Source organism: Helicoverpa zea, chromosome 26 (assembly GCF_022581195.2).
Source record: "Helicoverpa zea isolate HzStark_Cry1AcR chromosome 26, ilHelZeax1.1, whole genome shotgun sequence".
NCBI classification, from domain to species: Eukaryota; Metazoa; Arthropoda; class Insecta; order Lepidoptera; family Noctuidae; genus Helicoverpa; species Helicoverpa zea.
Genome location: NC_061477.1, coordinates 4,607,791 through 4,729,686, shown reverse-complemented (window position 1 = coordinate 4,729,686; position 121,896 = coordinate 4,607,791). Strand labels below are relative to the sequence as shown.

Here is a 121,896-nt window from a genome sequence, read left to right as displayed (position 1 = left end):
TTTTTAAGTTTAAAAAACTGTCTGAATGAGTATTTTTTGTCAAAAAAGTTTACTAGTAATACTATTAATTTGCTTGCAAAAACGTTTTATTTTTATTTTCTGTAGATTCATTGAATGACTTCGTGAATATTTTGTTACTAAATAAAATAAATTAACTATAGCTATATTAACGTAATACCACAGCAACCAACTTATCTCTCATTTACGGTAGTTGTAAACACAAATTCCTGATCACAAACCGACATACACATACATAATGTGTAATGTGTGTAAAAGCAGTGCAATTTGTGTCAAAGCACTACTTTGGAACATGTTTGGCAGGCATTCAGAGGGTTAAAAGTCGATAACATCGCACTATGCATTGACGGGTTGCCAATCTATACCTCATATTTGAGAATTTATCAGGCATTATTTTTCATATTGCATTCTTGCTATTAATTTAATACTTCATTAACTATTAATAAACTAAAATATTATAATCAGACAATATTTTTATACCTAACGAATATTCTAATAAATAATTAAGAATAATCTTTTTTAATTAATAAGAATCATAATTAAGTAAAAACTAGTTCCAATGAAACTTATAGTACCTAATATTCTCTACTCTGAAATACTTTCAACATAAAATAATAATATTAATTGATAACGTATTTATATTTTAGTTTTCAAAATGATATTTCAATTTAAATTAAATTGTTATCTCTACTAAAATTCCAACCATATCAATCACAGAAACATATGTTAAATTAAAACAATGCCAGACTAAAACAGCTCAAAGATAAACCAATTATAGTAAACATGTTTATAATAATCAAAAGGTACAGCAACTGGACTGCAAGCATTGTATGTATGGACCCCAGTACTGTGTCAACTAGGCGCCTATACGGACGTCTGACGTTTTGACGTTCCGCGCCCAAAGAGTTTCGCGCCGTTTTCAATACAACCTTTTTGCTCTCCTCCCAATAAAAAAAATAACTTGTTGACGTGCAGACTTTTAGCGGGAAAAGTTTAAATTAAAATGAGAATTCGGCGGACAATGTAAAATTTGTTTTTAATTAAATACTTTTTGACAGTTCCGTGTGTTTTTAAATAGACAGTTTTTTTGTTGTTTTTGGAATTGTTTTTTTTTTTTTTTGTAATTTGTGTGTTGTTTTGAAAACTTTGTTGACGGTGGGTGACTTGTGTGTGACTTTTGTTTTGGATTTTAATAAAATATCTCCAGAATATTTTGATGGATGAAAGGTAAGATTAAGTTAATTATAAATTATTGTTGCAATAATTAAAATAAAAGTAAATATAGTATGTATAATCAATGTGTTGTGAAATATTCTTGATTAAATTGTGATATGTATTAATTTTAATATTGTTTCTTTGCGTCAAAATAGATTTTGTTTATTTAAATATTTTTAAGCGATTAATCTTTTTTTAAGGTATTTAATACAATAATAAAATAAGATAACACGTAAAACTTAATTTAAAATTAAACGTAGGTACACCCAGAAAAGACAATTCTGAACTTCTTTTCTTTCCAATAAAAGACCCGTACCTAAGTAATCTAATCTAAAAAACACTTCATTCCGAAATCTCAGGGAAGACAATCAAAATCTTTATCAATGGACTCCAAAATTGGATTACAGCGTATCTGCCCTCCGCCTAAAACAAACCGCACGAAGGTTTCAATAAAAAAGACATTATAAAGTAGTCGGTGTCCAAAAAACATAAGACATCTCGAGAATCGAGATGAGTCTTAATACAACACAACATCACATATCAAAAACAAAAAAACACGCTCAACTTTCGACCTTAACACTTCACACTAAGAGTTACAAATCATTTGAAGGACGGCAAAGATAACTTTGTATATTTTTTTTAATAAACAGGTTTGATACTTACTCGTTAGGGATCGTAATTAGGGCAGGTGTTCAATGGCGGCGGATTTTTTGTTGTGTTTTCGTTTGATTTTGTCTTATTTCTGTGGAGATGTTGCTTTGTGAGGCTGTTTTGAGGGAACTTTTAATTTTAGAATTTTTGGCTGCTACCTGTTATTTGTGGGTTATGCATTTTATACGTGTGTATATAGCTTTAGAATAGAAATGGATAGGTGTATGATACAATGCTAAATTACATAAGTATTAAACGTTTGTGTACAGGTACCTTTTAATTGACAGAATGAATGAGAATTATATTGTTAAGAAGGTGTTGAGCATGAATATGGATAGATATAGTGTGAGAAAAAGACCAAAGAAACCATGGATGGACTGTGTGAAAGATACTGGCTGGAAATAATGTTACTTGTGAGATGATATAAGACAGAGAAGTATGGAAGAAGATATGCTGCTTTAACTCCATAGGAAATAAGGATATAAGGGCATTGGAATAATAATGATGTTTATTGTTGATTATTTATTACATATCCTATTTAATTTTATCGTTTCTAGTCATGAAGAGTAAATAAGCAAGAGTAATTTTTCAAAAATAATAATTGTGTTTTCATAAAACATGATTGCCAAGGCTACTAACACTTTTAGACGTAAGAAAAATATTAAGTCTAATAATAATTTATCTTCGCTAAAAATATGTCATTTTACAGGACACATTGTACATTATTTTGACTATGAGTAATAGTAAATTTGGGCTCAAGTGACGTTTACCAAGTCAGATAGGCGCGTGGGGGATTACTGAAAACACTTTAGTACATACTAGTTTTAGCACGTGGAGTCACCTGTTTTTACTTTTCAAAGGATGCAGAACTTGAAAATAGTAGGTAGCTTTTAGAGATTGTGTAATAAGCTGTACAAGTTGCACTTATGTACACTGATTTTTTTAGGTGTATTCTAAAAAATATCTCTGGGATTACACAGTTAATGATTTAATTCTCATAACTCCTGAACATCATGGTACAGTTCGTGTCAAATAACTTAGCATTTCTGAAGTTAGCCATTTAACGCATCACGCATGCGCATTGGTATTCCTGTTTACTACATTTAATAGTGGCTAACTTCGGACACCCACAGCTTTTCAACAAGATCTGTGCGAACATACCTCTCTTCAAACGATAGGCACGAAAGGAGTCAAATAGCCAACTTCAAACTCACATCAACTTAATTCAATACCACAGTTTGTAAAACCAATAAAAACAAAAGAAAAATAAACAAAAGACGAGACGTCATATCGCAAATGCCTTTTTTTCAAAGAGAGAAGGCACAAGCAATAATCATGTCTACTCGGAACGAAGTAATAATTACATACAGGACTTTTTACAGACTTACATTTCTTTGCTATATTGTTTTGATGTTCAATTCTCTTCAAATGACTTTTCTGAGCTAATATTAGCTGCTAGGGTCTTCAATATACTTGAAAATATACGATAAACAAAATTGATTCGTCATTGATCGGAAGAAGAAATGACAATCACGATGTGGGAAAGGATTTGAGCGTGAACATAGAGGGATATAGAAGAAAAGGATGGCCAAAGACATGATGGATTGATGTGAAAGACAATATGGCTAGTAAAATGTTATTTGTGAGATTATTTCAGAAAGAGAAGTATAAAGAATGCATTGCTCTCGTCAAATATTCAGCAATTTCATGTCTCTCGCCTGTACAATGGTGTTTTGTTCATACATTTTCACTATTGTAGCTAGGTTAAAATTTCTGTCTTCTCTCAGATATCGAACCTAAATATTTTTGCTCTAAAACTGAGCTACATAACATCCAAACTACGAAGTCTTTCAGTATGTGAAATTGCTTATTATTCTGCTCGTGTCGGGAAACTGGCTGCAGAAAATGTTTCAGTCTAGACTTAAAATTCTGTTAGACAGGGCAAAGAGGCAATCTGTGGCACTTTTAAAAGTTGTGTCGTACATAATAGTAAATGTACCTCTCTTAAATATTTTTGTACAACACATAAGTTGGACTTTTGAAAGAGTTAAAGCGGCCCTGGTAAATAAAGGGTTCTAGAAGGAACACGCTTAGGTGGGTTTTAGTCTAACTATCCATCTGATGTTATAAATAGTATTAAAACTACTAAATATTGGAAACTACCTCTCACATCCGCACCTAAATAAAACAATTGAAAAAGCACATAGGTAAGTAGGTACAGTAAACTACACATCAGTGGCAGCTGTCATGCACCTAAACTCAAAAGTAATAAGTACGATTTTCCTATAAAACTATTACCACTGACCTGAAGTTGACTGTACCAATGAATACAAGTACCAAAAATATAATTATATGATGTGGGAATATCTATTTTATCCTAAATGTACCTATATCATGTATGTGTTTGCATCTTGTTTAACCTCCGTCACCCGCGACATCCATCACCAGCCATCATCCCATTTAGCTGTCATTTGTTACAGTTTAACTTTAACAACTTGTTGAGATAAGCAATATCTTAATACTCATCTCCTTTAATTTATGCTCAAAATAGAAGTGCTACTTACACTTTGAATTTTATAGCTTTTCATCATACTTCTATCCTTCATCATCCCTCCTGCTCTCATCCCAATTTTATTTGGGGTCGGCGCAGCATGTTTTCTTCTTCCATACTCTTCATGTGTGCCGTCATCTCAAGTAACCCTCTTTCTAGCTATGTCGACTTTCACACACTCTTTTGAATTTTCCACAGTAAACATAATAATCTCCTTCTCCCGATTTATCTTCTAAATCAGGTCGGATATAATATACCTACTTAAGAAAGGTTACTTGTAAAAACCTATGTTTAAATTACGTGGGTGTTCACATTTGTAATAAGAAAACTTATTTGTCGGTTCTGTAGTCACAAAGGTTAACTTAATAAATGTACGAGTAAATATTATATAGGATAATGTATTTTATGAGATAAGTACATGATTAATTAGCCACCTACACTATATTATTAGCATAAATATCTAAGAACTGTTTAATGTAGTTATAATAAAACTTACTGTTGCCAGCGGTTTCACCCGTAGGAACTGCTACAAACACCCGGAAAAAAGGCTGTAGCCTACCTCGATAAATTGGCAATCATACTCTGTTTTTTTTTTTTTTCGACCCAGTACTTAGTTCCTGAGATTAGCGCAAACAAACAAACCTTTCATCTTTATAATTGTTTATTTATACTACACCACAGGTGAAACCTTAGACAGCTTGTATAATAATACAATATTCCAAAAAAGCAGATATATCATGTCTCAATACTGATCAACAATACCCGTGAGCCACCATTTTATCTAGACCTCTCAAAACTACCAAAATTAGAACCAAAACAACGTGACCCGTCTACCTAAGAGAGACCAAGTAACAATTGACAATCGCTATTCTATTATCCCTACAACTACTTCTAAATACAACTATGTTAGCGCGTAGGTGTAGTTTATTGAAATCGTTTATATGTCACACATTGTATTTTAAACCTTATTCCTTATGATACAAAGTCCAGATTACCTTGCTCCAACCTCAGGTACAAAAGTTATTAAGAACCTACCTTATTATCTTGGTTACGGTCGATTTTGAACTTTGCTTGTACCAAGGATGTCTTATTTACGATAAAAATGGATATAAATATCATTTTCTTGTTATTGAGGTATATATAGATATAGTTTACGTGTAATAAACTTATTGTTGGATAGATTTGTTTGGTAATTTTATTTATATTGGATATAATAATCTTTAAGTAGTCGTCGGTTAAGTTTGGTTTTATTGAGTAGCTTACCTACTTTGTGCTTTTTAGCTTTTAGATGACGTTATAATATTTTACAACATTATACTGTTTGTATGCACGCCATGTTTCTTTAAAAGGAGAATAGTGAGTTTTGCTTACTACCTAGGTGTTTTTAATAGAGAGGGAACTTTTCATATCGAAATATTGTCTCTTAACGTGCCATTTTATTTCGTAGTTTTCTGTTAACGACATATTTGCTCCCTGCCTTTTCATGTCCCTTTTGCAAAGCCGAGAATTCCACTATATACATCATAAATTATAGGCCAGTAAATTAGGAAGTAAATATTCGCTGTCGAATCAAGAACTCCTCTCTTTTAAAGTCCAAAGACACATCACACTGGAATATTATGATTACCCTACCTACCTCATCAGGAACAAGAAATGCGTAATACCGGTAAAACAAGACTACACCTGAGCACCCATGTTTACGAGCACACGTCTGACCTCAGAACATTACAGACTCACAGGGTCAGACTGAGAGACGCGTGACTGAAGGACATCAGGGTAGACTTTCATGGGAAGAGTTGGTTAGGTAGTTCAGAAGTAATGAAGGAACTGTAAAGGTAGGTATCATGGCCTTCGTCCTTAGGAACTAATGAAATAAAGTCGTTAGGGAGTTTGTTTATCTTAATCTTAAATCTATTCTATACAAGTATATATAATAAAGAGGAAATATTTGTTTGTTTGTACCCTAAAGGTTTTGAAAAGACTGAATCTATTTTAAAAACTATTTCACTGTTACAAAGCTACATTGTCTCTGAGTAGGTCATAAAGGCTACATTCTATTCGGGTGCGGCATGAAAATTCTCCCGGGACACGGGTGAAGCAGCTTGCTAGCCAGCTGAAATCCGCCGTTTAAGAGTTACAATGCCACAAACGGATTAACAAAAGGAGAGTGAAGCAAGCGGAAAAAGCTGATTAACTAAGTTTTTTATTTGCAAAAAGGTACATGAACCCCAAATCTGCTTGCACAAACCATAATAAATCATAAGCATCAACAAAACAGATTCTCCGAAAGTGTCAAATTCATAAGACCCTTTGATCTCTTCATTATAATTTTGTAACATGACACCAGCAAACATATTTATATTATACCAGGAATACATCAAATCATTCACTTGTTAACCCTTTGTTAATGAATGTGACAATTAAAATGCAGACGGCCAATTAACGCTTGAGTCAAGCTTTTCCGTTCAATCAACATTTTTGGTTAAATGTCACGCAAATGATGGAGGGTCTTATAATACATCGCGTTGGTTTTGTGTTTGATACTGTTTAAATTCAGCATTTTGAATATCTGCTAGAAAGTCAGTCAATTTCTAATACCATTTTTTTTATTTTCTGTTGTTTTAATGTAACTGTGAAATATTTTGCTGTTGGTACACCTAAATGCATAAATAAATAAATACCAAAAAAAATCTAATGCCCTCTTGAAAATTGAATGAAGTTAGAAACTCTTAAAGCTACCTTTCAACGTGGAGGGTTTTATTAGAAGAGGAAAAAAGATACATTGATATATAAAATAACCCAAAAATGTGCAAACCTGACTAAAAGTTTTCCCTGATCGAAATAAACTCAGCTCTGCAATATAGACTCCCATTTACTCAGACCCGGTTTAGATGAAAATTTTGAAAAAAAAAAGACATGGCTTCATTCGACATTCGACCACTAATTGAATTGTCTCCATGGCGTGGTTTCGTGATATTTTTATTAACAGGCTTGCAGTTTTCAGTATCGATATTAGATTTTTGAAAATATTTTTGGGTGCCACGAAATACGAGTTTTAGGCTAAAATGTTTCGCTACACTTCGTTTGGGTGATCGAAATTTAGAGTGGAATAAAAATATGGAAATATGGGTCAATTTGAATGCCTCTAAACTATAAATAAATTGTATTACCTTCGCTAGTTTTTATGTTTGAAACCTATATTCACACAAAAAAAAACGCCTTTTCACCAATAAAATCAGTTTTGCAGATTATTTTGGTCTGTGCAAACATCTATCTTATATTTGTAGACCATGACCCAAAAGTACCAATAAAACCAGATAAAATCTACCGATAAAAGCAATTTAATATCAATAACTGCACGTACAACGCCATCTATTAACTCAAAACGCCACTATTGACAGGAAATGACACACGTCGAGACTAAAGAGAAAGTCCGTTAATTGGTGCTTGTTTTCCTTCAGGCAGAAACCCAACATAACCTAACCCGTGGCCAAATGAAGAACTTAAAAGTACACACAGCATTTTTGACGTTCCTTTTGACAGTAGCGCCAATATGAGAGGCCAAGCTTCACTGGTCGGTCATAAGTTGACAAGTGACAATCGCTCCCCGATCCGGTTTTGTATTTGTTTGAATGGTTAAAAGATACAAATTTTATCGTCACGTCTGATATGTTAGTGACCCCTGTCTTTTATATTTAATTATGTCTTCATATGTGAACGTGGAACGGTATTATTTCTATTGTTTTGTCACGATTGTGTGGTAGTTAATTAGAATGCTGTTAGGTATGTCTCAAGAGCTTTTGTTAGTATCTAAGTGTCATTGTAGTAATGTGATACAATAAAGTGTATTAAACAAAACGGGTTTTATTTCAGGAATTGCATAATTTATTTGCAAAATGAATTCAGTGTTAGATAGCCATTATACTATAGATACATATAAGTATATACATTTAATCCAGGTGTTGGAGTAGTTCCCACGAAAACGTACTGGTGAAAACGATAGTCGATGGCGGTTAATAAATTACAAGCATATTGACACTTAAATGAAATTCTTATCACTCAATTTAAACGTATATTTTCGACTACTAGGCCATTCGGTAGTCTAATTCAATGGTTCAAGTTTAAATAATATTCAAAAAATGTTCTAATTTTATCCATAACCATCATTTGTCTTCCAAAAAAACCACAGAGCGGTATGTAAAAACAAGACAAATGACGATAGCACTGAACAAAGTGACATTTTAACTAATTAATTTGATGTGTCACACAGGAATAGACAATTAGAGCTTATTAAAATGTTTCTACCATTACGTTTACCGAAACTAGCTAACAAATTGTCCCTAAGGTATGTGGGTAATTTACTATGCGAGTAAATTAACTGAACGATTTAAGTAGTGAGTTATTGCTGAAATAGTGACTCTAGTTTCACTGTTGACAAAAAGGATTATTTACTTGTGAGGAGAAATCTAAGTGTATTTTGGACACCAATGAGCGTTTATAGGTGAAGGAAAACTTTTTGAGGAAACCTAGACTAAAGTCTGGAATCACCAAACTGCATTGAACAAGCGTGGTGATTATTGGATATCCTTCTCTAAATCAGAAGAGCTCTGTGACCTATAATAAAATAATAAATGAAAAGGCAGATGATCAGGTCAACGTCAGCTATCTCATAGTAAAAGTTCCACTAAAATCTTTACTGCTCATAAGGCGATTATTGACAAAAAGGCAAACTTAAAAACTCTGTTCTTTCATAAGTACCGTGTAAACATTCATATGCAAGTTACAAAAACACTACAAATACTCACTTATAATACCACAAGAGCTTCAAAATTATCGGGTATTTCCCGATAGGTTTTTCCTGAAAAACTTGACGACTTTATTTGTTTGCAGGGAACCTTGAGGGAAATGCCAGATAATTATGAAGCTCGTGTGGTATTCGGGAGATTATTTTTCCGTCCCAAATGTCGGCCACAACCTGTCAGTTTGACGTAGCAACGACCAGAGAAAATATTCAAAAAATTTTCAGTATAATACCATGTAGGTTGTACCACGTGACGTCGAATGGTGCAATTCTATTGGTCGATATTTGGGTCGGAAAAATAATCAATTTTATTTGACAAATAGCAAACTTCATTCAAATATTCACAAAAACTTATATTTTTTTCAAGTGCCATCATTTCAGTTGGTTGTCTTTAAGTTAGTGCTTGACCCACTAAGCTCAAGTTACGTTGCTCGACGTTTTCTTAAACCGACAGCACTCAGTTTATTATTAGATATATTTACTCATTTGTATCGGTAGTTGTCAATTGCTCCGTGTGGAATAACGCTAAAGCGGTACGATAGCTACAATTCCTCAATTAATTTAAAAAGGGTCTCTTCTATATATAGCCTAGGACATACACCCACAAGATAACAGTCAATAGCAAGCATGATTATACATTTTTTGACTCTCGAACCATTTTTAAAATCGAACGATCATACGCTCATTTACCTCTAATCATTTAAAATCCATAAAACCTTTACCCACTACGAGCAAATAGAGCGTCTCGTAGAATCTATAAAATCGAGTCGCGAGACCGAGACAACTGTTAATCGATACTCGAGATAATCGAGAATTACACGCCCGTGGGAAGCATGGAATGTTTATCGATTTCATAGACATTGTTAAGTTAACAATTAAGTCGATTTAATTGTCTCGTGGTGTATCTTTTCTTGCGTAATAGAGATGTGTGAATGTTTTGTTATGTAGTCGGGTTGATCTTACCTGTAGATGTCTCATCTGACTCACGCTTGGCACACAAGGTTCCGTATCTATTAAAGAAGCAAAAATGATGGTTATTATAATTATGGCATGGAAGTCCCCTTAAATGTTAATTTAATTCTAGTTTTTCATGCCGTTTTTATAGCTGAAAACTTTCGACCGTCTTACTATTTCGGTTCAAAAGACACAGTCTGGTGACAGACGGATAGATGGGACCTTTAAACGCAAATTTTATTGTATACCTAGCGTAACACCTGCACGATAAAAAAAAGTATTTTCTTTCGAGTCATTCTTTTAGATTACCTATAGATTCCTATCTGGATTCTAGTATTTATCAATAATAGCATACTCGTTTGACTAGATGCCTTAACGACGGTTGCTATGTTTAATCTCCTGTTTGGTAACTATGTTGGACAAAACGGGTTTTTCTTTGTATTCTAAGAGATTTGCATTTGTGACCATAAGCCATACGTACCTACACATAAGCACACTGCAAAATTTTTGATAGTTTGTTTGGCCTCGTATTTCGGTGTGAAGAAGAATAGTACGCACATTGCAAACATCAGGTATTTACCCGGTATCACACCGACTGAAAACTTTGATTGGACTCAAGATTTTCTTAAAATACTTTTTTTCTACTGACTGCCGACTGGTTAGTTTGCAGTTTGCAGGTACTCTAAGAGTTCAAAAAATCTCGTAAATAAAGTCTGGAACCCTTACTCTAATCCTGACGATATCCTCTATAGCACTTAAAGTTATGTTTCTCAAGGAGGAGCAATTTTTTGATGCAATGTATTAGTTTTAAGTTGTATATACAAGTTTATTTTTAATTTTTAAAATTAATGTAAATATTATGTAAATACTTCAAATAACAATAAAAGTATTGTTTCTCAAGAGATATTTAAAATATTTCAAGCTGCTCAGATTGTGAGAGAAAATATCACGCAAGCATATTCTACATGCTTCTACCTTACAACCATACAATCTAGTTTCTTATTAGTGTTTAATAGTTATATTACTAGTTACCATATAAGTGAACTGGACGGCAATTCTCCTATAACTAGTTTCATCAGAAACGGGTCTTACTTGATTGTTTTCTTCGGTTGTTCCCTATTATGGGTCTTGAAAGACAGGATTTTCAAACATCGTGTTTGGATATGGAGAGAGAGTAATTATTTGTTTTGTTTCTGTAGATGATGTAGATTTTAAACTGTAACGGTTTTTTTGTACAAAATATAATTAAAAAAAAATTGAAATATTGTTCTAGGAATCAAGTTTAAGACCTGTTTTTTGGTTAACTCTGTAAGTAGGTATCTTGGGCATTGATGACTAAGTAAAGGTGAAGGAAAACATCTTGAGGAAACCTGAACTTTAAGTCTGAAATGGCTAACCTGCATTGAGCATGCGTGGTGATTAGTACCATTCCATTCTCATTCCTTCTTTGTATGAGAAGAGGCCTGTGTTCTGAAGTGGGACAAAAAATGAATGCTGATGATGAAACTGTATTGGATTATGGCGGTAGATGATTATTACATGATGATGGCCTTTACAGAGTAAACGTTAAGAGGCAGGTTTCGTATCAATTTTCAAAAATGATTAATGTAAAACCGAAAATTAATTATAACGCTGCATGATTTAAACCAATTTATTTACCCTTATTTACTCACGGAGCAAACAGGCGTATACTTTCATAACTGTATTTTATTTTGGAGTCAGCCTTTTGCGTCATTTCCACCTCATTATACAGAGTTGATTGAGAAGGCCAACTTTTTAGCGGAGTACAAGTTGCCCCGTTCACTCTGGGCTAATTTTACATTCTTGGTGTGGAATGATCCCAAGAAAACATAAAGAATATGTTTGCAAAAGGAAAACTTGAATTACTTATTGTTTGACACTTATGGACCAATTTAGGAAGGCTGGAGGGCAAGCAATATCATTTTGGCATTGAATAAAATTACAATTAAGAGAAATACCATTGCACTTATATATACTGTTCATAATATATGTTCCTGTTTTAGTTCTTCATCCTTTTTTTGACAAACAAAAAATAATTTCCAATCCACGGGTTGATATTTAGATCACCAGATATTAAGAAAACCACTCTTACATGTTGTAGGAATACATCCGAAGACGTTAACGATTGGATCTTCTGCTAACACAAACATTTACTACCTTATACCGACCGGTTAAAAAGCACACATACGCTCACATGTAAGTACGTCTGTATACTTATATTTTTTGTTCACTATGTTCAAAATATCTGGCTCTCATTTCCGTTCACCAGTTATTTGTTGAACATATAAGTTTTATCATGCAAACAGTTTTGATTGAACTATCGTTTTTTTTTGTTTTTTTTTTTTTTTTTTCATTCATCTGACAGTAGATTGTAATGAAAAAAAAAAGTTTTTGGCTGTATTAATTATGATGGCTGATTGATTTTTTTGTTTTGCTATCTGCTCTAAATAAGTCTAACTGATTAAAAGTATTTTTTATGTATAACATAATTATGTGTATTTATAATTTCTATCTGGGTGCCCCATGTACCTTTGAAAATTATTTTTCCTTTTTGATTTCACCAAAATACACGGCAAAAAATACCTACAGAAAAATATCATATCTCTAACCAAAGATAGAACCATTTCGCTTAAACGTGACAGGCGGGAAAAAGTACAATATTTTCGGCTAAAAAGCCTTGTTAGTCGGCGAAGTTATTTTGTATTGTTTGTGTAAAAACAACGGGTGCCAGGGTTTGTTATGCCATTTGCATAGATACGCCAAGTACTGGTTCAAGAAAAACATTGGGGATTCACGGGAGCGTTTTGCGTCGAACTTGGATGGGTTAATTTTGTTTTTATGGTTGATGTGTCCCTTTCAATATAATGTTTTTACGCAGTTTTACTTAAAATCTGAACAAAAGAAAAAAAAAAACAACAAATACTAATGGTAGTATTGCTCATAATTTATTATGAAGATATTTTGTTTTCATTTTCCTTGCTTTTTGTTATTTTTAATAATATGTAGTATCAAATCGTCTGGTGTAAATATTTTATTTAAATGATATGCAGCTCAAGTCATGATTACAAAAAATATTTGGGGGTCTACTTCCAGTCTAACCGAAGGCAGCTGAGTACCTAACACTCTTTTACGTGGATCCACTTCCTATCTGACTTCAACCGGTTCATCACGATATCCCTTAGTAATATTAGATAGACCAGTTGTCAGATTTTAAGGTTTTTGACTACCTTTAACGACCCTAACTTAACTCTTCAATGCTCGGCTTGACATAACTTATTCCCGTACATTTCCAAAACACACAGGACATGTTATTTGCTATTCCTATTCTTGTACAAAGTGTAAAATGCTGGCCACGTAGCCCCACACGACCGATATGTTTTACATAATTCACTGGATTTGAATAAAAATTGGCGCGCTAACAATTCTATCTAATAGTTTACCAGATGGCTCTATCTCGATACATTCACAGTTTGAATGTATTCCGGTCTAAACAGTTGTGAAGCTATGTACTAACGTTCGTAACAATGTCACTCAGACACGCATGTGCTCGATGCACGACACTCAGTACTGACAGCAAAGAGAGAAGAACGTAAAAGCTCGTCGATGCACATGCGTGTGTGAGTGATATTTTTGCGAGCTTTTAGCTTCACAACTGTTTCATTTCGCATCCTCCGAACCTTTTTCCCAACCATGTTATTTATTTATTTAAAATACTTTATGCACATTGTACAACGGCGGACTTAACGCCTTAGGCGTTCTCTGCCAGTCTACCTTAGGGTGGTGGTGAAACAGAAATGTTAGGGTCGGCTGCCAGTCTAACCGGATTCAGCTGAGTACCAGTGCTTTACAAGAAGCGACTGCCTATCTGACCTTCTCAACCGAGTTACCCGGGCAACCCGATACCCCTTGGTTAGACTGGTGTCAGACTTACTGGCTTCTGACTACCCGTAACGACTGCCAAGGGTGTTAAATGACAGCCGGGACCTACAGTTTAACGTGCCATCCGAAACACAGTTGCTACACTAGCTTCACAGCTGTTTACAAGAGAATATATCTAAACTGTGCTAATAGTTTACCCAACGGCTCTATCTCGGTACATTTGCTTGTGTATTTTGTATTTCGAACGTTCTTTTGTTTTTCAATATTGAATGCTGATTGGTTCCTTTGTTTTATTTGGTGATTTTTTTGTCGAATTGCAACTGCTTTTTAATTATTCTTTTTTTGAAAATTCTGTGAATATGTGTCAGTTTACATTCAATAATGATAGGTTCTGTTGGAATATAAATAAAGAATTCAAGATTTCGTCAAAAATAATTGACATATATCTGTGTTATGTTTTTTCTATTTCATGATGGAAGCTGAAAATACCTTTTATTGAACAAAGAAAATATTATCTAGACATGTGCATAAAATAAGACTAAGACGCATGACAATTACTATTTTTCTTCATACTTAAATACGCAATTATCTATCGCAAGACATGTTTCAAGAATGCAAAGACTCCTCTAACTTGTATTTAATATTTTTTCCAACCTTTTTTTCTCATGCAAAAATGTCAAGTTTTCAAAACAAATGGCGTTGTAAGGCTAAGAGCATCTAACCAACTGGAACCGCCGATCAACACAAATAACTTAAAAACCTGCCAAGTGTGAGTCAGACTAGCGGGCTATTGTGACAATTATCAAGCGTGGTATGGAAGCCCCTTAAAATATTTATTTTATTCTAGTGTTTAATAGTATTTGTAGTTAAAGCTGCAACATACATCATCTGTGAAAATTTGAGTTGCTTAGCTAGGTATCACTATTCATTAGATACAGCCTGATGACAGACGGACAGCGAAGTATTAGTAATAGGGGGCTTTGCCCTTTTGGCAAGGAATCCTAAAAAGTCTACCAGTTTGATTCTCACATGCATTTCCCTTCAACAATGATTAATTAATACACACATAAACTTGACACACATATCTAAACAAGTATGAACGTCAGTGGCGAGTCCATTTGGTTCAATGATCCAAGGAGTAAGGTCTAGAATTATCTAAATGACGCTGCGACGGGGCTTCGGTAATCAATATTTCTTTAGTAAGGCCTGACTTTGCATGTCTTCACTATATCTCGAAGGTGTTGTGTTACTCTAAGTTGTTTTACTTGTTTTTGTTTGTTTTCTATTGTTTTGTTTGTTGTTAGGATGAAGAATTTATTGATAATTGTATTAGAAAATGAATGTATCCTTAGTAATATTTTGAATGCGAAAATATTGCCCGTTTTCACCAACAATCTCTTAACGTTTCCCTAACTAAGTATCACTTAGAATAAGGGCTCCCCTTATACTTAAATGTTATAAGGGACACTTAAACTTTGGTGAAAAGGAATTTGTATTAAGTGTTCCCTAAATTCTCTTAGGGGATACCTAAATTTAGGTATTTTTTGGGCATAACTCTTTCTGTCTGTCTGTCCGGCTTAGACGCTTAAACTTATACGAGACACCCTAAGGGTGAGTTGCACCGTTCAACTATAACGATACCGTATCCAGTTGTGAAATTGTCGCCCATTGAACTGAAAATGGTTCGGTTATCGTCACATAGTTAAATGGTGCAACCCATGGTTGTAATCTTCATACTAGGCTACGCATGTCCTCGATATGATTTCGGTTTCTAAACGACTATCGCAATACAAACCCAATGTTTTTGGTTTTGAAGTAAACTTACCTACTGATTACATATATGTACAGTTCATCTATCCGTATCCATCTATGTACAAGAGTCGCTAAAATGTAGTACGACACTATATAGCTACGTATATCGATATAAACTGTCGTTCGATGCTACCTATGAAGATCAATTTCTCAAGCAATTTATAATCTTTCTCAAGATACCTAATTATGTTACTACCTGCCATACAACATAATTTCTTGTCTACAAACTTAAAAAAAAAAAAAAACAAAAAACTAACTAGTGCACTCACAACCAGTAAGTTGAAACCATGGAGAATAAAATGACTAGCGGAGGTGTCATAATGGATTGTTCGAAAGAGTTGCCATGATCCTGGTACATAAAAGGCCTATGAAAGAACACGATGCATTTTTAATCAGTAAAAGTCTGACACTCCCTCACCGCTGCTAACCCACTGCGGGAGGGGTCATTTGATGATTTTTGCCATCGCTGAAAAAAAAAGGTGCCATAACGGAAAAACTCATAAGAAAGCAGTGCGCCAAAATGCGACTGTTTGGGAGATGAGGAACGTCACGAGCTCTGTCTTTACACCCCTTCTTTCTTCTTTATGAAACCTGCCCATTACTACCAAAATAAAATCTCCAATCAATCAAGACAAAACACTAACAAATTGGTTTTGATTTGATAAGTATTCTGCCTACCGTAAGTTGTTTGACCGACAAGAAGGCGCCTGACCTACCTTCCCTATGGCATCTCCGCAGTTTCCTTCCTCCGTGGTTGAAACCCGCTCAAAATGTATATCTATTAAAATAATTAGCGCCCCAGCTCGCCAGCTCGCATCTGATTGGCCTGCATTACAAACTAGTTTGGGAGCTGCAACTGTAAAACAGTAGTGATGGGTTTATTATCGATATTTGGATCTTTGAGAGCTGCCGAATGTGTCGGTTGCTTAAGTCGGAGGTAAAGTTTTCTATAAGTTTTTAACTAGCTTATATCGCTTATATAAAATGTGTTTTAAAAACCGGGAATAGTGCTAATATTAGACTTTCATTGCGTTTTTAGGCCTCGTACAAAAGCTTTACTTTTTTACTTTTTTTTGGTACTTTTGGTAATAAGGTAGATAAAAGTCGTATGTGTGTCAATGAATTAGACCAACTTCATCGATTTCATTCTTCAACTATCGTGAACTTTTAAAAGTCCTTTATTTATAAGTTTCTTTTAAATGATTCATACGAAATTACTTCTAAAGGTGTTTTTAAGAATAATACTTATAAAAGTTAGTCGGCATAACCCTAGCTTGACCCCAACACATGCTGTATATGAAAAGTTAATACGTACTTAAAGTTTAATTATGTCTAGAATCAAATAATAAAAATATTATTATCAAGCATCTTATTAAAATACCTATCGTCTCGCATTAATCAAAAACTACATGCTCATAGACAAAATATTTTATTCCTCCAAAAAATAAAATAAAAATAAGAATAATGTACAAAAAAACTTAAAAAAAGAGACAAAAGCAAGAATGCAATATTTCCCACCATTTGATCGCGAGATACCCATCTTACATCATTAGCAACTCGTTAAAACGGTAAAACGAGAAAAACTAACGATCGACAAAGCATAAACCAATCGTTATCGGTAATCTAAACCAGTGTTAACACAAACCGAGTTAGGATATCGATTGATTGTATCGATAAACTTTACAAATTCGATTTATTTTCTTTGGGTGGCTCTGTAAAACAATACGCAGTAATAAATTAATTTAAAAAACCCAATAAACCAATACTTGATTTTTTTATGTACCTATACGTTTAATGTTCTGTCATATCTTCAATAATTTGATAATATACGGCTATCACTATAATTTTAAAAAATCTTGTAAGTCTGACACTCAGATTCACGAAAGTAAATACTGAGATTCAGTCTGTCTTCATTTAAAAATCTCTCAATTTGATCAAAATATTCCTAGAAAAATGGTAAACATAAAAAATTGTAATAACGAAAAATGATATATAATCTGATGATTTATCAAAATCATTTACAACTTTAGACATAATTTTTTATCGACATATTTAATTTATATCATCGCATCCTATCGTTAGCAGCTCAAGTTTTTTTAATTACAGCAAAATTTACGACTTGACTATATACGTATTTATGAGTTATTTACAGCCTAAAATAACATCTTAATTAGTTCACTAATTTGTTGGTATGCTGTTAATCATTTTGCTAATAAAATGAAACTTGAATTTTCCGGTGAGTCGGATGGCATAGGTACATGTATTTGTTTATAGGTACTCGTAAATGAATTCATTAAAGAGTATAATGACAATCATAAGTGATTAATGGCATTTTGTATCATCGTAAGTCTGTTTGTTGACATTTTCAGATATTTTTTTCATTCAACAGTTTATAAGCACTTCTATTGTAAGTTAATCTATTATTTTTTTTCTTAAAACGACCATGAGTTCAAGACTCAAGCTCTAACAAGTGTATTTTTATATATTTTATCCAATGAGCATTTGCGTAATGAGGGTTTTCTAAAATGGCGTCCACGAGGTGGCAGCACCGAGTCGTCAGGTCCAGGTAACTGTCAAAGTGCTTATCTTTACTATGAATAGTGAACGATTTTAGTGTATTTTTATTTTATAATTAAAGCACTGCATTATTGTTTTACTATTGCGGTTGAGTAAATAAAAAAAACTAAATCATATTGTGTTAACAAATTTTTCAACAAGCTTTTCCTTAGTACCAGTGACTTTTGCACCCTCTCTCTTAGCTCAATTTTTAGTTCGGAAACCTTATTCTGACCGTAGTCCATAATAAAATCAATAACACTTCCAATATAACAGAATTTCAATAAACAATAAGTTCGGACCCTACAATTCCATACTATTTGACAGCTGTTTGGACCAGACGCATACGTGGCGCCACCCTGTGGCAGAAAAAATTGAGAAGACCTTCATTATTTAATTGGTGAGTCTTGAATAGCAACGGTACTGAAAAAGCCCCGTTTTTTATATAATAATTTAGCATCAAGCTCAGCTAGTTATACAAGAACGGCGTAAATGATAACTCGACTAAAATTATCATCGACTTTAACATAATGTATCATTTACGCGCGTCGTTTGATCCAATTTTCTAAATCATTACCTTTTTAAATTGACGGCAATGTTCTGCCAAATTACAAGTCTTCTGTCAAATGTGTTGTGTAGAGAAATATTAGTACACATTGTTTTTGTATGAGTTTCACACGGCTTTTTTAACAAATTGTATGTGTAGGTAGATAAATTGTTGTGGCTTTTGAAGCAAAAGAGAAAACTTAATACAGTGTTAGGTCTTATTTGTGAAAAGTGTGTAATAATAGTTAATTTTGTTAAGTAAAGCTGCTGGGGGTCTACCCATTTTTTTTAGTTTTTAAGAAGGGTTACAGACTAATACAATGCAGTTTTTTTTGAGATTATGGGACTGTTCAAAAGAGTATCTGCGGCTATGGGCAAAGGGCTAAAGAAGAAACATGGTGGGTTTCAGACCGTGAGAGTCTGACACTCCCTCACGCTGCACCCACAGCGGAAGATTGTTTGATGATGTTCAACCGAAAAAAGTACTTACTAGATTTATAGAAATGGTCAAAGAAAATACGAATTACAGAGGGTCAATGTTTGTGTTCAATGCACGACAAATGATCTTATTCATAACCAAAAAGGTGTATTAACCTAATCTACCTTTTTCGGTATTTCTAAAGTGCGTCTCTGTCGAAAATGTGTAACAAAATTGATATCAAAGGAATTAAATTTTAATTGGGTCATGTGTTATTTTTATCTCAAATCCGGATATATGTTCGCAAAATTGTATGTTGTAATTCAAGGGCACATAGAATTCAGATAAAATAATTAGCACAGCAAATAATAATCACAGCAAATATCAGAATCAAATTATACATACAATGACTTGTATAATTTGATTCTGATATTTGCTGTGATCGAAGAATTGGAGCAGAACTAAGAAGATTAACATTTATTTAACAAATCAATACAATAATAAAAAACTGCACTGTGCGTGGCAATGCATGGCGTCCTTGGTCTATTTCCTGGATCGGGCTGAAATCACTTTGCGGATTTTAGAAACTTTCATAAAACAGCCCAGAGTCTGAAAGTGGGCGGTGTTACATCTAGGGCATATAATTAATAATAGTCAAAAGCTTATTTCCAGAATAAAATCGCTCTCATTATATTCCCAAAATAGGTAAATAAAACAGAACCAATACATCTGATATTTGATAATATCGACACAGGATATTATCAACCTACGCAATAATAATTAAAATTAAAAACCATGATGAAAGTATTTTGTTGAACATTAATTTATTACGAAGCGGCTTGTCAATGGATCAAAAAACAATAATTACACGCTGCCAATGTAACAAAAATAAAATGAAAAATATATCCTTTAAAAACGATATTCTGATAGTTTAGTGTATGACCAGTTTATTCTGAGCTTCCAGTTTATTCGGTGAAATAAATAAATGAGTTAAAAATGTACTAGAGTCAGATTCATTTATTAGACATTTTTAGATAGGCCATTGAGAACATTATATAATAGTTTAATTTAATATCTCAAAAAGGTTTTCAATACTTAAAATGTCAATAACGGGTTAGTTGTTCTATAACTACCAATTTTCATCACACATAATCCATTTAATAGTTTTGTGTGAAACGCATCCAATCTTTCTCATTTATGACATAGTAGGTACATATATATGATATGATCAGAAGGTTGCAGGTTTCGAATCTCTAGTGACCTATAAGAGACGTCACATTACTACACCATGTCTATACCTATATGTATGTCTGCGTTAACTCACACGTTCACACTGCAACATAGCTCACTCTGCAAAGGTTCAACATACACTGGTTCTACTAATCACTTGTCGTTTGTATGACACTAATAACAAGCAGAAATAAGTGCAAAATACTATTTTTTACACTTCAAAATGAACTCTATATCCTTGACATAAGGATCATAAAATACAATTATTTTAACCTGTTAAAAAGTGATAATTGACAGGCGATTACAGAGAATATTTTTATTTCTTTTTGATGGGGTGTCAATGGTACTTTAAAAGGTTTTTAAAAGTAATTGGGGTGTAAAATATAAACTGCAGTTTTTGAATTGAAATGAGTATGCAAAATATTGCTTTAAATTGGAGTTATTTTTCTTAATTGCGTTCCGTTGACTTTTTTATTATTAATTATTTTTCGGTTACGATTGATTTAATGGCGTTTTTAAGAATAATTTGGTTGATTTAATAAATTTTTAATCAGCTTCCATTACAATGGACTTTTTTAATTATTATAGGGAGTTTTTTATTTTCATTACAATTATTTTGAGGTTAAAATCTCTTCAAAAAATTGCGTTGAGGGATGAATACTTACATTACCTTATCCCAACTTTATTGAGATTTGATTTCTGTCGAACCGCGTATTAGCACTACTATATACTTTCTGGCTTACATAGTTACCTACATGCATATAAACCAACATTCTAGTCTATGCAATGACAACTATTTTCATAGCCGTACGGCTCATTAAAAACTTGGTATTTCAAGCAAGACCTATCCCAACATCTCACTTCAAGGAATAATGGTCCAAAATAAGGACTCCATCTTTATATCTGACGTCACCGGAACTGTCATTCATTCACTCGTTCACTCATTCATTCAATGGGAAACGATAAAGCTTTGAACTCATGTTTTTTATTGCCTCGTCGTTTCCTTTACTGTTTACAGTGACAGAAATATCATTAAAGATCTTGAAATCTAAAGTTTGAAGATGATTATTGTCTTGCATAGTTAACGGCAAATTATTTTGCCTGTTAAACGACAGTTTTACACTCGAGGATTTTTGTCGCGCGTAGCTAAAACGAGCGGATAAATTCCGAGCGGTAAAAATCTGTCGTTCGGTTTTAAACGTCATCTTTTGAACTGGTAGTTGTCAATTGTTTATACACCGAGTGATGTTGCGAAAATCAGCTGGACGTTTATGTTGACAAAAATCTATAAAACAAAAGACGATAGTCTTTTGTTGCGCTCAAGTCAGGAATTAAATGGCAATGGTTTTGTTCATAATTTAATTTGATGGTAAGGCAATATGACAATGATCTATTATAGATCCACCAATTAATACAACGTTACATTACCTACTAATTAAACTAATATCACACCTCATTTCTTCCTTTATGGTACAAATTAATATAATTGATGGCAACATTGGAGCCTACCGCTTCTTGTGCCAAACGATACATTGCGTCTGGTTGCGAATTCCATGCTCCGTTTACATTACTATCTAGTTTTTGTGTTAGTTATTGGAAAGAAAAAAAAAATGCAAAAATTCTGCAAAATGTTCAATGTCAAAAATGGTAATTAACTCAATAAAATTTAATTTACTCTCCTCAAATAAAATGTAATAAAAAGTAATTTCTCCTTAAAAGCATTCGCATTGTTATAATAAACATCAAAAACTAAGATCATTAGCAAATAACTCAAATTCTCAAAGAGATGTCATATAAAAGGCTCAAAGTATTAAAGTAATAAAAAAGATAAATAAACATTTTCTTGGAACGCAATAAACAATATCTATTCATCATTTTCACTCAAGCAAAACCTATTATTATAATGTCATAAGTTGTAAGAGATATTTTAATAGTTATTATTCAAAAAGGCTCCGAGACTTTCAATCAACGCTTTACAATATTTTAATACTAAGAACTGTTGTGAAAATATCATAGTCTTTTTACAAAACAGTCGAGTCAGTCGACTAACGATGCATCGACACTTATTTTATCGAGATCTCGATGAAAAACGTATATTTATTTTGAATCGATTTGAGTGAATATAGATTAACGGTCGTTCCCAATATTTAAACCATATGTTGTTTTGTAGAGGTATACTAGAGATAAGAATTTGACAAAACTCGTATGGGGCTAATGCATTGACATATAACTATAGGGACAGGAAATGTCACGAAAAAAACCTGCACACCTACAGTCTGCAGTAGTAACTAAAATGGCTGCCATTACTAGGGTTGTACCACTACCGGATTCAACAAATATCGATATTGTATTCTAGTTAGAAGTACGTACGAGTCTTACTGGGTGCATATAAATAACCTAGTATAAATAATTTCTTCGTCATAGAACTAACTATCACATTAACTTCACTGATACTAATAACCTCAACAACATCAACCAAATGGGAGGAGTCATTTCTTCACCTTTGAAGAAAAAAAAAAAACAGGCAAAGTAATTATTTATTATTTCAAATAGCCCTATGAAAGTTCTTTCACGTCAGACTAGTTGCAGGGTGCCAAAGATTCGGTCTTATGAAGAAGAATCCGCAAGAAACGCCATAAGTAGATACTGTCTTAAAAAAAATACAATAATTTACAATCGTTTTCAAGCTATTCAACGACTCCTGGGGGCCTTCTTTGGGTGTCTGAAAAAAAGAATATTCCTTTAATAACGATTGAACGGAGAGATATACTGTACTAATAATGTAATTACATAGGATTTGTCTAACAAAAAAAAAAAAAAAAACTATCTTAAGACTTACCAAAAATAATGTGGGAACAGAGTTGTCACGTAATCTTAAGATATCCAGTGTTCTATTAAAACAACTATCTTCAAAGTGAAGCGAACAGACAAACCAATATTTATGTCTGGGATTAATATTTTCCTCACCAATAGCTTCTAACCATTTTGTCCTTAAATCATTTCGTATAGGAAACCTGCAAAAAATGTTTTTTTAATTAAAGAACATCAAAACTTGAACTTATCTATACTTTGATTATTTGTTTGGATTGCATAGGCTCCGAAACAAGTTGACCGATTTGAAAGCTACACTTTACCCGGTGGGCATAGGCTATTACTGTTCGGGTACGGAATTAGATCCATCGGAACGCGAGTAATACCGCGATGAAAAGATAGTACTTAAGTAAATAACAAAATAGAGATGTTCTATTCAACATAATACACAACTCTGAGGGCTCAGTGTCTTAGGAACAGTAACTTCTGTTGTTAAAATTAGTAAAAGCTGAATTATAAAAGTGGATATTATATCGATACAGTTATGACAACTGTACAGCACTATGCCAATATGATATGTTATTGTAAACAACATTTATTTCTAAATATAGCTTTTTATACAGAAATAAACTTAAATATTAGTACTTTCACCATCAATTCATGTTTCCGTAACATATTTTTTATTCAATGTGAATTAGTTTATGTAGAATCTAGCAAAAACTGGTTACTATAGTTCGGCCATTCAGAGAATGCGTTCCTGACACGTCGCGATTGAACTGACGACGTAACTACATTCATTGATTATTGATATAATAATGTTGTTTTAATGCTCCTCAATTGTTAAAACGGTAAACAACCAGCAAAAATATTTTTATCGTAACTGCAACGCCATTGCAAAGTTACGTCGTCAGTTCAATCGCGACGTGTCAGGAACGCATTCTCTGAATGGCCGAACTATAACCTGTGTAAAGACAATCCAGCTTGATTTTTGTGCTTACTTGCACCACACTTCACGATACAACACGTAGGCATACTCGTTGATAAATTCACTATTGAAATAGTAAAGTCTTAAAAGTAAACACGAGTGATTTTCTATAAAATAGCAAAAATAAGTCACGAAGAGCACCTATTTGACAGCACAACTACCATGACATATGTACCAGATATGGCACGCACCTACAAACAGGAGGATATCAAAAATAAATGTCACCATTTCACGCAACCACAAAAATATTGTTGTCCCTGTTTTCAAATATAATTATCTGCTTAGAAAGAGTGAGAGAGAACTATGTTGCATAGTTTGTTTCATATTTCGCCCATATTTATATAACTATAGATACGTCAATAACAACACGGCGTCTCCTTATAATTCTAAGCTCGATGGGCTAATGTTAAAATTCTCTCTCTTGAAGGCAATCGACAGATAGGATAGAATAGTAGGAATGGGCGGTAAGAACTCACGCCTGTGCCAAACAGTCGAATTGATTTAGCTCTTTTGTCAATTTATGCCAAAGTATTTAATGGCATAGGCCGCTATTATTGATTGGAATATTATTTAAAAAACCTCGTTCGAAGTACCATAAATATACTATTACGTATAAACTGTCATTTAAATTGAGTTTTAATAAAATATTTTTATTATTCTCTAAGCGATAACACAAAAGGATCATTGATTTTAAGTTTTTTACAACAATAACCGTCATTAATTTTGAACAATAAATTGGTTATAAAACTGTTAGTTTGCATCTTTATTAGGTACTTTAGGTTGTCATAAAAATATTTAATAATAAATTGACTTGTTTTTCCAGTTCTTTTATACTGTTTCATACAGATGGCGTAAGTAATCATATCACAGTCATAAGTTCGATTCCTAACCAAAATATAGCCGATTTCTCGTGGTTTCACCAGCGTCCCGGGATAACTACTGCCCGTACCGGGATAAAATAAGTAAAGCCCATGTCACTCGGGAAGAGTCTAGCTTCCCAACAGTGAAGGAACTTTTCAAATCGAAGCAGTTTCGGCGCACTTAGGGTACATAAAAACAAAAACTATATTTGTATAGAATAATTGACTTGTATTGCCAGTTGTTTTTTTCTTTCTCACATAGATGGCGCTGTTTACAGTTCTATTTATAACAAATGAGAATTCCAGTTGGATCGTATTATTTTATTAAGCCTGACAGGTTAAGCTGTCGCCGTATCAACGACTGGCTTTAAGAGTTAAGTTATGAAATGAAAGGATAAATATTAGTTTGATTTTATAACGTAGGAATGGCGAATGGCTTATCCTTTCAATAATATGTGCATGTATTTATACCCCAACATAGTTGGGAAAAGGCTTGGCAGATGATGTTTATTATTTTCAATAAGATTTATAAAGTTGAGGGTCAAAAAAGTAGAAATAATCCTTCTTTAGATTAAGGAAAAGAGGTTTCACATGTAATAGTACGTTTTTGCTTCGGATTTAAAAGTCTAGATTATAAAATGCTTCGAGAACATTTATAATATATGTTCATATGTATGTAGTTTCGTAAATAAGACATGATCATAACTGCTTATTAATCATAACTATAGAAAAATATTATGTTCTGAATCCTCCCAATGCCACATAGTAACTTAACAACAATATCCATAACAACAAACATACACACGTACATAAAAATTAACGAATCCCACTCGCCCGCAATTAATTTCTGAGAGCAAGTAAAGTGTCAGTTCAAACGCGCCTCAAGATGCATTGTAAGCATACCTGAGACAAATCCCCGCAATTAGGCAAATGCTTTTAACACGACTCTGAGTAGGGCTGTCGCTTACAACCTAGGATTTAGTCATTTTGATCCTTGTGTGTGAATTTCATTGTTTATGTTAAGTGCTGTTTTGTGTGAGGTTTTGTTAATTTAGGATGCAACAAGTTTGTTTCTACTACTGTTTGTTGTGCAGTGTCAGACATTTTTTATGGTGGATGTGATCTGGTTTCTTCCCTTTACACAGAACATTTACTATACATATTTTATCCATGGTAACGTGGTTTCTTGAGTTAAGAGAGCTCGGTTCTGCGTCTGATCTCTCTCTCTCTGAGCCGATCGTTTGGGATCGCCGTTTCATAAGCCTATGCCTAAATAATGGGAAAATATAGATGCCTACGCCTGTGTCTGCGTTTATGCTTAGGTATTCGGTATAATATGTTCCCAGTCATAATATACCTAATACCTATATCACCCGTTATTCCAGTTGTGTATATTTCTTCATACAATAGCATCATCCCAACATTGATGCGTTTACACCTAATATAATGGCGAAATAATGTATAAAATGACTAACGGACATGTCATATCAAAATCTCCTAAGAAAAAATGCGAGTGTTCGGGGGTCGAGAAATACCAAAAGTCGTTGTCAAAATGACTCAAAGACACCATACGCCTCGTTAGTTCATTCGTAACTGACCGTTTTGGTGTTTGACCTAGAAGAAGGTGCCTGACCTACCTGCCTTACGGTATCTTTTCTTACTCCTTGGCAGCAACCCTATTTCGATGCGTTTACACCTACGTTTCGGCGGAGTAATGTACCGTATGCTATTCTGTTCTGTCGTTGCGTCTAACCAAATTGCTTGCTTTGTATATCTCGACGTGTTATTTGTATACGAATTTAATTGAATTTGTGCTGTGAACTCTGGTTTATGGGGGGGGAATAATTGCTGGTAGAAAGGAAGGTGTGTTTCTTAAGGGATATACCTATTAAAGGACTTATAAATATGTATCAAAATTAAAGTAATTAAAATCTGAGCCTTTTATATCTGTGGCATTGTATGTAAACAAATTACTGTCTACCTTACTAACAAAGAAATAAATATCTTGTACCTTAAAATCCAAAACCAATATAAGAATTTGTTAACACTTTTAATACACGTTCTTGATTTTTTCTCAAACTCTTGTCTGTCACAACATTTTTGATAACATTGGGTGCCAATATCAACTAAGTATGATCTGTAGAGGTAGGTAACTTCTTCCTGTACCCAGACAAAATATATCCTATGTTTTAAAATCGCTTCATTAGTCTCTGAAACCTTTCGTGTATACGAATAATCCAAAAACAAAATATCCTCATTAAACACACTATTAGTTTACACTACTCTGCTCTTGTTATGGTCTTAATATAGTACAATTTAATAACATCCTCGTTATGAGAAGATGGATCTTCAATTAAAAATTAAACAAACCGGCATGTAATCCAGAAGTTGTACACTGTCTCATGTTTGATTTGTATATTAATTAATCAGAGTAGGGTCTGAGTATTGTGCATAGGAGGTAGCGGGTAATTGATTAAATCGCTATAGCTTAATGCGATCTTCAAAGTTCTATTCTTGTTCTAACTTGTGTTATTTGTAAAGTTCTATATTTATATGGGCTGGGTGAGTACTGAGTAGTCCCATATTTTTTCTGCATCATATATTTATTCTATTTTATCATATTACTAGGGTCCGATGGATAAGGTGGTTGAAATTCGATACAGAATGGTTTTATATTTGTAAAGTACTAGGCTTTGTTTACAAACTAATACCATTCTATCTCTATTCTTCTACCTTATTTTTAATTAATTTTGTCTGTTGGAAAAACCCGCGTCATAATCCGTTGCTTGATTATAAAAGTTTAGGCATACAGAGACAACCTCTATTTTTCTTCCAAAAAAGCTTCATTTGCTTTTATTTTTCAATAGAATTTCTATACGACGAGCGACTACACGTCGCTAAGCTTGTGAACATGTTTATACCCTTAAAAGTATAGGATCGTAAATACAGAACATAAAAGTAACCAGTCGGCTTACCAATTAGTTTTAATTACCAAAGAGTGTTGTTGCCTTATCAATACTTAAAAATCAACGTATCAAGTTACCTTTCAAATATTCTAATGCGCAGTGGTCAAGATTTGAGACACTGTTTCAAACATAAGTGGAAAAAAGATGATAAAATCGGGACGAAAAAAAATTCCTTCAACAGTAGGCAAGAGATTTTGGATAAACTTCTTCGATGCACATTGTTTCGAGATCAAATCTTTGGAAAAAATTGCGTCATCAGTTTGTACTTAAAATACATTTTGAGGAAGTTTTAATTGTCGATTGATAAGTATGTTAATTTAGTTCGGTACTGTATTTTTTCGTGCAACGACTTTACAATTTAGATTATTGCTTACATATAGGAATTAATACAGGTTAATTGGAAAATAATTATTAATAATTAAACAAAGCAGTTTATCTATGTATCCGTAACTAAACATGTTTTATAATGTAGATGTAACTGATCATACCTACAAGAAAAAAAAAACAGACATCTACAACATGTAACGTAATTAACGCACACCCTCAAACACCCTAATTAGAATATTATGTTATAATCATAATACATACACTGAATTTTTAATTTAACATGTGTATGCATTGTTATTTACTAAACTAGTTATACCAATTCTTGGAGAACTTTTTGGTCATACTACTACGCACGCAAATATCGCGCCGCGCGCCGCTCACAACATAACGAAACTACGGAAAAAGCCGACAATACACGAAGTCTTATTACTTTGAGTTAAGGTCTATTTGAATTTGTTTTGACTGTACAGGGTTAATATGACAATAATTTCCGTAGTTTTAATTATTTTTGGAATAAAAAATTACCTGTATGATTTTGAACAAACTAATTTCAGGATGTGCGTTAATTAAGTTACATGTTGTATATACTCGTGTCAAAAATAACGTCTTCATTAATTAAAACGAATAAATAACCCATTAAAATGATTAAGAAGCCCAACTCAAACAGATGACATCTAAACATTATGTACTATATCCGAAATCTTGTTAACTGATTAATAAATTACTTTCATACGGCGCTAAATTTATTTCTGTACTCACTTGCATTTTTAACAGACATGTGAAAACAGCTGGGTGAACTAAATCAAAGAAATCCTCTTGCTTGTTAATATACTGCACACTGGTACTAATACGGGCAATTTGTAGCCAAAAATAAAATATGTAAAAGCTACAAGGTGAAGTGGAATTTGTTAAAAAGACAATGTCAAAAACACCTCACAAATTTTCTGTTCAATATGATATGATTATCGAAATAGTATCCTAAAGGATAAACTAAAAAATACAAGCTTCAAATATCCAGTTATTTTAAATTCAGACTTTGAGCAAACTCGACTTAACAGAGCTCAAAAACGAGTCCGAATATCTTAAAGCTCCAATGTAATTTCAAATATGAAACATATTCCTCAAATTATAAAGTTAATTTTCGTTTGCGTAACACAGTGGTGCATTTTGCCGAGACTTGGGGGAAAAAAACAAACGTTGCACTGCGGACAAATTTAGCGAGAGACGACGAAAAGGGGACAAAAAGGGGAGCTCAGACGTTGGCACCCCTTTTTCAAGGTAAATTTCACGAGCGCATCAGGAATTAAAATAGGTATGCGTACTTTTTTCCCCGGGACTTTCCCGGTAATGCATACTTTTTGCGTGGTACTTGTTCTGAGAATGGCTTGTTTTGTGAAAAGTATAGGAGCGTGTAATGTAGTAAAAAAAAATCTAGATAGAAGTGTAATTAATAATATTCATTAACTATTATCTTTGTTCTATGTTATTCCGGAAATATGGTATAAGTACCTACTTATTTTTAATTACAAAAAAATAACATTGTAGTCTCTTAATTACATGTATTACTGAAAGTCTTTTGCCCAATGCAAAAAAGGTAGGTACCATAATTTATGTCATGTTTGACTGAAACACGTCTCATTCTCTGTGTATTAATCACATGTCAATTATGTACTTATCACAATGCAATTGACTCATTGTTTCAAGATTATTTAAATCCCATAACTTATATTTAATATTCCCTCCACTTCAAAGTACAAAACAATAGCATACACACACACACACACACAAACAAACACATACATAATATAAATAAACAAAAAGCCACATTATTCTTTCGTTGCACACGAATTTGGTTCGCATTGGATCGTCATTTCATTGTTTTTTGGTAGTGAAATCGCTAATTTTAGCCGTTTATTTGTATATCAGCAATCGGCACAGGATGCTTTTTGGGTAAATAAATAAACGAAACTTGTGTACAAGCTGAGTCCATGTGTTCGCTTGCGAATTTTAGGAAATAATTTGGTTTTGTAAAATATTTTGTGGCTGCATTTTTTACACACTTACATTATAATATGAGCTACTTTTTTCACGCTGCAATAAAAAAATATGACAGTCTCTTTTAAAAAATGGTATTGTGCTTTGGGGTAAAATTTTGTACTACTAAATAGTAATAAACTCTACTATTTCAAACTTTGACCTTAAGACGTTAAATATCGTTAACTGATCAAAAAAATTTCAATAAATGTATCTTATTGAAAGACTGAAAAATGCTACTAAAATATCCCAGTAACTAACTAAACAGACAAACAGATTTATGTAACATATACAAAAATGGCTTTTAAATCATAAAGATTATTGCTCACATGGATTTGCGTATTTCAATATTATGTAGACATATTCCTCTTAACCAAATAAATTTCTTCCAAAATATATGAAATCAGAATCTAAAATAAAGTATTTGTAGGCCATCGGTAATACGCAATGATTTATATTTTCAGAACAAAAGATTTTCAGCTATAACTCTTAAGGAGTGTTTAGTTAGGATTTTATGAGAAAAATGGAGTGTAGATCTTCGGATATAAGTCTCGAATCGTGCCTTTTTTTGGTTACACCACTTTTCCATCTCGCATTTGAACGTTTTTAGTTTCAATTCGCGATATTATTTTTAGTTGGTAGTTGTATTATTGAAGACTAGCTTTCATCCGCGGTTTCATCCGTGTAGTTTTATCGTGAAAGAGTAACAAACATGTAGATTTACATGGATACACCCTTAAACACTTTATGCATTTGTAATATTAGCAGGAAAAGTAACACGAGTATATTTCGAACCATAATAATCATTTTTGTTTGTCAAATTCACAGTTTTCGTGTCTTTAATACATATTTTATTAGTTTATAATTTAAACATAAGGTGGACTTTCGTTGAGAATATTTCCCTTTGGCCTTAAATTATGAAAGTTTAATACTCAGACTTGACTTTTTAAAATTATAATATCCAGAGCGGAATTTTCCAATTAACAGCGTAGTAACTTTTGATCTACCAAAATAACCAAAACGGAATTTATAATCGCTAATCATCATTTCAAGAGGTTTGTTGTTCAGACGAAAGAGATTAATTATTTCAGACTTAATTCACACTAAAATAAACTTTATTCTTTAAGTAATAAGAACTAAATTCCTCTGTTACGAAAATATATTTTTAGTTAATTAGGTACTGTAGTAGAAATTGGAAGAAATCTTGAAACAATTGAGTGTAGCTTTCTTTGTAAAAATAGAATAGAATAGAAGTGGCTTCCGTTGCTAAATGTCAAAGATTTATTAGTAGAAGAGACGAAAATAAAATGTAGTAATCGTTTCTGGAAATGGTTTTTGAGTTTTCGGTGAAACAGATTGGAGATTAAAGTGTTTTCAGTAACTTCTTAGTGTAAAAATATATAAACTGAGGCTAATCTAACCAATTCTCATCATAATGTATGTTTCTTCAGAAAAAAAAAATCTATGTTTTTGAGAGTTTATTTTTTTATAGCAATTTCAGCTTTATAACAAATTCTTTTAACGTAAAAAAATGCAGTTTCTTTTTCCGTTCGTTTTTCAAAAATAATATATTGGTGTTTAAACGAATTGTAATTTTTAAATCGCTTAGGGCCTTACTACAAAAACTTTAAACCCTGTTTTACCCTTGTCTAATAAAATTTTGGCTGCAAAATGAACCACATGTCAACGTCATAATTTGACATTTTTTTAGACAAGGCATAAACTGACGTTTAAAAGTTTTTGTGGTAAGACGGTTAATCTTTAAAATCAATTTTGTGGTTACAAAACAACCGAAATACAAATGGCCTTACTACAAAAACTTAAACATCTGTTGAACACTTGTCTAAAAGTGTGACTGCAAAACAGGCATAATTTCAATGTCATATTTTTTAGACAAGCATTCAACAGACGTTTAAAAGATTTTGTGGTACGACGGAAAGAGTCTGGCTAACCCCTCGGAAGCCCTTGATTGATCTATTCACCAAGCAACAGCTGGTCAAGATAACAGTTTGCCAAAATTAAAATTGCCAACAAAACCTGGCACTTATTTAGTCATTTGTCGTCAATTTTTGGAACAATCGGAAACTGTTGTTGTGTGAAGATTATGTCAGTCAATATCTTTAGCTAATACCTCTGAATTGTTCGAGTTTAAATGTTCATTGGGTACTTACAAGTTTCTCTGTGATATATTTTTGTCATTTCATTAATTTGTGCAATCTTGCAATGCATTTTATTGTGCTGAAACACTTAACTTGCAAGCTACAGTAATTGTCTTCAATTTCAAAGCTACAAAAACTTTTTGAAAAAAAAAACGACTTCAACAACATACATAAAACTTTCTCCTAACTCTTACAAATAGTATGCTGAAAACCGCATCAAAATATGTTCAGCTTAAATGTACCTACATACATATACAATACAAACAATACAACAAACAAATACACATACATATTTATGTAAGAGGATCACATCTCAAACCAAGAACTTCTTTTTTCGAAGTCGGTTATCAAAGATATTTTTTTTTTACGTTTCTTACCTAGTTTACATAAATTCAAATACACATAATCTCACAGTATTTTCGTACTACAGTGTTACATAAAATCTATGTGTTTCATGCTCCATTTTAATGATATCGTACACACGGAATTACCTCAGTGTGCGTTTTGTGCCCACGCGCAGCAGACGATGATTAATTCTTGTATGTAGAAAATAGTGCGTAAACTAGCTAAATAGTTGCGTAAGTATAAAGGTAAGATTTGTAAAGAAAGCTATTGAAATTTGGGAGCTAGGAAAATTTTCGAAATGTAATCATGCTTACTGTTATCATGTAGAAATTTTAGTGAATTCTGTATTTGTAACAGTGATTTCTGTATTTTACATAACAGACATAATCTCTCTGAAAAGAGACACCATTAAAATATAATAAAGAGGACAGGTGTGTTGTTTGTTTGTAACCTTAAGGCTCCGAAACTTTAGAATCTATTTGAAAAATTCTTAAACTGTTCTGAAACTAGACTATCTCCGAGTAACATAGGCTATATTTTGTCCGGCAAGAAATTCCCCCGGGACCCGAGTGGAACCGCGGGAAACAAATAAAATGCTATAAAATTGCACCCAGTAATAGAAACAAAATAAACCAATATTCGCTTCCCATGTGGTAAAGGCCAACGTCCACGAGACATATAACAAATCTAATTATAACGGTGAATAATTAATGTGGTAACAATTGGTTAAGATCACCACGTGGAATACCATGACTCAATGGGAACCGAATATAAGCCATATGGACTGTTTTAAGATTGGAGCATATTATCAACTGGAGACGTCATTGTTGGCCCTTAGCGTAGGTCAAAGGTTCGAGGCAACTGGTCTTACTGGTTATGTCGAATCCAAATCGTAGATTCATGAATTTGACGGGAGAGGTCGCATTTTATAGCAAACGTGTGGTCTGCGTAATTAACTTTTTTGAATATAGTTGGGTGCTTTTTAAATCACCCAGATTAGAAGCTAGATATTTCATAAAGTTATCGCGCATGGTTCTCAAGAAATAATCAAATCTGGCTGCGCATGTAACGTGAGTCAATTTACCTACTAAGTGTTAGTTGCGTGGTCTCCCCCTCGCGCGTTAATGGGTGAATATATTTGTGCTAAAGGCGGTTCCGGTTGGTTGAATGCTCTTAGGTTTTGAAAGATATTGTGAAATAAATTATGTCTATGATGCTGGACGTATTCGCAAGTTTCAGGTTTGTACTTGTTTCAATACGTTGACAGAATAGAAACTGAAGCGTAGTATGAAAGTTTTTACAGTTTCAGTATATATGAGTTTTTTATTATTTTTTAGTGTTGAATTTTGTATCAGTCATTAATTGGATGTTCACCCGTTTTAGTGTCAACTTATTGGACTTTTCAAAGCTTGATTTTTCAGTTCTAATTCTTGTTTACCTCTTTGCGAAAGTTGACATTAGCCATATGCTTGAAAGTCTGGGATACTCTATGGGCTTTAACTATCTTTTGCCAGATTTGAAGGCGTTTAAAAGTTAATTGATTCTGGTTATAATCAGATTACAAGTAAAGATGTGTAGGTTATTAGGTATTTTCATTTTTATTTTTTTTGCATACATTTCTTTTCTTGTTACAACAATCAGTTTCTATACATCATTATATATATGGTTATAAGTGTAACCTATTTCCCTAATTGACTTTACGAGTTATGTAGGAGGATTGTTGTAAGAAAAGCTATTTGTACTGCTTAATAGTTAGCGCTATGTTGGCTTCTACAGCTTTATATTCTGTAGATTTGGTAACGATATCAGCGGATTCACCCGGAACCCTTGGGACCTAGATGGAGCCTATAGCATTTTTCGACAAATGGGCTATAGATCTATCGCTGAAATCTAAATCGGTTTAGTTCCTGGAATTAGTTTGTTCAAACAAACAAAGCCATCAGCTGTATAATATTGCTATTATATAGACATTTAAAGCTCATGTCTTTACGTTACCTACTCTTCTATCATATAGCTAAGTGGAGATTTAATAGCACCTGGAGAAAGTCATAAAACACTTTTTGACTTGTGACTAATTGGGTGTGAGAACTAATAAAATATAAGCGAAACCGCGGGAATATCGAGATAAAAGTTAATTGGGGGCGTGAAAGTACAAAAAAATGAACTAACCTAATGACTTATGGTTGAAAAGATAAGCAAAAAATACCACAAAAAATGCATCCCTTTTTAACCCCAAAAAATTTGACAGCAGAACTGTAGAATTTAACAGCATGTCAATAATATAAGAAATAAAATATTTAGAAAAAACCCTTCGACCGGATACCGACCACGTGTATGCGTGCACGCATATTTCTAACAAGGGGGCGTTTTCTAAAAATATAACACACAGAATAAACGCAATACGGTTTCGGTTAGTCACTTCGCGTTCACCACGATACGCGGTCCCAAAATCCGTGGCTAGAGTCTCTAATTCCGGAATACCGGAATCCCGGATCTTTTGTTCGTTAACCATGGTCTTTAAGTGTTGTTCGAAAAACGGATTTTAAATCTGTTCTGTGATATTATTGTGTGGATCTTTTTTCGAGAATTTTATTAATTGGTAAGCTTATTTTTATTTGTATTTTAATGCTAGAAAAAAATGGTTTCGCATTTTTATTTGCGTGCGAAAATCTATAAGTGATGTAAACAAAATTAAATGTTCGTAGGTACGCGTAGCAAATTTATTTATGTTAGAAAAAATCCGGGGCCGACCTCTTTAAATTCTAAATACGCACAAAATAATAAACTATTTCAGAGAGTAATGTGTAACAAATTCTCAGAAAACACACTTTCACGTTTCTCTATGACTTTTATTTTTCTTGCGAAATAGTGACTAGTTTTTTTTGTAGTTTTTTCGCTTTTATGCTAGTCTATAAAATATGAATGTCGGAAACTTAATGCTTATTTGACGCCGTTTCAGCGTCTACAGAACGCATTTCTCCTGAAAAACTCTGGTAATAAAAGTGGAAGTTACTTGGAACAAAGAAAGTCTGAATATATGACTCGGTATGTTACTATGTATGTTTGTTATATATAGTTTAGATTTATTGTGGAAACAACTGTAAAAAAAATACGTAAACTAGTTTCTTCCAGCGGTTTCACCCGCATCTTGTGGGAACTTGCTCACTCCACCACCCATGAAATCTTGCCTTTACTCTTCCTCAATACATGAGCTATCAAACACTGAATGATATTTTTCAAATCAGCCCTTTGGTTCCCGAAATTTAAATTCAAACAAACACTTCAGCTTTGTAAAACTCTTCAGTTTTTTTTTTGCATATAAAGAAGAAGTCTTTCTTTTTCTAATGTTCATTAAATCCATTTCACTTTTACTTTTTTATCTCTTTCTAATATATCACGTTCACACATGGTTACATTTTTTCAATCAGACGACCATATTTCAAACAAAGATTTTCAAACACATTTTCTCCTAAGATTCTCAACTTCGAATTATTTTAGATCTAAACGGATGTACATCTTCCTTTAGTCTTGACTGAAATATAGGATGACTTCATGGGCTACTAACAATGCTATGTTTATTTAAATTATAATTCTACTGAAAATTCTTCGTGGAAACTTTCAGTGTAGCCTGAAATATATTTTTCATGTCATAATGTGCTTTCTTTAGGTTTACTTCTAAAAGTTGTAAGCCGTACCTAGTTAAAATCCCTACAAATATTATAAATGAGAAAGTAACTCTGTCTGTCATCTGTCACGCTTTCACGTCTAAACCACTGAACTGTTTTTAATAAAATTTGTTACATTGGTAGAGTTGACCTTGAGAAAGAACATAGGATAGTTTTTATCCCGGACTTTTGAAGAATTCTGTTGAAAACGCGATATAACCGAACTCTTCGCGGGCGAAGCCACGGGCGGAAGCTAGGTTAAAATAAAAGTTACCTTCGGCGTGTTTCGAATGAAATAAAATAAAAGAATATTTCAGTTGAATAATACCTAAAAGTATTTATTCGTTACAAAAAATGGTCGATGTAACTCATGACATATCATGTACTGACATTTGTCAATATAATCTGTGACACAAAATTGAAAATCTAAACAAAGTGAATTGAATAAAAAAACAAAGTCCTATCGGTACAAAAATGCATTTAGCTAACTGTATCGCAATAGAATTTGGAATACTCTGTCTATTACATAAAATAACAACGGTACTGAAAACAGAAAAACAATGACATAACAAAATTGTTTTTGAAAATAACAGTTAAAACTTCAACGATTTTTAATCGAGCATTTTTTACTTAAAATTAACTGTCATTTTAAGTGTCTTTAAAGTTCTATAAAAGAAAAAAAAGTAGTTTTTAGTTTCATACATATTTTTACAACTTGTGACAGAATTGCAGGTCATTTATTGTAGTTTACCTAAATCGCTTTTTATTTTTGTCTCTTTTATCAACTTAAAAAAATGTTTTCAGAACCATAAGGACTATGCCTGAATGATCGCTCGAAACATTAATACAATAGACATGACATACATATATTTACAATACAAAACAATGTTTTTTAAACTAGGTATGTCATATGGTCTAACAATTAGCATTGCTTATTTCATAGGCATGAGAGCATGAGTAATTCCAATTTCACAAACGTAGCATCAGATGAATAAACTGTTATGCAATAATTAGACACACTATTTAGGTCTTTCTTCACTTTTCTTTAACCAACCTAATAAATCTTATAGGTGACACATAAAATGCACAAATGTATATATATATTTTTTTAAGATTGTACCTACCGATCACCACGTAAACCTAATAAATCTTTATCATCTGATATCCATTTCCCAAACTACATATATTTCGATCGGCATCCAGACATAACCAGATACAGCTGAAGAATACCTGTTCTACATGGAGCGAACGTCATAAAGGGACTCATTATAACAAGACGGTCACTCATCTATAGACTGATCACGCCATGCGTTACTAAACCTTATACTCGGTCGACCTCGAGCCCCCTCTAGTATATACTAGAACAAAATTCCACCTACGAAACTAGCACACTTAGATACAGCAGTAAAGAATTCCCACTACATTGTCTTCAGATAAACTAAGGGAGACATGGGACATGGCACTATCAGACGGTACAATTAATTGCATGGGGTTCGGACTAAGTTATGTGTACATTTAAATGTTTAAAGCTTAGTTGGTATGTTACATGTGTTATAGTTCGGCCATTCAGAGAATGCGTTCCTGACACGTCGCGATTGAACTGACGACGTAACTACATTCATTGATTATTGATATAATAATGTTGTTTTAATGCTCCTCAATTGTTAAAACGGTAAACAACCAGCAAAAATATTTTTATCGTAACTGCAACGCCATTGCAAAGTTACGTCGTCAGTTCAATCGCGACGTGTCAGGAACGCATTCTCTGAATGGCCGAACTATAGTTGTTGTTTTAGGTTTTTGTCCAAATGTAAAAATGATGGGGCGATATGTATGTGCCTCTATCTGTGATATTGTAGCTGCCGAACAGATGATCTAAGATAAATTTTTAGTTTGTGTTTGATGAAGAATGGATTGTTAAATAATATAGTAATAGGAAGGGGGTGTTACCATATCAAAGGGTACCTATTATGTATATCTTGTTTAATTTTACGGTATTAATGTACACAATTTGCTCAAAACGAGTCATTAATAAGCAAAACAGAACGGAAACACCGGCTAAAGTCACAAATAAAAAGCCCAAAATCACAGTACCTCCTCTTCTTTCTCCTGCCCTGTTCCCACCAAGTACCAGAAAGAAGTACCTACCTACCCAAAAAGTTGGACAACTCGTGTAAAACCCGAAAATAATTTATTAAATTAAATTGAAAAGATAGGTTCCATCAAAAAGCTGGCGCAGAAACTTTCTGTAACAATGTTTCGGCTGAAACCTGAAAGTTCGCTTTTGTTTACCTTCCTCTAACTTTTAGGTGATGCTAATGAGTCCTGTAAGCTTTAATGGCTAAGTTAGTTCGCTTCATTTACGCTTTTTTCCGCTTTCTAATAATTCGATTTTTGTTTAACAAAATGTTGTCAACCGAGGAGTTTGGAGTAGTTCGATGTTCAGGCAATGTGTGGATGTTTTAAAGTAGAAATTGTATTTATAGTGTTAGCATGTTAATGGTTTGTTTCCATTACGCTCTCTTCACTTCATTACTTATGCACACGTGAGGTCCCCAAATAAATATAGGAAAACCTAGTGTTGGTAATAGTGTAAGCAAGTCTCAAGAAGTATGATGGTACACAAGCAATTTCGCAGACACAGGTCCACTCCCTATTCTCTTAATATCAAAGCCCGATGATACGTCAATCCTATACGACTGGAGAGAGATCAGAATAGGCGCTGGACTGACATTAACGTGGTCTCTGGTGCAAGGGAGTATCGCTACGACTTCCAGACTATGGGATGCTTTAAGAAAGTTTCTGAAAAGCCCACTAAAATCGAAACCTTGAGAACACGTGCACAGCTGTCGCGCCTTGCTACCAACCGTCCAGCATTAATCATACAAACGACAATTATATGCACTTCTCTTAAGAGATTTTAACTGCTTTCATATTTCACAGAGAGTTTCTCAGAGCTTTCAGCTAAAACATCATTAGTAGGTATATCCCGTCCGTCTGTCTATATGGTTTTGTTTTGCATTCCTATCTATATCGGGCCGATCGTTGAACTTTAGGTCCTCCCGTTGTCTTCGCTTGACTTAAAATTATCTACCATGTCGGCAACAGTGGTGTGGAAGAATTTTGAAAATTCTTTGGGTAGTTTATGAACCACCTAGTATTTTTTTTCAAAATGGAGCCATTACGCGTTGTTATACCTATTTTATACTGCTTAAGTAGTAATTAGTCTGGCGGTATCCATGTCCAAAGTATCTGAATCACTTTAAGCATTATGGTGCCTCGTCATTATTTTATTCTCTTGGTGGGCTTATATGTTTGAGTCTAAATGATGATTTATTTCATTCATATCAATTGGAAATGTTAAAAATATCCCTTTACTTTGTGTAGATCGTGAATAGATTCTTCTCCGTAGGTAAAAGGGCACAAATAAGTTCCCCTTTTTTTACTCGAGATGCATTATTTTTTAGGGATCCATATCCGAAGTGTTAATACCTTATTACTAAGATTTCACTATCCCTCTGTCAGTAGGCTGTATTGTATCTCATGAACCCTGACTCCGGGAACAGCCGGAACGATGATATTATGTATCACAAAAATAGGCACCAGCAGCTTAGGTTATGGTGTACACCCTCTTTAATTTCAAAAGCAAATACTCTAAGTTAAATGGGATGAAGTTCCCTCTATTTATTCAGTAGTACACATATGCCAGACGTTCTATATCTAGCGTAACTATGGCGCCGCGTGCGCAACAATAGCTGTAACGTTTTATTTATTTTTAAATGCAGTGCTTCTTCTTTCTCAGAGCAGCGTTTGTAAAGAAGATTTAGAGAAGAAAGATACAGCTTTTAGATGATTTTAAAGTTGTATACTTACCTGACAAATTGCGTTACCTAATCCGTTGTGTGCTGTCTGATTGCATAACTGCTCAATCATTGCTATACTAGGACCTTTTGAACAAGTGTTTAAAGCTCTATAAATGTAAAGGTTGAAAACACTAAACATAAGTTGCATGATTTATATTATTATCTGACTTTAGAAAAGAAGAAGGTTCGCTATTCAGACGTGGTTATTTTTTTTAGCTTTAACATGATTTTTTTTTAATCTACCACTATATTATGCATAGTTTACATACAATTCCATTTTGTGAATGAGTTTGTATATTTATTCCACCTTAGAAAACCGAGGGACCCCACACAGAGCTAAGAATCAATAAATATACAAAAGCTTTTGATTCGGAACTTTAAATCTTCAGATATTTTTAGATACCAAGAATCCTGTGATAATTCGATAACACTATTCTTACTTATATTGTGGTTGGTATTTATTTATTTCTAGTGTTAGGAATTTGTTGGAGTAAATATAAAATACTCAGTAATAAAGCACAAACATCTATTAGTGAGCATATGTCCAAAGTGATATAAACGTGTTGAGAAACCCGTATTCTCATAACTTACTTATACAGGCACCCTTCTAAAAATATTTCTCAATACCATACTCTATCATATATTCAAAAGAGACTTCTAATTACTCAACAGAAACAAACATACATCATGCTGTTAACATCTACACATACCACTAAACCCCATATATATAAGCTATAAAAAACAAACGAAAAAAAAAACCTTTTGAGCGTCCCGTGGGAGATGATAATGAAGTAAAGTACACATAATTATAAAAAGGAGATGTAGAAATAATATTTCTTAAAGCCATGTGGTTGGAAGATGTTGGCTTAATGGATATGACAAGGGTGTTAAGTTGAAGGGAAGCTGAGCGTAGTTTTGATGGTCGTAAAAGTGTTATGGTGTTATGATCAAAGGGTGTTAAGATAAGTGTGATATGTTTTGAGTTGGAAGTTAAAAGAAATGATTTAAACCACTCACAACCAGAATTTTTTTGAAATAATTTTAATTTTAAAGTTTTTTATTATCTACAAAATTCCAAAAACATGACTAATATCATCAATGCAACGCATCACAACCAAACAATCACTCATCACTGAACTAAATACCAACAAAAACCATTATCAACTGCATTTCGTCACCTAACAGTACACTCACGCACAAAACTGTCACATCCAGATATGTCATATCTGTGTAATTGATACTTTCACACATGGCTTGTACTGAACATATGTATGTCTCGATTGTCGTTCAATGTACTCTAATATATTTTTGTACTTGAATGTACCGTTGCTTGATGAATGAAATGTCTACTTTGAGAAAATAGGTTAATGACACTGTGCCATTAAGTACCTATCTAAAAAAAGTCGCTCGTAAAATATTTTTGGCATATCTAGATGGGGTTCAATTGCTATGGATGAAGTTTTGTGCTTCTGTTGTCATTCTAAGCCTTTGGTTTCAGATTTATAGGTCTTGAACAGTTGTTATAGGTGGTCAAAAGCCCGAAAATCTGGCATTCAATGACGCTATGTTCTATATTATAAAGCTGAAGAGTTTGTTTGCTTAAACACGCTAATCAATCGACCGATTTGAAATACATATTCTGCTTTGATGTTAGATAGTCCATTTATTGAGTAAGAAGAAGAATATGGGCTACTTTTCACCCGGTATGAAGTAGTTCCTGCAGGACTACACGGTAAAACCATGGACGCAAGCTAGAATACCATAGAATTCAATTGAAACCGACCTAATATAGTAAGAAATAGATAGAGATTAGCGTGATGATTTATATATCCAAAACTACATAATTCTAAAAGATTATAGATACTTTATTTTATATGAAACAGAATATAATAAATTATAAATATATACAAACTTAATCTACATATCTTTATACAAAACTAAAAATAAGATACTATATACAAAATATATATAAACATAAAACATATATAAAAGAACATCAATCAGGCGTCGAAGTATTCCTCCGCATCACTGTCCTCCGGAAACGTGCCCAGAAGATACTTACGTTTACGAGAATACTATTATAGTAAAGATATAAAAACACTATGATTATTAAGTACCTACTAAGCGCCAGACTAATTAACATAAATTTTTATAAAAAAACACTGTTTAAGAATTCGTGTCATAAGATCAGCAGTTATGTTCAAAAGGATTATATAAATTATTTATAACTGTATTATTAAAATAACTTAGGACGTAAATAAAAGTGATTTATTGTAGAGAAAACTTTAATTATACACGTACTTATGTGCCTTGATTGGAATGCCGTTTGGGGTCACTCGGTGGTCAAAATTAACGTTGACTATTTTATTGTCAAAAGTCACGAGTTCATAACATAAATGAGCCGTTTTATTACAGGCTCTTTTTAACATTCTTACATCTAAATATTTTCCTTAAAAATGTAAGCAAACGTATAAACCTAGTGATACATACTAATATGTTGGTGTTTATAACACACTTTTGTAAAATAGGAGCAAACGCCATGTTTTCTATACATACCTATATCTTGGGTCTTATGATTAAAAATATATTATTACCTGTTCCATTAATGGAACGAAACTAATAAGTACAGACGAATTTCGATTAATTACGTTTACTACGTAGAAACAAAATTACACTGTCTCAAAATCATAAATAATAAGTTGACTTATAATAAACTTAAATAGACATTCCTAAGAAAATATAATATTAATGAACGATCAAATAGTAATAACTTATTAAAACTAGTTTAAAATGCAATATATACCTGCAGGGGTCCACTAAACGATGTCGAATTTATAATACTCAATTATTTTTAAAAAGTTACTAATGTAATGTTGACACTTCTTTATTATGCTTATTTTTTCCTAATAATAAGTGCTCTTTAAAAAGTACTACCGTTGTTACTAGGTTTTAAACATAGTCCCGAACAAAGTTTGTAGTTTAAACCCAGCATTATAGCTGGTACTTTTTGGACCACGGTTAATATGAGTTTCCTTCGGTCTTTCTTAGTAAGCTATCATTATGTTATTCAGATTTTCTGGGTTATTAACAAAACTATTAAAAAATAAACTTCTTTAAAACCGGATGGTTATTGTAGGTAACATCATTATTTAATGATCACTTGTGAACATAATAATAAAACAAAAGATATTAAATTGTTTTTCTAAGTAGTAGGTATTTTGAATTGACATCATAATCAGCATATTCAAATTAATTAATTTTACAATATAATTATATATTTTATTGGTTAGAACGCAAAAACCTTAAATTATAAATTAGTATATAACATTCTTTTCATTTTATTACAGATAAAATGTTCCCGAGGATATTCTGAAAAAACCAACACAAATGAACCAAAAAACTGAAATCACTCATCAATATGCTTCACACATATAAACTATGGCGGCATCACACAAAGAGACATTTGAAAATGGAACGCCATTTATAGGGCTGCGCACGCGCAGGGCTGATTCCGAATTCAAATTTAGAACGGAAAGACGCCGGAAATGGGCTTGGCCGGATGTCGGGATTCAGATCCTGTTGTGCTTGCTGTTGATAGTCGGTTGCCATGGTTACCAAGAACAGAGGTTTGCGATGGAGCCGCAAGATCAGGTACGTTTAAAACGTCGATAAATAAATAAGGTTTTTATTATAAACACATCCTTCTTGGAAGGGTTTTGGGTGTTAGTAAAAAGTTTTATTTTCTTTAATTCGTTGAAGGATAGAACATGTACCCAAATAAATTATGTTACTTTCGTAAAAAAAGAATACATAATATAGTTATCGGCACGAATCTTGAGCTCTGACCTTCACCTGCGCAGAAGTAATTTATTGGGTCTCTTTTGTGGTATGAAGCGGTGATTGGCCCGCAGCGCATCGCGTCATAGCCGTCACTCGGGATTGGTTCTTTGCTAATAAATCACTTCTGCGCAGATGTAGGTCAGAGCTCAAGATTCGTGCCGATAACTATAACATGGTAAATAATTTACAAGCGTTAATACCATCATACATATTTTGTATCATAAAGTGAATCACTTAGAGTTGACTTTTCAATCGCCAGATAACTTTCATCTCAAGAATATGTTTGACGTTTCGGCAGTTCTTTTGTATAGAAAATATGTCAATACGCCATACTTTTTCCTCAGATAGAAGTTAATTGATGATTAAAAAATCGGCCCTTAAAGGTATATTACTAATTTACTAAGATAAATGAAGAAGACATAAAATTATTAACGGTAAAAATATCCAGTTATGTCAATAGTCATTAAAAAAATACCAATAAAACCTTTTAGTTAAATGTATAACGCCATTAAAAGTTAATTAAAAGTTAACAGTGCTGACAGATATCATTGGTTAATTAGTTTTATTTCTACTCGTGCTAATCTTTTACTATTTTCCAAGGGATATTGGGTTGCCTTGGTAACTGGGTTGAGGAGGTCATATAGGCAGTCGCTCCTTGTAAAGCACGGGTACTCTGCTACATCAGGTTAGACTGGAAGCCGACCCCAACATAGTTGGGGAAAAGGCTCGGAGGATGACTGATCTTTTATTTTAAGATTAAATAAAGTACCGACTTCTAAAATACCATAACTAAAAAAAACAGTACTGTAAATTAATACTCTTCAATATTTTGAATGCAAAAGTAACTCTATCAATCTATCGAGCTTTCACACCAGAACTAGTGAACCGATTGAAATGAAAGTTATATAGATACATACTCTAGCTATTTTTTACCTATGTACTGAAAGAGTTTCCCCCGGGATTTGTGGGAAAAGCTAGTATTTTAGCAGTTGTTTTTTGTAAGATTTTAGTTTTCAGACCAATGCGGTATTACTAAAAAGCACGACGAACTCATTATACAGTGCATAAAGATTATGTTAAAGTTTAAATTTAATTAATAGTTAAAACAACACAGCGACACATTAACTAGAGCAGCGGTTCCCGAATTCTTTTGGCTTCGGAACCCTTTTCGTTTCACCATTTTTCAGCGGAACCTTAGCTTAAGTAAGAAGTAAACTAAAGACGTAAATACACTTAGGTACGGCTCGTAGCGTGAGAGACATTATACGCAGGCGTAGCATGGCTATCTGCCACACGGACTAGAAACCAATTTAGCCACCCTTGACTTTGTGTATTATGTGAATAGTTTTCAGATTGAAGGCTGACAAAGTAAACGCAAAAACAAATAGATTGGGTTTGTACAGGTGCGAGGCGAGCGAGCGCGATTTTTTTAACTAAAAGAAGAAGTTCCAAGCACCCGCTAGCATTGAAAGCCATTTAGTGGTAGCCGGTATCGCGAGCGAAGCGAGCGCGAATTTTTTTAGTTTAAGTATGTACCTACACAAAATAAACAAAACCACTGTAAATCAATAAATAAGTACAATATCCACACAAAAAAGCAAATGCAAATGAATAAGCAGCTAGCGAAGACAGCGATTTTGCTTTTTCTGAACCAGAGGAATAAAAAATAAACATCAAAGAAAACCTCGACGGAAGAGCGCGAAATTTTTTCGGTGTTGGATACTTGAGCAATTAAACGAACACAAAAGTATCACACGTAACAAGGAGTCGCGAGCGAAGCGAGCGCGAAATTTTCAGATTCCAGGAGGTGCAAAAATTGGAAATAATGTCACACTTTGATTCATGGTAAAAATAGCCACTGGAAATACTCGTATGCCGTGTCATTTCACGTCCTGTCAAATGTATGAAAACGATCCTGGCGATGAAATAAGCCCAAAAAATGCGGTGATTTTTGGCCGACTCGCTACCTACTTTTGCCGATTGCCGAAGACCTGGAGGTATTAAGTTAATCTACAATTTGTAAAAAACGGAATTAAATTATCTGCTGCCGTGGCCTTCCCGCCACTTGTCGCGAAAGTACGAGACTTACACTCCCGAGTGGTACCCACCTACATGGTGCCTAAATTTTAGAATGCAATCATCATCATTAATTTAAGAGCCTAGCTCTTGTCGGTGCAGCTCCTTCCATTTACACCTATCTAGCGCCAACTCCTGAACTTCCTTATACGTCACAACCTTCACCTTTTCTTTAATTTGCTTGATGTAGCTTAGAATGCAATATTTAAAACAATTTAATTGAAAATGAATAATAATTTAATATTGTCAAAAGTGAAACGATTTACCATATGGAAATATTGAATTTACCACGGAACCCCTGAGGGCCTGTCACGGAACCTCAGGGTTCCGCGGAACCCCATTTGGGAACCGCTGAACTAGAGTTTTACGATATTTTAACGATTTTTAATTTATCAATTCTGCTTTTATGATAACCATGGGCTATTGATCTAAATGACGAATAAAAAATATAATTTGAATACTAATTCATTTTAATATATTACGCAAGTTCTAAGAAATAGTGGTATTTCTAACCTAAACAACAATATTTATTTATTTAATTTATATAGTTAATATTAAATCATAATTATAGATAACACAAAAGAATGCCTAATACATTCAAATAAAACTAAACTTTCTAAGTTATAAATATTTTTTATACATAAATTATTCTTTCTTGCCATTTAATCAGACTACAGATAAAAAATCAGTATGCATATTATATAAAAGATAATAATCAGTTGAATAATTTATGATAATTATGTAGACGCCTATTCTTAAATCAATGTTTCATGAATATTGATATAGCAGATTAGCAGAATCTTGATATACAAACATACATACATAATTTAGATACCATTATGGGTTGATCTGATGTAAACACGGGAGGCGACAGTTTTTGAATAGTTCGAATGCGTAAACTGAGTATTTTAGGTAGGAGTTAAAGTCATGAGAGGAAAGCGTTTCTAATCAATTATTTTATTTATATTTAAATTCAGTACTTTTACGTAAACGTAAACAAAAGAATCATTTTCTCTTCTTTCCTTACTGATATTATCAATTCGAAAGTATATCTGCCTGTTCGTCGCACTTTCACGTCAAGACTACCTACTGAGACTATTTATTATTCCGGTTCACATAACAATTTATCTAGCCTAGAAGCTGAAAAAGGACATAATTTTTATCCGGTTCAGACGAATAGTTTTCTTTGGATGCGGTTGGAACTGCGTAAAACAGTAACTTCAATGTAACGAAATAAATAAATCGTTTATCATTTCACTTCGTACATAATTTTAAAATATTTAGCTGAATTCCTAATAAGTGCTGATGCATGATTTTAAGAAACAATTCTCAATATAAAACTAACGTCAGTTAGATTTAATATTATATTTTCTAAATGAAGTAACCGTCGTACATTTAATTACTCTGCAGTTAGTTATTTGTCCATTATTTGACGGTTATTCCGCAATAATAAAGCTCGTTAAAGGAAACTGTTAATTTAATAATCTGAAATAGTAGAAATCTGCTTGAACCATAAGATTTATGTTTGCAACATGGAGAACAAAATGACTAGCAGAGATGTCATAACGCAAAATCTCCTAAGCAAGTAACGCGCCAAAATGCGGGTGTTCGGGGACAAGGAACGTTACTAGCTCCGCTTTTACACGCCTTCTATGGACCCCGCACAGTATTTTGAAAATAAAATCACCAATCAATCAAGACCAATCTTTGACAGCTTGGTTTTGATTTTGACAAGGACGTCTCGTTAGTTCTATGTAACTGATCACGCCTACCGTATATTGCTTGACCTATAAGAAGGCGCCTGACCTACCTTCCTTATGGCATCTCCGCTATCTTTCCTTTCTCCGTGGTCTGTAATCATGAGTTTTACTATTACATAGCATTACTTGCTTAATTTGAGGAGAAAGCTAGCAAATAATGACATGTGTGAGTATCACTTGAGTTAGATATCTTCCAATTATAAGTGAATACACGTCTATCAGTACGAATATATAGCTAAGAAAGTTTATGCTACAGTAAAGAAAAATATTTTATATAGTTTTGCCAGACTTAGTTTATACCGTTCTTAGTGAAGGCATTAATTAAAGTATGTCTAACAGCAGACTTTTTATCATGATAATGTTAGAAGTAAAGAAGTAAACTTGGTTTAAGGCTAGTTAGTCTTCGAAAATATCTTAAGTAAGATAAGACTGCAACATCCGTATTTAAAAATAGATGTACACGGAAATAGTACGCGTGACTAGGGTGACATAAAAACAAGGGGTGACATTTACAGAGGTATAGTAGTGGTGTCCCAAAATAAATACATTAACGCGTGGACCCTTATCTTTCCACAACTTTCACGCAAAGGAAAAACTTAAAGAAATAACAAAAATAGTTTTAAGAACTAAAAAACACGCTAGTCATGTATTGTCAAAAAATATATTTTCATCAGAACTCAAAGCGTGTGCAAAATTGTATCCCAATCGAAGACCTTGAAGTGGGTCAAATTAAGATTCCAAGATCTTCTTAAATGCATAGTTATTTACAAGTAAAGAGAATATAAGCGTGTTAAAAAGATAAAAATAAGTTTTCCATTACCATAACATTAACCACTTAAAAATAATTAAAACTCAGTAACACTTGAAAAATTATGAGCAAAAAAAAAAATTAAAGTCCAGACGATATACGAACTTTAAGGGCCATTATTATTTGTCCCTCTTCTCTCTTGTAACTTGGGCCACAGATTAAATTTAAATGTATAATTGTCAGACTGATTTACATAGGCATTTTGTTAGGCTGTGTCAGAACCGTATCTGACTATCAGAAGCCGAGTTAGAGTATTTAAGGAATCTATAACTTTGAACAGGTAGTTCGACATACATAGAAATGGTTATATGAATATAAATTCTTTGATTAGTGTTTTTTTTGTAATAGCAATCTACTTATTTGGTAGTCTTGAATACTTCATTTTTATGTATTTTCATGTCTTTTAGCTTTTGTTGTTTTGAAATATGGAATATCTTAAGTGTGTTAACAACCATTTTTTTATTTGTTCGAAAATAATTTTCCAAATTTAATTTCATGACGTATATTTTTTGATAACTGAAATGCTCAAAACGGTAATTTACTTTACTGCCTTCTCCAACGAAAAATTAAAAACCTCATTTCAAAAATTAAAATTAAGCTATTAAGCATAAAAACGTGCTTAGATTCAAAGTCCTACTGTTAGAAGATAAAAACCGAGCTCGGTACGGGTTTCTTTAGAAAACCGCGCTTAACGCTGCTTTTCAAAAGATTGCATTTGTGTACTAAGTAATGACATAGGGAGTCTCAACAGTGTCCTTGTAGATAGATATGTATTTTGTTCATGTTTTTGTGTTTAGAAGGTGTATTCTTTCAATTTGAAAATGGTGGTAAGGGGTAGTACTATAGTATACCTACCTACAAATATAACATCTACATATAAAGGTGTAAGTTAATATTTTAATTCCTGCTGAAGAACTACAGCTAGGTATATCATTTATGTAAACTGCACCTCGATTAATTTGAGAAAAATAATAAAATTGTGGTACAGTAGGTATATGTATGAGTTTGGAAACGTCAACATTCAATGGTTGCCGTAATTGTTAAAAAAACTGTCTTAGGGTATGAAAAAAAACTTATATTATCTAACCAACTAATTTGATTTCAGCATAATACATTTTAGAATTGGCCACCCAGAACCCTTGCAAAGAAAAACAAAAGACAATCACTTTTCTAGTCTAGCATTCGATTTGCACAAATCATTACAAAACATACTCGAATAGCGATTGCGATGCATCGAAAAACCAAACATTATAGGTTATTCAATTCGATTATTACATTATCCACAAATTGCATGTGATTTAGCAATAATAATGCCACTATTATACACAATTTTCAGCCAACAATTATTAATTTTAATTCCATAATTGAGTAGTGAATGCAATTTCGTAATATCTCGATGATAATACGATCAGTTTCGATAATAACCTTGGATAATGATGGTTATTTTTTAACTCGATTTCAATGTGTAACCGATTATAAAATCGATTTTGTTTATTAAAAGTGTAGTACAATATCGACTTTGTAACGGATTAAGGTTTTGAAATTATATGAATTGTTTGATTAACAAATAAGAAAGATAATGGTATATTATTTTGCGAACTTTATTCAGTAACAATAAGTAGTGATGTGTTTGATTGGATAAAATACCACAACAGCTCAAGCTTATTCTTTTAATCTTAGGTTAAGACCTTTAGGTCGAAACCCCCTCTACTTGTCCTCACTCATAGAATATTTTATACTGTTATTTCTAGAAATATTTATTCAATTTTCAGTTTTCTTTTTTTTTATTTGAATGCATATGACTGTTATTCTTCTCATCTATAATTTATTTATTTTCCTGCTACATAGGATATTTTACGACAGTAATTTCGGGAGTCTTTTTCATATTTTGCAAAAGATTTATATAGGTAGTTAATTTTAATTCTTCCTGCCTAACCATATCTTTTTGTCCACCAGAGTGCCATAGTGGGCTCGCGAGTGACTCTCCCGTGCCGAGTCGAGAACAAAGTGGGGGCGCTACAATGGACGAAGGACGACTTCGGGCTCGGAACACACCGCAACCTCAGCGGATACGACCGATATGCTATGATTGGGAGCGACGAAGAAGGTATGTTGAACATCTATACTAATATTATATGGTATGCAATAAAGTTATTGAGTATTGAGTATGAGTTATAGTAATATTCTTGTGTTTTGTCCATCGCGGGGGATGCGCGGTACACTTTTGAATAAAACCGCGTCCGCGTTCTATTCGAACGCAGTTTCAAGCCTAAAGGCTCCAAACCTACCGAACCGATTTGTAAAACTCTTGTACCGTTGGAAAGCTAGACTATAAAAGGGTGACATAGACTATATTTTATTTGTGTATGAGAAGTATTTTATACGGGACACGCATGAAAGTGTGAGAAACAGTTAGTAACTAATCAAGATGGAATTCCAAAACACACAGAAAAATTAACAGATGTGTTATTCTAATGCCATACCAATGGATAGTAGTCTTTAAATGTAAGAGTTACAAATATACATGTATGCATAAACTTACGCATTTATAATATTAATTAATAGAAGAAGTAGGTAGGAAAGTAAGGATGTTCTTGTCGCAAAAATGTCTTGCAAATCATAGACTGCTAAATAAAGACGTTATCTACCGGAGATTACTGACAAAATAATAAAGGCATTCGTGAGTCCTGCATCCGGCCTTATACCATCATAATGAAACAATTATTAAGTCTGATCCGATCAATATATTGGGCTCGATAAAAAACTTTTATAAAGTGCGATATATGTAAGAGTACTTATTACTTTACTGAAAAAGAAATGATTTTCACTGTTTATAGGTTTTTAATGATAGTCTCAAGTAATCTGAAGATTATAATTAAATTTCCTACATATTTTGTTAATTCTTATGATATTTTCTACCAATAAAATTAAAAAAACACTGCACTTGGTTACCCAATATATTTTTTCTTTGAATTGTATAAATTATTTTTCCAGTAACGATTGCACTAAAATTATTTTGTATAATTTATTAATACATTTTTAGCTCAATTTGGATTGTATAACATTCTCAGGAAAACTGTATGTTTGGAATTATTTTTATTTTCTTTTAAAAAGAGTGTCCATGGAGTTTCTTGCCGGTTCTTCTCCATGAGACCAACTCTTTGGAACCGTGCACCTAACTTTGACGTTTCGAAAGAGCTTTCATAGGCCTATTTGAAATAAAAAATTTTGAGTTTGAGTTTGAGTTTGAAAAAATATGACCCAGTTTGCAGAAACCATTAACAAATCTTCGCTTTTCCAAAATAATTTAGCTCAGTATGTTCCTTATTGCAATAAAAGAAAACATCGGTCGTTCATCGCTACGCATTTTGGCCATGACTCAGTTGTAAATAAAAACGCACTTTTAAAACACCAACGTATGTAAACAATGTATTTTAGACTTTATGTCTTGTTCATAAAGATGTAAATTGAATGCATCGTGTGAACACATTGTGTATCCAGAACAATTTTATCTTTTAGGGTTCAATGGCGTAAGAAAAGAAATATGTTAGACGGCTATTAGCAGATCTATCTAAGAAAAAAATATGTAGTTTATCTGTAAATTAGATTAAACTACTATTGGTTTTTGGAACTTAATGAAATAAAACGCCTTTTGTTATCAGCATTACTGTTATCTTTTTTTTTTAATAATAAAATTCGCGTTAATTAAAAAAGCTTTATTTTATGCAAATAAATACATTATTTATTTATAATGAGCCACAGTATTTTTATAACCAGAACAAAATTAAATTACGTTAGTAACCGATTAGCCATGCCATAAATAAATTCAATTATTTCTAACATTCAGAACCCACAGCCTTACCCAGCTCTCACGCAACCATTTACAAAAACTTTCGATTATTTGGCACACGAGTTCTCACCAGAAAAAAATAACGCACGAACAGATATTTAGGTAAATTACTAAGCACTTGATGTATTCAGGCTAAAGGGGAAAGGGGGGTAGGCTAGTCTAGCACCTGTTAGGTAAGAATTAGGGACAAGTTCGAAAATACACATGGACTTAAAATAGACGGTATTGTCTGTAGTTGGGCGAAAGACTTTTGAATTTTCCGCATAGTGATAAGCGCTGAAAAAAAGAGTTATTTTGAGAAAGTGTAATTTACCTGTTTGTAAATTAAGCTTGATAATGAAATATTTCCCTTAGAATAAAAATAATTTGTCACGAATATAAGTTAGTATGTAAAGCTATGATGCACCGCAGGATTAAAAAAATAAAAATGTTAGGGCTTTTCAGTTAGTTTTCCCTTAATATATATATAATAATATATAATAGTATTGCTTTGCAAGAGGTAGTTACACAAATTAAGAAAATGGTCATTAAACTTAAAAATGAAAAAAATAATATATAATAAATAAAAAAATAAACAAACTATCAGAACCCCATTCGTTCTAAGGTCTGCGCTTGAGACAGTAGACAGAAGCGTTTCAATAACACAACGATTTATCAACCTATATTAAGGAACATTGTTCCAAAAATAATAATCAAACTCCACTTACTATTGAAGCGATATCAACAAAGGAATCGATAACAAAAGCCTATAGGTTTCATACTTCCTCGTTTTATTGAAAGATGGGTAAAGATAAAGGTAAAGATAATTGGATGCTATTTATAGTCCAAAGATGAGCTTTGAGATAACCTGTCCTATCTTTGTAATAAGTATCTTTGTTTACACTGGCTGTTAACTGCAGTTTTGCTTGCATCCTGAGGAAATTGCGGCACTCAGATGAAAGGAATTATTAGTAGGTATAGTGCGTTTCCTGCGGTTCCGAGGGAAATATTTGCCGTTTCTAGATAAAAAGTAGCCTAGGTCCTTACTCAGAACCAAATTTCATTTAAACCAGTTCAGTATCTGGACTATTTGTGGACCAATTTTCATTGAAATCAGTTCTGTAGTTTTTGCGTGGAAATGCGACAGCTAAACGGAGTTAGTTTCACATTTTTAATGTTAGTTAGAATTATGCTTAATTGATGACAAATTGTTCATTACATGGGACAAAAATATAACTGGTTAAATCAATATAGATCATTGTTAAGAATGCATAAATTCTCTTTAACCCTGCAAGGAAACCATTCATGACGCCATGTTATTATTTCAAGATTTCGCGAGCTTTGATTCGATAACCATTCAAAGTGTTGAATGATCGATCTTTTGATGTCTTGATATTTCGAGAAATCGATATTTTAGACCGAAGGAGCTTTCGATCAAGATAGAGTTTGATATGACGTTTCCTATGACTTGTATGCTGGCAATTTCAATATGGCGTTTAGTTCCTAGAATTTTCGACAGCGGTTCCTGCGTCCCAAGAAAATTACTTCCCACATAGGAATAAATGGTAGCCTTCGTATACCTAGGTACTTAATATCAGCTATAGGTATTTCTATCAACTTTCATCAAAATTGATAGCGTCGTTTTGCGTAAAATGGGAATAAATATACATTACCCTACCCTCATTTATACATCTCACTAGCATTACATAAAATTATCTTCTTACCTACAATCAATGTACGGCCCGAAATATAATTTCCGATTTCAATACAAGCGAATTAACAATCATAAATACATGCGTACCTAATAAACATGTATGTACTATAAAATACTTATTTAATTACCCACATTTTTCTACGCGTAAACAATGACTATATTATCTAAAAACGTTCAGTATAAGACAGACTCACGCACTGCTGACTGATGCTATCAAGATTCATAGAAATAAGGTTAGCAACTAAAAATAAATTAATGTATTACACATATTACTCTATGGGGAGCTCGTGGCTAAGTAACAGCCACATAGGTCGATCGAATGTAAGGTTAAGCAACGGTTTGTTTGTGGATGGATGACCATCTTATCAAGAAGAGTACCTCCGTGTGTGAGAAGGCACGTTAATTGGTTGGTCCCGGCTGTCTTTTGAACATCTTTGGCAGTCGTTATGGGTAGTCAGAAGCTAGAAAATCAGACAATCAGTAACTGAGTTCAGGAGGTCAGAATATGACAAGCGGTCTTCTAAAAAGCGGTGCTTTTTTGTGATGGAAAATCATCCAATGACTTCTCCCGCTGTGAGATAGCAGAGGTGAGGGAATGTGAGACTCTTAGGGCCTTAATATACTAGCGGATTTCGAGCGTCTTCAAAGCGGAACGGACGCGCAACGAATACGTTACGGGCGCGCAACGAACACGCCGCGCATACGCAGCGAATTCATTGCGGACGCGCAAGAAATTCGTCGCGAAAAGCAGTGTTTTATTCGTTTGCAAGAAAACACAAAGTAGTCGCTCTCTTCCATTCGATTATTGTTTGATTCCATTTTGTTACTGAGTGCATTGTACGTCGTTAATTTGCTACAAACACGCGACGAAAACGTTGCGAATTTGCCGTATGTCCGCGACGTCTTCGCTGAGCAGCCGCAGCGTGTTCGCGTCGCATTCGCTATTCGCCTGCTCCGCTTTGAAGACGCTCGCAGTCCGCTAGTATGATAAGGCCCTGACTGATTAAAACCCATCATGTTCCTTCGTAAGCCTTTTATGTACCAAAGCAGCTGCATGTGTGGCAAAGTCGACCACTCCATACCTAGTTGGAAAAAAGCTAGGCAGACCTAAGTTGTCTTAGTACTGAATTTGGGTATTGACAATCCATCGGATCTAGTTGTGCAATAAGACATTGAAGGTATGCATGCTTTCAAGTGATTCTTTTAAATTACGATGTATGTACATTTAAATATAAAGAAAACCATTCACTTTTCATTTCATATCTTTGCATCAGTCGGTATTATTAGACTATTTACGCAACTAAGTCAACGACCGCTCAAATCTTGGCTAGCAATAAGCAATAATATTTGACGAACGTGGATAGCTTTCAAGGTTATACGCAATTTATTTGGCAGAAAGAAAACAATAGGTAGTAAAATTGCAAAGACAATTTGTGTCCAAAAAACCTCGTGATGTAGGTAAAAACAATACTTAAAAACTAGACTGATTGTACTAAAAATAGATCTGGCAAGAATGGTGAAAAGTACCGAAAATATTTGCCAATGAAAGATTTATTTTATCACAATCTTTAAGAATGTGAACCGTTTAAAAATAGCTCACAGATAGTAAAATATTAGCTTGTCAACAAGTTAACTGCCCGACATACGTCTAGTGTATGCTGAAAAATATTTGCCAGATTTATTTAAGATATTCTAGACAAGTGGAAACCGTGTACCGACTAACCGACTAATACTGAGATGGGTTATGATTTTAATAGCATCTTTTGATCCTGTTTATAAACATCAGTACAAACATGGATGTTAAGGAACAATAGATTCCTTACAAGACGATGTCCTCATGTAATTTTTTTATGACAGCAAGAGGATGCAAAAAAGTCCATAATAGGATTAAAAGGTACCTACTGAAAAAATCGTATAGCTTTCCCATTTGATAACAAAAAGAAAAAAAATATATATATAATTTTATTCCCAACTGTTTTAAATTGACAACTGTTTGGCTACATACGAGTACCTATAGCACCTATCTGCATTAATGAATCGACAATTTCTTACAATAATATTCTCACGTCCATTAATATAACTCCAAAAACAATGGTCAGATGTAAACACAAGATTACCTCAGCAGCTTTTACCGTGGCGAAGAAAAATGTATTTTTAACATTTTAAAGACACGTCTATCTTAGAACATTAAAAAACTGGAGCCGATATGAGCGCAAGTCTTTTGGCAAAAGTTGGCGAGGCAACGCAACAAATAGTAATAGTTCAGTCCTGCATTGTCGATTAATAGTGGTGAAAGGTGGGCGTTTTGGGGACTTCTTCTATCTTTTATAAATTTTGACGCTGTTTTGCAGCCAAGTTTGTAAAATGATTTTGAGATTAAGTTTGAGAAGACCATGAAAACTTAACACACTCATGTCCATACGGATGTAAGTGGTAATCTTGTGTCTTTACCTCGAACAAAGACACGGCTTTTCCAGTTGTCTATATTATCTTAGACGTCGAACGATCTTCTTAAGTGGGCTTCGTAAACCTGAGCTCTTTTCACTCAGTTAAAAATGAAATTTACCGTATTTCTCCGGTCCGTTCTGCAGACACGCTTTATTTATATTTCTGTGTACGCTGGGGCAGATAGAAAAAGATATTTCATTTTTCTATGTAGGTACGTATGTAGGTTTGTTGGTCTGTGCAAACATACATTTTATATGGTTACGTGTATTTTATTTGGGTCAGCGCAACTTTAAATGTTGGTCCTGTTTAAGTTAAATCTGCTAGAGAATATTGTAGCTTAGTGTAATATTTTATTCTTTGATATATTTTGTAAATATTTAAAGTGCGGTCTTTGTGTATGCACCGGTTTCTAGATTTAAAAAATATTCCATACGAATTATCTTTTCATGATCGTATTATTATAGCCTGTATTAAATATTGTTAAGAGATTTTTTTATAGTTAAGTTTGTACACAGCTTAACCGCTGTAGGCTATTTCCCAATTATGTTGCGGTCGGTTTCAGACATTCTAGCTTCTGACTTCTCTAAATACAAAATATCCGTAAAAGAATAGATTGCTCACAGAATCAAACTTAGTAAAGCTTACTTTGTTGATAAACTACAAACCAAAGAACTAGCTACATCACAACTTTTTCTCACAATCTATCGACGAACCAAGGTGGCTACTTTCGTTCCACTTCAAGTCTAAAACAAAAAGTGTAACTTGAATCTTTGATTGAAATACTTACTAACTTTAATTGGCTGCGAAGTATTTGTTAGTCCGTTGTTATTAATTATTTCGTCCGTTGTTTTAATAATAGAGAAGGCCTTAAAGTTTACTTGTAGATATAAAAGCTTTTTGTTAGAAATTGGAGCTTTCATTTTAAGTGAAGACTTCTTAGCATTTCGATAACGTTCATTGTTTGAGGACCTCATCAATGTTAAACTATTAGTGAAATGTATTACACTATACAAAAATGTAGGTAAGTCACAAAACATACGTCTTCAAAGTATTATCATCTTGGTATATGTTGTCGAGAAGAAATAGCTCTCTTGCGTTTGTATTTTACAGTGTTGTGAATTATTATTATGATGCACTATAAAGAATAATCTTTCTATCTACGATTCATAGCTGTTAAGCAAGTGTATATGAATTTTAGCATAAATAGCCAAAATTGGAACAGAAGCCTTTCAAAAACAAAAGACGCGACCCAAAAACTAAAAGCTTTTAAAAATAGCATCCCCATAAATTAAAAGACCTAATCCACGAACAGTCTAGCTTACAAAATTATCCGTCTATGTATATTTAATTACAGGAACTGAAGTATTCAGTATTGTAATCCCGGAGCGACGTTCATTTTTATCGAGCCGGCACAAAACGGGGTTGTCAGCTTATTAAATAGGAGACCCAGTTAAAGTGCTGTAGGATCATCTTTTAGAGATAACTTTATTAGTTTTATTGTTCTGAGTGGCAATATTAATGAGGGAGGAATAATAGCTGGTGATTGCATTCAGGGATTTATTTTTAGACTTTGATTTAAAAGTAATATTGTAAGGGAGTGTATTTTGAGTGGTGGGATAACATAACTTGTAAATACATTTGAGAGGGGAAAATATAATTACAATGTCGATAATAATTGTCCTGAACCTACATAATATGAAGAGCATAAATGGGGGGGAATCGAACTCACGACTTTTGACCACCAGGCAAACGTATTATCCATTGCATTATTATGGCCTCTATTATTATTGACGATGTAAAATACCCCGGCACCTAAGAAAAAGGTTACAAATTCTGAATTGTTTAATTTTAACGTCTTTCTTTTGTTTCAGGGGACTTCTCTCTAGACATCAAAGATCTTACCTTGGAAGATGACGGACAGTACCAGTGCCAAGTCAGCTCCGGTCATAATGGTGAGCTATACTAAATATTACATAATACTAGCTGTTATCTGCAGGTTTTTTAGAATTGTGAGTGAACCACTTCACGAGGATAGCTCTATGAATTAGAGGTAGGTATACTTCTCCATGCCTCAATATGTTTTATGTATTCTTTAAGCTCCAAAACATATTCTTAGTTAAGACATTATAGTGTAGCAGACAGACAACCAGTAAGTATATTGATCACTCGATTATCATTAGCCAATTATGAGTTTCCATAATTAGATCTCTTTCATTTGTGATTCTCATAAGAGTACTAATTAAGGATACGAGTTTATTGTTTCTGCCAGTATCCTAGATATTGTGAACAGTTCAATCATAAGATATAATGGGAACACTTACAATGATAACGAGTATCGTATGTAGATAATTATTAATAGAAAGAATAACAGGACTTTTGTCTCTGCTAATGAGAAATATGTCTTGTGTATTTTTTGTCTTGTGATAAGAAATAATTTTCTATTATTGATATTTGTTAATGTCGTGTATGTTTATTACAAGTTATTTCTTCCTATAATTTATTCGCTATAATGCTGTGTATGTGTAAAATCATGTAACTCTCATATCTATTTCTGAAATCACCAATCCGCATTGAGCAAGCTTGGTGATTGGCGCTCATTCCTTCTCAGTATGAGAATTAAAAGGCAATTAAGGAATTAAAGACTATTAAAAGGCTGATGTTACATATCAAGTCAAACAACCTTTTCCATTCTAGGTCTTGGAATCATAAAGGGCTTAAGAAGGAACATTGTTATCTTAAGTCTGACACTCACACACTACACCCACAGCGGGAGTGCTCTTTTGATTTAGTTATGATTTCCTAAATTACAGGTCTCAAATATAATATTTGTGACAGCTCTTATATATTTTTTTAAAAGATAACAATATTGACCAGCCGTTGTTCTTACAAGAAAGTAAATAGTTAAGACCTTAATAAAGTTTCCAATAACCTCATACTATGAGTCTCAAGCATTTTATGGTTTGACCCTTTACTAGATATTGGTTTCCCCATGAGAAAAACAGTTAGTACTTAAATTACAAAAGAGATTTACGTCGATTAATGTCTTCACCAGCGGTGGCTTTTCAAGTCGTTAAGATTAATACGTGGTTTTACATTGTCAAGACTATAACAAAGTATAAGGTATTAACATTATTTTAAAAAGAATGGTATAAGAATCGAATCTGTAGTAAAGTCAAGCTAAAAAAAAAATATTTCAGATAATATAATTAACTATAAATATCGTATTTTATTTCAAATCAGGCCGTTGAAAATTACAGTTGTTTCTATTTTATGTACGACTGTATGAATGTAAAATGCAAAGTCATGCTTTGAGAAACGTTTAATATTTTTAGAATCATTGAATTTAATTTAATGCCCGTATGAAAGATTCATTCATTCATTATTTAATTTTAGTATTAATTTCACATTAAAACAGTGAAAACGAAGTAATCAGTAATCATTTTAAAATCGACCAATCTTCTTTTCCAGGTAAAAAAGTAGTAATAGTACCTATATCAACATTGGTATGAGCAACGAGATATTTCCTCGGATATTTCCTCCATTATCAACTATGCAAAGCACTATTACCAGCAACTGAGAAACATGTTGATGCAACTTTCTTTCTAAACAGAAGTATACTATGAATACAGCTTAGGCCCAAGTTCGCTGACAAAACAATTGTATTAAAAAAAAAAATGTCATTATTGTATACAGTGGTTTTAAGAAAACTGACGTTTATGCTGTAGTGAATTTGGAACGTAACAAAGCTAAAAGTTCCCTCTACCGTGTCCAAAAATTTCACCATAAATCTAATGTTACTAATCTCTTTCTACTCAGGTGAGCCAGCAATCCGCTCCCGCTACGCTCAACTCACAGTGCTAGTTGCTCCCGAAGCACCCAGGATACTGAGAGGAGCGTTCATCGATGCCACTGAGGGTCAACCTGTTGAGATCGAGTGCGTCTCTTCGGGGGGCAAACCGGCTTCTGAGGTTTGTATTCAATGAAACCATTTTTTGTGGTAAACGAGCAAGAGTAATTTACTTAAAATTTGATGCAACTCTAAACTTGACAGATTCATAAATAACACTTTTTTAAATGTAGCTGATGTTTTGGCATTAAAGCACGCAACTTCAGATTCTAAAAAAAAAAAACTTTTACAACTTTTACATACCTGTAATACAATTTGGCAATTTTGCCGAAACAGGAACTACAATATAAACACATAAAGTAAAAAATACTTATGTATGTAAGCCTTATCTTATTTAGCATTAATAATTAGATTTTAATTTTCATCCGTCTAGATCACTTGGTTGGACGGCAACCAATCCGTGATAAAGAAGCATGTCAAAAGCACCGTGGAACTGTTACCAGACGGACAGAGGTATAAAACCAGGTTAGTACTTCATATCCTTTACCTATATTAACTTCTGTATGACAATACCCCGTAGGTTACAATAACTTCTGTATGTAAAACAAATTGTCCAAGAAAAGTATTTCATTGATGATGTGGCATTTTTCTTTTGTTTTGCCATTCGAAGAAGCTTCATCTTTATTAGCAGGTCAGGAAGGATCTAGAAACGTCTTCAACGTTCTAGAAGTGTATTCATACCAAGGTTAATTTACCACAACAGAACAAGATATCCCCTCAATTAACCAATTAAACGGACACCATACACCAACTAATTATGCGTTGTCAATTGCAGATCAGTGCTGCGGTTAACGCCAGCTAAGGCTCACCACAATCAGACTATAACGTGCCAAGCACAGAACACTGCTGATAGGGCGCCAAGGATGGCCATTGTACATATAGAGGTAATTTGTATTAATTAGCCTGGTTAATGCTAGTTTTAGTAAAGAAGTTCAGGGTTATGAGTGGTTTTTATATGGATGATATTGCGATTGAGTTGAAAAGTAGTAGAAAGGAAGGTTTTGGAAATGGGTCGCTTGAATAAAAATCCCCCTGTTGTCAAATACAGGAAATTAAAGGGAAAATAACTAAGGTTATCTGCCTCAAATAAATCTGCATGACCTAGAATCAAATCCGCAAACTCATACCATAGAAGCTATTGCTTTCACCACCAAACCACCAGTACTTAAAATGAAACTCAATATAAAAAAAAAATGCTTCTAGGGAGAGATTGAAAGTTCACTCACACACTCATACAGTCTCTAAACAAAATATTATCTTCTAGGTCAAATACGTGCCAAAAGTGAATGTGTCAATGACTTCTGGTCACAACCGCAAGATCCCTGAGGGGTCAGAGCTCAGGGTCCGTTGTGATGTCGACGCTAACCCCCCGGCTCAGATATACCGGTGGTATATCAATAATAATCCGGTAGTTGGTGATTATGCTGATGAGATGGTAAGTCACATAAAATTTTTCATTGTTAATTTTTTCTAGATTTTAGTACGTTTATAGTTTATTATAGGAACTGTTTTTTTGCGCAAGTCATACATTAGCTTTCACGGGCAGTTTCACTTGGATACACAGTCCCCTAGCTTAACGCTGAAACATGTTCTATAACCAGTTTAGTATTTATTGAAATTAGCGCAATCAAGCAAAGTAACAAAAATATTTCAGTTTGGGTTAACCCGTTTATTGAAGAAGGCTTATATCCGGAGGCTCGGGTACAAAACCCCTGACAGAAGCTAGTCAATAATAAATAAAGCACTTAAATAAAGACCTGATAGCATTAACTTTGAGTAGATACTGATAATTTTAATAAGCATTAAGAATATTTTGTTTCTTTTTCCACCAACCTTGTGAAGGAAAGCCCTCATTTAAATACATTCAGAGTAGAATAATAATTTCGGGATCCTTATCTCAAGATTAACATAAACGTTTATTTAAGCTGTTACTTACGCCGGACAAATTGCGACATTAATGTCTGACAGTGCGCTTCACAGTTGAGGAGATTTCGCAATAAATGTCGGACACACAGTGTACTGAATTGCATGTAAGCTTGTAGATATTTTGTTTACAATGTCTTTATTGGAACTGCAGTTTTTCTCAAGTCATAACATACTTGGATCTTGAATTCAAAGGATAAGACGATAGCTTTACAAATATTGCACATAAATGTAAAAGTAACTGTGTATATCTGTCTCGCTTTGACGCCAAAACTACTGAACCAATTTTAATGAGATTGAAAAGACGTAGGCTACTTTCATCCGGATGCGAGAAGCTACTGAGTAATTAGTTAGTGCAAAGAAATGGATCCTTCAATATTAACAAAATTCACGTCATTGTTATGTCATATAATTTTCAAGCAAAACAAAAAATTGTCTGCATTATATAGCCCTTTATGGACGGCAAAAACAAAATATGATATCCAACTACATGACAAAACAAAACAACAAAATTGAGTCACCTTTCAACAATATCAACTTGCAATAAGCAACAGCAACAAAACAAGCAACAGCCGTTAATTCAGCAACAATAAGCAACAAACGTAACGCTAGCAAAACAACTGTATTTCAGCTGTGTTCATGCATTAAGTATGATTTTGTTTGGTCATCTACTGAAAAATGTAACAGTACTGCAGTCATTAGTAAGAAATTATTTTTGTGTCGTTTATAATGCTTTTGACACAAGTAATATAAAAATGTATATTTTCCTAGCTTTTTCTGTTGTTTCACAAACGTTCGGGAGAACCACTTTACCATAACTGGATAAAAATTGACTATGTCGTTTCTCACGCTTTTAGGTTTTACGTGAACGCCCTGATCTGATAAAGTTACGTTTGCATTTATAATATCAGACAGCCAGTCTTACCAAGAGCAATCGGGTTGTCCAGATAACTGGTGTTATCCATGATAAAATAGGAAGTTACTCTAAAACACAGGTCTAAAACACTGATTCCTGGTACTCAGATGTATATGGTGACGATGGAACCCAACTCGTAGTTGGAAAAAGATTAGGCAAAGGATGACGCAAGTTGCAATGCTGATGTCAATATTCTGTTTTAGATCATCTTCAATGTGACAAGAAAACACCACAAAGCTGTGGTCAGATGTGAAGTTAGCAACTCTGTGGGAAAGGGCGAAGGAAATACCACATTAGAAGTTACTTGTGAGTACCCAACAAATACCTGTTTTATGTATCAAATCTATAATATTTTTGGTATTGTATGTCGGATGCGGTGTATCTATTTTTAAGATAGTTTTATATATTACCAATTGAAATCTATTTATTCTATTTGTCTGTCCATCTAAGTATTTCTTTGAAATTGGTTTTTAATTTAATCTGTCATCATCCCTGATTGATTTCCCACATCATCGTATTGTTAATTATAGTCTCCAATTCGTTCCATCTTCAACATTACTCTTGGAAACCGGGTACTCTTTCGTGTGCTTCATTCCTCCACTAAGTTTTAGGAGTAGCTAGAGGCTACTCCTTCGATCTTCGATCTTCAGCATGTCTATTCAAGTAAAATAGTTCAGCACAATGTTTCTTAACATTTTATTACAACAGCGTCACGCTCCGGCATTCCGTGGGTATAAACAACCGCCGTGTTTATACTGATGATACAACTGCCCATAACAACGTGCGCGGGCGCAGTGACGTCATTGTTGTATGCTCTGATTTTGTTAGCGAACATTTTGGGAGAAATGGAAATGTGTTAGAAAAGTGGGAGGTTTTCTTGCTTGTAAATGAGAGAAAAGCATTTGAAATTGAATGTGAAGGTTCTTACTATATGAGTTACACTATGTTCGTGGATGGGCCTGGTAATCTGCGTGACAGGGTTTTCTAGTGCGGATACCAGTCTCCCAGAAAGAACTGGTCTGAAAAATGCTGTGAACTACTAAGAACCTTTGTGTAAGAGAAATGAAGACTTTATTACTTACTTTTAAAGCTTACTTAGGTAAAATGACATTGGCTCTAAAAGCGCAAACGGCGAAATAAGTTGATATCTTGCTGGCTGATCTTGGGATTTTAGTGTTTAATAGCAAGATAGGAAGAGATTTTAGTTTTGTTTTCTAAAATAGCTTAAAAAACTGCCACACGTAGTATAGTTTGTTTAGAAACCAGACAATAGTAAATGCTTGATAAAGTTTATTAGATTCATATAGGTACTTGAACAAACATCTAAACATGTGTTCAATATACAATCAAACATATTTGTCCCCAGACCCACCAACATTCAGAACACGGCCTCAAAACGTGGAGACAGACATAGGATCCAGCGTGATCCTCAGCTGTGATGTTGACGGCCAGCCGCAGCCGGAGATCAGATGGCTGTTCCACGAGCCGGGACGGATAGGGGTAAGTGAATACCATGATGGGGAACGGGATGGTAGGAAGAACCTTTGTGTGGATTTTGATAAAAATCATGTAAGCTATACTTCATATTATGTTAGGTACAATCGATATATTTTGTAGTGAGATCCAACTGTCAGAGTTGGGAAAGAGAAATTGATTTTTTTCCAGTAGGTTGATCCTTTTAAATCCTTGTGCGCAGATATACGCGAGACACAATTGATCTTCTATTGTTTTACACACCTACAAGCGGTTAATTCACATCAAATTAGAAATGTAGGTAAAGAAGGAAAGAGTACAGCCGCACTTACATTTTATTTCCCTTGGCTTATTAAAAAGGACTTCAGAAAAAAAGTCTGACCTGGAAGTTCAAATGAGAACATATGTTTGTGGTCGGGCTTATTATCACTAGATAAACAAATTAGTCACCCATTTTAACATTATGTTAAGGAAACCATGTGGTTGCAATAGCAATACATATTAAAATTTTATTTTATAACCAACTATGTGGGATATCTCTGAAAACATTACGTCAATCCTATAAGTATTCCCTATGACTAACGTCGGGTCTGACCGCAAAAACATATGGGGATATTAGATCACTCATCATTTTGTGTTTATTATGAAGATGAGCGATTATTGTTCAAATATTTAATGTTTAAAATGTTGTCAGCTATATTGCATCAGCAATCAAAGCAGTATGGTAATCAGAATTGCGACTGCGACTTGTAACAATTGAGCTCATGACCAGGACCTAAATTAGGAATTTAACAAAAACGACAAATTGTGAGAATTCTTTGACCTCTACATAAGAGGTACAGTGTGTTTCATCTGTAGGTATTAATCAAGCAGAGAAATCATTTACACCGTCAGCACTTTGAACGCTTCTAGTCCGATGACTGTTTAAACTGGCTTATATACCAATGTAGATATCAATGTAAGTGTATACTTAACAACGATCATGTATAAGGCTGGTATAAAACCGACTACTTAAAAGTTTGATTGGATTCACGATTTCCTTAAAAAAAATAGTTTAAAAAAAACTAAAAAACACGCTTTTTATAGAAAACCGAACTAAAAAATAGCAAATAAATTTTAATGAATTTAAATTAAGAAAATAGTGTTCAAAATTTCAATGAATATAAATTAATAATAGTGTGAATACAAAAAAAATATTTAAAAAAGCGTGGGGTGCTTTTTAAGGTCATATCGAAATGAAAATCACTCAACTCATATCTGTCAATAAAATATTTATAACTATTGACACCATGCACCCCACGCTTTTTTAAATATTTTTTTTGTATTCACACTATTATTAATTTATATTCATTGAAATTTTGAACACTATTTTCTTAATTTAAATTCATTAAAATTTATTTGCTATTTTTTAGTTCGGTTTTCTATAAAAAGCGTGTTTTTTAGTTTTTTTTAAACTATTATTTATTTTCTACTTTTTAGTTTGGATTATTTATAATAGCTTTTTAATTTTAAACTATTGCACGACTCGTGATGCGAAGCATCAGAGAGTGCTTTATGATCGAAAAAAATTTTTCGCCTTATTTTGGCAACCATTTTTAGTATTATAGCCTTGTTAGTTAAAGGAATCAAGATATTTTGCATTTTCTGTTTTTTAGTTTGTTTTTTTTTTTTAAAGTAGATTTAGTTTTTTTTTAAACTATTATTTGTTTTGTAGAATTAAAATTCTCTTTAGTATACAAAAATTTGACAATATTAGAGAAAACGGCTAAAGATAATTATTGGAAATAAAAATTAACAACGAGTCCTGCCTTATCGACTGTTGTTTCCTAGCTAAGCTACTAGGTGATCTGCTGACCTACTAGTACACAAGATGGGGTGATGATAAATAAAACCTCCTCTGTGCACTGTTCTAAGCTGGTATATTAAAGTCTTACAAAAAAAAACATTTTGTCTTAGAGTTTCGCTTGTAACGAAACGACAACGCCATCTATCGAGCGAGTAGGAAGCATTCAAATGTTAGTCGCAAACATATCGCCCACCAAGGACGTTACTGAAGGAACGTCCTTGGTGGGCGAAAATAAACTAAGGATGAACTATACTTAAAAACATTTGAACTACATAATTTGCACTTGTACTGTATACATTAAATTCGAACAAAATTTACACATTAATACTCATATACAATGAATATATACGTAATAAATATAACAATTTGACCTTATACTAACAAAGTTTAAATATGAATAACAATATTATCTTAAAATAATTAACATAGATATGGAAAGACAATTTAACAATATTGTGATTTTGTACATTTGATCTAAAAGTAAAGTAGTAAATATTTGTTGTATACTTACTTCTTAAGTGTAAATTTCTTCTAAAATAACATGCGTAAAACATAAAGCTTATTCAACTACGGGTAAAATACATATTTTGGATGTTGGTCTCTTGATGGTTGAGGATTTGGTGCGTAACGTGACGACACGGGTGATATTACGAATAGTTGTCACTATCCATACAAGTGGGAAGTTCTCATCAATACAAAGAATATAAGTCCAAACGAGGTATTTTACATATTCAGTTTATTTGTTTATTTACTCAGTTGTCGAGTTCCCTCGACTTTCTCTGGTCTCCATCATCAGGTCAGCTCCCAACCTTCACTGTTGCATAGGTTTTGTCAATACAAATAATTTAAGCCCAAACACGAGGTTTACATATTCAGTTGTCGAGTTCCCTGGACCCTCTCTGGTCTCCATCATCAGGTCAGCTCCAAATCTTCACAGTTGAATAGTGCTTTTAGGCGTACACCTGAGTGTCAAGTTTTTACCCTATGTATGCCTACAACTTTCGAAGGTTGCCCTCGATTTCTCAGGGTTTCCATCATCAGATCCTGACCTGATGACTATGGGACCAACTGGCAGCTATTCCGAGTCGAACAAAAAAAGAATCACGTAGATCGGTCTATAAACCTCGGAGTAATCGATGTGTATGTGTAACCTCTTCCTTTTTGGGAAGTCGGTTAAAAATGGAATAATTTTATCAAATTAGTGTATTGTCATCGGTCCCCAATAAATCTACAAAGTTTGAACGAAATCTGGCCGTTTAAAGTGGGTCAAAATCGCGCCCAAAGAAGTCGGTTACAAACCTACAAACATACAGGTGAAGCTAATAATAAATCTACAAAGTTTGAACGAAATCTGGCCGTTTAAAGTGGGTCAAAATCGCGCCCAAAGAAGTCGGTTACAAACCTACAAACATACAAACATACAGGTGAAGCTAATAAAAAGCGTGTAAAAACTGTCAACTAACCGCTGGGCCAACTATTGGCCGACTGTTTAGTCTATAGTCTATCTATAGACTGATATAATAGTTCATTTAAATAAATATACAGGTATGAATTTTAAGCAGTGCACAAAAAAAAAAACTGGTGGTCCAGAATCACTAACAGAACAAATCTGCATCTTCAGTAATTTTTTTTTCATTCTTTTGTCCGCCCTAAAATCAGCAAAATATGGATACTAACTATTCTTACGCGCTTGGAGCAGCACTCGCGTCAGAAAACCGGTTTCGCGTTGCCGCCGTGCCTACTATGACGACTGTGACCGGACAATCGGTTACACCATAAACATCTTTCGATATCAATAACTTTTCTTTTTTGTACTAAAACACGACAAAATAAAAATATACATAACTATAAAACATATTTAACTATAAGTTGACAATGTTTGCGCACTGGATAAAATTCATTCCTGTTTATGTATAACACTTCGTATAGACTGGTATAATTGTAATAGGTATAATACATAGTTTGGGGCTCGTAAATAGCCACTTTTATCATAGACATGTTTATATTATGTACCACCAAAAGGCAGTGTTACGTGAACGTGTGATATCTTCCAGCAGGTCAAAGGAAAGGCTCCGAACTTGAAGGTCTACGTGAACAGGGAGACGGCGGGACGGTACATCTGCAAGGTTATCGAGGAAGGGTACCCTGAGATCGAGAGCGAAGCCACCATATTTATTAAGAGTAAGTTTTACATTCTTATGATACGGTGGACTTAAAAAGTTAAATTGCCTTTCTCGATGTCTTCACATTCCTCATAGGTTTTAAACAGATTACTTATTAACAGAATCTTGATTTTAAAATTAAAGATTATTTTGTTTTCTACTTAATTTCAGTAGGTTTTATTTACAACTAAAATATGTAGATTTTTTTTTTACTGATATTTATTATATTCTTGACACAATCGGTAACCTTCAGTTGAAATATAAAAAAGCTACAGTGCATTGTCATGACTATTCAGCATTGGACTGTTTTAAATCTATTTTTCTTATTTATTTATTTGAAAACCACATGCAAAAATGTCTTTCAGTTATTTCTGTACAAATTGCTCGAAAGAAAATATTTAAATGTCTTATATCATGAAATAACTCCAAGTGCATTCACCTTGATGATTTTCTTCTTAAAATTTTATTCTTTAAAATAGTGAAGACACGACGATATATCTCACAGTCGCGTATTGGTCACCATGCAATGATGATCCCGGGTTCGATTCCCTGTACGGTCAACATTTGTGCGATGAGCATGCTTGTTGCCTGTGGTCTGCGTGTTATAACATGTGGAGTATTTGTACGTGTATTATACGTGTAGAGAAGAAAAAAAAAGTCGTGGTGGCCTAGTGGGCAAAGAACCAACCTCTCGAGTATGAGGGCGCGGGTTCGATTCCAGGTCAGGCAAGTACCAATGCAACTTTTCTAAGTTTGTATGTACTTTCTAAGTATATCTTAGACACCAATGACTGTGTTTCGGATGGCACGTTAAACTGTAGGTCCCGGCTGTCATTGAACATCCTTGGTAGTCATTACGGGTAGTCAGAAGCCAGTAAGTCTGACACCAGTCTAACCAAGGGGTATCGGGTTGCCCGGGTAACTGGGTTGAGGAGGTCAGATAGGCAGTCGCTTCTTGTAAAGCACTGGTACTCAGCTGAATCCGGTTAGACTGGAAGCCGACCCCAACATAGTTTGGGAAAAAGGCTCGGAGGATGATTTTACGTGTAGAGAATATGTAGTTTATCAGTTGGGTTAGCACCCATAACACAAGCTAATAAGTAGCTTACCATGGGGTTAACCGACCGTGTGTCGCGATATTTATACACATTTTTTAGGGTACCTATTTCATTTTGAGTCATTCATCGTTCTGTATAAAATTCTTCTAACCTGTAAGACAAGCCCTAAACCATTAGTTAATAAAGCAATGTACCAAATTAAAGTTTGATGTTGATTGATTTCCGCAAAGTAACGCCCGATTTAAGAACCGAACCTTTTTAAAAAGATTAACATCTAAGCCATTATTACATTACACATTATAATACTATTTCCATTATCCTAGGTGCGCCCACAATCCTATCAAACAGGACACAGTTTGGCATGGAAGGAGAGAGTGTACGCATAGAATGCGCCTCTCGTTCCGTGCCCAAACCTGATGACATCAGATGGTACTTCGAGGGTCGGGAGATCAGCGTTATACAGGATCCGGTGAGTTTTGTGTTTGTGATTAAGTTAATTGTTCTTTTTTCTAGTAAAAAAACGTAGGATGTGGTGAAGGGTGGACGTTTTGGGGACTGTTTTTTGTAAAAATTGACGTTCAAATGTAGTGTTTTTGAAGCTATGTTTGAATAAATGATTTTGGGTCTGAGTTATCAGTATCCACTTAGTACTGGAAACTCACAGTTGTGATCGCGTTCCTTATTCTAGCACTTTGATATAAAAGCGTACAACACTCTCAAGAGTATCTCTATATAAAATTACATTTCAATCTGTTCAGCTGGTTTACCGTGACAGCCTAATATACAAACTTTGAACTTATATTATCTATTTTAGAAAGAATTGGTTTGTGGCCGTTGAGAATTATTAATGCATTATTGTACCTACAATCCATTATAATGTCAATGGTCTTATAAAACCAGTTTATTTTTTTGTTTGTATATATTATTTTATCATTTTAGTAGAATGGATTTATTGTTATTATGGAAATAGCTTGCGACTAACCCGTTTCCAAATTCTAAAATAGATAAACGTTCATTCCTCTTACATCCTTGTAAATACTAGAGAGATGCAAAAGTAAATATGTCTATCGAGCTATCACGCAACTTTGACATCAAAACTTCTAATGCGTTTTCAATGAAACTTTGCACACATATAGTCTAGAGCCTGACATAAGACATGCATTACTTTTTATCCTTCAGTGCATGGCTAGAACCATAATGAAGAGTTAGTACTTGATATGAAGCCCATTTTATACCCAAAAAAAAGCTACAACATAGTTTTTCTTCCAGGACTATGCGACATTAGAAGAAATGTTACCAGATGGCGTGATAAAATCCAGCCTAGTGATAAGAGCGAGCCAGTCTAGACACTATGGACAGTACAATTGTAGTGTCACCAATGAGTATGGAAACGCAAACGCTGCGATTATGTTGAAGCCTTTGAGTAAGTTTTAATGTGTTTGTTTGTCATATTGATTTCGTAGTCCATATAAATAAACAATGAAGGAATATAAGCGTAGCTATTTTCGTATAATATAAAAATTCCCTCTGTCTCTGCTTTGATTAATAAATAACAAGTTAAGCAGTCATTTTTGCACATTTGCTTTTTTTTGAATGGTACAAAATTACATTCATTTACGAGGATATGACGCATAGAGAACCAAAAAGGAAGAGAGAGTATTAACTGAAAAGTAGGGGTTGTTTAAAAACTTCTGCTTTCCACTTTGCTGGATTCTAGGCCTTATTGTGGAGAAATAATTATATTTTTTTACGGCCAATGTTAAAAACCATACAATATTCAGGTCCTAACCCCCAAATTTTCTTTACAGAAACCCTACCACTCTACATTATCTTAATCGGCGTAACATCAGGCATCATCATCTTCTCGGCTTTCATTATCCTCGTCGTGGTCTGCCACAGAAGAAGAAGAAAGAAGGGTCAGATGAATGAGAAGCCCGACGTTACCGTGACAACGGGAGATGTTTATAATAAGGAGAGTGATAGGAGTTCTAATATTAGTGATTTGAAGCTGCAGCTACCGCAAAGCGATGGGAGCTATGAATTGGTGAGTTTTGGTGGAATTTTGAGTGTTGGGGTTAAAATATTGTTGATAGGAAAACTTTTTCAAGTTAAGTAACTAAAGTATTATGTAGTTCAGAACATGATATATAGTACGGTACGATAAAGAAATGTAAATCTTAGCTATTGGTTTTTACTCATTACATTTCAAACAAGTATTTTTTTTGCTGTAAGTATCTTATATAGTAACCATGATTTCATTTTCTTTAAATATAGCTTCCGCTATACATTATATTATAGATTCGATCATACAATCAAGGCGAGATTCCACCCACACACATTTGCGGCACTGCTTTCAGAAACACGCAAATATTTCCGAAACAACCTTTTTGCACCAACACGTGCTAGCAGTAGAATCGCGCTTACGTACCTACCCATTTATTCTTCACGAACAAATTTTAGTATCATCTCGCTAGTACACCTACCATATACCATATTCTACAATCCTACCCCCTTTCACAGGACTACACAAGCTCCGATCGTTCAGACAGCAAGCTCCACGCTGGTCTTCCACTGGCGGGCCCCGTGCCTCTCCCGAACATGAGACACGACGATCCTCTGATGCAGTTCCGATACAGCAACGACTACTCCGACCCTACGTATAGTGACCCTTACTTTAAGGTATGTGTAGCACTAGACAGATTCTAATAATAATAGGTCCTTTCTGCTAAAATACCAACAAAATCAGCAATAGCTACTCCGGCCCTACGTATAGTGACCCCTATTAAGGTATGCTTAATACTTAGCAGTAGTTAGATAGTCACCATACGGCTTACCAAAGGGTTGCCTAGGTAAGGTAACTGGGTTGAGGAGATCAGATACGCCGTCGCCCTTGGTAAAAAGCTGGTACATAACTGTATCCGCTTAATCTGGTAGCCAACTCCTAAGTAGGAAAAGGCTAGGTAGATGATAGTCAGATTTTAAGGTCCTATGAAGCTTATATTGAGAGAGCCCTTGCTGCTGGTGAGATTGCTATGATTTACCCGGCTGCGGAAAGAAGTTCCCTCGGCACTAGATGAGCCGCGAGTTAACAACTTGTAAATTATGCAATTTTAACTATGTAGAACATCCCGGCTGTAACAATATAAACTGAGAATTACGAACTTACACGTAAGAATTGTTTGAAACTGAACACAACCTACAAACTCACAATCAGAACAATGCAAGCAGAGGAATTGAAAATTAATAATAAAACGCAGCAGTGGCCCAGTATATAGTAATCTTAACTTATACCTTTAAGTTTCTGTATGTGAACTCGTATATACAATACTAGCAGTTTTCCGCAGTTCCACCCGTGTCCCGAGGGAACTTATTGCCGTTTCCGGATATAAAGTAGCCTATGTCCTTTCTCACACTTAAGAATATCCGTGTACCAAATGAAATCCAAATTGGTTATGTGGTTTTGACGTAAAACCGCGACAAACAAAGTTTATTTTGCATTTATTACATTAACCCGACACACAAGTTAGTTTCGCATTCAATAATATTAGCAAGGATGAAATCAGGAAAGCTAAAGGGCTTTGAACTGTTATCAAAAGTATAGTCAGTATTATTAGTATTATATATGTTCTTTAGGTGGATCTCACACTACCATGCATGAAGCCTGAAACGACGAATATCGACTCATTCTTTGTTTATTACGTTATGTTCATTTTGTATACAAACTAAAGTACAAACAGTCAAAATTCAATTACTCGTGGTAGTGTGGGATGTGTCGCTTCTTTCGAGGAAAAAAAAAGCTGATTAAAATAACTTGTTTTCGTAAACCTTGTTACACATGAGAAAACATGCGGAATTGAATTTCCTCCTAAATTACACAGGGTAACAGGACGTGGGTAAACTTGTTTTCCTACCGTGTGTTTTTGTCTAGAAAAAACAGATTTATCAAAAAAAGTAATCCAAGGAAAATGCTTGGTAATCTTGAACACCTAAAATAATCGCCAAACATCATCTACCAACAACATAAATCCAGCCTAGATTAAAAGAGATTTACTGAAACACAAAAAAACAATTTTATTCCCAAAGCCTAATACGTCGATCAAAATCAAAAATGCGGTCGAAAAACTTCAGTAAACCATAATGTTTTTCACTTTATTTTTATTACAAAGAAAAGCCGGGCTAATGTGGCAACAAAGGCCAAAAAACATATTTTCGCAAGCTCAAATTCAGATCAAACTACAAAAGCGAAAAAGAAACCAATTTGACAGTCACAACTTATCTGAAATAATACCTTTGTGTGCACTGTGTACGTTAGTTCAGAAAACCCACTTGATAAAGATGATAATTGTTATTTAAAGCTAGATATTCCGCCATCGCCATTTCACTCATGCCCTGTGGTAACTACTTTTCGTGGCTTACTCGACGTCAATTGTGCGATTAGCGCATCAAATAGACCCAAAAAAACTGGTTTAAATACCTATTTACTAAACTGTTTATAAAAATTTGTTATTTTTAAAAACATTACAGCGTTTTTTCAACAGTTTATACTTTACTTGTTCTTCGCCTATTATGTTTTAGATATATGTAGTGGAGATTTTACAGCAAATCGAATATTTTTTTACTCCAACAATTTTTTTCATAAAAAAATCCTCTTAATATTCCTTCTGCGTTTTCCTACGACATAACCTACTGCGGTAAAATAAAGGTGGTATTACATGTTTCATGGCAGAGCCCCGCGGGCTACGTGTACGACTACCCACAGGGATACGCCCCCCCGCCCCACCTGCGGGTACAGTCGCCCCCCCTCGACCCACCTAGTAGGTAAGTACATGATTATTTTATTTTTATTTTCTTTATTGTGTGGTTTAAAAGGGGATTAAGGATTCGCACCCACTTAACGCCTCGGTAACTGGATAGATTAGACAGTGTAGTGCCTTGATTACGTTTAATAGTTTTTTTGTTTGTTTTAGTGTTAGGTTATAAATCTTAGGAATTTGTGGAATTAAAGAGTAGAGCTACATTAATAGCATTGAAATACCAAAATAATATGGCTTCTTAATTAAGTTTTAATTTTAATTGTAAATATTTTTAATTTATTAAAAAAAGTTAGTTATAAAACAGTTTAGTTTTAGTTAATAGATCCAAAATAGTTATAGAATATTTATAAAAAATAGTAATTTTAAATATTTCTCTCAAAAAAAAAAACTAGTAAGAGAAATTCACATAAACTTAATACATATTTACATTAACTCTAGATAAATGCTGTTTACCATACTCATTTTTTAAATAATGTTTGACTTTATGTCATTTAAAAAGTTTTCTTTTGCGATATCTTATATCAATGTGAGACAAGCTTTATTTGACACGAAAAATGTGGTTTTCTCTAGATTTTTCGTTTAGCTAGTTTTCTGAGATCTTTCAATAGTATTTTTTATGTGAGAATAAAATAAAATAGGGTATTTTTCATGTTATTGTCAAGATTTTTGTGCCCAGTGAATAAGTTTTATCTCCATATTGTGGTAGAAGACAATGTAGGTAGCCTTATTGTTTGTGTTAGCTAAGTCATAGGTGTTTTATGAACATAGAAATAAATAAAAGTATAATCTGTTTTGAAAGAAACCCTAGCTTGTTGAAAAAAAAAAAATATATATATATAGGTAAATGACACTGCGACATTAAAGAGCTATACTGGTTCTAGTTAACTAACACAACTTTGCTACTCTAAAGGCTGCCATTTTATAACTCGTGTATGTGCAATTGCGTTTTGTGTATCTATTTTGACTGTTGTTAAAGTTAGCTAACTTCAGAGCGGCAAAATTATTTGATAAGAACAGAAAGTGGTCACCTAGCTAGACAATTAAATAAATGCGCAAAATATAGATCTAAAAAGTTTCTGCATAACAATAGTCGAATAAAGTACCTACGGGAAAAAACATTTTTTTCTATATTCACACAATCCTAGAATACAATATAGTTTCAAAATAACTCCCAACAATATGCTAAAATACTCAACACCACTTACTAATATACCAAAACTAACCGTCAATTTCCACCACCAGGTCACTTCAAGGTTCATTGACGCGAAGCATAGACACTGCTTCAACGCTCCCCTTGTCAGCCGGCAATGGATCGCAAAACAACACTTTACAACGAACGATAAAGTCAGACGAAACGGACGCCATTAATAATTTGGGTCTCCCGGTTGGTGATGGTAAGTTTCACGGAGTAAGGAAAAATGAGCGGAGATGCCATAATGCTGGTAGGTCAGGCGCCTTCTTCTAGGTCAAATTCGTACGGTGGACATGACCAAAACGATCAGTTACGAGTATACTAACAAGGCGTTCGGGTTCTTTGGGACTGCTCTCAACGATTTTTGGTATTGGGTCCAAAGAAGGCGTATAAGAGCGAAAACAGTAATGTTCCTCGTCCCCCGCTGACCAGAATTTTGGTGCGCTACATTTGTAGGCGTTTTTCCGTTATGGCACCTCCGCTAGTCATTTTGTTTTACATGTTAAGTTCAAAGTAGACTAGTTCACAACTTTAGTTAGAACGTTAAATTGTTGCAGTTAAAATTATTATTGTTTGTTTTAATTGAGACCAGATGTAGTTTAGCATGGTCTGAGTTTCGCAGTAATGTGTTGTGAATTTCAGTTTAGGAAGAAACATTTTTATTACAAATCATTTTTTGCTCAGATTTTTATTGATGGATTTTGTAACTGTTAGGAGGTCAGATAGGTAGAAGCCCCAAGTAAAACATTAGCTGCATCTAGTAAGACTGGGAGCTGACTCAAACATAATTGGGAAAAGGCTAGACAGATGATGATAATAGCATAAGCAATAAAAGTTTAAACTATCTGACTTTAAAATCGAATTTGATGAACGTCAGTTATGATGCTTATGTTATTGATAGGCAGAAAATATTTTCTTTATGTACCTTTTTTGTCTTATTTGTCTGCCATGTTTGTTAAATAGAAATTATTTTATTTGTAACAGCATCCCCAACGCCGATATACGCCCAGCCTAACACCAAACCCTCGAACGTGGACATACGATACTCTGCCGCTTACGGCAACCCCTACTTGAGGAATAGTAATATTGGTAAGTATCATGGATTTTTTGCAGTCTTAATATAATTTTATATAAATTCCACCAGGGGTTTTACCCGCATTCTTGTGGAAATTTCTCTGCACAACTGGATAAGACCTTTTCCTTGATAAATGCTACATAAGACTGAAATAATATTTCAAATTGGTCCCGTAGTTCCCGAGTTTTGCGTGTTCAAGCAAAATGCAGAAAATAATGTTACTTTTCAATAAATTAAAAATATTCATGTTTTGTTCTAATATAAATAATTTAACCTTAAGTTCGAACCCATTTTAATTGTTTATTTTATTTAACGATAGTCTTATTTTTATTGAACCTAAGCACACCATGAAAGTGAAACTAGAATTTATTCTATTTACTGCTTTATCTGTTCTATTTACTTCTTCATGTACTAATTGTAACCCCTCACTACAAACATTACCAACTGTAACCCCCAACTACAGGTTACAACAGCCAAGTTCACACAGCGAAGCCAGCGTCTACCCCGGCCCCTCCCCCCTACTCGGCTGTCAGAAACTCCGTGGTGGTACCTACAGGTAAATAGGTGACACGGTGTAACGGGTAAGCGGTATTCCTTATAGAGAATGCTTTACCTTTGTAGTTTTAGGTGACAAAGTTTTTGAATTGAGAGTTTACGCTTAGTTCACAATAATAAAAACATTTAAAGAAGATATAGAAATTAGAAAGCATACCTTACCTTTTGGGGCTTACTTTGCTCAAATTTTATTTTATTTTATGTACTTTTGGGTTCGACTGCACAAAGATAGCTTATATTTCCGTGGAAAAGAGGCAGAGGTGTTGATTAACTTAGCGTATACTCTCTTTACAGTTCGATTCTATAGAATAGTTAACCACAAACTTTTAAAATTTAATTCCACCTTTTTCTGTACACTAATAATTTTATATATTAACTGAATTATTTTCACAAACTTATAGCTTAGTTTACTAGTCAATTGACATCTTTTAGTGTATCCGACGGTATACCGATTTTTTTTTCGCCTGGCTACAAAAACCCTAGTTTGATAGACTGCCTGTCTGCGGCCATAATGATGCAACAAATAAACCACTAAATAAACAATATCGGTCTAGGCTGTCTGCAAAGTTATATTGGCAAGTTCGACCATCGCGGGCTTAATTCAACTCAATTGTTTGTGTTTAGAAACTTGGCTCGAATTACGATCGATCTTGGTAGGGTCTCACACTGCAACGTGCCACGAAAAGGGGCGGGCTCATATTTTTTAACGTTTACCATAAATGCGAAACTGTATAATAAAAAAAAAAACAACAGAGAATCACATAGAGCGGCTTCGTCCTGTAGGAATTACTTCGCTCACGAGAATAAAAAATGTAGCTTACGGTATATCTCGATTACATAATTGTGCTATTACAACTGAAAGAATGAAACGCGTTCGAGCAAGCAAACTAACTCTTCAACTATAAAATTTGTTTATGTAGATGCTTCTAAAATTTCTATTACTTAAGTTACAAACACTTTTTTTGCACAAAACGATTTATTTATGAATTGGTACGTATATAATTATCTCGTTTAAAAATGCGTTCTTCTTCACACCATGGCATGTGTAGCATTATAGATCCCTCGCTCCCTTATAATATTACCTATATTCTTTGTTCGCTCCACGGTAGCGTGGTAGTGTGAGACCCGCTTACACGCTATGTGCTCACAAAGTCGCATAAATCTAATTGCATTCAAACTGGGAGACTTGAATTATTTATTGAGCTTACTCGCTACTTCAGGTAGCGAACTTTATTTTGTACCATTTGGGAAAGTTACCTTAATATAACAATGTTTTTGCGATAAGTATTGGTGAATTAGAAATTAAAGATTGGGTAGAATTAAGAGTTTTATATGCTAATGGTCAGTTTTATCAGTTACAGATGAAGTCTTTATAGCATATCTATAATTTTAAGCCTTTATATAGAACTGATCTGACAGACAAATAGCTTTTGGTTTCACTGGTCTGGGATAGCAATATCTGATTGAAATTGCAAGCAGCGTTTGTCTGGCAGATAAGATTGACTATCAGATAACTAACTGACACTTTATCGGTAACTACTGAAACCAGGCCTAAAGGTTTTTAAATCAGATATCACAATTTAGCAATGGTATTTTTTGTTTACTTTTCTGTAGAAAAAAGTAACGCATAATACATGTACCTACTAAGTAGTAATCCCGTATTAACTAAAAAAAAAAATTGACAATGCTACATAATATCAAAATGGCATGCATTCTAAAACCAATTTCTACTAACCGTCACACCGGAAAAGGCTGATTACATAAAATATCCCGTTCAATTTGTTTCCCGTATTAAAAATAATTAATGGCCTCTTCTGCCTTAAGTTGAACGGTTTTTTTAATATCACTTAAGCTGATTGTCGTCATTTTTCACAGGTAATAGCAGCCAACCAACACAAGGTACCCACGTATAGCAGAGTAGTCATGGAGAACAAAATGACTAGCGGAGATGTTGTAACGCAAAATCTCCTAAGACAGTAGCGCGCTAAAATGCGGGTGTTCGGGCGACGAGGAACGTTACTAGCTCCGCTCTCATACGAATTCTTTGGAACCCAGTCAATCAAAATCTTTGACAAATGTCTCAAGGAAGCCGAAGCCGAACGCCTTGTTAGTTTAAAAGTAACTGATCGTTTCGGTCACGTTACTTAACCTACAAGTAGGCGCCTGACCTACCTGCCTTATGGTATCTCCGCTATACTTCCTTCCTCCGTGGTGGTTAAAAACTAGTGAATGTGAACAATAAGCTGTGTAAAAAGTTGTAAGTGTAACATACTACTTTGTTCCTAAACGACTGAGGTGTATATACACTAGTATACGTCTGAAGACTTGTATAAAATTGTTAATAGAAATAATCGAAAAAAAATAATCGATTTTTAACGGACTTTATTGGCTGGGGTAAGTGAGAATATTTTTTAATAAGTGACATTGAGTTATTATGAAAAATATAGAAAAAAAATTTTTTGAAAAAAAATGTTGATTATTTTGTGTATTGAAAAAGTCTTCTCTCTTGCACCCAGTCTAATAAAATTGTAATGACTTAAATAATTTATTGGATAACGAAAATTACGATTATTATGTCGACTTTGTATTTCTTATTTTGCGTTAAAGCGCTTTATTTCGATCGAAAATGAACTATAGAAATCGAAACACAATTTCATGTGTTTTCTGTACATTTTTGTAAATACAATGCATGAATAAATAAAAAATATCTATTTTAATTATTACAATATTTTTTTTACAACCTGTATAAAGATCTATACGCATTGTATGAGTACCTGTACACTGCAGACAATATAGTCGGCCGACTAAAAAGTCTTCAGTGTGGGGTACTCTAAAGCTGGGTACTCACTTAGCAGTGTAGCACGTAACGTATCAGATACGGTATCAAGTGAGTACGTAGGCACGAGCCCGCTGCATGCCGCGCGCGCGTGGAGCGCTGTAAGCTCGCAGTGACCCGCCGAGTGGCGGTTTCACTGCGAACACAAAGGCGGCTCGCAGTGTGCTCGTGAGGACCGTGGACGAGCCGTACCCACTTGCAGGTTGATACCGTATCTGATACGTTACGTGCTACACTTCTAAGTGAGTACCCAGCTTAAGAGTGATTTTATTCAGTTTAACGCTTTTATATACATATATCTATCTATTTGAACTATATATGATTGCTCAATAGACAAATCGATAGTCGATTTTTAATGATTCCATTTTTTTCCAATGTAGTGTAATTAATTCACTTGTTATGTAAACTATAGGTACAGACTGAAATAAATATTTTATAAATTTTATAGAAAAAAACTATAATGTATCGATTTATTAATATGTGCTGTTTGAAGAAAAAAATAACAACTTTACTGTCGCTTGATAATTTTCAAATTTTACGACAGACTTATTTAGATAGATTAATTGTTTAGCTAAAAATGGTCAATGATGTAGAAAAATCATATTTTCTGTGATAATTATATAGTGAAAAGAAATTAGGATTGCAACTTAATAGTTCCGTAATAGTTAAGATTCAGAAGTGTCGACCTTGAATTCTATAGTTTATAATTTATAAATAATTTTATATTTCGTGTGCCACTTTTAATTTTTACTTGCAATAAAGTGTAAATATGAAAAAATATATAAGTTACGGGAAAAGCTTTACAAGAAGAAACTTGCACCTCTATATGGGCATAATAATGGCAAAATAACATTTTTTGTTGTTGAAAAAAAAAAACAAAATATATAAAAATATTGCATGATACAGTGTTTGTTCTTTGCATGCGAATATAATTTGTCATTATTTTTTAAATAATTGTAATGATGCTATCACAAATAAAACTTTTGATTTTATTTATTTTGTAGTTTTATTTTATTTTTGCATTAAGCTGCCTTTGACTTGGCTGTCATTTAACATTGTAAGCCAGGGCTGGGCTGGTAGGGTAACTGGGTTGAGGAAGTCAGATAGGCAGTCGCTCTGTGTAAAACACTGGTACTCAGCTGCATCTGGTTAGACTGGGTGCCGACCACAACATAGTTGGGAAAAGGCTAGGCCGATCAGAGACGTTTTATGATATTTCTTGTCAACATTATATTATGGCTTGTTTCGGAGCAATAAAAATTCAACTGTGAGCGTAAAATCTCAGACTTTATCAGAGGCGAGTTAGAAATGATAAAAACGTATTTTGAAATTGAATGCTCATTTTAGACACAGGTACACGGTAGTATTTTTGAGTGACAAGCGGGTTGTACATAATTTAGTTTAAGGCATTTTTTCTTTGTTTGTTTGATAATAAGCTCCAAAACTACTGAACTGATGTAAAAATTCTTTCACTGTTACACTCTTCTCGAGTAGCATAGGCTATATTTTATCCCGGTACTCGAAGTAGTTCAAACAGCTCCCTTTATTTTTTAACAAAGTAGCGAAAGATTTGCTAATATTGCCAAGCATTAATCCTACACATCTCAGTAAGTCCAAGACCAATCCTCCCATCTCACTTAAGTTTTACCGTTTTTACAAACAGTCGCAATGCTAGAAAAAATAACAAAATGAGCTTTTGATGACCACAAGACTAATGATTTGTATGTGTCTCTGAGAAAATGTAAGTGGATATACCGCTATGTAGCAAGTCACACAAGGAGACCATTTGTCATCATATGATATACCTATGTATGTTAAAAGTATGTTTATATGGTATTCTGATCATGTAAAGTACCAATTTTTATGACATTTTTAAAGTATGTTACTTGATTCTTCCACGTCAGAGGCTGTTAGTCGGATTTGGGTAAACTCACACCGGGGCTTGTTAGCTCATTCGATAAGAAGAAGATTATTTCGTTCACAATTATCGTGTAGGTATATATAAAAAGCTCGTAATTTTTTTTCTCACTAGACCAAACCAAGAATTGAACCCGATAGCCTAGTCATGTGAATTTTCGACTACTTCTACGACACGACTTCTACTAATACGATCAATAAGACATGTCTAAGAGTTGATTACACATTACATTTGGTTGCTGGGGAGTTCTTTCCACCATTTCTTCTTCCCAGCAAAAACACATAGGAAGTGGCGAAGGGCGGCCGTTTTTGGGGGCTGTCTTTTGCAAACTCGACCTTCAAAAAGTGCTGATTTTCAGTCTACGTTGAATTAACATCATAATATCTTCTTAATACCTCTAAAGATAAATAAAACTGATCTTACAATCTATGCAATGTTTTAATTTCAATAAAACAATAGAAATAACTACAAACATATACGTAAATGAGCAAGCCAACCCGCATTCCTTATCCTCAAGCGCATCCACAAGGAAAATCCCAAGGAATGTGACAATACTTAAAATAGGCATAGACTCGTGCAAATGTATTAGATTTCAACCTCATGACTTCACCGCAAGATGTCGCTGAACACGCAGAAATCTAGACAGACTGGTTTGATCTGCGGTCAAAATAACTATTGGATGCTTGCGTTTACTTTAAGATGACGGTTATTTTCTTTGTGGTTTATACGTCTTTACTGGTAATACAAAGTAAGCGGAACGCATAATTTTGTATAATGTTTTTATTAGGAAACGGTTTCAGGTGAGAATATGGAATTATGAAAATACGTTCACCTCGTTAGATTTTGAATGAATATCAAAGTCAAAGTTTAAAAAATTAAATAAGCCACAGGTTCTTAAAAAACTCAGACACTCTGTTTCCAGAACTTAGACCGCAAAAAGGAATTTCAAAAATGGTTGTGACCTTTAGAATCTGCAGTCCTTTTATAATTCTTAAACATACTTACACACGTTAAGAAAAGACAAAGTTAAACTAACATCAATTTTAGACGAACAAAGCAGTGTACAGTTCGTACACTTGAATAAAAAAATGGTTTGGAGATTTAGAAGTATGACACATCCCTTGATAAATTATTATATAAATGACCAACACATCGTTTTCGACTCAATCTTCCAGTCCAAACCAAAACATTTCTTACAACAACGACACGACAACCATTAACCAAGTCCTAACTCTTCCAGTAATGTTTCAAATATGGCTGCCCAGACAACCTAGGCGTTAAACTTTAACTCCAAGTCTAGCCATGAACAAAGCAATGTTGCCAGCTTAATGCCCGTGATAATCAGAAAAGGCTGGCAACACAAGTAGGGAATAACTGTTTGTCTCAAGATGTAACGCTCCTGGGAGTTATTGGGTGTAATGGGGTAGGTCTGGTGCATAGACTGCTGTGTCTTGGAAATAATATTAGTATTTAAGAGACACTATGTAAATAGGAATTTCAGGGTCTTTGTTACTAGAAGCACTAAAAGTGTTTTGATTAGGATAGTTCATATACCGTTTTAACAATTGAGGAGCATTAAAACAACATTATTATATCAATAATCAATGAATGTTATTACGTCGTCAGTTCAATCGCGACGTGTCAGGAACGCATTCTCTGAATGGCCGAACTATAATGTACCTAAATACGGTAGCTATTATGTGACACCAGATGTGACTCAGAGTCCGTCTAGTCTAGAGTATTTATGTTTATTACCAAACATTTTATTCTATTTTTATTTATATCAATCCATGTCGTACCGAAACGTTTGCATATTGTGTGGTTTTTGACGTGGTCATATCCAGTGAAATATATGTTACATTGTCTACCTATCTATATTATATGTTCATTATATATGTTATGTTAGGCATGAATATATTTATAATAAAATAATATTCAAAACTAGTAAGTAGCCAAATTAATGTTGCAAAAATACTATTTACCCAGCTTTCATACATCCATCTCATTTTTATTGCCCAAAAACTGTAGCGAAATGTTATACCAACAAATATTTTGTTCTTCTTACCGTTTTATGGCTCTCGTTACGGTATGGTTTTACTAGCAATGAAACAACAACGTATCGTATCAAATAGGCCGCGTATTATGGGTTATGAAAGGGCGGATTATTATTTTTTCATTTGCGAATTGTTTATAAGTGTGGTGTGTTTTATGGGTGATCTGAAGTTATATTTATTTTATTCATTTAGTAGTATGAATAAGTTATTTCGGTTTGACTTGCGACCTGTGGGAACTACTCCGTGCAGCCGGCTAAATAGAAGTCATAGCCTCCTCTTTTGTCCAGATTTGTTTTCCAATTGGTTTAGTAGCTCCCGAGACTGGAGCATTTAAACAGTCAAAGTCTTATGATTTATTATAATTAATAAAGATTGAACATTGATATGTATTTGATAAAACTCAAACAAAATGATTCCTCTATATGCCATTTTTTTAAATCGGTCTAACAGTTCCTGAGACTAGCGCATTCAAGCAAACAAACCGTTCATCTGTATAATACTGGTATAAATTTTACACTGATTACTTTATAGAACTCAGACACCCTAACAATTGATTCCCATACATACCATTACATCATAAAGCGCCATAGTTAACCACCATAATAATGTGAGTTTGCACAATGACATGCCAAGGTAGAGTATGACAGGCAGCCACGCCCCTGGTATACATTGACCACATTAATTTGTCAGCGGAACGATAATTGAGATGGTTTTATGCGTGATAGAAACAAGTAGGAAAATTATCATTTTTTTACCTGTTTTTAGTAGCCTATCTCGGCTGCTCTTGGAGTAAAAGTGCGTCATGAACCATTCAGTCTAAATTTTGGTGATAAGTAAGTCAAAATCAGTGCATTCGTTTTTTAATTTATGGAGAACAGACAGGCACAGCTGAGGGCTTGTTGTATGTTATAGTATTGTATGTAATCTGACTTTTTCCTGGTTTCGCGGGACTTAATTTTCCTAAAAGTTAAATTTTGATATAATTATAAAATAATAGCAAAAAAAAATATACAAAATATTCACCATTTCACATGGACCACCACATGAATTTTGAGTACACAATTTCGAAATACATACGGACGTAGTCGTAAACGCTGTAACAAATAAAATTTTAATTGTTTTACTAAAATAATGATGCTGATACTGTATATCATGAAAATTAATAAACCGAAAAAGGTAGAAGTTTATATTAATTAAAACATAATAATTATCAATTTGCTAATATTTGCAGTGTTATTTGTTTTCAAAGTATTGAAAATACATTCATTGTTTTAATATTTCAATAGATTTTCTACTTGATAAAGTAAATGGATATCTATTGTTCAAGTGTCAAAAATTAAAGCAATTACCAAGTTTGTTTTATTTCTAATTTATTATTGTAACAATGGACCGCTCAATACTAACGTCAATCATTAGAAACTTAAAAGTTTTCTCAATTGTTAATTGCAAAACAATGCAAAACTGTCCGTTATCCGTATGTTAAACATTTTGTTTTTTCCTTTAAGACTTAAAAACAATAAAATGAAGGCAAGCAATATTTGTATTTTTTTTAATAAAACATTTAAAAATAAAATTCCCGGTATTACAATGGCCCTTATATAGAAGTTTTAGCGAATAAATATCGTTACATATTATCCAAAAAATATAAAACGACCACAGGTAAGTAAAACCACGAAAAAATACCTACAAAACCTAGATCCGCCAATCTGTCGAAACCAGATCAAAACTGGACCTCAAAATCCCCAATCCGGAACGGCCCCAATAAAGTTTAAGTCCCCAATCCCCCCATATTCGTCCATTGGCGAATATCTCCATATTGCATAACACCATCCTTTGTCTAGTGTTAATTGAAGTTACGCTCGCCAGACGGACGGACGGGCCATTTTCTTGTAAATAATTCAAATGTGCCTATTGAATGTATAAATAGAGGTTTTGGTTGTGTATTAATAATGTCTGAGGTGGTTTCAATCGTGTCGGTTGATCATTTTGAAATTCGTGTAAATAATAAAGCTATGTAGGTACTTATATTAAGTACTAGCCGTTTTACCGCGTCCTGTAATAACTACTATTCTTATCGCGTTAAAATATGGCATATATTACTCGGGAAAGGTGTAGCTTCCCAACACTGAAGAAATTTTAAAATCGGTTCAATAGTTCCAGAGTTCATTGGATTCAAACAAACACACAAAAAAAGTTTCTTCTTTATTACATTAGTGTAGAACTGACGCATCGATTTGAAAAATACTAACATTCAGACTACGTTCAAACCAAACTGACTGTCAACTGCTGAATGTCAGCTTCTATTTGTATTAGGCAAGCGTAACGTCCCAAGTAGCACAAAACTGTTATTAAGAGCTTTAGAGCGAATCCCATTATTACTAAAGGTGCCAAGCTCAAGCGCCAGAGCGTGCACTACAGACCTTATGCAGCAGCTTTGCAGCCAAAGGGGCACAACTTTTTGCAGTCTATAGTCCCATTAGAACTTCATAGTAGAGGCATAAAAGCGATACAGGAGCGGCAACTAATAATTAACACCATACTAAAGCTCTTATGGCGATGATTGAATGAATGACAAATCTAGCTGAATGAAGAAAACTTCACTGATCGTTCACCTTGTCTCTCATTTATAAAATATATTTGTTGTTCCTGAGTCAGACATTACTGAATACAAATAAATATTAAGTGAAGGTAAGTGTTTTTGAGTTATATTTTGTATTATATGGTAAGTAGCTACAAACGCAGATCAGTTTATCGTGAATATAGTTGATATTGTTGAAGTATTTTTAACGCGCCTCAATAATTACCTCAGAATATCGTAAAATATATAAATTATTATTATATAAATATTTTTATATCACATACCTACACGATATTGAAATTACATACTGGAAAACATTCGTTTTTTGTTAGTTGCTTGTTCGATATTAAGATATATTTTACTACAAATGCGATAAAAACCTATAAATTTCTCAATTACTAATAAATAATTATCTTGTAAACATGGTGTCCATTGAAAGCAGCTTTAAGTTGCAACTTCAACCTTAAAAACTCCTCTCTGCGCTTCAAGCTTCACTCTTCTGAAGGTCCAAGTAATATCTGTACTACTATTGCAGTTCAAGTCTGCACTGTGATACTGCAGATATCAAACCACACTATTAATGGCTACTTGTTTAGAGATCCGTAGAAGTCATTGGAAACTCTATAATACGATGATATATTATTGCTAATTGTTTAACACCTATGTGTTACCTTGTTTTCAGAGTACCGTTCAAAATAATTCAAACCTATAATGCACAACAAAATAAACAAGAACTTTGCATCTGTCCATCTAAATGGGAAAAACGGAGTGTTTCACTATACCTAATTGAGAGTAAATAAATGGAGCTACTGATTTTTTTTATATTCTTGAATAAATACATATTTTCTGTTATAAGTTTTTTATTACTTCGTATCAGTATAATCAGTCAGTATCAGTATTCGTTATCAGTAATTGAGAAAACAAAATCTACGGGACCCTTGCTTGTGTTTGTGAATAAAATAACAGAATGTATCCAAATGAGCAGGCAATGTCTATTAACCTCCTGCTTCTATTGTGGAGCCTTAATGTGGCTATAAGTAGAACAGAGGATCAAATTCCTACTTAAGTCTGTACAAAAGAACAAATCACTTCTGCAATGAAACCTTTAGTAGCAGAAAAGTGATAAATATATCTTTTATACAGTTCCGTTAAAAAGTCTACAATTAGAGTCTTTATGCAGTTCTAACGCGTACATCAGCGGCAATAGAAACTTTTTAGCAGCGTTAACCTTTAACATAATTGTTTGAACTCTCTTTTAAAGATGTAGGCTGCAAATGGGTTGCAGAATGATCTCTTGTAAAACCTAGAGTGACATTTGGTTCAGTTTCTGCTGCCATAAGTGATATTTACAGCTATGAGCAGCTACGGAAGCAATAGTAGAACTTAAAGATACTTTCGGAACCCCTAAAGCACTACTGTACAGCTAACAGTTGCAAAACAGGCTGCTATTTCCACTAGTGTGCTAGTTGGGGTATCGTCGGTTAGATATGGACGAAAACGTGAATATGTATGGAAATACGTTCGCTCACAGTCGTTTTGGTTTGAACACAGCCTTAGATTTATCGGTCCAAATATCATTTAAAACAAACGCAAGAATCCTACCCATCATCAACACGCTCCAAAAACGTTCTTTCAGAAACAAACACCTTCACAAAATCACGCGCAATACCGAAACACCAATCCCGAAAGCCTTTCGGGCACAATTGAACGAGCATAACAAATCATTACTACTATAAATAAGAACGCGTGCCAACTACGGGACCTATAACAGTAAATCTCTTGTAATTAATCTGGTTGCCACCTCTCAACGACACTTGGCGTGGTGCCAGGGCCAAATCTATGCAATTAGAATTACCTGGATAGGCTGAAGTTGGATGCTGTGTGGTGGTTTAGCCTTTTGTTGTTATAGGTTTATATTGAAGGGGGGGCTAAGTAAGAGGTGTGTAGTGTAGGTAGTTGTAAAGTGGAAGTTAAGCTAAGCAAACGTTATGTAGTGACCCATAGGTAGTATTCTCTCTAGTATACAATTTATATGACCACTACCATATTCCTTTCAGTGTAATAAACTACCGCTGCCTACAAGATACTTACTACTTCCTCGCCAGATAGCCACCGAGAGATCTGATCGCATGTATCTTCTTCCAAGATAAGTCTTCTCTTAGGAGAATAATGGAACTTAAGTTCATCTAACTTAGATCCTCACCAAACATGCGTACTTCTGGAGAGAACGATCTGCTCACCCTAGGTGCCGCCGCGGTAAAAGCAGAAACAAAAGTCCTTCAAATAATTAAAGAATAATTCGAACTACCTTGTTGGTGCTCTTATTTAAGTTAAAGATGCTAGATATTGTAACTAAGTCAATTACATAATATACCTAAATTTAAGGCTATAATCAATCTTACGTATGTTAACTGGTGACCTTACCATCTAAATATATCTGAATCACAGTGTTAATTTATTTAACAATTTTACAATCAAGAAACTTTATTAACCTCTATTGATTGAAATACTTAACTTATTTACAAGTCGGCCGGCTTCGACCCTTACAATCGAAGGTCATTTGGTCAGGGTCGGCTATACGTTATAGAACACGGAGGAAGGAAAGATGAATGGAGATGCCATAACACCTTCTTGTAGGCCAAGTAACGAACGGTAGGGGTGACCAGTTACTACAGAATATTAATCTTTAAATTTTCTGTCAAAGATAAGTCTTTATCGATATATAATTTTAATTTAAAAATCATGTGGGTTCCACAGAAAGCGTATCAAGGCGGAGTTAGCAACGTTCTTCGTTCCTCGTCCCTCGTCCCTCGAACACTCGCATTTTGGCGCTCTACTTTCTCAAGAGATTTTGCGTTATGAAATCTCCGCTAGATATTTTGTTCTCCATGGTATAGAAAGTAACCCTGTCATTAATTTGGTAATGTGTTGACTTTGACAGTAGGTCGGTATAATGAACTGTGTACGCTCGATACGGTGTTGTTATATAGTGAAGTACAAACATCATTGTTGGTTTTTATTATAATTTTTGTACAAAGGATTAAACCTTTTTACTTTGCCGATGATATGCATGACCTCTAGCCATTTTTCAGTTAAGTTAGCATTACCTATGTAAAAAAAACGGAATTTGAGGTATCTAGCTGAATTTTTATACATATAAGCTTGTATTATGGCCATCTAAAAGTAGTTTCAAAAACTACATTATAGGTCCGTTTTCGAGGTCAACGGCAGAAGTGTAATGATTCCTTGGCACTAAAAGGACCCATGGGAATTCTAATTAGGAAATAGACAATTTAATACATCTGATCCTCGTAAAATACAGCTTAACCTCGATCAACACCAGTAAAGCTGTTACTAACCCACGAACTCTTTTCTTATAAATTGTTACTTCAACAAGAAAACCTTTACTACATGCTAAGATTCTGTTTAATATCTAGAAGTAATATTTCAGCCGCATATTACAGGCTTCAGCTGCAGACAATATACGTCTGTTAGACACATAGATATATTATATACGTGTATTGTACGTATAGATATATTGTATACGTTGGTTAGACGTAGAAGTACGTGACTCGAGAAGCATTGTGTGTATGTTAGTTAAACTAAAGCAGAATATACCGGTATTGGTATTCTATTTCTAAATTATTATGTGTAGATTATGTGCAATATGATTGTTAAAAACTTGCAGTGTTTTTATTTTTGAGAGTAGCTAAAATCCTGACCAATTTCTTTTTAATTTTGGTAAAGTAGAAATGATGGCCAGCCATCAGTGTTTTTAACTTGAAATCCATAAAATGAAGTGATCACTTTAAAATACGCACATAGGCCCAAGTTTAGGTCGACTTCACCCACTGTTAGACTGACAGGTACTTACTATAGGTATGTTAAAAATAACTAGCTAGTCATCATCAATTGTTTTACAGTCCCACTGCGATGCACAGGCCTCTTCGAAAATTATAGAAAAGAAATAAACGTCTATGACAAAAAAAAACGATCTGAGCCACCAAACCATGTCACATTATAATCACTACATTAACCTAGCACATAAAAAAACATGGCCAAAGCCATTATCTTGTACCCTTTTATCTACAAAGAAAAACATACTATCAACGGCCAATCTTGCCCTACTTTTACAAACAAAATTGCTGTCATTGACACCAAATAAAAAAACGTCTGAAGTGTATTTAAAAATCAACCCTTTCACTGCCCGAGTAATATATACCCGGTGCACAGAATAAAGATGTACAGTTGTGAAGCTACGTACTTCATCATCATCTCCCGAGCCTTTTGCCCAATGTTGGGGTCGGCTTCCAGTCTAACCGGATTCAGCTGAGTACCAGTGTTTTACAAGGAGCGACTGCAGACTTACTGGCTTCTGACTACCTGTAACGACTGTCAAGGGTGTTCAACGACAGCCGGGACCTACAGTTTAACGTGCCGTCCGTAACACTGTCTTTGGTATTCAAGATATACTTAGAAAGTACATACAAATTTAGAAAAGTGGCATTGGTACTTGCCTAACCTGGAATCGAACCCACGCCCCCATTCTTGAGAGGTCGGCTCTTTACCCGACGAGCTTTTATCGGTGCTACCGGTGCTGTCAGTATTGAGTGTCGTGTATCGAGCACATGCGTGTGTGAGTGACATTGTTACGAACGTTAGTACGTAGCTTCACAACTGTTTACAAGAGTTGATTTAAACTGTGACCGGTGATTCGTTTCAAAGCTTATCGTTTTAATTTATTTTAACCCTTACATAAGATTCTCGCTCATTTCCTTAGTAGGTACCCGGTTCAATCAATAGGGTTGCTACTTAACTTAGGTGGTTGAATATGCTTTTAATGTAAGGGGAGGTTGCTGGGAATAAAACATAATTGTGTTATATTTACTCGTTATTTTAAAAATAAAATACTTCTTCCTGCCTTATTCCCAATATTATTTTGGGACTATAAAAAAATGGTTTATATATACGAAAGTTTAACCAAGTTGGTTTTGATTCTGCCGGGGCCGCGGGTTGTTCGAAAGAGATACCGCAGCCCTGGCACATAAAAGGCCTACGACGGAACACGACGGTTTTTAGTCAGTAAGAGTCTGGCACTCCCTCACCGCTGCTAACCCACAGCGGGAGGGGTCATTTGATGATTTTTGACGTAGTTAAAAAAAAAGTTGGTTTTGATTGTTCATGTAAAGGTAGACATCCAAAAAACACCGGTTTCCTAACCTATTCTCAGCTATGTTCCAGTCTTAGCGGATGCAGCTGAATACCAGTGTTTTACGTGGAAACACTGCATATCTAACGTTCTCAACCCAGCTATATGGGCTACCTTTGTTAGACTGACCAAACAAAAGTTTAACGTGTAAAGTGGTATAATTTAATGGCTATATTTATGTATTAATGCAAACTACAGAGCTTGTCTTTTGTATTTTTTTTCTAATCGGTTTCATAATATTTATTCACTTAATTTTCATGTAGTGGCAACCCTGTAAACCACCAGCTGGCCTTTGCCGCGGCATGTAAATAGCACAGCCGTGTTTTGGACAGGTCTGATATTAAAACTTTATCACGGCTCATAAGTAAACAATTATAGTAAAGCGAGGCTTATTATTCTAGAACCCAGTAACTTTATACTTTAGATTAGACGCATTTTCAAAAACAATAGGTATGTTTTTTTGATGTTTTACCTAAGTTAACATAGGAAATGAGGTGTGATCTTATCAATCGCTGTTGATATATATCAAAGCAATTCGCGCACTAGCTGACCTTAGTTGCAAGATTTTGACTAGAAATAATTTGTGACAGTAATGCAGACTCTTTTAGATACTGCAAATAAATCAAATTAAATATATTGATATCAAAGAGCATATAATTTTACTATTTTTAAAATTAATGTAAATATTTCAATTAAAAAAGGTACTTTCGTAAATTAAAGATGTATGAAAAAAGAACTGGAATTTTGATTTTACAGATAAAATTACTATCATAATTTGACTGTCAAAATCGAAGCAAAATCCAGCAGTTTCACTAGGTTAAAGTTTTTTTCTCAATACTGGGAATGACTATTCTCTGAAACAGACTTGTTGCATGCAATTTTCCACCTTCTCCACTACAATTTATATGCAGATTACAGACACATCTGGTTCAGTAAGATACAGACGCAACTCCGTCCAAGACCTAGTTCCAATTCTAGGATAATTCACATTTTCTTAACTAAAATATTATTTTCTTTCCCGAGGTTTGAAAAAGAAATGTTTTAATATTCCTTTTGCGTAACTGGATTCGTTAAGACCGTGGCATTGACAGGTTAAAAAATAACAAATAAATATTTTCTGTGTCAACAAAATCCGTCGGCTACTGCTGCCTTGCGATTTACCTTAGAAACTTTGAGAAAAAAACCGTCTCACAAGTATTTTACACTGGTGGATTTTTGCCATGCGTAGCAAGTACGGGCGACAGCAAAAATCTGCCGATTTAAAGGTCATATGTTAGCACCCGGTACTTGTTAATTGTTTGCGCCTTTGCGGTAATTTCACTAATGAGAACGCGTTGTAAGGGTGCGTTTAAACCAAACGGGCTATATTTATAATAAAAATAAAAATACTAAAAATGCATCTTCTGGGGACACAAATACATAACTACTTTAAAAAAATATACAGGAAAAATGTAATCCTAAAATGCTGCAAAATAATGCACAAGTTCTAGTCCAGTTTCTTAACGTTTAGTAACGCCCTTACACAAAAGTTGTAATAAAATACGAAAAATGGCACACCCCAGGAAGTTTCCTACGGTTTCCTAGTAAATAAGTAGGCGATTGGCTGTTATAAATCAATACAAACTGTTTGGAGTGACTCGTCAAACTCCTAATTGAAATGTTCGGGCGGGGGTTTCATAAATCATGATGTTACATGGATATAAAGAACGTGGAAAAAATATATTTGTGACTAGCTTCCGTCAGCGGCTTCGCCCGCATGGTGTGTTGATAAAAATCAGCCTGTGTGTTAATCCAGGTTATCACCTATCTACATACCAAATTTCAACCAAACCGGTCCAGCCGTTTTTGCGTGAAAGAATAACAAACATACATTCTCCATCCATACATTCTCACAAACTTTCACATTTATAATATTAAGTAGGATTATGGTAAGAAAACTCCATGGTCCGGAAAACAAATTACTTAATTTGTTGGTTGCTACTGTTCAATCGTTACGGTTAGCAAGAATCGAGGAATATTGACCACCAGTAATTAGCAGTTGCCAGTCACATAAGTGACGGTATTGTGGTACCTAATTCATCGATTGAAACATTGTTTTTACATAAATAAAGTTCGAGTTGACAAGAACATTTTCTTTGGGTAAAGTATCAAATGTTATCATTAGCAATGCAGCTAACTAGTAGGCAAAACAAAACTGGAAATAGTCAAGTAATTTTGGAGATACACTTAAACTCAAACACTTATTTTAAATAGCCGTTTAAAATCTCATTAGAAACATCAAGTTGCTCAGAATTAGTTTCACTATCAAAAAGAAATGCAGTGACCATATATGTATATTAAAACTAAAAAAAAGACAAATTTAAACTTCAAACAGATCAAAAAGCCTTGAAAAGTTGAAGCCCTCTTATCCCCCCATCATAATCGGAGTGGCCCATCCTGAACCACAATAAATCTGACCCCCAAACTCCGTAGACCCCATCAATCTTAGACCCCATCCAGAACTCTAACTCATGTTTACCTACCCTCGCGAATTTCGTACAGCGAAAGGTGAAAAATGCCGCCATTCGATAATAATTTTTCACGTCACAAAGAGCTTTGCCCTGCAATATCATAATACGGGTTATTTTTATACAAGACTTACTTATTTTTTGTGTGTTGTGTGTTTTTTTGAAATGGGGACTTTTGTGTGTGGTTTTTGCGTGTCAATGTTTTTGTTTTGGTATTTAGGGGTTAAGTAGGCTGTTTGACTTTTTAGTTCGTATTATAAATCATGTATTATAAGAATTCACAGAAAAAAAAAATCAAACATCAAACCTCAATTCATCCTCCTAGGTCCTAGGTTCCTAGGTCCGAGTCCTAGGTTCACTAGTTACCAATAAAATAACAGTTACTTATCTGATACTTAAAACTATCTGCCAGATAAAAGCCGCTTATAATTTCTGCCAGATAAGTTTCTTTCCAGGTGGTGAAACTAGCCATTACAGGTACAGTTTATTTCACATCACTAACATTACCGACACCAGAAGTATCAATTAATGTAAGGGACAAAACACGTATTTTCAGGAGAGCCAAAAAACGATTTTATTTTTTTAAATCTCTCTATAACTTTTAACTGGTGCTTCCTATTTTAATTGTGTCTAGGACAAAGTTTCTTAGAATTTCTTCTTCTTTCATGCTATAAAGTTAATATTTTGGAATACCCAGCGGTTTAAAATATAGCATGTCCCTTACATTAAAAAAATATGTTTAGTTGTGCCTTACGTTACCAATATTTTATGTGTAAACCGTCAAGCATAGCGTAAGCAGCAAAACAAATAGAAAATTATACGAAATTCTACTGTAAAGAACTTTTATGGTATTGCAGTTTGATGTAACTATAGATTATCTACTAAAATTATGGTATTTTGATACTTTGGAAATAGGTTCTTTGCATGATTAATGAGCTTAGCTATCACAAATTTAAATGAAATTTAGGGATACAAAAATAAAACGATTTCTTGTTAAAATATTTTTATTATTTTCGACTTTTATGTCTGCGTAATTATTATAAATTCAACACACTAATCAGTCAATTTAAAAAAATATAATTATGTATTTGACTCCATGATCTCTTATGATTGAACAAAGCTAAGGCCTTAATTAACAGTTGTACAAACTATGTACTTTTAATATTTACGTTTCATTGGTTTAATAATAAAAAAAGAAAAAATATTTTCTCAAACTTAATCAACAGTCTTATTTATTGAGTAATTGAATGAATGTACTGGAAACGAAAGACGATGAAAAAATATGAATTGACTGAAGAAAAAAATGAATAAAATAATATAAAACATGAACACTAATATATATATTATTACAAGAATAAATATATAATAATTAGGAATGGGCAGACGGATTAGACAGAAAGTCGTGGTGGCCTAGTGGGTAAAGGACCAACCTCAAGTATGAGGGCGCGGGTTCGATCCCAGGTCAGGCAAGTACCAATGCAACTTTTCTAAGTTTGTATGTACTTTCTAAGTATATCTTAGACACCAATGACTGTGTTTCGGATGGCACGTTAAACTGTAGGTCCCGGCTGTCATTGAACATCCTTGGCAGTCGTTACGGGTAGTCAGAAGCCAGTAAGTCTGACACCAGTCTAACCAAGGGGTATCGGGTTGCCCGGGTAACTGGGTTGAGGAGTCTTGTAAAGCACTGGTACTCAGCTGAATCCGGTTAGACTGGAAGCCGACCCCAACATAGTTGGGAAAAAGGCTCGGAGGATGATGGGCAGACAGATTATGATGATAACTATTAGTAAATTAAACTTTTTTAATGGTGAAATCGGAAGGGTTGAAATAACTTTTTCTATTTGGTATTTTATCTAGTTATCGTCATCAGCTGTCTTCACAACTTCATCGCCGTCAGTTTCAATGAGGGTATCTTTAACTGACGATTTAGTCGGCAGGTTCAAATATTCAACATGAAATCTTTTTGGTATTATGCCCGTGTCGCACAATTTGAACTGCGCGCGAACACGTGCGAATAGGACGGTGCGACGCGTCGCTGTCTTACCCCTCTCCCGATACACCCGCAACGTCTTACGCTAGTCGCGCGCGCCAGAGTTATAACCATTTAGAAAATCAAATTAATGTAAGTACTCGGTATTTTAGCAATAATCTCTTAGACAAATAAAGTAAAGCAAATGCGAATTTGATTTCTAGTTATTACGTAATCGGCATATTGTAGTAATGAGCTTAAAATAAAGATAGTTTTGTGAGATAATAATGTAAGAGAATAATTTAGAAAAAACAATAATCTTGAATTAAAGTAAGGGACATGTTATTTAAATCGACTGATTTGAGGTTTAAGGTAAGGGTGTAAATTATTTAATACTATGACTTACTTTATTTTTCAGAGAAAAAAATATATAAATGTCTGTTACATCAATTTTTCTGTCATAAATCGTTTTACGTAGGCCAAAAATTTTTACTGTAAGGGCTCTTTTTTTAACGATAGATTTTTTTTTATAATACCAATCGATAGAGCGTAAAATTCTGGATCCAATGATATATATAACTTATTTTCGTCAAAATGTCCCTTACGTTAATTGATACTTCTGGTATCGTTACATTCAATATTCGATCACCAATTTGCACCTACCAACCACACGATAAAAGGCCGAACACAATTCTATTTCATAGTATTTATTCTAAAAATCATTACTTAACTCTTCGGCCGCTACGGGGTTACGTGTTACGGCCTGCGTGTCATTAGGGTGACATGAAGGTGTCACAAACCTGTAATTTCCGGATAAATCAGCTTTATGTCCCAAATGTACGTTTGCTAGTTCACGTTATAGGAATATTAATGGTGTTTTTTGTAATGTATTATTAGGGGTACAAATTATTATAGGTTACATGGAAAGAAGCGTATTGAGGTTCAAAATGAAAACATTATACTTAGGTACTACCTAGAATAAAAAAAACACATATTTTATTTTAGGTAAGTACATATTTACATTTTTTTTGAACGTATGACAATTAATTGTTGCTTCGGCTTTCTTTATCTTTAAAATTATTTTACCGTATGAAATTAACTTTTGACACCAAAACATTTTCTACCAAACACCATGCATATAAAAACTAACACTCCCTAACACATTGATATTATGAAACACACACTTAATTCCCACATTACAGTCAATGTACTTCATATAACATTAACACACTGTTCTCAGAGCCATAATCAGATCATTTGGAGCAAATAATTATTACTTAGCGTTCGGTAAGGGCCGCAGTGCAATTTGCGAATTCCACCGTAGTAAGAGGTTACGAAGTCCTATTTTTGTAGGTGCTATTTGGGGGTTAATTGTTATGGTCAATGGTCGTATGGGTGGGCGAAAGTTTTTAGTAAAAGGTATATTTTTTGTGTTAAAAATATAATAAAAAAATGTGCTGAAGGTATCTGGATTAAATTTTGTAAAAAAGTGAGAAAATAAAGAATGACAAAAAAAAAAAGAAAATAAATGAGGAGCATTAACATAATAATAATTATTACTTAGCCGCAGTGCAATTTGCGAATTCCACCGCAGTAAGAGGTTACGGATAGAGGTTGCGAAGTCCTATTTTTGTAGACGCTATTTGAGGGTTAATTGTTATGGTCAATGGTCGTTTTTTTTCTATTTTTTTTTTCAACAAAATGTTAATTTTTGTGATAAAAATATGATATTTTGCTAGAGTTATTAATCACCCATATTCGGATTTTTAGATTTTCGTAAAAATAGTGAGAAAATTACTTGATCTTCGTTAAGACTAGCCTAACACATATCATACAAATATATAAAATCTAAAAAAATATCGAAGCAAGTATCGTTTAAATACTTGTCTTATCTTCTATTTATGCACCTAATAAATCCTGCAATCTGGATCCTTTAAGAATTTGCCCTTAACGCAATAATTCTAACTCATTCACTTAAAAGTCACCTCATTCATTCATTCCTTCAATCACTTTTATGACCTGCAATAAAATCTCAGAATTCCAGTATGCACGCCGCCTACCCGATTCAGTTTTAATGCGATCATTTACTAAGCTCACCTTCTACGGTAATACCCAAAGAGCACATTGCAAACTTTAAGTCGGCCGATAGTTTGTGGCTCATAAATCTGTATGAAGGTGAATAGTGCCTGTTCGAAAGAGTTAAAGCGACCCTGGTACATAAAAGGCCTACGAAGGGACGTGATGTGTTTTGGCCACTGTCTGTTACTTAACAACTTAACGTTAAGTCTGACACTTAACCCACAACGGGAGGAATCATTTGATGATTTCCTGTAAAAAAAGGTGAATGGTGGAACACATTGAAAAAATTTATTTAGCCGGCATGAGACCGACTGAAAACATTGTTTTCTTAAAGGCCTATTCAAACCTGAGTGATATTCGCTGCCGCTGTGGGTAGAGGTACATACCGCGCGGGTTTCGCTCAGGTATTTAGTATCAAGTACCGCGGCTAGAGCGACCTGAGTGATATTCACTGCCGCTGTGGGTAGAAGTACATACCGCGCGGGAGCAGCGGCATGCATCCCGCCTGCAGAAATTACAACGTGACTGACGTGTATATTCTTTGGCGACTCAGAAATGACTAACTGGCGAAAATTTTTTACTTCTCTGAGCGAAACTCGACTACCACGCGTTATTCTACCCACAAGGATAGCGAAATCCGTTTTGGTGTAAACAATAATAAATATTATCGCATACCGACTGGGTTTTCTATGCCGCAGATGGTAGCGAATACCGCTTAGGTTTGAACAGTAATATTACCGCATACCCAAAGGGTTTTCTCTGCTGCAGACGGTAGCGAATACCGCTTAGGTCTGAATAGGCCTTTAAAAAATGTATTTTGCCAACCATCTGGTCAACTATCGGCCGACTATTTAGTCTTCAGTGTGCGGTTACACTTATTGCCGTAACGACGGCCATACGGCATGCTTGATTCTACTGAAATACGGGCAATGGTAGAAACGCTATATGTCGGGTAGGAAAGCCAAATTATAGTTCGCCATTGTTGATGAGAAATGTGAATTTTGGGATGTTACAAGTGACTTTTATTTTTCAGTTAGACGTTATAAAAACAATGAATAAAATAAAGGATCCAACCGATAGTCGACTGACCGACCAAAGAAGGAAATAACCGATCATTCCTTTTTAGGGTTCCGTACCCAGAGGGTAAAGCGGGACCCTATTGTTTTCGCTTCTCTGTCCGTCCGTCCGTCCGTCTGTCACCAGGCTGTATCTCATGAACCGTGATAGTTAGAGAGTTGAAATTTTTACAGCCTCCACCTTATTGCTGAAGTCGGTCAAAAATACGTGTACAAAGTAATTTTATTAACATTGATTAAAAAAAAAAAAAAAAAGAAACAGAAAAATAATGTACTTTTCAAGATCACTTGAAAAATAAGAAAAGGTGTTCACATTTTCTTTGTTTAGAAACTCAATGACATTAAAAAGTAAAGTTTTTTTTTTCATAAAAAAAAAACATGTTTTTCTTTGTATGAAATTTGCAATATTCAGACACGAAAGTGCTATATATGCAAAAGGTAGATACTACATTACTGAAGCCTGTAAGTCAGAAATAATTAGTACTTTCTAGAAAAATGTTGCATGAACCGCGTGTGGGTGTCGAAATATCAAGAAAATCTGCAGTGGTATTAGTTTTAAAGACTTTTACATACGAATGAGACGATTACGATACGACTATCTATTTTTGCAAGTGTTTTCCCAACTATGTTAGGGTCCGCTTTTAGTCTTAACTAGATGCAAATGAGATGTTTCAAAAAACGAGTGTTATTGGGATTTAAATTACGTAGTTTTTTTTTTCTTTTCAGGCCAGTGAATTGTCATTGGCTTTCATCTTCTTAATGAAGTTAGTTTGGGGCTAAACATTACAGGGAATAATTTAATAACAGTAAACAATAAGCGTATATAAGTTTTACTTTTTGCTAAGTCTATAAAAACTCTTTGCATATACACTCTTACGCATGCTTCTCTAACCCTTTTGATGCTAGTGACATACTCCAGTCATTAAAATCTTCGGAACATACACACATGAAGTCCTTAAAACTAATATTTCACTAAAGTGCCCGTTTTTTGCAAAAGAGTTTAATTAAAAACAAAATGTAACATACACAGATTTTCGTTTGAAATAAAATAAGTAACTTTATTCTTTCTAATAATACCCAAAAGGGGAAAAAATCGTATTCATCTAATTGGACGACATACGATCGAAAAGTATAAAAGCCCTTTGTTGAGGGCCAATTAGAAAAATATCCTGTATTGAACTCAGTTTGAAATGCTTAGCGATATTCAGAATTTATTTTTTTGTAAAAAATATTTGTTGTGATGTAAAGCAAATGTAAAATGGTGGAAGAAAAATTTTGAATTCACTTTAATATGTGCTTTGAACCACCATGTACTTTTCCTCATAAAAAATATTTTTGGCTTTCTAAACTCCATTTAAAATAACATTAGTTTAAGAAAACCTTTTTTACTGTTTGTTCAATCGATTTTGACTTCTATTCCGTAGACAAAAGAACGGAATTGAAAGCAAAATAGTGGTTACAATACCAAGTATTTACTGCAGCCGCCATTAATCATACTACTAACGCAATAGAAGTCAAAATCGGTTGAACAAACAGTAAAAAAGGTTTACTTAATGTTATTTTAAATGGAGTATAGGTACCTACAATTCGATTAAATATCTAGTATTGTAACACAGCTTATATTACTATAATGTTAATTTAGAATACTTAGTTCGTATGTATTCAATATAATCCATAGCGGTTCATTGATCCATTTGTCTTTGCAAGTTTCCGAAACTTATCAATAGATGGCGCTGTGCCTATGACGCGCATTTCTGCATCGCGGTGTTAAGTAAGAGTCTCCGTGATTTAATGACGCTCGCTGGATCAATGAATCTCGTGGAAGATAGCGAACTAGAGAGTGCATCCTGGTCATTCCTGGGACACCTCTATAAGCCGTTGCGAAACAGTCTCCGTACCGTAAGGAGTATGTTTTTGGTTAGAGGGATTCTTCCCAACCTTCGTCTAGGAAGACTTGGTCGCTGGAAGCCAACCCTATTATGCGACCGCAACTAACTGTCGTCAACCGATAATACTGTGTCTAGAATTTATTATATGCCTAAGACCACGTGCGTGGTTTTGTACCCCAACCTTCATCTTCTACAGTATATTTTTTGTCTACAACATATGTAGAATAATAATTAACCCACCCAAAACAAAAATGTGAAAGGCTGCTAAGTTCGATAATATGGGAATGCTTCGCCTATAAAAGAAGTGAGATCTGAATAAGTACCAAGTTCCATACACATACCTCAGTTAAAAATAGTTACAGGAATGCACACTTGATTTTCCGCAGTTTGGAAAGTAGATTCTGAATAAATATCATATTAAATACCTAAAATTCTAATACTTACAGGAACGCAAACCTGTTTTTCCAGCAGTTTCCTGATAACATTTTTTATATATTTTCTGTAATTTTTAATGATGTTACTTGGCAAGTTTTCACACACCTTGTTATAAACCTAGTAAACGCATTGAATCAAGTATATAATTTTCTATTAAAACTTGCCAAGTCTTTTTTTTGCTCGAACTTAGCGGACACACTGCCGTGTGTCTAGATTACCTACTTACGGCAGTTTACAAGTTTATAATCCATAAGATAGGGAAATATCTAAAATACGGGATTTTTTACTAAAAATGGTCTCTTTACGATACATATTAGGTAGGTACAGATAAAATAATTTACCTTATCACAAACAAAGTAAACAATACAATACCTTGCATATTTATATCAACAGAGTTCCTCAGATCAAAGCCATATTAGTAACATTCTATATAATTCTCACATCAAAGGAAAAGCCGCTCCCTACAGATTCCTTAACGCAAAGATAAGTAATTAGTAAGTATGTAATTTTCTAATGACCTTCATTATGTGGGTACGTTTAATTAATAAACTTTGGAAATTATTTCTGGCCCTAATTAGTGTTTTGAGTGTTCTTATTTTAGATTATTTTAATATAACGTTATGAGTACCTAATTAATTTTCTTTTTATCATTTCTATTTAATGGGTCACGTAAGGTATTTAAAATTTAACTCATTTGAATATTTTAAGCAATGTCATGCAGATGACATTTTATTTTATTATTTTGCAAAGTAAATTCTGACTTTATCCTAAAATCTCCCGGACACTGTTAACTAAACCGTTGGTTCAATAGTTGACTGATATAGTTTATTTGTAATAGGTAATTTTAGTTGGTCAGATACCGGTCGGCTAATTCATCTTCATACTGATTTATAATCACGTTTAAACTGTAAGCAAGCGCATGTTCTTCATCTTATCTTACATTGCTTACTACTTTATTCTAAGAACTACCTATTTCCCAGTATTCTACTTAGACCTACTGAAAACCTTTAACATCAAGCACTCACCCAAAGATACTTCTAAGTGTTTCTCAAAAAACCTTCAAAACAGTTCGAAGAAAAGAAACGTTTTATCAATTTTCTTCACATCCTACCTACAGCGGCGCTTAAAAAACTATTGGATCGGAAAAAGGTTCAAACTCACAATGTACCATCTTCGGACTTACTATTATTTGGGCTAGAATTGATCGTCGATAGTGAAATATAGGGCCGTCCTTATGGCAGGAGAATCTTTGTAATACAAAGTGTTTTAGGGTTATAGAGACCAGGGTGAGGTGATATTGAAGGGTTTAGTGATGAATTGAATTGGCAGTGGAGGTGTTAAGATAAGTTAAGTTTTCAAATCGATGATGACAGTGCTCAACAAGTAACTTTGCACTTCTGGAAACAGTAATTTGATGCCCGAGCATGCGCAATGTTTCGTGACTATATTATGTCACTAATGGCCAATTTCGGAGTGGAAAGTATATAATTTAAACATTATGTACAGATTATGTTCTAGCAGTTAGCGAGAGCGGCTTTTCTTGAAGATCATTAACGTATAATAATAATAATGGCGTCCACGGCCGATTTCGGCCACGGCGGCTCTTCTCACGTAAGGAGATCAACCAGCTGCGCATATTATAGTGCACGAGCATTTGCGCAGACACAGGTGCACTCCCTATACCTTCACTCTCATAACAAGATGGGACGGCAATCCGAAACGACAGGAAAGAGATCAGGCGCAGGACCGACATTTACGTGCTCTCGTGATTAACGTATAATATTATTATATAGTCCCATTTTTTTGCTAGAAAATCATCAAATGACCCGCCGTGAGAGAATATCAGACATACTGACTAAAACCCACCAGGCTCTTTTTTAACTCCTTTATGTACTAAGACCGCGGTAACTCTTTCGTCAATCCCGCATCCTCAAATCCTCCAATATAAAGGAAATACAAAATATCCTTCAGATTATAAAACTCAAGGTCAACCTAAAATATATACCAAACCTTAAAACTGGTAGTCCACAATATATAGCAAAAACGTGTCTAAAAGTCGTTGGTAGTGATTAAACCCCTCACACGTCGTTAACTGGGCGGTGATTAAGGTTATCTACCAAACGCTTTAACCTTTTCCCGACCCATATGTTTGTTTTTATTTATTTATTTTAACGCTAGCTTCGTATCTGGGGCCGCTCGCCTGAATAATTTGTTGATTAAACGGTGTTCACGTGTGTGCCTAATTTTTATTTTTTGATTTTGAATTTGCTTTGTTTATAGGGCATAGGTGGTGAATGTTAAGTTCTGTATTTACTCACTCCATTGTGGGCACAATACCTGAAATAAACTATTTTTATTTAATATCTACTTTTGACCGACTGCCTAAAAAGGAGGAGATTCTAAATTCGGATGTTTGGTCTCACATAACGAATTTAAAACAATTTTCTTTTTATTGAAATTTCTCAAAGTTAGCCCAACGTTGACACTATAAAAATATGCCTGTTTTCAGAAAAAAAAAACCCTGCTTAAACTGTTTCATTAAAATTTAAAACAACACCACTATCAGTGTTTACTTAAAAAACTATAACATTATTTTATGATACCCATTTCACTTGCACCTCAATGTAGACACAAAATATTGATCAAGCTATTCTATCTATCGAATATACAAGATACATGTATTACCTTTGATCTCAAGACGTTAAACAAATACGTATATTGACAAGACATTCGATATCTGGGCTCTGAACATACATTCTACAAGTTGGTGTAAATTTCAGAGAGCTACGTTTCAAAAGGAATTTCATGTTAACCTTGGTTCTATTAATGTTCAAAGAGCTTGTTTGTGACGCTTTCGTACTGAAACGGATGAACCGATATAGATGAAATTTGGTATGGAGATAGGTGGTATTTTAGAGCGGGATATAGGCTACTTTCTACTTGGGCGTGGGATGTAATTTTTTTGGAAAGTTCTTCGCAATAGATTTCATTTGTTGCAAGTATTCTAGGTTCTAGGTTTGATTCCCACCACAGGCAATTTTATCGAACTCCAATATAAACTATTTAGCTGTTAAGAGCGGTCCAGTAATTTGAAAGTGAGTATTTTTCCAGACTAATGTTAAAACAGCACTATTTTCTAGTCTAAAAATAAAAACGGTTTTAGTATCGTACCGAAACACGGACATACAAATATCCAGTCACAGTATTGATGGAAATTAGCATCCAAACGAGAAGTTATGAAATTTTTAAATGGAAAACATTTTTTCATGTGGCAATCAGCATTTGGTATGATTCGAGAATTGGGGCTGGCAATATTTTTTATTTGACGTGCGAATTAAAAATGGAAAAGTTATTATTAGTAATAGGTTTTCGATATCTAAAAATACGTTTTGTTATGTTTGGAAAATAATAAAAAAGGCTATTGTTATTTAGTTGATTGATAGGATTATGCAATGTTTAAATAGGAACATAATATACAATATATCGGGTGTGTCGTACCTAATCACATTAAATCCTATCACATACAGGTACAGTAGACTGCACGTCAGTGGCAACTGTCATGCAGCTTAACCCAATAGTAATAAGTACGATTTTCCTATAAAACTGTTACCACTGACCTGAAGTTGACTGTACTTCATGATATTCTATGGCGAATTGCAAAAAAAATAACCTAATCCATTCAGTGGTTTGACCACAGGAGTCATTTTTCGTTTTCATTATTTACAACGTCATATTATGTAATGTAGAATTTTTAATAAAGTTAGGAGTATCGAATGTTTTGACCAGTTAACAGCTGTCAGTTTTCGAAGCATACTTTTTAAACCGGTTGTTTAATGTGATCCTACCAGAACTACAAAAGCGATAATGCAATTTTTACTCCTGAAGAGTGAATAAATACAAGTTGTTGATTTGCATTTGTGCCATACTTCAGGAGGAGGACATACAATACGTAAATAATCGATTGGAATCACAGTAGACGGGAAGTAACTAATATGCACTGCTTTTATTGTCATTGTAATGTCGAAGTATTTCAGAAATAATCCAATTTTATGAATGAAATTTATGAATAAACGTTGTGTATGCTTTGTGTTTGCGTTTGTGTGAGGGCGCAGCACGGTTTTAAGGCCAGTAACACACGCGCCAAGTTTAAATACGGCTAGATGACATTGACGGAATTCCGAAAAAAATAATTAAAAAAAAAATTACGTACCAATTTTTTTGTTGATTTGGGTCGACAATCATTAGCATAATTACGTCCTTGAATATGGCACGGATGCAAATCAACAGCTTGTATAACTGAATAAAGTTTTTTTAAAATTTTGTCGCACCTTTGACATCTAAAGCCAGAAAATAGTACATATTTTAAAATTAATATCTATCCCTCAGGTATAAAAGTATGATGTCACGTAGGTACTCAAAACTCGTATATCCAAACAAATTTTATAATGGCATTATACTCCGTACTTTTAATTTTATAAATCATAACTTTTGTATGGGTCTAAAAAATTAATGCAAACATTTAATTAGCTAAAAGCTTTTTAACGGCGGACCGACTTTTATGTATTTTTTACGTTTGCAACATTAAATTAGGTTCGTATATCGCGTTAGGTTATATAAGTAATCTTTCATAATAAAAAGTTTAGAGGTCTGGAAGGTGTTTGCTATTTAATCGAGTCGTGAAAATGTTTCTGTATATCACAACTATTTTTAACACGCTTTTTCAAAGTTTATTTAATATCTAATCATTTACAGCGTAATAACTGAAAACTATTTTATAACTGTGGACTATGGTATGTTCGACGCATCTTTAAATCCATCTTCCTTTAATTCCTTAACTAATAATTATCTTTAAAAATCCAAACTAATTGTATTGTTAGTACAGGTTAAATAAAGGTGTTTATAAAAAATGCATTCACATTACTTCCGAATCTCATGATCCTTGTTTGAAATAATCAAGTAAGAATTTATAATTGTTTTGCAACAAATTATCAACGTAAAAGTTAAAATTTTCGCATCCCAAACACTAAAAAATCTACGAAAAAATACTCAAACACATTTGTCAAAAAAACAAAAATTAATAACTCACAACGTGACATAAATGTTTCACATTTACAAATGAGAAGCATAAACTCAAAAGTCAGATATACAAATTCACATAAAAACGACTTCAAAGTTCGGACATTAAAAAAGAAAAAACACCATTTCGAGTGAAGGTCCGTCGGACCCACAATTAGGTCACACGCAACACCCTGTATTTATATAGAGCTGTTAATACCATGGATTTTTGGTTTTAATATTCATGGGTTGGAATTATTTGTTGTGTTTTTACGATACTGGCAATTAATTGGGAGCAATTATAATGTAAAGTTGGTTAAATTTGGACGATTGTACAGTATATTTCTTTAGTTATGATTAAAATATTGTATGTTATAATTATTGAATCTTTGAAGGTTTATTTGAGAAGAATATACCTCCACAGCACAACATATTACAATGCACTATAAACTACTTAAAACTAAAATAATAATAGAAGAGTAATGAGTATGATTATTATTGAATTATTGCATAATTGGGCGGTTCCCAGTCGATACAAAAATCATGTTAATTTTATATTTGTTCACAACCGTCCTCGGACAATTTAAACATTAACTTAGCTGATGAATACCTATAGAAAATTATTCATTAGAAAAAAAAAAAACTCTATTACACATGTAAAATATCGATACATTTCCACCCCCATCGTAAAAAGGCCTAGAAACTTAAACTGGGTCAAATACTCGTACTTACAAAAACTAGCACCACTGAATACGTTCGAGCTAAATCCGACATGTTAAAAAATGTAAAGGCTGTCTTACCGACGTAGAACAAATGCTAGTGATTACTGAAAATGCATTTTTACAAAATCTATTCTCTGATATTTTTCATGACAGACACGCGATCTCGTACTCACAGTATTCTCAGTCAAAAATATATGTTTTGCATTTTTCGTAATGTGTTTTGCTTTGCATGAAACAAAACAGAAAAAAAAACTTTTTTGCGATTGAAATACGTGGAAAGAGTGTTATGAAAAGTTACTAAATAAACATAGGTAGGTTCTATATCGGTATGCAAAGAATCCGATTTGGTTGCACACATGAATTTACAGGTTTTATTTCATAATCTCTCCAGCCTTTTCTTATCTTAAATCCTTTATCAATCCGATACCTGTAGGTAAGACGTAACGACTTATATCAAAGAAACATGCCTTCTGAAACCATCCCCGTCATTCATTGATGCACCAATCACGCCAAGCGTTGCTAAAATAAAAATTTAAAGATGTACTGCACTACGATTCAAAAATATCTTTTTTTTAGACACAATTATACCTAGACCAAAATATTTGTAATATTTGGACAAACAGCTCTATAAAGTTCCAGGAGGGTCAAAAATTCGTGTCTCAATTACAAATTTTAGACACACAGATGTCGGACGTCGAAATAATTTAATACTGAACGACCTTCGGTAGGGGTGGAGAGGGGATTTGGACACCCCGATCCGCTGATTATTTAGCACCCCTTACTCGCACCCCTTTTCAATGTAACGACATTTATTGAATGAATTAGACAAATTATTGAGGTGCTACTTTCCTTCGTAGGCGATAATTCCTCTTCGGTGCTGATTTGCTGGATCCAAAGGATTTGGAAGATTGGCGCGTGATTTTGACACCTTCAATGTTTAATTTGCTTTGATTGCTCATTGTTAATGGACAGGCGATTTGAGAAGGATCGTCATTTGTTTAAGACATCTGATTTTTTATTCCTGATATCTTGATTGGCTTAGGTTGCAATGGACACGTTTGTAATTAAGGAGATTTGACATTTTTGTTATTTCTTATTAAAATGGCAAACACTTGTATTTTTTAGATTTATAATTTTTTTGCCCCAAACTATGAATTTATCCTGATTTGTAGACAAAATACCTAGAACCGGTTTAATTTTAGTGTTGAACTGAACTTATGAATGAAAGGTAGGAACATAGGCAAGTATTAAAAAGTACTATTATAATGAATGTAGGAAAAATCGCAGAAAAATCTTTTTTATTTATTTATTTTATTTATTTAAGGTTTTGGTTATGACTAGGACTTACACAGTCACCAATTAGGTACCCATAGGTTAACCAACATTCACATAATAAATGATAGTAAACAAACTAGAACATAAATGAGTAAGAAGTTGTAAGAAGAACAAGATTTTCATCGCCGCTCTTGAATAAATGTCAAAGAAAAGTGATAGATTCAAAAAAGGTCGCCACTTTGTTCCAGTGATTTTTATAACCTGATCTGATACCCTTTTCAAAAGAACACTGACAGTTTATTGAGTAAATGAAATGAAAGAATCATGTATATTTAATCGTCGTATCGTGTAATATTAAAAAAATATCATTCGATTTTAATACTGAAATCAGTTCATGAATGCATGATTGTATCGCTATAGAAAAATTCCAACATCAACCTACCTAACAGTTCCAGAATAATGATTAGCCTATTGGTTCAAGATGCTCAATGTACATCACATTCGAGTTCTTGTTCTTCCATGGTCATATCAAACATAATGAGTGTGGAAGCTCTGTTAAACAGTGTAGATTATCTTTCAGGGGCATTCTAAAAAAATGTTTCTGTAATATTTTTTATTTAAAAACGTATTAGGTATTATGATTTTGTCTAAATTCATGGCACATACGTCTTCTTTGTCCGACATCATTTAAGTTTAACTTTTTAACATTTTTTTTCTAGTAATTGTTTTTATTCAATACATATTTACATTTACTTAAAAACTATTCTATTATCAATAAACTAAAACATTTGTTTACAGTTTAAGATTTTCTTCTCTTAAAGTTTTCTGATTTTAGAATTGCAAAAATCTAAAGCATCGAGGTTTTTCGATAAAGTTGTACCATGTTTATTTCAGAATTTTGAAGTCTTGGGTTTAATTCAATGATCGAGAAAGCCAGATAAGAAAAAAGCCTTTGTAATAAAAAGAAATGAGACTATTTTGGGCGGCCATGGTGACACTGGAATCAGTATAAATAGGCTATTTTTTCGTATTTATACTCCATTGATCTTTCATTCTTCAATATGTTTTTCGAACCTGGTATTTATAGTAAATCAGTCTTTTTTCTGTTCTTAAGGCTTATTTTTTCTATATATATCCTACATTTGTTTTTTTTTATTGTATGGTACAGAATAAGTACGGATGAAAACTTTTAACCGATTTCTCAAAAAGAAGGAGGTTATTTATCAATTCAGATACTTGTATTTTTTGACTTAATGTACCTATACAGTCATGCTTGTATATTATAAGTAGGAGCCAAAGCATATGATCGCTTCATAGAGCTCTGATTGGCCCCAGGTGACCAAGTCAGGTCTGATTTGTTCGTTCATCAGATCTTTGAAAGTGTTTCGGTGGATACTTACTGTCGTCCTGTGTGACACAAAATATGGTATATAAACGTCCTTCGCAACAGCGAAATTTTCCCGGTGTGCGGTAGTGACGCACAGTATACAACACTTATGTTTCTTTCGATTTGCTGGCTCCACCAAGAAATTAAAAATTGCAAGCGTACATTTTGAAAATCTTGGCAAAACTGCAGGTTTCAAGTACGAACACATGAAGTGGACTCTCACAGATACGTACATTTTGCCTATTCGTGAACTAATGCAAACATTTCGGTGGAGTCCCGGCTTAGGCCACCACATTAGGTGTGCGCGATCCTCGGGCGTGTGAGTAGCGCGGGCGCCGCGCGTGCGTCGCGTTTTGCTGCCCTGCGGCATTTGCAGCGCGCTCGCGGCGCGCACGCGCCGCTCTCCTTGACGTTTAACTGCTAAGGCGTTTAGCGGGCGGCGGAGATAGCGGGCGAAGGGGTAAGAACGCAACTCGAGCGCCGCGTGCTCGCCGCGAGCGCGTCGCTTGCACTCTTTACACATGCCGCAGGGCAGCAAAACGCGACGTTCATGCAGCGTGCTCGCGACGCCCGCGCTACTCACACGCCCGAGGATCGCGCACGCCTAATGTGGGGTCAGCCTTACCATAGTGAGTAAGTGCACAAAAAATCCCCGTCATACAAGTGTTTCTCCCCAGTAGTGAAACTATCCTACCCTATGCGCCTGCTGATGATGATGACTCATTTTATCATCCATCCAGCTATTCCCCAACTATGTTGGTGTTGCCTTCCAGTCACCGAATCTGTTTGAGTACCAATATTTTGCTTGGAGCGACTACCTATCTACCTATCTTCAATCCAGTCTCACTACACAAGACGATATCCATGGTGAAACTGACAGACTTTCTGACTTCTGATTAGTCGCAGCAGCTGCAGAAAATGTACAAATGACAGCTTTGTCAGACTCAAAGCATATAGACATAGATTATAACTGTTTGCTGTGAAAATTACTTACGCACCATACGTAATAATTTTCCAAATTGGCTGACTAGATCCAGAGATATTCACAACGTCACAAACTTTACTTCTTTTGTTTAGATAAATGGTCACATCCACAACACAACCTTGATCAATGAATCTATGCGACTGCTAAGTGCTAATCCTAATTATACTGTCACGTGAAAGAATGCACCTACGGGATAAGTAGTATTTTGACTATTCTATATTGCCTACGCAGACGAAGTTGCGGGCAACAGCTATTACTATATAAAATCAATCAATACACAAAACACTGAACGTCCAAAATCACAACAAAAAACAAAAGCATGTCGTATTCCAAAAAAACAAACAAAAAAAAAAAACAAAAAAAAAAATACGAGACGGAACCCTCAAAATTTCCTCCAAACTTCCGAGCGATTACTATAAATGGAAAGCGATTTTTGTACCTTTTGTCCTATTTTTAAGGCAGCCCTGTAAATTGGGGGCAGTCTGCCATCCATCATAATTGTGCCGTAATGAATGTCGTTCGGACCTTTGTTTCACTCATTTTGCATTAATTACAATTGTTTTCCCGTAATTTGGACGTTTAACCTTATATTTTGACGTTTTTATAAGTGTTTAGGGATGTGGTTGACCTATTAAGAATGTCTTACTACGGTGTATGTGCGATTATGTTAGATTTGAAATTGCACACGGACGGTACAGTTTTGACTTATATTTATATACACAATTTCAGAGAGAACTACTTCCATCACCAGGTCAAAAAGTAACCCAGCTGCAGAAAGTAGTATCTTCGGAACGGAGTTGAGACCATGTATATTACAGAATCCCATACAATACGCACATTATAATAGAAATCGTCCGCTGCGTCTGTCATTCTGTTGGTCACCAACTTGGAAACTGCCTCACAGATTTTCATTAAGTTTTCATCTGCAGATAGGGCTATTTATGAGGAAAATTTTAGTATAGGTATATTTATTGAAACTCAGCTGGATTAGATTTCTATTAGATCATTAACTACTACCATCAGCACGACCGCCAAAAAAACAAATATAGGTATCCAAAAAAATTCAAAACCCATTTTGAAAAAGCCAAATAAAACATTCCACCATCTTGTTTCCATTCGAGCCTCTAAGTAAAGCAACTCATTTTAACATGCAAATACGACGAGGAATTCAAACCGGGGTATATCAGCCTGATGGAGTAGAAATTGAATTTCTTTGCCAAAGAACTCGTTGGAAGTACAGATAGAAACTATTTTGCAGTTATTATAGGTATGTTGGGGGACGATTTTGAGAGTTTGTAGATTGTGTTATGGTATGGATTATACTAATGTCATACTAATATACGAATACTAGGTTTTCGCCGTGGTTCCACTCGTGTTCTAAGGTAAGAAAAAAAACAGACAAGTGTGAATCAGACTTGCGTGCGAAGGGTTCTGTATTACAAAAAAAAATATATTCTATCCTTATTTTCAGTATTTTTGTTGTAGCGGCAATTTAAATACATCATCTGTGAAAAATTAAGCTGCCTTCCAACAGTGGTTCATGAGATACTGGCTGGTGATAGACGGACAGACGCCCTTTGCACACCCTGTGGTTGCAAAACCCTTTAAATAACAAAAAAATATATACGCTTAAACTTAAACTGTCTTAAAGTTCCTTATACAGCTCTTTAAGTTTCAGGGGTACTGTATTTATATCTTTTTAAAATACAATCTTTAAAATCCCTGCTAATTATGCTGCTAATTATGATATAGATATAATATACTTGACAGTATAATATCTCTGGTGGCATAATTATAACGTACTACCTATAATTTACTCCCAACACACTAAAAACCGAATTAAACTCACAAAACAAAACTTTCAGCAATCTATTTACATTTTGGAATACCATAAAATTTTATCTAAGCCCATCTGAACCGCGTTCCAACATTCGAGTTGCGAAAATCCAATAACGTCTCATTTGCACGAGGGTTCAATAAAACCAACCACAATTAGCCGAAACGCACAACAGACAGTTAATTTAACCGAGTCACAGGTAACTTACGGTTATGGTACCAATAACGATAAAAGAGAAACGTATTTATTGTGTTCAAATATATTTTATGGCGTACGGGACCGGCGTGGTAAGGGCGAATTATTTTTGCTGTGTTTGCGCCTTTTTTTGGTATGTTGCTTTGTTTTGGGCGGAATAAAAGGTATGTGAGCACAGTCTAGAATGTGATCGAATTATTTTTCGAAGAGTTAAACTAGTTCGAAAAATAATAAGCATATTTTTCTATGCTGTTTCAGTTGTATCAGAAAAAATACTTGGCTGTCCCAATGTTAGTTTGAAGTAGAATATAAGTACCTTCCTTATAAGGAAAAAGTAAAGACCGATCGTCGGCTATTCTCTTTTTGCTCAACCCGAGAATGGAACTCGGTACCCAGAGCCCAGCAATCAGTATATTCAACTACTTAATCGAGAATGAAATCAGATTAATTCGAATAAAAATGAGCTACATAGCTTTTAGCTATTCAAACCAAAAAAAAAACAGCCACTCAGTATAAATTTTACAATCCAGACCCATAAAAAAGCCACTTAATTTACAATTTACAATGAGCCATAAGAATAAACCCCATCTATCTGAACGAGACAAACTCAGCGAGATCTATGGGACTTCCCATGGAGTAAGAGATGAGCAGAGATGTCATAATGCAGGTAGGTCAGGCGCCTTCATCTAGGTCAAAAGTGGGCATGACCAAAACGATCATTTACGATTGAACTAAAGAGGCGTTCGGGTTATTTGAGATATCTGTCAAGGATTGTTGGTATAACAATAAATTATCGGGTTCAAAGAAGGCGTATAAGGGCAAAGACAGTAACCTTCTTCGTCCCTCGTACACCCGCATTTTGACGCGCTACTTTCTTAGGAGATTATCCATGATGACACCTTTTTTCCGATGGCAAAAATCATCAAATGATACCTCCCGCAGGTTAGCAGAGGTAAGGGAGTGTCAGACTTTCACTGACTAAAGATCCTGGTTCACTGACTAAAGATCCATCGTATTCCTTCATAGACCTTTTATATACAAGGGCCGCGGTAACTCTTTCGAACGATCCCGCAACCCTTCGTTATGACACTTCCACTAGTTATTTAGTTCTCCATGGACACAAATTTTATGGGACATAGGGTGAATTCGTTTAAAACTGAAAACCAAAGCACGTAGAAATTTGACGTACGACCATTTGCCCGACTGTGAAGCACAGAAGAGTGTTTACATTGCCACGTAAAAAACGGAGGGTAGAAACATGAATTGAATGAATTGTTGCCAGAGAGTAAAAAAAAGCGCGTTTTTTTTGCTGGCAAACTTTTATTTGAGGTAAGCATGTTTTTGGTGTGCTTTTAAAAAGGTTGTGGAGCACACTCGTGTTTTTGAGTGCTATGTTATCAAATGGGTTTATTGCCAAAAACCATGAAAGAGATGAAAAACCAATAACATTTGGAACAATTTGGGTATTAATAGATCCCCAAAGTGATACGACTTAAAATTATACGTCTAGATTAATCATGTTGAACCCAATAACTCAAAACTCTTGAGCTCATTTTGATGATACGTATGTAAATATATAAAAGACCGAAAAGTGTATTTAAAAGACCGCTAGCAAATCACCTATATACCAAAAAACCGCATCCAAATCACCAACATTCTCGTAGAAAATACTCCCGCAGAACCTTCATATCTACCATCATACTTCTACCAACTAAAACGACCAAATAAAAAACAAAAGACAGAAATAGAACCATTTTAAACCACCGCAACACCTGCAAAATTCAATAGATAAACACTCTATCGCATAGAAAACTCAAAACAATGCTCTCTGGACGTATCAAAATGGACCAAAGACAAGCTGAACTAAACCTGTGGAGCTGCACAGGAAATTAAAAACTTTGCGCAACTTTATGCAGCGAGCATTGAATCGTTCGGCGCCATTGTATGTATGTGTTGCTTGCAATGTGTGGGATATGAGTTTGTTGAAAATTGCTAGGTATGTTGTGGTAGTGTGATAAGTTGGGTATTTTGGGTTTTGTGGGATTTGGTTTTGGTTAGATCATCTATTGATAAGTATGATAGGAATTGAAATTAATAAAACAATTCACAGTTATGTTGGAAAACTCCTTCTATATGCACATACATTGTTTTATGTTTAAAGACGATGTAGGTATATGAGTATTTTATGGGAAAAATAATTTATTTAATCGATGCATTAGTTTCTTAGTTTATTCGTAATAAACGTTTGAAATAACTTCAGCGTGTATTTTGAATATTGAACACTGAAGCTTCCTTTTTAACCTTTTGAACCTTTTTTTTAATATTATTGCCACTGTTTTACTTCCTAAGGGTGGAATTTCGTAACGTTTTATTGAAGATGAGGAGAATCATCCAGTTTTACTCACTTAGGGGTGAAATTTCGCAAAATCCTATCATATTGAAGACGTCTATTACGTTATATACGTTCCTATAATTCTATGAATATATACAACAACCAGGATACACTACGATACTCTATCAAAATTCAATACTATTAAGAACATATTGAAGTAAATCTTAGAAGCCTGGATATTGCAGCTGTATTTCATATTCAGAGTGACGTGGGGATATTTAGAGCCATTCCAAGATGTTACTCCAGTACGGAATATTATATAATTTATATATCTTCCTTCGTGGTAACTAAGTTATAGTGAACTGAAATGAATGGGTTTGATTTTCCATCTATACTAACATAATATAATAAAGCTTGTTTGTTTTGCTTGAATAGGAATATCAGGAACTATTGGTAGGTACGACTTCAAGAATTACTTCTGAGTTTGCTTACCTATGTATCGAGGTAGACTATACCTAAAGGCTACTCTTTATCTGAGTAACCAGCTATAAAAGTCCTATTGGAATAAAACGCGGGCAAAAACTATTTACTATACACTCAGTAGTTGACTACAGTTTTGTTAGTGGCCTAATCATCACGAAAATCTCATCTCAATAAATTCAAAATTGCAGTTTAAACAGTTTAGCTGTGTCACTTTGAACGCAAAACTAAATAATAAAATAGTTCTAGACCAACCGGAGAATTGAACCCATGACCAAAAATACCACTCAGTCATTCAAAATAAGTACATGTTCTGCCCTTGACCTCAAAACAAAAGCACAGGGAACTATATCCCATTAAAGCCTCCATAACCTAATATTACATTTTAATTCAATTACCCCACCTATCAGAGGGTCATACATAAAATGCTCGTTGTAACATTAAATCTATGTTTTGGCTAACTTAATCTAATCTGGAGTAAATAATGGTAGCTACTAAATGGTGCCGGCCACGCGAACTTTAGCACCAAAATGTACTTAAATCATATAATATAGTGTATGGTTATAAAGTTAGGAGTTTAATTTTAATTTATTCAATTAGGTACTAAGTTCAGTAATTGTATTATGTAGGTGGAGTACTGTTATTCTTTGCCGCATTTTTGGTAGTTGCTACAAAAGAAATTCTAACAACCAGTTTAATAATATGAACTGTTCTCAATAAAGAACTACTTACACTGACATAAAACTAAATAATAAAAAAATAGAGTATAATAAAAGACAATTATGTTTCCCGTGCAATGGATATGTAGGGGAAGTCGTGGTGGCCTAGTGGATAAAGAACCTCTCAATTATGAGTGTGGGTTCGTTTCCCAGTCAGGTAAGTCATCTGCCCAGCCTTTGCCCAACTAAGTTCGCCTTGGCTTTCAGTGTTAACCACATGCAGCTGAATACCAGAGTTTTAGCCGCGACTGCCTATCTTATCTCCTCACCGGTTTTATGGGAAACCAGGCCCACTGGTAAAACTGGTTATCAAACTTTCTGACTTCTGACGTCCAAATGACATAATCGTTGCTGAACAACACAATAGACATTAATGAATACTTTTCTCAATAAAGATAACGAGTGAAGATAAACCCATTATCCCTGCTTAACCCTAACAGACAATAGCGTGAAGGTTGAATAGTTTAATAAAGGGGGTGGGCAGAGTTGGCAGTTGATTATGTATCTAATACCCATAGACTCGCAAGTACTAAGCGGTGTAAGCACCTTATAGCGGCTGTGTGTTACACCGATGTGCACTTTGGTATCTAATTTGGGTCAGTTGTTGTACTAATTTTGAGATATGGAAATAAAATTACCATTAAGTTCGTACATACATATTTTTATGAAAACTCATTATTTTAGGCACTAGTTAATAACCGCTGATTAACCGGTGCTTAAACTTGAATAGATAGTTTTAAAGCTGCGGAAGAACTCGTGGTTAAATCAAAGCCGCGTGTGTCGATCGATCATAATGTTAAGCAACGTTTGACGTGGTTTGTCCACGGATGGGTCTCCTAAAAAAGGCACCGTATAAATACTTTCAGTGCCATGCCAGTGATGTGCTATAGGTAGGCTTAGGAGAATATAGAGTGTACCTTTAGGGGTACCATAATACGTCTTAAACAGCCAGCTGATGTCCTGTGCAAACCGCTAAAAAGCTTAAAGATCGGCCATTATTGTCGTCATTATTATACCTACAACGTGTCAACTTATATATAACGTGACGTTAGTACACGTAAGTTCGCAACAGTGTAATACACAGCCACGTTTGCAAATGCAACTCGCAGTGTAGATTAGAAACTTGTGCGGTGTGCGCGGCGCTCAATACAGCGCACAATATTTTGCAAAACTGAGCATGAACTGTTACTGTTTGAGACTAATCTACCTGGTATACAGGGTGGCAAGTTTTGAAGAAAAAAGATACTATTTACTTACACTGGTAGTTACAATAATTGTGAATGTAATTATTTAAAGACACATGCTTTATTCTTTCAGGTATATGATAGATAACCTTTTCACATTTCCTTAACATTTTCCTAGCAGCATAGAGAATATATACGAGCATATTTTATTTGTTACAGATTTTTATATGAAGCCACTTTTCATTAGGCATGTGATAAAGATATAATGGATTAAACTACTTGGTTTATTTAATGAGGAAACCAAAAACAATAGCAGCATCTGTCATATAGGTAAAACACCCTTTTCAATGGTAGTTAAACTAACAAACACAATTAGTATATAACAAACCAATACTATAAACAATAAATCACCCTGTATATGATTGTTGCAGTATTAATGCGTCTTTAATGAAGCTGTAGGTATCTCGAGTTCGAAGATTAGTGCTGAACTAATGCATTTACTGGATCTGAACGCGGTTTAACGTATTTACTATAGAACTGTTAGTCTGTTGGTAATATTCCTGGGGTTTTTGGTTAAGTCTTGTTAATGTATTGGCGAATTTCGGATTTAGCTTTTGTTTTTAGAATGGATCATAGAAGAACTTAAACAATAGTCAGGAATTATTTGGTCCTTACTAAAACACTTAATATTTTAGATTATAATGTGCAATGTTGAAGGAAAACATCTTGAGGAAACCTGGACTATAAAGTCTGAAATCACCAACCCGCATTGAGCAAGCGTGGTGATTAATGCTCAATCCTTCTCCATGTGAGAGGAGGCCTGTGCCCAGCAGTGGGACGATAAAAAGGCTGTAACAGTAATGTGCAATGTGTAACTTGGTCTGCCTATAACGTCACTCCAAAAGTACTACATTTATTTAAATAAATAGCACACAGACGGTATATACATATATAGCTTGAGTAAGGACATGAGCTACTCTTTATTCAGATGCGAGAAGAAGTAGTCGAAATACCCTTGGGTCGCGGTTTAACTATTCACTAACCGACTATATGACACACTGAATTTCAGAAAGTGATCTAACGCAATATCCATAACACAATATAGTAGCCATTGCAAGCCATCTCTAAACCAACCTTTATTACCACTAGAGGCTTAATTTCAGACGATACCAAACCCATTAAATTCAGCTTAAAATACACTCCAATACCAAGAACGATATAATCAAATAAATTAGATACACTCTCCCACATTAATTATAATTACCAACCTCCGAAAACAATAGCAAGCTCTTTAAAAATTACACCTTACACGGTCATACAAAATCCCCTAGTTAGAATAAATTAATTACAACTTCACGTTAATTGAGAGGGGTAGCAAATTCTTGTGATCCTACCGTGGGCTCATTATTTATTCTTAAAATGCCCGTTAACCAGACAGCCTTTGGGTTAATTTGCTAAAGGCCTTGCGACTAAAAATTCGTGTTTTGAATATTAAATGTAACATCTAAAACCTATTTAGGGTCGTTCCATCTTTAATCGTAATGTATGTGGTTAGAGTGTTTCATTGGCTGGAGACGCCATTGCCGTGCTTTCCCTTTGTTAAAGGTGTCAGAAAGTCGATCTACACGAGTCAAGTATAAGCTTGTATTTGTCAATTTTGTCATGTGTGTACGTAATGAAGTGATTGAAAATGCATATTTGAGTACATTAGGGAATAGTAAATAGGGATATATTAGTAATATTAGATACGTATTTGTAGCTTTGCCGCGAAAATGTGCAGACTTGAGGTCATGGCACATATAAAAGTTACGACAAAGTGCAGTTCCAGCCCTTTGATCTACTTGTCATTTGAATATGAATCTTAAATCGTATCTCTATATAAAAGATTTTATAATATAAAAAAAATCAACGGCGGCATGACAGCGAGCTTTCAGTTACCTAACAACAGCTGCACCATGCCATGCTGTGCTGTTCATGTGTGCCATGACCTTTATTCGCATATACTTTTGTGCTCGTGACCATTCCAGTTGTTTTAATGCTCTAAGTGTATGTGCCTTTAATTACCTACCTTCTTGTTTAGGAAGTGAGAATTATGTGCCGGATTATATTAGAATATTCAATGTTCTGCGGGTTGGTCCACTTTGAATGTGGCTTGAATCCGTCTCTTTATGCAAAGAAAATGAACATATTACGAGTTAATCCTTGTTTGTAATCCTCTATGAAGGTTAAACGTTTTGTACTAACATGGTGTGTTTATGACAATTGTTATGATTGTTTAGTTTTTTTTTTAATTTTGACAATTGGTGATTCTAATGTTGATAGAGTTTTTTAGAGAAAATAAATTATATCAATTGAAATGGTCCATTGACGATTGTCCTACCGTTGTGAGGGAGTGTCAGAATTTTATTGACTAAAACTCGCGATGTTCCTTCTAAAGCCCTTTGTGTAGGTACCTGGACTGCGATAATTCTTTCGAACAATCCTACAGCAGGGTTTATAATGCTAAGAACTGGATAAAGGTAGATTGTTTATTCAAACGCGGTAAACGTAGAAGGCTTAACAATTCGATCAATTTGACTTACAAAAAAGTCTTGACTTTTACTCTCACAAAAAAAAAAGATTTATACACAAAACAAATCACATATACAGAGGACAAAAACGTACATTTCTGCCATTTGATCTCCAAATCCTCAACCAATACCAAGAAGTAGGAAAGTACGATATTACGGCTTCAGTAAATGTTTGGTTAATAATTTAACAGTTAAATAACGCGGCTGAAGCGGGTTACTTTAAAGGCAGCACTCTCAGCGCGCCAATAATTAATGAGTCGATATTGGTTAGCGGAGAGAGCTATGAGTGTGTAGAGTGGGCTTTGTCTAAACTTGTATTGTTACTCTTAAGAGGTAATACTTTGAAATGATATCATGTACTAGGCTTGTATTTCATGCTATCTTTGACATATTGCTCCCAATATTACTTTAATTAAGGGTTCAAAAAGTCATAAAATATGCGAGGTTATACGGTATATAACAGTATTAAACTATAGGTACCTATTAAAAACAAAACTGTTGTGCGCAGAGTCACGAGTTCAATTCTCACGTTAGGCCTT

At 34.1% G+C, this 121,896-nt stretch overlaps 1 protein-coding gene and 1 long non-coding RNA gene across 5 annotated transcripts; one reads left to right on the top strand and one right to left on the bottom strand.

Moving 5' to 3' along the window:
* The first annotated feature begins 876 nt into the window (after nucleotides 1-876).
* On the top strand, nucleotides 877-80,783 carry LOC124642994 (irregular chiasm C-roughest protein-like). 4 transcript variants are annotated; one of them, XM_047181825.1, is made up of 20 exons: nucleotides 877-1,245; nucleotides 44,015-44,318; nucleotides 51,108-51,258; nucleotides 59,014-59,094; nucleotides 60,959-61,110; nucleotides 61,423-61,514; nucleotides 61,825-61,933; nucleotides 62,314-62,484; nucleotides 64,092-64,194; nucleotides 65,255-65,388; nucleotides 69,262-69,388; nucleotides 70,751-70,896; nucleotides 71,697-71,850; nucleotides 72,236-72,471; nucleotides 72,948-73,106; nucleotides 75,154-75,245; nucleotides 76,484-76,635; nucleotides 77,418-77,522; nucleotides 77,972-78,064; nucleotides 79,939-80,783. In XM_047181825.1, the coding sequence occupies exons 2-20, from the start codon at nucleotides 44,106-44,108 to the stop codon at nucleotides 79,974-79,976; spliced, it is 2,508 nt and encodes an 835-aa protein (XP_047037781.1). In that variant the 5' UTR covers nucleotides 877-1,245; nucleotides 44,015-44,105; the 3' UTR covers nucleotides 79,977-80,783. The 4 variants fall into 4 exon arrangements, with proteins under 4 accessions (XP_047037781.1, XP_047037782.1, XP_047037780.1 ...); XM_047181826.1 differs by lacking the exon at nucleotides 877-1,245 and adding an exon at nucleotides 35,547-35,738 and having other exon boundaries at nucleotides 69,265-69,388; XM_047181824.1 differs by lacking the exon at nucleotides 877-1,245 and adding an exon at nucleotides 35,547-35,738.
* Nucleotides 23,236-23,555, bottom strand: LOC124642995. The gene is made up of 2 exons (XR_006985853.1): nucleotides 23,492-23,555; nucleotides 23,236-23,374 (listed from the first exon to the last, which is right to left on the bottom strand). It is a non-coding gene; the product is annotated as an uncharacterized LOC124642995 (long non-coding RNA).
* Nucleotides 80,784-121,896: the final 41,113 nt, after the last annotated feature.

What these genes read in the sequence shown, in the direction of transcription:
- LOC124642994 (XM_047181825.1), top strand. Translation starts at nt 44,106, where the DNA reads ATGGCGGCATCACACAAAGAGACATTTGAAAATGGAACGCCATTTATA. An exon ending in GATTGGGAGCGACGAAGAAG is followed by an intron (nt 51,259 to 59,013) that starts GTATGTTGAACA and finishes CTTTTGTTTCAG; the next exon opens with GGGACTTCTCTCTAGACATC. An exon ending in TGGCCATTGTACATATAGAG is followed by an intron (nt 61,934 to 62,313) that starts GTAATTTGTATT and finishes ATTATCTTCTAG; the next exon opens with GTCAAATACGTGCCAAAAGT.